Source organism: Manis javanica, chromosome 3 (assembly GCF_040802235.1).
Source record: "Manis javanica isolate MJ-LG chromosome 3, MJ_LKY, whole genome shotgun sequence".
NCBI lineage: Eukaryota > Metazoa > Chordata > Mammalia > Pholidota > Manidae > Manis > Manis javanica.
Window position 1 is genome coordinate 84,330,392 of NC_133158.1, and position 144,179 is coordinate 84,474,570.

The 144,179-nt window shown below is 36.6% G+C and overlaps 1 long non-coding RNA gene and 1 other non-coding gene across 2 annotated transcripts; one reads left to right on the top strand and one right to left on the bottom strand.

The window, feature by feature from the left end:
* Nucleotides 1-4,103: 4,103 nt before the first annotated feature.
* Nucleotides 4,104-79,749, bottom strand: LOC140848173 (uncharacterized). Its single transcript, XR_012128724.1, has 3 exons — nt 79,653-79,749; nt 22,309-22,489; nt 4,104-4,670 (listed from the first exon to the last, which is right to left on the bottom strand). It is a non-coding gene; the product is annotated as an uncharacterized lncRNA (long non-coding RNA).
* Nucleotides 31,049-31,152, top strand: LOC140848582 (small nucleolar RNA U13). Its single transcript, XR_012129714.1, has one exon. It is a non-coding gene; the product is annotated as a small nucleolar RNA U13 (small nucleolar RNA).
* Nucleotides 79,750-144,179: the final 64,430 nt, after the last annotated feature.

The following is a 144,179-nucleotide window of genomic DNA, read 5'->3' on the forward strand; positions in this document are numbered from 1 at the left end:
GAAGGTGTGAACAAAATTTTTTTCATTTAGCCATAGAATAGACGGTGTGAGTGAAACTTTTCAAAGACAACAAAGAAATCAGTATTAGAATAAATTAAATTAAAAACATCTGATTTCTGATTTAAAATTCTGATCAAAGAAAAGTGTTTGATTCTATTACTATTTTTAGTTATTTAAAGCATATTATTATTATTTTTAATTCATGTAACAATTAACTTTTGTTGCTGTTAAAATTAAAATTATCTAATATGAACTCAGGAGAGTTCCCAGAATTGACTTGACATCATCAGAGATTGGGAGGAAACAAAACAAATGACTTCTTGATTTATTCCCAGAAAACAGCAAGGCTTTCTCATCAACCCAAACCTATCAATGATGTAATTCCGTATATGATTCTTTTCACTTAAATTTATTATCTGAAGGGAAAGTGATAATGTTTATGGGCCATATTGGCTACGGAAACATATTTTTTCATTAGAAATCAATTGTGTTCTCTGTTAGTATCTGTGGTTATAGTTCAGCAAAACGTGTTAGCAAATTAGAGCATGATCTAAAGCATGGTCTATGTCTTAGAATTACACGCTTTTCCTAATTGTTCAAGGATCTTCTGTCATAGGGAAGCAAATTTCTAGGATAGCTCCAGAAAACGTGTTTGCCACTTTATTGATGTTTGAGGAAAATTATAAAGCACCTTTATGTGACTTTCTAGTAGGAATGGTTCATTATACCAGAAAGAATGACAGTCTTTCCTTCAATCTAATGATGTTATATTTTATGAAATTTCAAGTCAATGGAATTAACTTTGATGCCAGATGTTACTTATGAAGCAATCAGTGATCTATCTTAATCACAGATTAGTCATCTATGAAAGTATGATGTCTTTCCAATGATGTTCTCCATAATAAGAACTAAGACACTGAGAAATAAATGTAACCCATGATAAATAGCCATTCTGGATCAGAAACTACTTTCATTAATACATGAAAGAAAAACAGGGCAGGAGGGAGCCACAGGCAGGAATATACAGCGTATATTACAATTGGTTTTGATCCTTAACAAGAAGCAGGTGCACAAGATCTTCTCTGACAGATAATTCCTGAATGATTGTGTGTAAATAAAGCAAAACCTTTAATTTTACAATGTTACTCCCACAAAATCAAGCAATTCATATATCAGAAGTCTTTTTGCCTTGTTCAAAGTACCAAATTCTCTTACATTTATTGATTTAACATTAAATATTTCCCAAAGAAAAAAATGAAAAGGGCAAAAATGTGGCAGAAACACAAGAAGTCCCGATTTATAAGGGACTGGAACCTAAGTCTGTTCATATACCAGTGATTTGGTTACATCAGTATGTTTACTTTGCATATGCAATGATCACATTCCCAAACTGGCTCACAAAAGCCTAATTCCCAAGTAAAGCCTTGTAATTATTACCTTCTGCTATTTTTGAAGGAATTGTAGAGAATAACTACTTTATCCCCTAAATTTCCAGGGTGTACTTGTTTCACTTTTAGAATTTGTTTTACTTTCTCCATACTGGCTTATAATTATTTGTGTAATTGTCATCTCTCTTTCTATAATGAAATATCTTAAAATGTTCTAGGTCCGGTAAAACTGAAAAACACTTTTTGAATATAAAAAGCTGCTAAATTAGTTATACAGAAGATGAACAGAAAATCATCTTAAAAAAGATCTTTTTGACTCTAGACACCCCACTAGCCTCTATATTAAGCTGTCAGTTACACAAGCTATTTCCCCACAGAAGCATGGAACAAGACCCTGTGCAGCCTGAGAGTATCTGCCTCTTGCAAACATTTTTATTCAGATTTGATTCTTGAAGGAATTTTACTTCGTTTTTTTCAAGAAGACTTTGAGAAAAGGAATCACATCTTTGACCCTAATTTCCAATTTAATATTAACTCGGATGGACTGAGATGGTCTCAAGAGAGGACTGCTAATGGGTAAGAGAAACACAAGCCCCAGAAGGAACGACAGTAGAAGGGTCAGGACCAGGAACTCTGGCTCAACACCAAGGCTAGCAAGTTGATAAAAAAAAGGTCAATTCCATCTCCCTGATAAAGTGAGCAATGTTTAAGAACTACATCTTAGTGAAAGGGTTTAAGGTAAAAATGCCACAATCTTCAAAACCTGTCAGGGTGTAACAACTAGGGCCTGTGCAGTTATTTGAGCCATCAAGTTTTTCATCATAGAGTGGAGGGTGTTTATCTATGATGTTTAAGTTTTCAACCATGTGAGAAGCAAAGGGCTACCTTACATTTGAAAGAAGCACTGACTTCTTTTGTCTGAGTAAGTACCTTAATTGTGTGGACAACTGGAAAGAGGAAAGCTTCAAAAACATACTCTCCTAATAGGGCCAAAAGTATGCACCAAATAATCGGAGCAGTGGGGAACAGAGAGACATGTAATAAAATTCTGATCCCATATCTTACCAGTATTTTATCAATAAATATTTGCTTTTATAATCCTGCCATTGATTTTTTAATTGAATATTGCTGTTTCAAAAACAGCAAGTTAAATTTGAGAAGGAAGGATAAGCAAGGAGTTTGTGGAAATTCAGATTAGGGACATCACGGAAATTTTAAAGGGCTTTGTTTGAAGGTAATAATGATTCCTTTTGATGTCTCATTGCATATTAAGACTTACAGGTTTTTGTTTTCATGGATATATTATTATTACTAGCACTACAATTACTCTTGAAAATTTGGTTTGTGGGTATTATGACTCCCAAATGAAGCAGTAACTGGAAATGATTTTCCTGAAATAAATAACCATAAATTAGTGGAAAAAATTAGGGATTAATGGAAGGAAAATGAAGGTGAAAGTCTATGTGTATATGTAGGAAAGATATGTTTGGTATAAAATAAATTAAGCTTTTGCAAGTGAAAGATAAAGGAATTAGGCTGCTCTTAAGGCAGCCAGATTCCTCAAGAATGAATGACCATTAGCTTTTCCCCAGATGTCTGTGCTGAAGGTACTTTTTAAAAACCTTTCCACTGAGAATGTTTGGAGAAGTTAAGTAAATGTTTTAAATTTCGTGTGAAGACATTAGAGAACTACTGTCACAGAAGAATTTAGGAACCAAATTCCAGAAAGTGTTTTCTCCAATAAGTATTTGCTGATTCCTAACCTGCAGCCGAGCTGCAGAAGAGCAGAAAGCAGCAGCTAAGAAGTTGAGCAAACTTGTGGAAATCTCAGTCTCATGGGAGGATGAATAATACTGAGGTTTGGGAAGGAATAAGGAGGGCACCAGGGTACACACCCCAAGTTTTCTGTTGGGGTCCCTGAATGGTTATATTGCATATTATTTATAGAGTTCAGTAAAAATAGTCCTGCCTTTAGAAAAACTAAACTAAGTTTATCTGCATTTTCCCTAATAGTTTTCCAGAAACAATAATAAGTTCTCCCTGGAGGAAGATAAGGTCATTCAGAGCCATAAATATCACCAATATTTGTTGAACATAATGTCAGAAATACCCTATCATATCAGGCAGTAAGATCATAATACTAAAAAGAAAAAGAAAAAAGATAATAGAAACGTGTCCACGGAAGACCCATATATTGGAATTATTTAGTTCAGAATTTAAAATATGTGTTATTAATACATTTAAGAAAATAAAAATACAAGTTGGAGAATCAGCAGAAATTGAGTTTATAAAAAAGAACAAAATGAAAATTCTAAAACTAAAATTTTAATAACCAAAATTAAGAACTCAATGAATAGATTTAATAGCCAATTAGACAAACAGCTGAAATTAGGATTAGGGGGGCTAGAGAATAGACTAGTAGAACATATCCACACTGAAACCTAAAGAGAAAAAGATGGAATTACAAAAAAGATCATAAAAGAAATATGAAATATGATGAAAATCTCTGTGCAATTAGAATTCAAAGAACTCTATTTGAAATATTGGGCCAATATTTCCCAAAACTGCAAAAGATATTAAGCCTCAGATTCAAGAATTACTATTAAATTAGTTTTCTTGATACTTAGAGTAACTTGTATTTGCAAGGAAAAATAATTTTTCAGTTTTACTTCTATAGTAATAGCAATTATAATGTAATATTTATTCTATGGACTTTACATATATTAAATCATTTAATGCTCACAACAACTCTACATAATAGCTGTTCTTGTTATTCTAATTTGAAGTTAGGAATGTGGCCAAGAGAGGTTAAGTAATTTTCCCATGGTCACAAATCCAGCATATGACAAAAATCAGGATTCAAACACTAGCATCTAGCTCTAGAGTCCAGCCCCTAACCGCTATGCACACTTTAATGCAAATGATAAATGACACCTTTATATGAAAATGTTGATCAAAGCCATTCCCTAATAATTTTAAATCCATATTAAAAATTTCAGTTGTAATTAATTATAGCAAGTTTTTAATAGAAAGCTGCCCAAAGGTTTGCCTTAGGACAATATGACAAAATAATTTAAAAATGAAATATGGACAAAGTGAATTGTTTAAAAAAATTCAGCACTGACCTGCAGGTGCCAAGAAGCATACGTAATTCTTGTAATTGGTAGGTGATAAAAATTTGGGCTTTACTGTGATTTGTTCTCTGTGCTGTGGTAACTGTTTGATCTACCTTATGTGCAGTAAGACTCAGATTTCCATTTTGTATTCTCTTCTCCAGTGAATCTGTTCAGCAAGATAAAGCAAAGAGGTAAAAATAATCAGTGAGAATGCTAAAATACACCAAACTACATTATTACATGATAAAAATTATAAAATATTTATTTGTATATGCTAAATATATATATGATTGGAATTTTCCCAAAGTATGCAAGCAATTTCTAAGGTTGGAAAACTCAGTATTTGGCAACTCTAGGAATCTGTGATTTTCTTGAAAGAGAGAGAGACAGAGAGTACTGATAATATTAAGGTCTTTTTTGCCGGCATCAAGTCCCATGATGGTCTCAATTTTCTATCCTTCTTAAGACTTGAGTGCTTAGCTCTGCCATTGACTCTGTTAGTTACCATAGAATCCTTTCAACAAATCTCTCTTATTGTTAATTTGCTCTCTTTTCACCAAGGGTAAAAATACATCAAAGAAGGAGAAAACTTGGAATAAGTCACATGACACATCTGAATCATTTTCCTCACTGTTAAACTGAAGGATAAATAATAACCACACACATACAAAAATTAAAATAATAATAATTATCACATACTAACTATATACCAGTCAATTTATAACCATGATTTCATTTAATACATGAAACACTAAGAAATCAGAACTCAGCTGAAACAGATGTCACAACAATAATAAATCAATGATTAATATAGTGATGTTCCAAAGTACCTAAATAGTAAATTCAATAATATCAGGTAACATTTATTGAGTAGTCACAGCACTAAAAACTATGCTTAAGTATTTTACATCATGTAATCTTCACAACAACCGTATAAGGTAGATGTTAGCATCCATATTTTACAGATTAAAAAGCTGAGGATCAGATATATTAAGAAGTTTCTTCCAATGATTATGGATACAGATATGATTAGATTCATTAGTATTGATATAATTTTTTTTTCAGCTAGGTGATTTGTTGTTTATAATAATTAGAGCATAGCTAAGCTACTACAAGAAGCATAAATAAAACTAATTAACAAGATCAAAGTTTATTTCTGAGTCATATATGATCCAGGACTAGAAGGCGGCCTCTTCCTTTCTCAGCACACCAACCCATCTCTAAGTCCCAGGAATCTGTTCTAATTCTCACCTTTGTCCAGACAAAGGGAAGAGAGTGCTTACCTTTTAAGGTACAACCTATAAGGTATAACACGTATCCATGGTATGTAATGTGAAAGAGCAATTACTAAAAATATTCTGTGCATATTTCATTTTATAGTAGGTAAGACCATGCATATGCAAAGCAGATGAATATGTTTTTGCTCTGTGCAGTATAAAGCAGAAGTGCCTGATGTCTTTCTGTATGGTTTATTACTGAAAGGTATGCTACAGGGTGTACTATTTTTCTTTTGTAGTGTACAGCAGAAATTATGCACTGGGCTAATCTTAACAGAGCAGCATTTCTGTGTCAACAAGAAAAGCACTGCTCTACAATTTAAAAAAAAGTTACACCTGAATGCTAAGCCAGCACATTGTCATATCCAAAGAGAAAAAAATAGTGAAAACTTTCATTATGATCACATTCCATCTACTGAGCATATACGTCTTTCAGCATGTTGTGTGAAGAAATTGGCAATAAATACTAGTTTTCCACATTTAAGTATACTGACAGTCAAAGGAAAATGTATTCAACAAATTCAAAACAGGGTATGAGATGAAAAACATTACTTCATGACAACAATAATGCTTGGGAAAAGCCATTTAAATGATGCCACATGGCTTGTTTCAGTGGTCTAGCTCAGTGATATGTTTAATACCATAAAGAGCCTAAAGCCATCACTTTAGCATCAAAATATTGCAATATTTATTGCTGAAGACAGAAACAAAAAAGAAGAATTTCTGTAACATAAGTGAGTTTCACTCCTTCCTAGCATTTGATTTTTTTTTTTTGTCATTGATTGGAAAAAAAAATGGGGGTGAGGGGCACATTTACAAAAAACATCAAAATACAACACAAGAGATTTTCCAAAGTTGAAGGTAAATAAAGAATGGATCAAGAATTAATGCATCTGGCCTCTGAATGGAAATGTTTCATTGCTTCAGAAGAAAATTTAGTTTAAATATCCAGAATGATCCAACAATTAGAGCCATTCATAATTCATAACGCCTTTATTATGAGATGAGATTTTCTACTTTAGTTAAAAAAACAATGAAAGTTGACTGGATAAGGAATCTAATCAATGGCTACAGCTAACTATTTTCAAACTTAGTATGCTTATTTTGGTGAAAGGTTGCAAATAATATTATTCTTATTTTGTCCTTATAGCGAATACAGAGATGATATAATTGCCAGTTTTAAGTAAAACTTATGAATAATCTAAAATTTTTATGATGGTTTTACTTGTATGCTGAATGTTTGTAAGAGTTTTAGTTGAGAAAAACTGTCCTAAACTCTTTACCATTGTCCCCAGTAATCAGGGAAGACTTACAGGATGAAGGAAACTTCCATTTGGAATTTGACATTTAAAGAAGCAGAAATTACGGAAGTGTGAAAAAGTGGAAAGTCATTCAGTGAACTTCAGAAAAGTAAAAATTTAAATATAACTCTATTTTATTCCTTTCTGTCAGCACCCTCAGTTTTATTCAAAGTAAAGTGTATGCTAATAATATATTACCAAACTGTCAGTTTTTGAATTCAATGTTTCTCAGTATTTGAACTATCTTCTTTTTCCTATTGAGGTTTACACTATTTTTATTGATCCTGTCATCAATTTTCTACTGGTTTTATGGCCTTTCAACAGTCAAGTAGGAAAGAGACTCACAATTTAACCATGTATCCTTTTTTATACATATGTAATGGTTTTCCTTTACCTACTGTACCCAGAACCATGTTACAGAGATGATTAAATTAGTTAAGCAGACTTTGTTTTGTATAAAACTATGTTACCTTTTACTGTTTCTGAGAAAAGTAACCTATTTTTTCATTTATGGGACAAAGCTGGTGGGGTTGTTTTCTTTTCATTTTTTCACCCATATTATGTTTTATTCCCTTCTGGATACCCATACCAATCAGAAAAATAACAAAAGGACTCAGCATCTTTGACTTCTCCTATTTGAAACCCCTTATTTTCAAAACAGTCATGTAGCAGAGATCCAAGGCTGCAAAACAAGATGAATTGAGCAGAAGAAGATCATTAGAAGGAACAATGTGGCACTCATCATTCTGTGCTGTCACAACACCATCTGTGCTGCACCAGACCAGAGTAACTTTGACATGACAAATAAACCTCTTAGGGGAAATGGGGGTTCTATTAATTGTTCCACTGTCTGGCCAAACACTAAGGATATACTCTCCTCTAATGCACACCATATACAATTGTTATTATTGAATCAACAATAGTGATGAATTATGATTTTTTTAATAACATTTATTTCCTCTGAATGAAAAATAATATTTAAAGTATTACAGTCTCACTGGGTGGATTAAATATATTTATGCAGCCCTGTAATTATATTTATACCTCACCTGGGGAACTGACTCCAGAAATATTGTTTTCTTCACCCTGCTAACAAATATTGTTCAGTGAAACTACATCATACGTCCTCATGGCAGGCATTTCCCTCAACTGCAAAACATGCTGAGATTGTTGGTTCACGTAACTTTTGATCTGCAGGCACTGATTTTCCTGAACATTACTATTATTAACAACAATGACAGCGAACATCTACTGAAGGTTTATATATGCCAGCTGACCTGCTAACTGTCTATGTGGATTATTTCATTGAAGCCTCACAACAATCCTGTGAGCTAGAGGCTTTTGTGAACCCTGTAGCTTTCTAGATCAAGAGTTATCCAACATTTCTGGTAAAAGGCCAGATAGTAAATATTTTAAGCTTTGCCAGACCTGCCCCGACTTTGCAGTCTGCCCCGACTACACAACTGCTGTACAAAAATTATACAGACAGTACATTACTAAATAACTGTGTATTCCAATAACTGTGTATTCTGGATTTTGCCTGTGGGCCGCTGTTTGTCTACCCCTGTTCCAGATGATGAAACTGAGGTTTAGCAAGGTTAATAACTCACCCAAGGGTGCTATGTAGTGAGGCCAAGATTTAAAAATAGACTAACTCCAAATGTGAGCTCCTACCAGTGTGTTATACTGCCTCCAGGATTCCTTATCTCCTGCATCCTCGGTGATGAATGGAAGACTGAGAAAATGTGAAGATTGTAATGTCCTAACAGTTGGCACTAGAATTTCTCTTAGAGAGAGAATGTATTTGTTCTAAAGGAGTCTTCATAAGTCACTTGGGAAAGCTAAGAAACAAAAGACAACATCAGCAGGCCTCAAGGTAAAAGAAAAGACATGAAGAGAAATGTTGAGGTACAGCACTAAGAAGTAAAAGAGAACAGGTGAATGTGTTAAGGGGGATTATAGCCTGGATTACAGGGGGAAAGTCCACAGATACAAAGCACTAAAGAATGAAAAGGAAGGGATTGAGCATATTTAACATTCTGTTACTTAGGCTATAGTAATAGAAAACACAGGCTTAAAAGAACATAGAAAGACATTTTCTCACAGAATCTAAATCACAAGTGGGAGAGGCTCCAATGTAGTGTACGCACGGACCCAGCTCCGTCTCCCTGTCGTCACCTCAGCTCTCCCCATTGCTGCGTGCCAACGCCATCAGCAGGAAGGCTTTCCCCACCGCAGGGAGAGGACTGCTGGCGGGAAGTGGCAGTGTGCTTCCTTGTCATCGTGTAGTGGGGAAGGTAGGGGGGAATCCTGCTTTTCTCCTAGGATTGAATCCCCTTAATTAATAATACACCTCCTCAAAGTCCTGAGTACTTCGGGTTTAATTGTGGATTCTGAAACCATTTTCCAGCAAAAAGGATGGATTTCCTGAGACTGGTCTGCTAAACCATCACAGGGCCATGCAGGTGGCCATTTCACTTGCATTGTGTGAGCTGCCATGGGATGGATGACTACTTGAGCAAAAATGAGATCCTTTTAGGAACACAGAAGGTATACATCTCTAATTCATATGATGAAATACTTAATGTTGTTCTGTAACAAGACCGACTTAAAACAACAGATAAACAGAAACAGGGCTTGCCATTGATATGAAGCTTATTATCTCTGTTTTACAAACTATCCCATCACATTATAAGTCAACAAACATTGAGGCTGTGCGTTATCAGGCAATGCAACAGACCTAGGGTATAAAGAAAACTCAACAGTCACTTGTGAGAGACAGCATATAAAGTCATTTTGAAACAGTCTGGTTAAGTGGATGAATAGTGGCAGAGTGGAGAGCTATAGGTGTACTCCAGACTGAGGACATCAGAGAAAACTGAAAGAGAAGGCTTCACTATCCTTGATCAACTTCATAAACAGAAATTAAGGCTATATGACATAATATCATAATATGTACATGGACCTATCCAACAATAACATGTTTTCATTACAAAAGTATAGATAATGGGTAAATATCTTTCACATCACAACATCTCTTGAAAGACATTATGTGAGGTACCAGTAAAAGTTAGAAGTGATATGTGCAGAGACTATATACAAATATATAGAGACACACATATAGGCAACCCATACATTTAACATCCTAAAGAGCATGAGCGTTCACATTCATTTGCATCCACTTACAAATCTAAAAATCAAGCCTAGATATTAGGGATAAAATTATTAGGTGAACACAGAAAGAGAATTTTGATTTGTATAGAAAAGATGTATTTGGAAAACTGCTGCAGCATCATTTAAATATGTACTTTATTTTGAAATAGGAACATATTTTATCTATAGGATATTCATTTTCTTAATAACTGAATGTGGCATAACTTGCTGACAAGACAACTTGCACTTGAACTTGAGGGAAGCACTCATGGTTAGAGGTAGTTGAGCATTTTAGAAGCGAAATTACTTAATCTACTCAATTTAGAGCTTTGGAAGGAATACATTAATGTGTAAAGGAAAATAGACCCAAAGAATAAAGGCTTTTAAATTACTTTTTCCCTAGATAAAAATTACAGTACTGTGGCTTTCAAGCACACATTAAAAATTCAACAATATAGTCATTTTCTGGGAATTATTTTAAGACAGGGTTCCTCAACCACAGCACTATTGATATATTAGGCTGGATAATTCTTTGTCATGAGGGCTGTTTTGTGCAGTATAGGATATGTAACACAATCCCTAGCCTCCTACCCACTAGATGTCAGTAGCACCTCCTAATCATAACAATCTAACAGAATGTCTCCACATATTGTCAAATGTCCCCTCAGGAACAAAATTGCCCCTGGTTCAAAAACTACTGTCTTAATAAATAATTTTACTATCAATCTACAGTTTAATACTATTATGTAATAATTAAATTTCTTTTTTTAGTATTCAGTGTATAAATAATCACTTCTGAAAAGTAATGAGCAAGTTGCTTCCAAAGTTAAATTATGGAATCTCTTCAAGATATACATAAATTAGGGAAACAGCTTAAAGGTAATGAGAATGAGGGGGCCAATAGGGATAAAATCAATTCACAGTGATTCCAAAATTGATTATACCATATGCTGATATCACCTCTGGTCTTGGACTTACAATCTGCACTAACAGTAGCCTGAATCATCCAAGAAATTGATAAATAAATGGTGAGGGAAACTCAAATTCAACCAGGATTAAACAAGGCAAAGTTTAGGACTTAGGAGCAATTAAAAAGTGGTGGTAAGTAGAGAAATCAAATCCAGACTTACAAGCAGAGGTTAGGAGAAACAGTGACTCTCAGGCAGTCAAGCACTAAAAGCCAGAGCCAACCACCCTCCACCCATATTTGGGTATCACCATAGGGACCAAGATTACACTGAAAAAACAGAAATCAGTCAAGCTTGAAAATCCTAGGAGACATTTTTAACAATCTCATAAGTAATATCATTAGATAGAGCCATCTATCTCCTCTTAAGTATAAGTCAAATATTTTTGACATATGTATTAATACATACATATTTTTATACTTGTTAGCATATTATTTCATTCAATCTAGCTCCCCATTTAAAATGTTTGACATACTGCCTGCCACAAAGATACAAATAAATACTTTTAAATAAATACTTGAATATTTTATAAATGACTTGTTTCTTCCCTCACAATAACAAACAACATTTCATAAAGATCAGCTTTTAGCCTGCTGTTAGGGATCTTTACCTTTTTTACTGATATTCCTTTATGTTCAATACTCCCCAAAAGTAATACAGATTCCCAAACCTCCAACTTTTCATGACTTCATAATATCCACAATAGTACATTTAATACCCTGCTACTCTCAAGTAACCCATGGTATTTGTTTGATAAGGAAAAGTTAGTTTCTTATCTGGAGAGCCCAAACCAGTATCACAGAGGAAAAAAAAGATTACAAGATGTGATATATAGGATTGTAAAGAATTTATCTGTGACATAAAAGAATGGTTCTACATTAAAAAAATGTGTTCAAATAATTTAATATGAATTAAAATAATTCACCTTTGAGTAACTAAGTCTCCATGCACTCTTCTGGCTAAGTTACAGAAAAAATCCAAAACAGGGTATATGTTTTAAGTGCTGCACTACAGTAAAATTCTTTAAAATTTCCTCCCTATTTTCAGACTCCATCTGCTTAAATGTTAGGACTCTGGGCATTAGGTCTCAACAAAGTAATGTTGAGATTCAGAACCCAAGGACTTCATAGGTCCTGAGGTCAGGATACAGCAGGAAGCAAAAACCAGTTACACCACCAAAAGGGCAAAAACATGTATTTATTTCCAAAGAGATATCAGTAATTTTCAACTCTGCATATTATAGTCACTTGCTGAGCTCAACATAGTACATAGTGTTGTCCAAATGCCTCAGAAATTCGGATTTGATTGTTCTGAATTGGGGCCAGAGCCTCAGTATTTTCCAAGTCCCTTAGGTAATTATAACATGCAAATACTGAGATATAAGTATAATTAGAAGCCAAGTAGCAGCATCAGTAGTGAGGGAGAAATGGGAGTTAGATATCTTAAAAAGGTGTCATCTAATATTTTATTATATTTGTTAGTATAGTTCATCAGATATATCATAGTCAGAAACCACAAGGCAGCCTTTGCCAGTGTACATCTGTGTATGTAACAGTAAAAATACACAGACAAGAATTTGGGTTGCTGAATAGCTACATGAATTACAAAATAGCTTCCCTTTCCTCTCATTAAATCTTTTGTTAGCATTGTAAATTTTTGAGTTCTTTAAAGATATAATATTTTATTATAGAAACCAACATGGTTCTTTCAATGAAAATTTTTCCTCCTCCAAAATTGAAGGTACCAAAAAAAAAGTACAGAAGGACCTGGCTAACATCTGTAGACAAGGTATTTGCATCACTGTAAAGGAATGATGATATGCAATTAGATTCATAAGATTTCTTAAGAAAATTAAGAACTTAAAAGGAAATGATTGTCTTTTATCTGAATTCAGCTATTACATCAGTTTACCTGATAATTAAATATATAGCTTTTGATCTAATAGACAACCCTGATAAAGTGAAAAATCTAATCAAATAGGATGTCATCAAAGCAACTGCACAAACATGGAGTGGGGCTGCACTAGTTGTAGGTATTTTAAAGACCAGTGAACCAATGAGATTTCATATAAAATACACCTACATGAAACTTGCAGATAAAGTGGCAGTTTACACATACTCTGAGTCTGCAATAAAATGAGAGAAACTGTTTTAAAAATAAAATAGGAAGTATTACCATCTAAAAACAAAAACATGCTGGAACACAAAAGCAGCATTTGGGGAGCTAGAAAACAACTTGAGAAAGCTGAAAGGTAAGCCTCAGTAGAGGATCAAGTCTTAGGAAGTAGAAGCACTACCTTTCTTCCAGAGATACAACAGGGCATAAAAACAGGCTATTGTTCCTTCCCAACCCTAGTGGAAAACAGGAGTTTTTACTCTATGGAGCGGTGGATCCAGAGACCCAAACCCGGCCATGACAGCCGACCCCTCCCACATCCCAGTGGGACTGATCCAGGGGTGGGTCCATCTCAGACTTTCTTGACTAGAACAATCAGAGAAAAATGATCCTTTCTTCAAGTTGGAAAATTGAAAAGATATAACCCAGGATTGGCAGGGTTTGTGTATACTACCACACAAAGGAATCTGAGAGAATGAATCTAATGATCAACAAAGAAGCTGTAGTAAGAATTAGAAACATAAGATCTTGTTGAAATCAACTTTAAAATTTTAGGAAATCAGAAAGTGCCTGGTTTTGCTCAACTTTGATCTCAGGGTTTGGCATCTAGTAGTTCCTCAATTGAAGTCTGCTAAATGAATAAAACAAGTCTCTGATCTCTGTCTCTGATATTCTGGGGTTTTCCTACCTCCTGTAGCTGTTTTAGCAGTCATCTCTCAAAAAGAGAAATAAAGAAAAGAAAGGAAAATCTCCATCTCTTTCTGCTGAGGTAGTTTGAATTAGGTTTTTGTTATTTATAATAAATAAATAAAATTATACCACAATTGGCAAGTAGGAAGTTATAAGCCTGAAAATGTAGAAGTGCCTAATGCAAGTTGGACTGGGAAATAGTGAAGATACTTCCATCCTAGGGCAGGAAAAATAATTGCTCTAAGCCAGTGAAGCAGATTGTTAAGCAATATGTTTAAGCAATTTGTCTCAGATATGTACCTGAATAAACCCAATATTCAATGGTAGAAAACTAGAATATTAGAATGCTGGCTTTCTTTACCAGGGTTCAGTAAGGTCCTACAAGTGAGAGACAAGCTTTAATCCAAGCTTCTCCACCTGAAAAGTGAAAGGCAACTACTAGTATAAAAAGCCTTTTAAAAGAGATACATTTTCTGCCAATGGCCATTAAGCTGTAATTTTGAAAACTCCTAACTAATGTATCCTAAAGAATTACAACAGTTGAACTCTTTGCCTTACATTAAAATTAGTGTTTGCAAAATTTAGAAAGGGAGAAACAATGCAACATTTGAGGCTGGAACCCAGAAAGAACCAGCAGAATGTCCTAATCAGGCTACTCTCAGATATCCCTTGTCCTAAACTCCCTACTTGATGAAGGTATTAATTTTTCCCTACAAGTACCATCAAAAGAGATATAAAGGCTCTGGGCACTGGGGAAGCTCTGCCTTACCTCTCCAAGCCTATTGCTCTACCCTGTTATGGACAATGGATTAAGCCAAGGGCACTGAGCTAAGACCTGAGACATTGAGAAGGTCCAAGACCTGTTGCCAAGAAACAGGAACTGCAAAACAAGTCCAGATACAAAGTTCCTGACCTCACAATTTCTGATTTTATTTACTGCTAAAGGATGCCCAGCAAATGAAATGTAAGGCAACTGTATGTAGAGCTTGGGAGACAGAGAAAGGAAAAAGGAAGAGGAGAGTGGGGAGTGGGAGAAAGACAGGGAAGGAGGAAGGGAAGAAGGGAGGAAGAGAAACCCCAAGCATGCTAAACAATGGTGCATGAATATTTAACTGCAGAGGCAAACCACATGGTCATGATAGACTTGTTCTCTAGAGGTAGACCATTCTGAAGCTAGTGAAGCCTCTATAATAGTCCTTTATATGTCTATAAAGAACATTAGACAATAGAATTCTTCCCATGGGAACAATCAGAACAACAAAATACCTGATCAAGAAAGTCACTTCACTGCATGGAAAGTTATTCAACATATGGATGCACCTTAATGTTCCAACACAGCCAGATAATAATGATAATAGCCTATGTTAGCAGAAAATTCTCTTATTATTTGCTGGCATTGTGCTGAGGGCTAATGGAATCCTCAAAACAACCACATGAGATTGCTCCTATCATTATATTGGTTTTGCAGAAAACAGTCTTACGGAAGATAAATCCATTGTCCACAGAAAACTTGTGAGTGCTAAGAGTCAAAATCTAAACACAAAGAATTGGACTCCCAGGCCAGTGATTGTAAGGACTCCACTCTAAAGAGTATGTAGGTGGTTTTGAAACCCTTGACAGCTGTTACATTGCATCATATTTTCCCCTTATTTCTAGTGGTTCTTAGTGTGGATTGTTTTGCCCCTCAGAAGACATCTGGCAATATTTTTAGGTATTTTTGGTTGTCACAACTTGGGGGTAGGGAGGGTGCTACTAACTTCTAGTGGGTAGAGGCCAGGAATGGTGCCAAACATCCTATAATTCACAGGTCCAGCCCCAGAAAGAAAGGATTACTCAAGCCAAAATGTCACTGGGGGCACTGCTGAGAAACTCTACCTCACCTGGATGGAAATAATTTTTGGTTCTTCCTTGTATATTGTGAGAATCACTCAGTATGAACCAGTCAGTACATGAACCACACATGAACCACTCAGTACATAAGTTGCTGGCTCATGAGAAGCCACATCTGGACTTGACTGAGATGACATCCCATTGCACAGAGATTCTACATGTGGAGTTGGATTCAATAGTTTTGTCACCATGTGGAAAGGGTAAGAGGGTTTGTGATGATAAAGAAACAACTGTAAATAACATAGGAACCATTTAGAAATTATACATATGGAAAAACAGTTGTAGGTACAGGGCATTCACAGAATGAACTCTTGGGGGCATTTGTTACTTTTGCTACCTGTAACGATTCTCCTCCCCTTATTGACTAGAACTTTGTCTTTCTGATTGAACTGCCAATTATAGTAGCCTTTCTAAAAGACATGAACACAAATAGCTGTTCTCCATCCTTCTGGCACAGAGATTATTCCAGGAACGAATACACGGCAATACTAGTCCAGTAAGAGTCTTTCTTGGATTTTTTCTAAAAGGATGATTTTGGAGAAAAGTTACCTCTTTTCCCTGATCTTTGATCTGGAGCAATTTTTCTCGTATAGAAGAAATCTAAACAACTCGATCCTATACCCACAGAAAGGTAGAAATCAGATTCTGAGAGAAAAAATTCTGGCAACACTGAGTCTCCAGTTCCAATGTATGTGCCCTGCAGCACAGCAATTCCTTCTTTTGTCAATTACATCATTTTCTTTCCAATCAACCTTTTCTTTCTTTAAGTTAGATTTCTGCCCATTATTACCCACACAGTCTTGATGAATACAGCATCCCCTGGGTATCGCTGTTCACAGAACACTAATTGAACAATTTATTAGTAGATTCTTTTCAAATCTTTTGCAGGTATAAAGGTTCTAGAATTCTCATGTAGTCTGTCTTAACTTTGAACACTGCCATGCAGAATTGGCAGAGCATTTAGAAGAAGTCAGGATTATATTCATACATTTTGGGTACTTCCACACCATGTGCCCTTTAAGTTCCAGTGTTTCTAGAAACTCTGAAGCTGCATTCAGTGGTGTCCTGTCACTGTAACCAACATCACAGAACAAAGTTCCCATAGATAAAAACAACAAAGTCAAAGACCAGCCACCATTTCTTACAGTGGCTTATGCACAGAAAAAAAATAGTTAAAATTAAATTTTAAAAAATAAAGTAAAATGCAGCATCTCCTCTAAAACAACATGCTCTTATGTTTTCATTTAATTTCTCAAAGGACCACCAAACTGCAGTGAAAGGAGAAGCACTAGAAACTCTTCTCTGGTCTCAGAAAATGGTATTTCCATGTAGTACCCACTGAACATTTCTGTTTCAAGAACTGTAATTCAGAGGGCCTTGCAGAAAGACCATAGCCTTTTTGGTTAATCAGTAGGAAGGACTGGGGGAGGAGATTACACTAATTTGAGATGGAAGGGTTTGTGCATTTCACAATGACATTTCATGTTCAACTGATCATCCTCCTATTCAAAAAGATAAAAGAAAATAAACTCACGTGCATTGAGAGTCAAATGGCAATCTTCTGATATTATTTAAAATTTGCTTGGAAATGGCATAAAAGTACCTAGATATTCCTACATATTCCATTGTATGTGTGCATAAGAGACAGAAAAATAAGAAAACACTTTTAAAGTAAATGATTTGGGAAGGTTCAGGAGAATATATGCACTTTCGATCTTGATGAAGAGTTGTGTGAGGAATGGGAAATAAACTGTAAATAGTAAGGTTAGTGGAGGAGAAAAAGAAAAACAGGAAGGAGCAAAAGAGAAATAGAAAAAATTAAATGGATGAATATAAATACATATACACATACACATATATATATGTAATAATCCCAGGCCTCTTGCTTTTGTCATGCATTGTCACATAGTCTGTGACAAAATATATATGCTTTCATAAATACAGATCTCGTATGTAAGACAAGCAATATTAGGTTAGAAATAATCTGACAACTTGAATTAGTCTAAGAACAGTAATCATTAGTCTGCAACATTTATAGATACAATCATAATTCAATAAAACATATCTGGAAGGAAATCAAAAAATAAAACTAGATATGCATCAACATTGCCATTTCTTCAAATGTATCCAACAAATTAAGTAATATCACCTTTATAACTCACCCTTAAATACTGTTTTTAATATTCTCATTATTATAATACTGGTGTGCATCTTTATCATATATGGCTTTAGAGTTTAATGTAATCTGGATTACTCAAATTAATTTTTTTCATCCTTTTATTTTAAACCAATGATATGTTTTTTGAATAATAACAGAACTAAGCAACCTATAAATCTGTTAGAAATACAAAGGTTAAATCCCAACAGCCATGTTTTTTTAAATTTAAAAATAAAAGTAGAGATAACAGTGAGAATTATATATATTATACTAATTACACCATGTAACATCTTAGAATTTTTCTGGGCCACTCAATAAAAGTAAATATTTATTAAATTGTATAATCCATTCATTGATCAATAAATGGAGCTTACTAGCTAGAATTAAAAATTCACTGCTATTCAGTTCATCTCCTTTGAATCAACTCTATTCAAGTGAAATTCAAACAATGAGATGGATTCTATTGAACCGAACATTAATTTTAGTCAAGTGTGTTTTTTGGCTTGTTTGTTGTGTTTGGGGTATAATGTGAAGGAATTCAACTAAAGCAAAATCATCAGACCATCCTTAAGAACATTTATATTGGCATTCTCAAATGTGAAAGCTTTGAACATATGCATACATTGAATTACTAAAATTCCTCATATCTACACTCTGCTAGTGCTAAATTGGGCAGATTTCATAGTTTTAATACTAGTCTTTAAGGTGAAAGGTGTGATAGATAATTAAAATGGCTGCTGGACAAGAGCTGCTTACAGTATATAGTTCACATTTCTTAAAATCTCTGTTCATCCATGTTATAAATGGAGAAAGTCTCCGCAAAATACATTATGTTTCAACTCCTAATGTAACAGTATTTGCAGATAAAGTTAAATGAGGCCACCGGTTAGAGCCCTAATCCAATAGGATTGGTGTCTTTATAAGAAAAGGAAGAAGCACCAGAGATCTCACTCCCTCAAGAAGGCAGCTGTCTGCACACCAGGAAGGGAGGCTTCACCAGAAACCAATCTTGATTTTGGACTTTAATCTTGGACTTCCAGCCTCCAGAACAAGGACAAACTATACTTCCATTGTTTAAACCACCCAGGCTCATCAATTAGATGATATATAGCACAGTAGTAACCTTGAAATATGTTAGTTTTGGTTTCCTATGTTTAGTTTTATAAGCATTTGGGAATGTTTTATCCTATGGGTATATAACCATAATATTAAAATATGTAGTAGATGCAAGCCTTTCATCTGCATTACACATAGTAACTTAAATAGATTGTATGTGGGACAAATCCTCAGTTCACAGGGAGCACTCACAGCAAGAAAAGAAATGGCAACACTTTAACACGTTCTCAGTATGTATCTGTCAACAAGTTTAATTTAGATGCCTAAAATACTCAACCCAGGGCATAAGTGCCAAGCAATATTTTAAGTTTTGCCAAACTTCTGGAACTCTTTCAAAATTTCACAACAAGATCTGAATCCTACTAAGTGATACTTCCCTTCCTCTTAATTTGTTTAGGTTGCAAAAGAAATGACATTTTCCAACATATTTCTAACTTGAATTTGTGTTTTCTGCTATGCAAACATGATTTCTCATCTTGAAGAAATTCAACATTTTTGACTCAGAACAGCTTTCATGGAAGTAATAGTTGTTCATGAACCCTTTGGGGATGATATGCTTGGTCCAAAAGGCAAAACTAAAACAATCTGAGGACAACAGAACTCACATGACACAGCAGGTCCTGGAATAACTGAACTCCATTTAATAATTCTCATTTCCTTTTTATTTGATCTACAAAGGAATTGCCCCAGTGTTAAGATTGTAATGCATTTATTTTTTATAAGTTGGTGCATTTTGGTTTTTTAATTTCCCAATATTAATTTGTTCTTCTAATTATCTAAGAAGAGCATAAGTAAAGAACCATAAGAGATGGAGGGGGCAAAAAAATAAAAATCGAACAACAGAGCCTTTTTTTAAAGCTTTAAGCATATAGTAGTTTTCCAAGAATGTTTATTTGTTAATTGATCATATCTTTGTTTTAAATGTAATTGTATTTCTCAGCTCTGGTTACCATAATGAAATACCGTAGACTGGTTGGTTTAAACATGGAAATGTATTTCTCACAGTTCTGGAGGCTGTCCAAGATCAAGGCCCGGCAGGGTCAGTCTCTGGTGAGGACTCTCTTCCTAGTTTGCAGATGGTCACTTTCTGTGCCTTCACAATGTGAAGAAAGAGAGAAAGGGCGCTCTGGTATTTATTTCTTCTAATAGAGACACTAGTCATATGTCATAAGGACTCATAAGGACACCCTATGACCTCATTTAACTTTAATTATCTCCAGAAAGTCCCTATTTGCAAATACAGTCAAGCTGGGATTTGGCACTTCAATATATGAATTAGGAGAGGGTAAGGGGGACACAATTACTGTTAGTCTATAACGATGGTGCTCTATGCACCAGAGCCAAGGTTTCTACACTGTGGGTTTGATATGACTTAATTGGAAACTGAGAAGCTGTCTAGTGACAGGTTTAACCTGAATGCTCTTACACTTTCTCTACAAATCAAAAGGAAAAACAGACAACTTTTTAATACTTAGGATTATGGGAAATTTCTTGCTTGTTTTGTGAAGATAGCAATACTGGGCAGCACAGTCTCAAGAAAATCCTTTTATATAAAAATTTATAAATTCATGATGCATGTTGAACATTACAGTACATTATTTTTTCAGGCCATTCATGTTCCAGACTGGGTTATTATAGATACAGGCTCAACAAAAACTTTCCACAAAAGAAGCGAATAAAATAACAAATATTTTCTGAGTCCCTATTATGTGAAACCATTACCAGCCATTAGAAAAGTGCTCCTCTACAAGATCTATATGGCTATTTCCAATAGTTTGTAGCACCAATAAACACCATACATCCAAAACTTTGTGTAATGACCACATTGCTGCACACGAGCCTTTTCTACTGTGTCCTTTATGACTGATATAAAGTGAAGAGATGTTGCAGCAAGGAAAGAAATGGACCAGGCAGCAAATTTTTTTTGTATACATTACATACAAAAGAAGCACAAGTTCTGCTTCTAAAAATTTGCTTAAAATTTCAATAATTTTATCTTCTCTGTTTCTCCTTCTCCATAGTGAAAACGCACAAAGGCTAAGGAGAACAGTTTTTATGTAACTTTCCACAAACTAGCTCTAGGAGAAGCAAATATGGTTGTACTTAGCTGGATTCAAGAGAAGGTTCTCTGAAGAACAACTTGTTTCTTAAGTCTTCATTTTACCATTAGCTAATAATTTGGGTTAGTCATATACAATCAGGGCTTTGAATGAGAAAATACCACCAATCTCTTCCAGTTGTATAATGCTACAATCTGGTTTTTAAAACTTATTTTCAGTGCATGTAAGATGCAGTGTCATTAGCTTATAGAATTTTCTACCCTACATTATGGCCAAAACTTTGTAACAGTGTGTCAGAAGTTTAACACATGCTTGTTGGATTGTTTCTCTTAAGAGTGATGATAGACTCTATGGTAAGAGCTGAAATTATGTTCCTCTCAGGCTATGTGTGAATAAGAATTAAGTTATTCAGTATCCTATGTTCTCAGTGTGGTGACATATCTCATGGGAGAGCCTAGACATTTTAATTGCCTCTGTTACACAAAGCCTGCTCAGCCTGTATTGTCAGAAAGTGCTGCAGGAGTTTTACCCAAATGTTTCTGAGGCATCAGTGTTTCCCTATACAAGTACTGGGTGAAGCCTGAGCACTAAGACTGGGTTTATGTCAAATATCATATTTTCTCTCCTGTACATACCCAGCTGTAAGAATGAGCTTATGTAAATGTTTATTTGTCCTTTCTTGCAAAACTCTAAAAACTGGGAATTTGGTAATGTATTAAAATTATATTCCACAAAACAAAATGTTTTCCCCCTAAGTCTCCAGATTTCTCATATGCCACATTTTTCAATTTTATTATTCGCAGTATTTGCTTTTTACTTTCTGAGTGTTTCCTCTGGTAAGATGTGGCACTTTGTCCTTGAGAAGTGAGTGCAAGTTACTATATTTTCCTTCTCAGCCACCTCATGAGACAGGCAGTGAAATGCCAAGAATAATGTAAACTATACAGGAAAATACCATGACATACTACACCTAGAAATATCTCAGCTTAATAGGTGTTGTGCCATTAAGGGTGAATTTTATGGAGGTAAGGAGATGTAAATCTGTCATGTAGACAAAGATTTACAATAATACCCACTTCAGCGGATGATTTTCATCACAGTTAGGACCGTCAGGCAACTCGCGTGTTTTCACGAGTCTCTTAAGTTATGAAGGCCTCCTTGTATTAATCCAAGGTTGGTATCTTGACCTTCCTGGAGTTGGTGCTGATGATGTAGTTTGCAGCGCTTCCATTCCATTATCACTGATGTCATTTAAGTCTGTGGGGTGGAGTTTTAGTTAAATAAAATAGACTTAAGTCACTAGTCAGAACAACTTGATTTAATAATAGTTTTCTATAAACAATGCATTTTTCTTGTTGCTAGAGTGTTAATGTATATTCTTTGTAGCTCACATCTAAACATAGACTTAATTTTCAAAAGATACACACAATATATGACTATGAGAAAATATCTGCTTTTGTGTTTTCATATATTGATTTCATGGTTGTAACAGAAAACTGAATGCTAATTTTAGCTGTTAATGTGAAGTCACTGGAAGGCAAACCATCCTATTCAGTATGCTAATCATGGATTTGGGGTATACCACAGTGTTCGGAAGAGAACAACTACTAAAAACAAGCATTCCAGTCTTATTTTTAATAAAGTAAAAAATTATTTTAAAAAATAATAATACACACAGACGTTTTATAACTTTTGTTTACAAATTTGCATTTTTAGCTAAATATGCTAAGCATATGATTAACTTTTCAATCCATACTCCACTCAACTCTATGTATCTGGATACTACAAAAGGTATGAGAAAACCATATGAGATAGGATTACAACTTGTATTTATATAATATTTATTAAAGGTTTGTGAGAATATTTTTAAGTGGTACTTCCAGGCTATTGTCTACTGCAGGGTACTAACTTCATGAGTTTATAAAGGTAACTCATTAGATAATATACCAAAGTTTAAGTTAAAATGATAATGATGTATTTGATATGCATATGTGTATTTCTAGAATACTTATAAGGTAGAAGAACAATAGCAAACTGGCAGTTTTAGCCACAGATGCTGTCACTGGGGCTACGCACTGACAGTAGGTCACAAGCTTTGGCAGGGGTCAGGGTTCTGAAGACTGCTGGCTGACTGGTATTCCCCCAAGGGTAAAAAGATGAGTGACTCTCTTCCTAACAAAAAGTCATAGACAAGAGCCTAGAGTAAACTGAAATAAAGCCAAAAATGAAGTAAAGCCAAAACTCTGCAGACAGGAATGTACTCCTCAGATTATTTTCATTTTCCTTGCACTGAAGCTATAATGTCTTTTATGTATGTAGCCCATTTTCCTAGTAAACAAGGGAGGTGAGAAAATTGCAGAGGCCATATTGGGAACATCCATGTGTCCTTAAAGAGTATGATGTGGAAAGACCAATGGCAGCTCAATGGAACTTTGAGCAAGGAGAGAGTTGCAGAAGGGTGAAATCCAGCAGAACACTGTCCTTTGACAGGATACGTGACATGGGGAGGAAGAGTATCAGCTCCCTTTACCAGTCACTACCTTCATGCATTTTTTTGTTGTTAAAACTAAGTTTATTTATTATCTACAAGATGTGATATGATTGTGATAAAACATACTCCCTTATGCAAGATACTAGATAAACATTCTCAGTAGAGGAAAGTTGGTTGAATCTTCCCAGTTATTAATATACATAATACCATAAACTAAACCAGTTGAGATATTCATAAAGGTTATCACCTAGCAGCTGAGTTACAGTCAAAACAAAGGATACAATATTTTCAAAGATTTTTATGTGTTTTAAAATATGTAATTTTTAACTACTGAGTTTTATTAAACCTAATTATAAATTTCTTCACAGATAAATAGTGACACATTGTTACTAAAGATAGGGAATGAAGGGATTAAAGATGGTGGTGTGAGAGATGAGACAGAGGCCTCCTCCCAGAACCACATATAATACAAAAATATGATTAATACAACTAATCCTGAAAGAGCAACAGGAAAGAAGGGTGCACTAGACTGCCTACACCTGGAGAAAAGCATAGACCTCATGGAACAAGGTAACCATACCAAAGCCATGATCTGGTGGGACTCAAGTCCTTCTCCCACAACAGCTCACTGGCAGTAAGAAGAGAAAAGGAACAGGGAGTGGAGGCCTAGGACTGCTGAACACCCAGCCCTGGAGATCTGCTCTGGGAACACAAACCTACATTGCATGATGCTCTGGAGATAGTGGGTTTGGAAAGCAAAGACAGGAAGAATACCTGGAGAGACTGAGATTCCAGCTGCTTATGGAAAATGGGTCCACATCTAGCTGTTCTGGGAAAAAATAAAGGCAGGCAGTCTGAGAGACTTCCTAACAGTGAGAGGGCTGCTAAAGAGGCAAGGATTGTACAGACCTTACTGCTCAGGAGAAAGGACAGATGGGCAAAAGTGTCCAGGCACACTCTGCCTAGCATGTTGGGAACTTTCAGAAGCTTCAGGCGCTCCATCTCCATGAATAGCTATACAGCTCCAAGGCCCCCCACTGTGATATGTAGCCTCCTGCGCCTTCCTCACAGTTGGCCTGTACCTGGCTGGCAAACCACCACCCCTGTCCTGGCATCAGGCCAACCAGAGGGAAGCCACCTAGAGTAGCTACAAATGCAAAGCAAAGAGGATTACACCTGTGTGTTCTGCCCACTGGGTCTGGCAGTAGAGAGAGGCATAGCAGCCAAGAGGCAGGAAATAGCTCTTTCCTATCGACAGGCACTAGCATTGCTCCTCTGGCTCCAAGAGCTGAGTAGCTCCAGAGAGTAGAGCTTTTGGGCACTAGAAGGCACCACATACAAATATGAAATGTCAAAGGAACCTGCTCCAAACTAAAATCCCACAAATACCAGAAAAAGATCCAAGTGATACTGAACTCATCAATATTCCTGAAAGAGATTTCAAAATATAAATCATAAACATGCTCATAGAGGTACAGAAAAATATTCAAGAACTCAGCAAAGAACTCCTGATAGACATTCAATTATTACAGTATCAGAAGTGAAACATACAATGGAGGGATTTAAAAGCAGATTAGATACAGTGGAGGAGTCAGTAAATGGAATAGAAATTAGAATAGAAGAATACAAAAAAGATGAGGCACAGAGAGAAAAAAGGATCTCTAGGAATGAAATAATATTGAGAGAACTGTGTGACCAATCAAAATGGAACAGTATTTGCATTATAGGGGTACCAGAAGAAGAAGAAGAGAGAAAAGGTGATAGAAAGAGTCTTTGGGGAGGTAATTACTGAAAACGTCCCCAATCTGGGGAAGGAGATAGTTTCTCAGGCCATGGAGGTGCACAGATCTCCCAACACAAGGGACCCAAAAGACAACATCAATATATATAATAATTAAAATGGCAAAGATCAAGGATAAGGACAGATTATTAAAAACAGCCAGAGAGAGAAATAAGATCACATACAAAGGAAAGCCCATCAGGCTAACATCAGACTTCTCAGCAGAAACCTTACAGGCCAGAAGTGAGTGGCATGATGTTTTTAATGCAATGAGGCAGAAGGGTCTGGAACCGAGATTACTTTATCTGGAAAGATTATCATTTAAATTTGAAGGAGGGATTAAACAATTCCCAGATAAGCAAAAGCTGAGAGAATTTACCTCCCACAAACCATCTCTACAATCTATTTTGGAGGGACTGCTATAGATGGAAGTGTTCCTAAGTTTGAATAGCTGTCACCAGAGGTAATAAAACCACATTAAAGAAAGTAGAACAATTAATTACTAAGCAGATGCAAAATTAAATTTACTACCCCAAAGTGAGTCAACAAATAAAGGGTACAGAACATAATACCTAATATATAAAGAATTGAGGAGGAAGAAAAAGGAGAAAAAAAGAAAACCATTTAGATTGTGTTTGCAATAGCATACTGAGTTAAATTAGACTCTTAGATAGTAAAGAAGTCACCCTTGGACCTTTGGTAACCACAGATCTAAAGCCTGCCATGGCAATAAGTACACACCTATCTAAAATCACCCTAAATGTAAATGGTCTGAATATATCAATCAAAAGACATAGAGTTACAGAATGGATAAAATAACAAGACACATCCATATGCTGCCTTCAAGAGACTCACTTCTAACACAAATACATAGAAAGAATAAAAGTGAAGGGATGGAAAAAGATACTTCATGCAACTAATATGGAGAAAAAAGGAGAGGTTGAAGTACTTGTATCAGACAAAATAGACTTCAAAACAGAGAAAGTAAGAAGAGACAAAGAAGGACATTACATAAAGATAAATGTATCAGTCCAATAAGAGGATATAACCATTATAAATATTTATGTATCTAACACAGGGGCACCTACATGTGTGAAACAAATACTAACAGATTTGAAGAATGCAATGCATTCATTTTAGACTTCAACACTCCATTCACTCCAAAGGTTAGATCAACCAGACAGAATATAAGTAAGGAGACAGAGGCACTGAACAACACATTAGAACAAATGGACCTAACACACATCTACAGAACACTCCACCTAAAAGCAGCAGGATACACATTCTTCTCAATTGCACACAGAACATTTTGAAGAATAGATCATATACTAGATCACCAAAAGAGCCTCAGTAAATTCAAAATGATTGAAATTGTACCAACCATCTTCTCAGACCACAAAGGTATGAAACTAGAAATAAATTACACAAAGAAAATGAAAAATCCCAGAAACACATGGAGGCTTGAAAAAATGCTCCTAAATAACTAATGAATCAATGATCAAATAAAAACAGATATCAAGCAATATATGAAAACAAATAACAATAATTCAAGAGCATAAAATCTGTGGGATGCTGTGAAGGCCATGCTAAGAAGGAAGTATATTGCAATACAGGCCAACCTCAGGAAGGAAGAACAATTTCATATGTACACTCGAAACTCACAATTAGTGAAACAAGAAAAAGAACAAATGAGGCCTGAACTCACTAGAAGGAGGGACATAATAAATATTAGAGCATAAATAATTAAATTGAGAAGTATAAAACAACAGAAAGAATCAATGAAAGCAGGAGCTGGTCCTTCAAGAACATAAACATAATAGAATAACCCCTAGCCAGACTTCTCAAGAAAAAACAAAGTCTACACACATAAACAGAAGCAGAGATGAGAAAGGAAAAATCACTGTGGACACCACAGAAATACAAAGAATTATTAGAGAAGACTATGAAAAAATATATCCTAATAAACTGGATAACCTAGAAGAAATGGATAACTTCCCAGAAAAATACAACCTTCCAAGGCTGACCAAGGAAGAAACAGAAAATCTAAACAGACCAATTACAAGCAATGAAATCAAATTGGTAGTCAAAAAAATCTAAGAACAAACCTCCTGGACCATACGGCTTCACCACTGAATTTTGTCAAACATTTAGTGAAGACTTAATACCCATTCTCTGTAAAGTTATCCAAAAAGTAGAAGAGGAGAGAAGACTCCCAAACTCATTCTATGAGGCCAACATCACTCTAATACCAAAACCAGGCAAAGACACCACAAATAAAGAAAATTACAGACCAATATCCCTGATGAACATGGATGCAAATATCTTCAACAAAATATTAGCAAAGTGAATTCAAAAATACATCATAAGATTATCTATAATGATCGAGTACAATTTATTCCAGGGATGCAAGGATGATACAGCATTCAAAATCCATCAATTTCATCGACTACATCAACAAAAAGGACAAAATCCACATGATCATCTCCATAGATGCTGAAAAAGCATTTGACAAAATTCAAGAGCCATTCATGATAATAAATCTGAACAAATACCTCAACATAATAAAAGCCATATATGACAAACCCAAAGCCAACATCATACTTAACAGTGAGAAGCTGAAAGCTTTTCCTTTAAGAGCAGGAACAAGACAAGGATGCCCACTCTTCCCACTTTTATTCAGCACAGTTCTGGAGGTCCTAGCCATGATGATCAGGCAACACAAAGAAATAAAAGGCATCCAGATTGGCAAGGAAGAAGTCAAACTGTCACTGTTTGCAGATGACATGATATGGTACATAAAAAAAACCCTAAAGAGTCCTCTCCAAAATTACTAGATCTAATATCTGAATTCAGCAAAGCTGCAGGATACAAAATTAATACACAGAAATCTGTTGCATTCCCATACACTAATGATGAACTAGCAGAAAGAGAAATCAGAAAAACCATTCCATTCACAATTGCTTCAAAAAGAACAAAATACCTAAGAATAAACCTAACCAAGGAAATGAAAGACCTATACTCTGAAAACTACAAGACACTCATGAGAGAAATTAAAGAAGAAACCAATAAATGGAAACACAACCTGTGCTCATGCATAGGAAGAATAAATATTGTCAAAATGACCATCCTGCTTAAAGCAAACTACAGATTCAATGCAATCCCTATCAAAATACCAACAGCATTTTTCAACGAACTAGAGCAAATAGTTCTAAAATTCATGTGGAACCACAAAAGACACTGAATAGCCAAAGCAATCTTGAGAAGGAATAATAAAGCAGGAGGAATTATGCTCCCTGACTTCAAGCTCTACTACAAAGCCACAGTAATCAAGACAATTTGGTACTGGCACAAGAACAGACCGGTAGACCTATGAAACAGACTAGAGATCCCAGATATAAACCCAAGCATATGTGGTCAATTCATACACGAAAAAGGAGCCACGGACATGCAATGGGGGAAATGACAGGTTCTTCAACAACTGGTGTTGGTAAAAATGGACAGCTACATGCAAGCAAATGAAACTGAATTATTTTCTAACCCCATACACAAAAGTTAACTTGAAATGGATCAAAGACCTGAACATAAGTCATGAAAGCATAAAACTCTCAGAAGACAACTTAGGTAAAAATCTCCTGAATATAAACATAAGCAACTTTTTCCTGAATGCATCTCCTTGGGCAAGGGAAACAAAAGGAAAAATGAACAAATGGGACTACATCAAGCTAAAAAGCTTCTGTACAGAAAAGGACAGCACCAGTAGAACAAAAAGGCATCCTACAGTATGGGAGAATATATTTGTAAATGACATATATGACAAGGAGTTAAGATCCAAAATATATAGAGAACTCTCACGCCTCAAAAATCAAAAGGCAAATAACTCAATTAAAAAATGGGCTGAAGATATGAACAGACAATTTTCCAAAGAAGAAATTTAAATGGCCAACAGGCACATGAAATGTTCCACATCACTAATTATCAGGGAAATGCACATTAATACCGCAATGAGATATTACCTCACACCAGTAAGAATGGCCAGCATAGAAAAGACTAAGAACAACAAATGCTGGTGAGGTTGCAGAGAAAGGAGAACCCTCTTACACTTCTGGGGGAAATGTAAACTAGTTCAGCCACTGTGGAAAGCAGTATGGAGGTTCCTCATAAAACTAAAAATAGAAATATCATTTAACCCAGGAATTCCACTCCTAGGAATTTTCCCAAAGAATACAAGTTCTCAGATTCAAAAAGACATATGCACCCTTATGTTTATTGCAGCTCTATTTACAATAGCCATGACATACAAGCAACCTAAGTGTCCATCAGTGGATGAATGGATAAAGATGTGGTACATATATACAATGGAATACTATTCAGCCATAAGAAAAAAGAAAAATCCTACCATTTGCAACAACGTGGATGTTACTAGAGGGTATTTATGCTCAGTGAAATAAGCCAGGAGGAGAAAGACAAGTAACAAATGATTTTCCTCATTTGTGGAGTATAACAATGAAGCATAACTAGAGGAACAAAGCAGCAGCAGACTCACAAACTCTAAGAAGTGACTAGTGCTTACCAAAAGGGACAGGTGGGGGAGTGTGGGTGGGGAGCGAGAGAGAAGGGGATTGAGTGGCATTATGATTGGTACACATGGTGTGGTTGGGTTCACAGGAAAGTCAGTGTAGCACAGAGAAGACAAGTAGTGATTCTGTGGCATCTTACTACACTGATGGACAGTGACTGCAATGGGATATGGGAGGGACTCAATAATATGTGTGAATGTAGTAACCATATTGTTTTTCATGTGAAACCTTCATGAATGTATATCAATAATACCTTAATAAAAATAAATTAATTAATTAAATTAAAAAAAGAAGACATGGCATTACTATATGTAATTAGCATCTTATACTTCCATTTTCAACTATTCAATCCAACCCATACAGGAAAACATTTTGTTCATACCCAACACATAGGCTTTAGGCAAATTATTTTCTATGTATATTGGGATTTGGTGATGAGCATTTTGGTCCTGGTGTCTGCAACACATAAATTTGTTTTGGGAGATTTTGGATGAACAGCAATGAGTAGGTATGATATGGAAAATTCCACTTATTACATTAGTCACCTTGATGATTAGGATTTACATTAAAAACTACCTTACTTTTCTTATGTTCTGGATGCATAGTTTCCATTTTAAGCACTAATTATTTAAATTTCTATATATTCAGTAAGGAAAAGGAATAAATATTCATGAGATACACACACATGTATATATACATTTTTTCCATATTTAAATTGAATGAAAAGTAGTATAAAAAGACACAGATGTATTCTAAATCTATTGTCCCAGAAGAAGCATCGAAAGAGTTTCATGTTTGGATGGGAGTACAAAATACAGTTTGTTATACCTTATATTACAGATTCACAATACTGTATTTGCATTGTAAAGTTTCTGAAAAATTATTCTGCAAAGAAACCTGTTTCACCAAGTCTTACCCAAGACACTGCCAATTCATTTAAAAGTCTTTTTAAAAAATCTATTATCAAGATCCTTCTGTAGTTCATAAGCATGATGTTTGGGTGTTGATTCTTTCACATGACTTGTGCCTGCCTCAAACCTTATTATGACATCAGCACATTACCCGTCTGACTTGAAAAGAAATCTATTATCAAGACATCTTGAAATGCTACTCTAATTAATGTCATTTAAAATCTTTATATTGAAAGGGGCTTTGATAAAATGCTTAATAGAGAGAATAATTGTAGATAGTTTAAACATTATACACAACTCTACATATTTTATTGAACCTACTGATTCAGTTGAATTATTTCTCTTCTGACTTGGAATGCTCATGTAAACCCTTACTTCATTTCTGTATAATCTCAAGAACCAGGAGTTAAAGCAAAGAGTTCATAGGCATCAATAAATGAAAAATGGATAAAGGAACCACATTGCATAAATCTTTCCTTGATTATTGTTCTTTCAAACCATCAAGTTATCTAGAGCAGGAAATAACACCACATAATTAGCAAGGTAACCAGAGTACTTTGCTTATTGCCAATAATGCCACTTGCAGTTATAAGAAGTGGAAAACCTCTAATCACTGTTCGTATTTCTCCCATCCCAACATACCCACAAGATTCAATTTATATGTTAAGGAACCAATATAGTCTTCTATACAACAACACTAAGAAATTACAATTATTGTACTGCAATTTAATTTTGAATTTGATTTTAACCAAAATACCTCAAACTTTAAATAATCTAATAGTTAATAGAAATCCTTAAAGCCTAAATCTAAGGAGTCCAGCGAATACATCCAAAGGATCTATGCCCCATCTGTGGTTTTATGTGATTGTGTATGTGTGTGTATGTGTCTGTATACATATATATAGGAACATTTTTTATTGTGAAGGACTTCATAATTTTAATCATGTTGGAGTTTTAGGAGATACAACAAATTATACCAGTATTCTACAGTTCAGAAGCAACCAAAGATAGGCACAAGATTCAGGTAGATGGGCAATCCCAACTTGTTACTGATAAAGTTGTTTGGAAAATGTGGAGATTAGGAATTGCATGGAGATCAGAGGACGAGGCTTTGAGACTGTGCAAAATGGAGCTCCTGAACTTGAGTCCACTTACAGGATTGGCTGGAAAAATCCTATCTAGTAATGAAGAGAAATGATAGGTAACTTATCTATTTTTCACCAGGTCCCTGCTGGAAGGAAGAGATTGATGATGGTGATGATGATGTTAACAATAAAAATACTAATACTAAAATCTCTCCTGGATATTTGCCATCACAAATCTACTCTTACCTTAAGGTTTACCAACACCACAGTTGAGAAAAACATTAAACTGAAAAATTTAAATAATCCCAGATTCTTTACACACCCTAGTGCTCAGCAGGAGCAAATGCAAATCCTCTTTAGAAATATACCTTCAATACAGGCCCTAATTCCTCCAAATTAACTACAGTTTACAATTAAAATTCGCTAAATAAACAAGGAAAAAAGCCACCATGAGTAAAAGTTAGTTGAAACAAACAAAAAAACTTTGTCTAGTGACTTTGGAAGATGTAAATATAAGATAGGGAATATAAAATGAATATATATGAAATCTCTAAAGAAAAATGATCCTCTCTTTGACATTCTTAGTTCCACTATGTTCAACTCTTTTGTCTAATAAAATTCATCTCAGCATATATGATGAGATCCAGGGATTAGCACACCTTAGCCCATAGACCAAACCTTGCTTTTCTGATTTACTTACATATAGCATATGACAGATTTGAATAGTCATAACCAAAAAATACATGGTCCTCAAAACCTAAAATACTACTATCTGGTCCTTTACAGAAAAACATTTGTCAAATTCTGGACTAAACAAATACTTAAAGACACTCCAATAAGAAAATGTCAATAACACAGAGATCCCTACATTTGCTTATAAACTACACCCTATGATCACATACCTATAGACCTATAGCAAAATTATAATTCAAACTGTAAAGTACCAAATAAATTAAGACTCCTAAATCCCTTTGAATTTCTTTTGTCAGATATGAGCAGAGCAAATTTTTCTGCAGCTCTATGGTTGCTTTCATTGATATTTCAATAAAAAGTGAATTATATTTTAAAGAATTTTTAATGGATAAAATGTGTGTTTAATGTAGAAAAATATGGCACCCTTCATTCCTTTTTATAGATTTGAGTATACGCTTTGGATTATTTTCTTCTACTCAAGGAATTTCCTTTGACATTTCTCATTCTGGTCTTTGGTAATAAAATCTCTAAATTTTTGCTTGTCTAAGAGGTTTCCATTTTGCCTTCATTTATTAAGAATGCTTTCAATATATAGAGATTTCTAGGTTAACAATGTGTTTTGCTTTATTTTGTTTTTCCAGCACCTTAAGAGGTTATTCCATTGCTTTCTGGCTTGTAATATTACTGCTGAGAAGGTGATAATTTTCTTTTTTGGTATTGTTAATGTACAATTACTTGAAGAACATTATGGTTACTAGACTTCCCCTATTAACAAGTCCTCACCATATACCTCATTACAGTCACTTTCCATGAGCATAGTAAGATGCTATAGAAGCATTACTTGTCTTCTCTGTGTTATACTACCTTTCCCATGTCCCCCCACCTGCTAGATTATGTGTGCTAATTGTAATGCTCCCTTTTCCCCCTTATCCCTCCCTGACCACCCATCCTCCCCAGTCCCTTTCCCTTTGGTAACTGTTAGTCCATTCTTGGGTTCTGTGAGTCTGCTGCTGTTTTGTTCCTTCAGTATTTTCTTTGTTCTTATACTCCACATGTGAGTGAAATAATTTGATACTTCTTTCTCTGCCTGGCTTTTCACTGAGCATAATACCCTCTAGCTCCTTCCATGTTGGTGCAAATGGTAGGATTTGTTTTCTTCTTATGGCTGAATAATATTCCATTGTGTATATGTACCACATCTTCTTTATCCATTCATATACTGATGGACACAACTGAGGTTGCTTCCATATTTGGCGATCGTAAATAGTGCTGCGATAAACATAGGGGTGCATATGTCTTTTTGAATCTGGGCTCCTGCATGCTTAGGGTAAATTCCTAGGAGTGGAATTCCTGGGTCAAATGGTATTTCTATTTTTAGTTTTTGAGGAACTTCTATTCTGGTTTCCACAATGGTTGAACTAATTTACATTCCCACCAGCAGTGTAGGAGGGTTCCCCTTTCTCCACATCCTTACCAACATTTGTTGTTGTTTGCCTTTTGGATGGTGGCTATCCTACTGGTGTGAGGTGATATCTCATTGTGGTTTTAATTTGCATTTCTCTGATTATTAGCAACATGGAGCATCTTTTCACGTGCCTATTGGCCATTTGAATTTCTACTTTTTAGAAGTGTCTGTTCAGCTCCTCTGCCCATTTTTTAATTAGCTTATTTGCTTTTTGTTTGTTGAGGTGAGTGAGCTCTTTATATAATTTGGATGTCAACCCCTTATTGGATATGTAATTTATGAATATAATCTCCCATACTATAGGATATCTTTTTGTTCTACTGATGGTGTCCTTTGCTTTACAGAAGCTTTTTGGTTTGATACAGTCCCACTTGTTCATTTTTACTTTTGTTTCCCTTGTCCCAGGATATATGTTTATGAAGAAGTTGCTCATGTTTATGTCCAAGAGATTTTTCCCTATGTTTTTTTTCTAAGAGTTTTATGGTTTTGTGACTTACATTCATATCTTTGATCCATTTTGAGTTTATTTTTGTGTATGGGGTTAGACAATAATCCAATTTCATTGTCTTACATGTGGCTGACCAGGCTGTCATTTCCCCATTGCATATCCATGGCTCCTTTATTGTATATTAATTGACCATATATGCTTGGGTTTATATCTGGATCTCTAGTATGTTCAATTGGTCTATGGGTCTGTTCTTGTGCCAGTACCAAATTGTCTTAATTACTGTGGCTTTGTAGTAGAGCTTGAAGTCAGGGATCATAATTCCTCCTGCTTTATTATTCCTTCTCAGGATTGCTTTGGCTATTCAGAGTCTTTTGTGGTTCCATATGAATTTTAGAACTATTTGCTCTAGTTCATTGAAGAATGCTGTTGGTATTTTGATAGGAATTGCATTGAATCTGTAGATTGCTTTAGACAGGATGGTCATTTTGACAATATTGATTCTTCCTATGCATGAGCATGGAATGTGCTTCCATTTATTGGTTTCTTCTTTAATTTCTCTCATGAGTGCCTTGTAGTTTTCAGAGTATAGGTCTTTCACTTCCTCGGTTAGGTTTATTCCTAGGTATTTTGTTCTTTTTGAAGCAATTGTGAATGGAATGATTTTCCTGATTTCTCTTTCTGCTAGTTCATTGTTAGTGTATAGGAATGCAACCGATTTCCTGCAACTTTGCTGAATTCAGATATTAGATACAGTAGTTTTGGAGTGGATTCTTTAGGGTTTTTTATGTACAATATCATGTCATCTGCAAACAGTGACAGTTTGACTTCCTCTTTAACAATCTGGATGCCTTGTATTTCTTTGTTTTGTCTGATTGCCATGGCTAGGACCTCCAGTACTATATTGAATAACAGTGGAGACAGTGGGCATCCCTGTCTTGTTCCCGATTTTAAAGGTAAAGCTTTCAACTTCTCACTGTTAAGCATAATGTTGGCTTTGGGTTTGTCATATATGGCCTTTATTATGTTGAGGTACTTCCCTCTATACACATTTTGTTGAGAGATTTTATCATGAACGGATGTTGAATTTTGTCGAATGCTTTTTCAGCATATATGGAGATGATCGTGTGTGTTTTTTTTCCTTCTTTTTGTTAAGGTAGTGGATGATGTTGATCGATTTTTGAATGTTGTTCCATCCTTGCATCCCTGGGATGAATCCCACTTGATCATTATGGATGATCTTTCTGATGTATTTTTAAATTTGGTTTGCTAATATTTTGTTGAGTATTTTTGCATCTATGTTCATCAGGGGTATTGATCTGTAATTTTCTTTTTTTGTGGTGTCTTTGCCTGGTTTTGATATCAGAGTGATGTTGTCCTCGTAGAATGAGTTTGGGAGTATTCCCTCCTCTTCTACTTTTTGGAAAACTTTAAGGAGGATGGGGAGGTGATAATCCTTATCTTTATTTTGCCTTTTGTTGTCTTTCTGTAAAGAGTGTTGAACTTTGTAAGTATGTAGTTAAATAACTTGTGGATCAGCTTTATCCTTTGGTGCTTGTCTTTTTAAGGTCTGTCAAAATAGTCAAGTTTGTTCTTTACTCTAAGTCTTATAGCTACTAGTAAGATTTCTTCTAGGATCTTTATTGAACACCAGATGTTCAATTATGTGTCTCCAACCTGACTGCTCAGAATTTGAACATCTCTTGACCTTTTATGAATTCTGAGAGTTATTCAAATTACAACTCCCCAAGAGTTTTTGCTTAGCCTCATGCAGTTTCATTTATGCAAGCCTAGATTACTGTTCTGCAACAGGTTCAAAGAGAATTTTCCTTACATAGTTCCTTCCCCTCCAATACCCTGTCCAGCACTTTCCAGTCATGCAGTCTCCCTGAACTCCAATCTTGACCCTCTCAGCTCATTATTTTCTGCTTAGGTGCAAATACTACTTGCCCTTCCACACACACATATTCAGTACTTTGCAGAAGACTGTCCAGGCAAAAAGATAGAGAAATTATAAGGTTCATCTTGCTTATTTTCCTCCTTTTTTTTTCAACATAAAGTACGGTGCTACATTTTGACCAATGTCTGAAAACACCATTTTCACCTATTTTGTCTGATTTTCTGGCTTTTTATGCTGGAAGGCAGCTGTGACACCATTACTCAGGCTTGGCCAGGAATAGAACTTAGCATGTGTTTTAATAATGATAATAATCCTCCATTTCAGCCTCTCCTACTTACTGAATCCTCCTAAAATCCCTTAGAACTCCTAGCATATGGACACTGATTATGACGAAACCATCAATTACTGTTGACATTAGATATTTTTTAATTTCCAAGTATTTAGGCATTTCCTGGCTATTGTATTTTTATTCATTTTTAACTTGATTCCATTACAGTCTGAGAACTTAGTCTGTATGGTTTCCTTCATTTTAAATATATTTAGAATGGGTAGCATGCTCCCTTTCCATTCATGGTAGTATTTTTCTCGGAATACCTGAAAAAAACCACTGAAGTGATAATTAAAGGCTGCAAGTAGTGAACCAAACTATAGATGCAGCCAGGTTCCAAAAAGCTGATTCAACAGGGAGAATTCCATTATGAAGTAAGAGTTTTTAAGAAGAAATCTTAACTCAGCAGGCATCCACTTCTCTACACAAAACAGTTTGAGTGGTTTCTTTCAACACTGGTCACTAGTCATCATAAGATATAAGAGCAATATCTAAGAGTATTATTTCTTGCTCTGAATTGAATAATATAATTGAAAGCCTTCCTGGGTGCCCTTCCCATTTGCCACCATTTCTACCTTACCATTTAGTACCTACCCACCATGCTATGGTTCCCTGGCTTGAATCTAGTGCTTACCCATAAAGCAAACAATACAACAGATTTACCATGCTCCATTCCCAGGAAGATATAGATTTTTTCAGGTAAAGATATAGTTTACCTATTATAACATGAAGTTATGACCTACTACTGGAGTATCTTTAGGAATGTGCCCAGAGCTGATGGCTGGGATAACATGTCTTATGCAATAATGTCTTTCTCTACTGGCATGTGCAGATTTGATCCTTGTCCAAGGATAAACAAATTAGACAAAACAGAAGAAAAATATGTGTATTCTTCTCTTTGCCCTCTTATATTCAATGTATTTAATTGACAACCAGCCTTTCAAAACTCCCCCTTCAGCTATTTTAAACATGAAATGTTTTAATTTCCATTCCAATTTTCAAAGACAACATAACTCAGTAAATCAAAGGACACGGTATGTTCATGTAATGTTATATTTTCTTGCTCTCTTGTACATTAGTAACAGTAAAATGTTCTTGTTGATCAGAAGAAACATATCTTGATAGGTCAAGCTGATAGATTATTTTCCATTCAAACTCTTACCTACATTCTCTGGAGTTCCTTCTCTTACAGGATAAGCAAAACCTGGACTATATAAATATATTAACTGAAATTAGCACCCATTTGTTGCCCACAGGAATTACATTGGCAAGAACCCCAGGTAGTCTAATGGAAGCTATAGGAAAGTGGGCCTTCTCCTCCAGAAATTCTGTTACAATCATGTCTGGGTGATTTCTCTCCTGCAGTGATTGGCTCTTCAGGCATCGAGAGCATGTGTTGTCCCTGGGCTCTACTATGTATGCCGTCAGCACGTGTTTCATTTTGAGAAACCAGGTGGCCAGTTCCAGGGCTCTAAGGCCTCATTAATCCTTTTCCATCACACTTCATTTCTTTTCAATTTTTGCTCAATTATCAACTTACCAGAGAGTTCTCTGACTACTTTATATGAGCAAATTTTACTGTCATCTGCTTTCACACACACTGCCACCAGTCCCAGCATGCTCTAATCCCATATTCCTGCTTTATTTCCCTCTAAAATATTCTATCAACATCTAACCTATTACATTTATATTATTTGTTTATTACCACTCCTCTTATACCAACACAACACAAATATCTTCTTGTTCGTTCACTTCTGAAACCATGCTGCCTAGATGCCTCCCACATAGTAGATAAATATTGGTTGGATGAATGAAACAATTAATAAATGCAGGCACTTTTCTAATTGAAATCATCCTGACAGATTCATGAATTGAAATTGCCATAGATGGTGTCAAAGCGTGTACTCCCAAATGCTAATGAAAGCTGAAATCTCTCCACATGTGGTTTATTCTTTGCTCCACAAAGTCCTTGAATAGCATTTCTTTATGCTACATGTTTTTCTGCAGTGGTGGAATATGCCCCTAGTAGTTTATTTACCTTTCTACTATTTCCATACTTTTTCAGGAAGGCATAACTGAGCTACAGTATTTTAAACTCTTTTTTCATTCGTTATCTTCTTTCTTTTACATATGTAAGGTTTCTGGATCTAGCTGCTTTCTTTCCTTTTACTTTGATCTGGTCCATCTACTTATGTCTCTAACACATTTCTCTAGATTCTCCCTGTGAGGATAGTCAAAGAGGTAAAGTGAGTGAGTTCTTGGTCTTCTACAAACACCTATTGTTTGAACAAATCCTGTCCACTTTCACTTCCTGCTGTGTAACAGTGGCTAAACGACATGCATGGACTTGGACCTTGAAACCAGACTATCTGCATTCCAATTCCATCTTTACAATTTACTAACTGCATGCTTTGGATGAGTTACTTAACCTCCCAATACCTCAACTTCTGTAGCTATAAAATAGAAACAATAATAGCACATCTGTCATGTGTATTATTTTAAGGATTAATGACTTCATATATAATATTTGGAACAATATCTGGCACATAGTAGATACTCTATAACAGTTTTTTCTATTATAACCTTACACAGGAGATATTCTTTCTATCTGATGATCTTACCCAGGCTTGGGCTCAATCTAATTTGGTCCCATCATGCTCCCATTTGATACTTCTCATCCTTCCCTTAGGACACTGGTTCTCAGATATGTTCTCTAGGTCCAACAGCATCACCATCACTTCGAATGTATTAGAAATGCAGGAGTTTGGGCTCCACCCCAGACTTACTGATCAGAAGTCCTAGGTGGGTAGCCAATCAATCTGTTTTAACTAGTTCTTCATGTGATTCTGATACAAGGTCAAATTTTAAAACCACTGCATTAGGTTTCAAATTCAATATTTTTTATTATGTTCCTTCAGTAAATAGGCAGTAACCCTGAAAATTATGCATTTTTTTCTCTTATGCATATCTTCCTGATCTTTCACTTCAAATCTGTTAAGATTCTCTGAAGCCACTTAGTCTGGCTACTACACTCGCCAGTGAAGTAGTCCTCCAGTCACTCATTCTAGCCTCTGGGTTCCACCTTAAAGACTATGATGTAATTGGTTTGGGGTACTCTGGCCATCAAGAGTTTTAAAGGAGTGTTTCTAAATGTGCAACAAAGTTGAGAGCACAGATCTATATGCTTATTTTGGCTTAAGTGATACTGTATATCCTTTTTTGTGGATCTTAATATAAAAAACGTTTCCCAGCCTTCCCTGGCATATAAATTATTTAGGTCCCTGATAAAAACACAAATTCCAGGGCCCATCCCAGTCCCATTAAGTCAGAGTCTGTAAGAAAGCCTCAGGAAGTGTTTTCTGGTTTGTTTTTTTCTTTTTTTTAACAAGTGCACTCCAGGTGATTCTTCTCATTATGTACTTTTAGGAAAGAATGACACATTAAAAACATAAATAAATATGTATGATTCTTGCTACTTTTCACTGAGGGGCAAGAATATTATCTAGATCAGTGCCCTGAAGCTAGAATTACTCTTCTTAGTTTTCATGTACTTTTCTATCTTTACTCATTAATTATAATGTCATAGACCAAATAATTATTCCATTTAAGTTCCCAATGGAAGAGTGTATGTGATTTGAATTTATGTTTTAGAAAATTTTCAGAGCAGTTTTCAGCAAGAATGAAACCTAAATTCCTTGATAACCTTGAAAAGAGATTACTTGCTTGCTCAGGAAGAATGACCAACTTCACTATCCCATTTTTTAAAACTCCCACCATTACTCTAAAAATTTTTTTAAATTAACATGAGCATTTATTTTAAATGAAGTAAAACTTTATTTAGAGATTATAAGCTTACTGGTTATATAATAGTTAAATACCAGTTAATTAATACAAAGCTAGCATTTGTGAGGTTAAATAACTATTTGGCGAGAAAGATTACAAAATCCAAATTAAAACACCAATAAATTTAATTTGTCAAAATTACCATAAAACATGCACAGTGTCTTTGGAATTAATGAGCCAGAACTCTGTGTGGCAGTGACATTACAGAGTAATTTTACGTATTTCTAATGCAGTAAATGTGCTTTTATCAATTAAATACATAGCTTTTAGTATTTAGCTTGTGATATTTATCTTGCTAAGTGACAAGAAGTACACTCATTGGTTCATGTGATTCTATTTATCATAAAATTTATTCTGCTTTCCAGATACCTAAAATAGCTAAATTCATTTCACCAGATTTAGGACTCATTCAGAGAACATACCTTCTGTGTTTCGCTTAAAACTTTAATCTTAATTGAGATCCTTTGGCTCAGGCAAAATGTATCTGTGGGCAGGCTTAAAGATCATGGTTACCTAAAGAGTATCAGATATTTTCCTCTTGAATTATTCAAAAACTATGACTGCATCTATCTGTACAAATTTCAAAATAGGGAGGGCTCAGAAAGTGTCTATCTGTTCTATCTGTCAAACATTAAAGCATAATGACTAGACAATAATAATTTATCAAAACTGCTTCATGCAAAATCAAAAGTATAAATGAATTATAAAGAGAGGCTATTTTTAACTAAAGGAGAAATATAGCTCAGCACTTTTAAATACTGGGCTAAAGTGCCCATGGAATCACCGCATTCTGTCCCACTCACCTTCATAACCAGTTCTTTCCCCACCTTGTTCCCAACAAAATGCCTTAAGTACTTCTACCACTATCTAATGCTATAAGTGTGGTAGTCCATCCTCCCATCCTAACATTCCTCTTCTGTATCCTACTTTCCATCCTCTCTTCATGGTGACAGCTAATCTAATCACTAAACAGTTGTAACTAAATCCAGTGTGTTTGCTAAAGAAATGCTTCTCACACTTTCGTGTGTATACAGATCACCTAGTGACCTTGTTAAGATGCAGATTCCAGTGCAGTGTAGGGTGGCCTGGGATTCTGTAGCTGTATCATGCTTCCCATTCATAGGATCCTGCTGGTCCACAGATCACTTTTTGTATAGAAAAAAGCTAAAAGACAGTGTGGTTTTTTTGACAAGCTAAATTAGTATCTTTCCAGTGTAGTTCAAGGGCTTAGTACTTGAGAAAAATTAAGATTGCTAGGCTTAATTCTGTACCTACTGACTCTGAATCTCTGAGGGATAAACCCAGGAATCTGAAATTTTTGTAATCTCCCAGGTGATTCCTATACACCCCAAAAGCTAAATTATAGGTTCAGCTCTAATTCCATTCTTAGTTCTTCCATATCATAAATATATGTTTCAGGAGCTACTTTCTACAGATACTGCCCTAATCTAAAGGAGCAAATCAAACATTGGAGGCAGAAGGCAAAATGACAGGCTAGGTGATAAATAGTTTCAGAAGAGTGGAACTCTCATATCAAGAATGAAGCCATGTCTTCATTTTAAACAATAAGGCAGCCCTTTTATTTTTTTCATGTGGGTACTGTGGAGATTACATAAAAGTTCTTACAAATAAATTTCCTTTGTGCTATTAGCAATAGTGAGAGTATTTGCCAGAGTATGTGAGTCTGAGTTATCTCATTTGGCTATCTCCAGCTTGCCAAGTTTCTCTTACTGACATTGCTTTCCTTTGCCATTACTTGGCACCACATGGTGGGTGCTAAGTCATTGCGAATAATTACCTGCTTCAGTAGAAACTTAGATCCTGCATGTTCAGGAGAGTGTAAAAGCTGTCATGAAAATTTAAAAATAGAGACTCAAGCATGAGGCCTCTCAAAAGAGCTACACACACCTTTCAACTGAAGTGAACATGCTCCAAATTAAGCAACTTTCTCCTAAAAATGTAAACATTAAATACACCCAGATTAGTGTTTTATAGACACACTTCACTCCCCTTCACAAAAAAGCTATAAATGCAATTATTTTTGCAAGTACATCTTCTGAAAGTATGCCACAAACTTAACTTACAAAGATAGACCTCATGTAGTATTTACTCTCCATTCACACAGTGGGGAAGTTGGGGTTCCTATGGCCAGAATCCTCATTGAACTTAAACCACCTCATAATGTAATTGGCCTGCTGCTAGGCTACTGCTTCCACACCTTTAGGCAACAAGCTATTATTGCACTACATAGAGAGCTCAGCCCAGTGCTCTGGGCGGAGGCAGAGACGCTAGTGCTTGTGACCGACCACCAGGAGAACAAGCCGGGTAATAAACACTTTTGCCCCAAGAACATTCTACTGTCATTTCTTTGGTCACATTGAATCCACAGTTAACTTGCCCGGGGCTGAAACCCATTGGCAAGACACAGACGGCCACCCTCTTCCCAAAGGGAAATCATGACTAGTATCAGTTTCACTCACTTACTTGGCTTAGAAGTTTACTGCTTTGTGAGAAGTTATGTTGAGCATACTGAGATATTTCCAAGAGGAAGAATATTCTGAGTAATATTTCTTTCAGACATAACTTTCAGTGTTCTTCAAATGGGCTCAATTTTAAGCATGGTGTGTTTTGTTGCTCAAAGCAGAATATGGAAGTAAGTCAAGATTTCACAAATTCTGTACTGAGGTATGTAATTTAAAACTCTGACATTTTCAGAAATGTGTAAAGATTCAAGTCAAATTTAGTTCATTCTAAATCACTCTGCCTAACCCTAGGGAAAATCAAATAGAGGAAGAATTCTTTGACATCATGGAAGAGAAATAGTTATTGCTCTATCTACATGAAGAAATATATATAGTAGAATTGAAAGGAGGGGAAAAATGGAAAAGGACTAAGAGAGAAAAATGAATCTAACTAAAATAGAATTCCAGAAAACTAAAAAGCTGAGCACTAAATTTTCTTAATATACTTGATACTAACTAAATAGCTCTTTACTTCTACTCCTTAATAATTTTCAACTCTCTACTTCATTTTATAAATGGAATGTTTTCATTTAATGTATGTCAGTAGATGAAAATTCAATTCTGTTTCCAAAAAAGCAAAAATAGTGAATCTAGCTACAAGATGCAAAATTAGGCATTTGTGGGGGATGAAATTATAAAAATAAACTGTACTTCCAGGCGATTGTGACCTAGTGCTCAGGGAGTGGGGGAAATATCTATGTTAATAATTAGGATGCAAGAGATGTAAAAGGGTACAGAATGTTAATGTGATTCAAAGGGATGATGTCATGAAGTTGGGAAATCAAAGACCACATCGTGGTGTAGATGCTTTATGAATGGGACTCAATGCTTGTGTTAGATTTTTAGAAAGATTAATTAGAAAATTAAGATCATTTAGCAGAAACAATAACAAAAATATGAAAGTTGGCAAGCATAGGATGTGTCTGACTGAACTGTTTGGTTTGGCTTCTTGTTGTGTTCCCATGGGAAGAAGAGCAGTGCACTTCATGGAATAGTAAAGGGCCATGTCATAGAGGCCTGCAAACCAAGGACATTTTTCCTGTCAACAATGGAAAATCTGTAAATCCATTAAATAAATGACATATGCAGTCTTTTATATGGTGAATTCAAGTGAAGAGAAGACCAGTTAAGAAGTTACTATGGGAAAACTGTCTTGGAGAGTATTATTTAGGATTATTCTTATTTCTTAAGGTTGGCCTGTATTGCTATATACTTTCCTCTTAGAACCACTTTTGCAGCATCCCATAAACTTTGGACTGTTGAAATTTTGTTTTCATTTGTCTCCATGTATTGCTTGATTTCTGTTTTGCTCATTGATCCATTTATCGTTAAGAAATATATTGTTTAGCCTCCATGTGTTTGTTGAGTTTTTTGCTTTCTTTGTGTAATTGATTTCTAGTTTCATACCATTGTGGTCAGAGAATCCGCTTGATACAGTTTCAATCTTTTTGAATTTATTGAGGCTCTTTTTGTGCCTAGCATGTGATCTATTCTGGAGAACGTTCCATGTACACTTGAGAAAAATGTATATCCTGCTGCTTTGGGGTGGAATGTTCTATAAATACCTGTTAAGTCCATCTGATCTAATGTATTGTTCAGTGTCTCTGTTCCTTATGTATCTTCTATTGGTTGATCTGTCTATTGATGTGAGTGGTGAACATTTGTCATTAAAATAAGAAATTCACTGATAAGTAATATTATACAGTAATTAGTACATTTTAATGACATGATAAAAGTTAGCTATAGTTTAGATAGTCAGTAGCGTTTTCCTAAAATGTCTATGCTGTGTCAAGCACTATGTTAGAGCTTTGAACAGTTAAAAGGAAGCAGACCACCCTAAAGGAAGTTACTCTTCATATGACTAGAAAAGCCATTCAACTATAACATGGTTTGAGAGCCCAGGACATAATGCTATATGTTCAAAAGATGAGCACCTACTGCAAGTTTGATAGATCATAGAAAGCTTCTTCACTTGGATAGTAAGGAATAACTGGACCAACTAAAAGTAATGAGGCAGATACGGAAGAGTTTCCCAGCAGATATGGTGGCAGAGAGTAGACCTGGAGGCAGAAAACTGGAGAGCACAAAGAGAAGGAGAAAGTAGTGAGGGAGATGGTTGTAAGGATAAAGAGAGAAGGGTGATGAAAGGTCTGTGTGCTCTGTTAGAGAGTTTGGCATTTTAGGCAGAGGAAAAAGAGTCATTAAAATTTTAAGCAAGGAATTGACATACTCAGATGTGTACATTATAAAGATCATGCCACAGAGAAATAAATTGACCAAATTGAAAAGAGATGATGGCTCTGAGGATACTGCAGAACATGAAAAGAGATAATGGTGGCTCCAATTAAAAATATTTAGAAGTGGAAATACATAAGATATAATAGAACACAGCAGAATTTGGTAAATGAATAAATGTAGAAGATAAGGGAAAGAGAGAAGTCTAACAGGAGCTCTAAGGTTAATAACAAGTTCCTTAATCTGGTTAATCAGGGAAATTGGAGTGGTATTCATTAAATAGGTAGGAAAAGACTAAATCTGGGAAGTGAGATATATATATTGAACAAAACGATACAGAAGTCATCCAAACGGAGATACCCTGTAGGCAACTGGACACACAAGTTTGACACAAAGAAGAAAGATCTGCTCTAGAGACTCATCATCAGCATTTAGGGCAAATGAAATAAAGGGAGTGGATGAGATTGTTCAGGGGGCCTATTTAGACAGACAAAATGAGGAGGCAGATGATTGAGCCTTGGATAATACCTACATTAAATGGGAAAAAAAGTAGTCAAGGATAAAACAGGAAAATAAGAAAAGTAAAATGTCATGAAAAACAAACGAAGTTTTTTGAAAAAAGAATGTATTAATGCTGTTGAGTAGCACCGAAAGATGTCCACGGACCTGTCGGTAAGGATGTTATGGGCAAACACAGGAAAATGTGTCTCAGGGTTCATGAGGGCAAGCTAGTTTGCAATGAACAGGAGAGGATAAATCCAGGAAGTAATTATAGGTAGACAATTATTTTATATAGAGCTGCAGAGATATTTAAAGAGGGACATAGAATAGACATGATTATCTTGAGGAGGGAAAAACCTGGCATGGTTAACTGTTCATTAGAGATATGGGCACAGAATGACTTAAAAGATGCAGGATGGAATCAAAACACCTCCAAGTGAAATAATTAACTTTAAGGAGGGAAGTTTTTTTTTCTTTTTGTAAAGAAGAAAATGATGGATTCAAATATTTTTTCTTAGTCAGGTATATTAGTTTTTATTACTGTGCAAAAACAATAAAACCACTACAAACTTAGGTTTACAGCTATACAAATTTCTTATCTCAGTTTTCATGGGTCTGGACACAGATTAACTGGGTCATCTCAGGGCCTGACAGAATGAAATACAAATATTTCCTGGGGATGTGTTCTCATCAGAGGCTCAGGGTCCTCTTCTAAAATCACCACTTGGGTTGCAGAATTCAGTTCCTTGCAGCTATGAAGCTGAGGTGTCTGTTTTATTGCTGGCCATCAGCCAGGTCCTGTTCTAGCAAGCCTCTTTTTGTCCCTTTCATGTCTCCTTCTCCGCAAGAGGGCAATTTACTTCTTCAAGGCCTACAAAGAACATCACTACTGCTTTAAATCTCTGCAAAACAGAAGATCTCAGGCTGTTTAATGGCTTACTTGATTATATCAGTCCCATCCAGGAAAATTTCCCCAATCATTGTGTTCATTGATAATGGCACTGTATTCTGTTTTGTTTGGACAGTCTTAGAATCTAATTATGCTACAAGTTTGCTGAGGGAGACACTATGTTATGTGTTTTGTTTGCTTTTTGTGGTGTTATACAATTCCAGTGCACATTGCTGGCAAAAAAATGATATATGTGTTGCATCATTTCTTTATTTTGGCATTTGAGTTTTATTATGGTTTAATTTTGTATGATATATTTGTGTTTAACTCAAAATCAAAGAATTTGCAACCTGTATTCCATCTGAAAAACTCCTTCGCCTTTATCACATAATGTAACCTAATCACAGGAATGACATCCATTCTATTCACAGGCACTATCCACACTCAAGGATGATACAGAGCATGTACTTCAGGGTACAGGAACATTGAAGGCCATCTTAGAACCCTGCATTACACCAGAAAGAGATCATTCTAAATTTAAATATTTTTCTTTTCTTTCTGAAAGGGGGATTTGCTCACTATTCACTTAATATGTGAGTTCTCAGAGAGATCTCATTAGTCTACTTAGAGATCTAAACTATGGTCTTCAATAACACTGAAAAAAAAAGATAGGAAAATCAAAGAATTAATTGCAGCTATCTATTACAACTCTCCTCACTTTTATTGATGAAATTGTCTCTGGGAACATATGCTATGTGTCGACACTAACTGTGGTCTCTCTTTGGGGCAGCACAGGCTTAGGCTTGAGTTAAGCACTAGCTCTCCCCATTCCCTAAAAGGTATAGTTTCCAGAAGCACACTTGGTTCTAGACTTGCTTAGCACAGGGAAGAACAGAGTTTTGTGGACTGTTTGTCCTTTGGATTCTGGATCTCTTCATGAAATGACTGGAGACTAATCAGGTGAGAGTTAGGTAACTACTTCTAATACAAACTGATTCTACTCAGTATAAGCCCTCAAAAATAAATTATTTTCAAAACATTGATGGCACTGATTAATTCCCACTTACTTTATTTTTTCAGTATCATACAAAATTAAACTATAATAAAATTCAAATGCCAAAATCAAAAAATGATGCAACAAATATAAATATTTTTGCCTGCAATGTGCACTGGAAATTGTATAACACCTATAAAAAAACAAACAAAAAAAAAACATAACATGGTGTCTCCTTCGGCAAACTTGTGGCATAATTAGATTCTAAGACTGTCCAAACAAAACAGAATACAGTGCCATTATCAATGAACAGTATCTTCCAGGGATATGGAAAGAGGATGAGGTTGGGAAAGCAAGCACAAGATATATTTGCCACACACGATCCTGGAAAGTAATATAGGATGGAAAAGAGAGGGGAGAAGAATAGCAGCTACTAGTTAATTGAATCCCCACATTGTCACAGCCATTATGGCAGACATTTTATATACATTATCACAGATCTTCACAATGATCTTGCAAGGGAGGTAGGTATATGTATCACTTTTCAAAATCTTACAGTAAAGAAAGACAAAAGTTAAAGAAATTTATTCATGGGCACAGAAGGAGTGAGAGGCTATGATGTGTTCCCAGGTTTAGCTGACTTCAAGGACAGTACAATTTCTCATATATCACATAGCCCGTGGTGGGAAGGGCTGCCAGTGAGGAGCCTCCTGCCATATGGCTCCAGAGCACTGGAGTAGCATGTGCTAAAATAACTTCAGACTCTTCTGGTTGCTCCGTGACCTTGTTTTTTAGAAATATGCCACAAAACATAAATAAATTTTCCCTATTGCCCTGCATATGATGAGATTATGTCCTTTAAACTGGTATATACTCACATTATTTTTAGTAACATATTTTTAAAAAATAAACAACTTATCCATAAAAAGATTCTGTACCAGAAATTTCATAACTGGTTAGAATCTTGGATTTAGTCATTCCTTCTTGTTAAAAAGAAAAAAAAAGACTCCAGTTAAACAGTGCTCTAAATAAATAAAGCACAGTATCTTAGTGTCACAGGTTTCATCTGATGTTTTACCTTGTACAAATTTGCACAGGTCTTCTTTAAAAAATAAATCATTTGTGGAAGAGACACACTACTTCAGTAGCACATATGAATATAGCTGTTGTGTTAATATATTGGTATAATTCCTGTTTCCTCTAGTGTTTCTCTCCTTTCCCTTCAAGAAGACAGTACAAGAGACTTCTGCCTGCGTGTCCAGAGCCAGAAACTCATTATAATAGCAGCCCTGTGAGGCAGTGCTGGGAACCAAACTGTGAAATTGTGATTCCTCAAGTGGAGTGTGGGAAGTGCTATGTACTGCTAGTTTTCTAATGGATTGAGCCACACAATCACAGCAAATAGTTAGGAAACCCTGAAGGTTGATTTCTTTTTTGCATTTATTTTAGCAGTGTTCAGTAGAAAACTAATCAGAGAGGAAAATTTTATTAAAATAAATGTTTTCTTGGCTAAGAGATGTCTGCTTTAACAACATTTGCTTTTCATTGATGTTTGGCATGTATTTTGACTATTCTTTTACATTTTTATTTTTCTAAAGAAGATATTGTGACAGAGAAATCAGGTCTTTAGTTGGTCTTCCTCTTGGATAGATTTGGGAATCAAGTGGCCAAAATAATCAATCCTCCATTCTACTTAATTTTCTCAAAATTATATAAGAAAACAAAAATAGAAGGAAAAAAACCCCAGAGACTTTTAAACCAATGTAGCATCATTTATTTTATTGAGCCTACATATTTCACAAAGTAACCAGGGAGCTTAAGAACTATTTTATGTAAACTGCAAACCTGGATGATTTAGTGATAAGAACTTGAATTTGCAACCTCAAAGAAATTTATCTTAAGCTATGATTGCCTAAAGTAAGTAAATTCATATAAATTGGCCCCTACCTTTTGTTTTACACTTCTTCTTATAACAAAGAAGGCAAACTTTCAAGTAAAGGGACTCTATGAAGTGAGCCTTAAGTCTATAATTTTAAGTCAGACAATTGTTTTTGGTTTAGTACAGGCCTTAAGATTGTTAGAAAGGTTAGCATAACTAAAAGGAAGGAAAATTAAGTGCTCATATGCATTGAAGTATGAGAACCTAAAAGAGAATTGCCATATATCTGGGTCATCTTAATCATTCTTCCCTAATTATTTTTTCTCTCTTTCTGCCATGCATCCTTCCAGGTCAGATTGGTTAAAGATCCCTCCTCCCTTTTCTTACTCCTGATATTTTCTAGAATAGGGATTGAAATTTGCTAGTGGCTGTTTGCCAGGTCATATGCCCATATAAAGAAGGTAAAGTTTGTTTGGGGAATTAAGTTTGAGAAAAATGTTATTTTTTATGGGTCACTTCCCCAAAAAGATGATTTCTGAAAGGTGATCAAGATACTTAAATACTTAAACTAGCTTCAGAATAATGAACAGATTTGAGCTTCAGTCTGCCTTGAGCACCTGTGAGCAGAAATACTTTCAGAGAATTCTCCACAGATAGAGACCACTGCTAGGGGGTGGGGGACAGAGGTCAGAGGGTAAAGGTGGTGGTGATGTCAGTGGCTACTCTTCTTCCCTGTACTTATTGCCATTCTCAAATTTTAGCCCTTGTGTCCAAAGCCAGTTTTATGAGTGGGTTTTTGTCCTCTTTAATAGTACTCCATTAAAAAATAAATATCCTTTAAAATGGGCAGATCTCTCAAAAGATATTATTTAAAAGAAAGATTATGACAGGGCAAATAAAAGCTAACATCATTCATCATTGCCAAACGTATTTAAAAATATCCTTAAAGTAGTGGAGATTTTTTCAAAAACAGAAATGAGAGTAATTCAGGTTATACCTATACAGATATGAGTGTGCACATATCTATTACATATTTATGTAATATAAATGCTAGATCATAAATGTAAAGGGAGGAGCTATTTTAAAATAGTGTGTGATAACTGTTGAGGAATTTGGAGAAGCATTTAAACCATGCCCCACAATATACCATTATATAATATATAAACTCTATATGCATAAAAGAGCTATGTAAGGAGTTTGTCAGACTATATCATGCAAATAAATTATAAAATAATAATATTAATGATGATTTTATAAGAACAAGGAAGACATATCCTGACAAATATTTGCAGCAAATTTTCTGTATACAAAAAATATCTATACTATATAAAAAGCTTATGACAATTAATATGAAAAATAACATTAAAATGTAAAAAACTACATGAGCAATTTGAATTCAAGTTAGTGAAGTAAAAATCCACAAGAAAAATGTTCAACTATGCTAGTTATCAAAAGAAAAGATAGGGAGCCAACATGGCGGCGTGAGTAGGAGAGTGGGAATCTCCTCCCAAAAACATATATATTTTTGAAAATACAACAAATACAACTAATCCTAAAAGAGAGACCAGAAGATACAGGACAACAGCCAGACTACATCCACACGTGCGAGAGCCCAGCGCCTTGTGAAAGGGTTAAGATACAACCCCCGGCCCGGCGAGGCCCAAGAATACCTCCCCCCAGCTCCCAGGGGGAGGGAGAGGGAGCCCAGGACTGCTAAACATCCAGCCCCAGCAACCCGCACCAGAGCGCAGACACAGTGCATGCGTGGAGGGCTGGAAACTAGGGAAATAGGGCAGCAAGACCTCTGAGTAGGTTCCAAAGCTGATGCCACTGTGACAAAGAAAAGTGAATGCTTCTTGAAAGTCTTAAAGGGACAGGGACATAACAGCTGGACGGATACAACACAGGTCACAGCCCAGTGTCTGGAAATTACAGGGAAAACCGGGCACATTAACCCCCTGGGCAACAGCTCTGAGACCCCTCATGGAGGTAAAAAGCAAAACAGCCCCGGCGTCCATTACACCTCCAGGCACTGCGAAAGCAGAGAAACAGCCTAAGGCAGTCCATGCCCACAGAAAGGGAAATTCCTCCATATCAGCTGGGCAAGACACAAAGACCCAGTCTACATGCAATTATCGAACACAAGACACTAGGGGTCGCAGTTGTCCCAGTAAAGAAAGGCCAGGAGCAGGAGAAAAGTTTGGCCCTCCCAGCTGACAGTCAATAGCACCTGTCAACATGAAAAGGCAAAAAAATATGATCCAGACAAGACAAACCTAGACAGCTTCAGCATCTGCTACATCTTCCCCTGAGAAGGAACCTGGAGAGATAGATTTAACCAGACTTCCTGAAAAGGATTTCAAAAGAAAAGTCATAACCATGCTGATGGACTTGCAGAGAAATATGCAAGAACTAAGGAAGGAGAATATAGAAATAAAACAAGCTCTGGAAGGACTTCAAAACAGAATGGACGAGATGCAAGAGACCATTAATGGACTAGAAAACAGAGAACAGGAATGCAGAGAAGCTGATGCAGAGAGAGATAAAAGGATCTCCAGGAATTAAAGAATTTTAAGACAGCTGAGTGACCAATCGAAATGGAACAATATCCACATTATACAAGTACCAGAAGAAGAAGAGAGAGAAAAAGGGATAGAAACTGACTTTGAAGAAATAATTGCTAAAAACTTCCACAAACTAGGGGAAGAAATGGCCTCTCAGACCACAGAGGTACACAGAACTCCCATGACAAGGGATATAAGGAGGGCAACACCAAGACACATAATAATGAAAATGGCAAAGATCAAAGACAAGGACAAAGTATTAAAGGCAGCCAGAGAGAAAAAAAGGTCACCTACAAAGGAAAACCCATGAGGCTACATTAGATTTCTCAATAGAAACCCTACAGGCCAGAAGAGAATGGCATGATATACTTAATGCAATGAAACAGAAGGGCATAGAACCAAGAATACTGTATCCAGCACGAATATCATTTAAATATGAAGAAGGGATTAAACAATTCCCAGACAAGCAAAAGTTGAGGGAATTTGCCTCCCACAAACCACCTCTACAGGGAATCCTGCAGGGACTGCTCTAGATGGGAGCACTCCTAAAAAGAGCACAGAACAAAACACCCAACATATGAAGAAGGGAGGAGAAGGAATAAGAAGGGAGAGAAATAAAGAGTCATAAGACTGTGTTTATAACAGCTCAGAAAGCGAGTTAAGTTAGACAGTAACATAGTAAAGAAGCTAACCCTGAACCTTTGGTAACCACAAACTTAAAGCCTGCAATGGCAATAAGTTCATACCTCTCAATAATCACCCTAAATATAAATGGACTGAATGCACCAATCAAAAGACACAGAGTAATAGAATGCATAAAAAAGCAAGATCCATCCATATGCTGCTTACAAGACACTCACCTCAAACCCAAAGACATGCACAGACTTAAAGTCAAGGGATGGAAAAAGATATTTCATGCAAACAACAGAGAGAAGAAAGCAGGTGTTGCAATTCTGGTATCAGAAAAAACAGACTTCAAAATAAAGAAAGTAACAAAAGACAAAGAAGGACATTACATAATGATAAAGGGCTCAGTCCAACAAGAGGACATAACCATTATAAATATACATGCACCCAATACAGGAGCACCAACATACCCAAAACAAATACTAACAGAACTAACGGAGGAAATAGAATGCAATGCATTTTTTCTAGGAGACTTCAACACACCACTCACTCCAAAGGACAGATCCACCAGACAGAAAATAAGTAAAGACACAGAGGCACTGAACAACACACTAGAACAGATGGACCTAATAGACGTCTACAGAACTCTACATCCAAAAGCAACAGGATACACATTCTTCTCAAATGCACATGGAACATTCTCCAGAATAGACCGCATACTAGGCCACAAAAAGAGCCTCAGTAAATTCCAAAAGACTGAAATCCTACCAACCAACTTTTCAGACCACAAAGGCATAAAACTAGAAATAAATGGTACAAAGAAAGTAAAAAGGCTCACAAACACATGGAGGCTTAACAACATGCTCCTAAATAATCAATGGATCAATGACCAAATCAAAATGGAGATTCAGCAATATACGGAAACAAACGACAACAACAACACTAAGCCCCAACTACTATGGGACACAGCAAAAGCAGTCTTAAGAGGAAAGTATATAGCAATCTAGGCATATTTAAAAAAAGAAGAACAATCCCAAATAAATGCTCTAATGTCACAATTATTGAAATTGGAAAAAGAAGAATGAAAGAGGCCTAAGGTCAGCAGAAGGAGGGACATAATAAAGATCAGAGAAGAAATAAATAAAATTGAGAAGAATAAAACAATAGCAAAAATCAATGAAACCAAGAGCTGGTCCTTCGAGAAAATAAACAAAACAGATAAGCCTCTAGACAGACTTATTAAGAGGAAAAGAGAGCCAACACAAATCAACAGTATCAGAAGCGAGAAAAGAAAAATCATGACTAACCCCACAGAAATACAAAGAATTATTAGAGAATACTATGAAAACTTATATGCTAACAAGCTGGGAAACCTAGGAGAAATGGACAAGTTCCTAGAAAAATACAACCTTCCAAGACTGACCCAGAAAGAAACAGAAAATCTAAACAGACCAATTACAAGCAACGAAACTGAAGCAGTAATCAAAAAAATACCAAAGAACAAAAGCCCCGGGCCAGATGGATTCACGTCGGAATTTTATCAGACATACAGGGAAGATAAATACCCATTCTCCTTAAAGTTTTCCAAAAAATAGAAGAGGAGGGGATACTCCCAAACTCATTCTATGAACCTAACATCACCCTAATACCAAAACCAGGCAAAGACCCCACCAGAAAAGAAAACTACACACCAATATCCCTAATGAACGTAGATGCAAAAACACTCAACAAAATATTAGCAAACCAAATTCAAAAGTATATCAAAATGATCATAAACCATGACCAAGTAGGATTCATCCCAGGGATGCAAGGATGGTACAACATTCGAAAATCCATCAACATCATCCACCACATCAACAAAAAGAAAGACAAAAACCACATGATCATCTCCATAGATGCTGAAAAAGCATTTGACAAAATTCAACATCCATTCATGATAAAAAATCTCAGCAAAATGGGAATAGAGGGCAAGTACCCCAACATAATAAAGGCCACCTATGATTAACCCACAGCCAACATTATATTGAACAGTGAGAAGCTGAAAGCTTTTCCTCTGAGATCAGGAACTAGACAGGGATGCCCACTCTCTGCACTGTTATTTAACATAGTACTGGAGGTCCTAGCCATGGCAATTAGACAAAACAAAGAAATACAAGGAATCCAGACTGGTAAAGAAGAAGTTAAACTGTCACTATTTGCAGATGTCATGATACTATACATAAAAAACCCTAAAGACTCCACCGCAAAACTACTAGAACTGATATCGGAATACAGCAAAGTTGCAGGATACAAAATCAACACACAGAAATCTGTGGCTTTCCTATACACTAACAAAGAACCAACAGGAAGAGAAATCAGGAAAACAACTCCATTCACAATTGCATCAAAATGAACAAAATACCTAGGAATAAACCTAACCAAAGAAGTGAAAGACTTATACTCTGAAAACTACAAGTCGCTCTTAAGAGAAATTAAAGGGGACACTAACAGATGGAAACGCATCCCATGCTCGTGGCTAGGAAGAATTAATATCGTCAAAATGGCCATCCTGCCCAAAGCAATATACAGATTTGATGCAATCCCTATGAAACTACCAGCAACATTCTTCAATGAACTGGAACAAATAATTCAAAAATTCATATGGAAACACCAAAGACCCCGAATAGCCAAAGCAATCCTGAGAAAGAAGCATAAAGTAGGGGGATCTCATTCCCCAACTTCAAGCTCTACTATAAAGCCATAGTAATCAAGACAATTTGGTACTGGCACAAGAACAGAGCCACAGACCAATGGAACAGCCTAGAGAATCCAGACATTAATCCAGACATATATGGTCAATTAATATTTGATAAAGGAGCCATGGACATACAATGGCAAAATGACAGTCTCTTCAACAGATGGTGCTGGCAAAACTGGACAGCTACATGTAGGAGAATGAAACTGGACCATTGCCTAAACCCATATACAAAAGTAGACTCAAAGTGGATCAAAGACCTGAATGTAAGTCATGAAACCATTAAACTCTTGGAAAAAAACATAGGCAAAAACCTCTTAGACATAAACATGAGTGACCTCTACTTGAACATATCTCCCCGGGCAAGGAAAACAACTGCAGAAATGAACAAGTGGGACTATATTAAGCTGAAAAGCTTCTGTACAGCCAAAGACACCATCAATAGAACAAAAAGGAACCCTACAGTATGGGATAATATATTTGAAAATGACAGATCTGATAAAGGCTTGACGTCCAGAATATATAAAGAGCTCACATGCCTCAACAAACAAAAACAAATAACCCAATTAAAAAATGGGCAGAGGAACTGAACAGGCAGTTCTCTAAAAAAGAAATACAGATGGCCAACAGACACATGAAAAGATGCTCCACATCGTTAATTATCAGAGAAATGCAAATTAAAACTACAATGAGGTATCACGTCACACCAGTAAGGATGGCTGCAATCCAAAAGACAAACAACAACAAATGTTGGCGAGGCTGTGGAGAAAGGGGAACCCTCCTACACTGCTGGTGGGAATGTAAATTAGTGCAACCATTGTGGAAAGCAGTACGGAGGTACATCAAAATGCTCAAAACAGACTTACCATTTGACCCAGGAATTCCACTCCTAGGAATTTACCCTAAGAATGCAGCAATCAAGTTTGAGAAAGACAGATGCACCCCTATGTTTATTGCAGCACTATTTACAATAGCCAAGAATTGGAAGCAACCTAAATGTCCATCGATACATGAATGGATAAAGAAGATGTGGTACATATACACAATGGAATACTACTCAGCCATAAGAAAAGGGCAAATCCTACCATTTGCAGCAACATGGATGGAGCTGGAGGGTATTATGCTCAGCGAAATAAGCCAAGCAGAAAAAGAGAAATACCAAATGATTTCACTCATCTGTGGAGTATAAGAACAAAGGAAAAACTGAAGGAACAAAACAGCAGCAGAATCACAGAACTCAAGAATGGACTAACAGGTACCAAAGGGAAAGGCACTAGGGAGGATGGGTGGGTAGGGAGGGATAAGGTGGGGGGGAGAAGAAGGTGGGTATTAAGATTAGCATGCATGGGGGCGGTGGGAGAAAGGGGAGGGCTGTACAACACAAAGAGGACAAGTGAACTAAGATACGATATGAAAAAGAACTTCCAACATCAGCACTCTCTGGAAGACTCATGCCAGAAGATGATCATCAAAAAACCCCAATAAAGATCCACGCGCTCCTACAGGTGTAGATGCACTCATCCCACCGGTTCCTGGACTTGCTGTGGGAATGAAGAAGGAGATATCTAAGCTGGCCTGTGAATACAGTAAAGCAACAAATTTGACTGGATCTATACTGTTGGACCTCAACAAAGAATTAGGAGAAGTGCAAATTGTAGCACTCCAAAATCTTACAACTACAGACTATTTACTGTTAAAAGAACATATGGGATGTGAACAGTCCCAGGAATGGGTTGTTTTAATTTGTCTGATTTCTCGCAGACTGTTCAAGTTCAGTTGGACAATATCCACCATATCATAGATAAGTTTTCACAAATGCCTAAGGTGCCTAACTGGTTTTCTTGGTTTCACTGGAGATGGCTGGTAATTATAGGTATGCTTTGGTTATGTAACTGTACTCCTATTATGTTAATGTGTGTGTGCAATTTAATTAGTAGTTTAAAACCTATACATGCTGAAGTTACTCTACAAGAATATATGTCAAAGAAATAATCAATCTTCCCATGTTTTCTTCCACCTGCTACTTATATAGCTTTTCTTCTTCCCTCCTAATTACAACCCTTAAATAGAATTTGTGCCTCATTTCGAATTTACCGTGTATCATAATTCTTCCAAGTGGTAAAGATACCTCAAGACAAATGCTAGGCATAGAAGCCATATGCAAAGAAGTAAAAAGCTAACCTTTCCAAACATAAGGCTTCTCTCTCACTTACCAACTTTACATTTCCCTGTATGGCCCCGGAAGATGCCTGGTTAGCCAGAGACGGGTAAGATTCCTCAAGGGAGGAACAACCTAAGACAGGCACAGTCACAGGGGGGCCATCAGGTGAGAAATTGGGGATTAACAGAGGTGAGGCTTAGAACCTCTCCCCCCCTGTTCTGAGAGAAATCTGCTGCATCCGTGGATGTTTTATTGCCCTTGTCTAGCTTGCATTAACACTTAGTCTACAGGCACACACGTGATCATCTACGTTTGCTCTCTTACATCACTAAACTATGTTTTCTACCTTTATCTTGCATCTACCTACCACTTCAGCATTTTATTAAAAATAATAATAATAAAGAGAGAAATGTGGTATCCACATATAAATGAAGTATAAAAATCAAATGAATATTCATATTTGGACTGATTGTTTATAGTTCATAATGCATGATCTAAACCGAAAGTTTCTGTGATGACTGCCCTTGTACTGTTCACCATGTAGCTTAGTCACTATGTAAGAATTTGTTCTCCATGTAAGAACTTGTTTGTTATGCTTCAGAAGATTGGAGACTGACAAAAATTACGCTTGGGGTGGATTAATGATTGTGCATTGAGCATTGACTCCCCTATACAGAATTTTATTGTTGTTAACAACCATTTGATCAATAAATAGGAGAGATGCCCTCACAAAAAAAAAAAGTACACACTTCTAATTGTAAAATAAATAAGTAACCAGGATGTAATGTATAGAATAAAGAATATAGTCAAAATATTGTAACAACTTGGTATGGTGATAGCTGGTACCTAGAATTATCATGTATATAAATGTTGAATCACTGTGTTGTACACCTGAAACTAATGTAATACGGTGTGTCAACTAACCTTCAATAAAAAATAATTATCTACAAAAAAAAAGAAAAGATAGAAATAAGAGCAATGTGCATTTTTGAATCAGTAAAATTATGAAATTTGGTACTCAAGCAGGTGCTGTCATATATACCTTAAGAAGATAATAAATTGGCAGATTCCTTTTGGAAAATGATTTTTCATTGTGCTCCAAGACATATAAAATGAATGTACCTTTTACCCCAATTATCTCACTTTTGGTGGAAAAACAGATAAAGGAAATAAGGAAATAATAGGACAAAAATGCAGAAAGTTAATATTGCATGAAAATAATCATTATTACAAATAAAAAGCCATTATAATTTCTAGTATTCTATAACAACATGGAAAAATACTTATTTATAACACTAAATGAGGAAGAAAAAATTATACCTATTAAATATAAAACTATAAAAATCCTACCTAGGTAATGGAGAGAAAATAACATTTAAAGGAGTTGATTTATTCAATGTTTGTGGGTCATTTTAATGCACTGCATTTAATCTAGTCAATACTACAATTTTATTTATCTAGGAAAAATAATTTCTTCGAAGCAAAAATTCCTGGCAAGGTGCTAAAAAAAAACCTCCTATTGAGCCTTTTACTATCCATTCTCTCATTTTCCATAAATATTTTAGTTGGGCAAAAGGCCAACACCATAAAAGCATGTCCCAGTCTCTGTCGAAGCCAAGCATGGGCATGTGAATAAGTCCTGGCCAGAGCACTATGTGGTAGCTTCCTGAATCCTACCTTAGAAGGGAGAATGTCTCATGGCTTTCCACTTTTGCTTGTATGTTCCTTTCTCCTGCTACTTTGGTTCCAGAAGCCAACTTGAACAAGGACCAGTCTAGAGTTGACACAGTAGTACAGACTGGAAGAAGCCTGGGTCCTTCAAGACACCCAGAACAGTGTCATACTCCTAGCCCTGGTTTGTCTATCTCTGGCCTTTCTCTACATGAAAAAGTGAACAATAAACTATCTTGCATAAACCACTGTTAGTTTTCACCTTTCTGTTACAGTAGATCTCAACCTACTAAAGGCAGAGAGGTCACCCCCAAAAGCCAGCTAGTTGTAATATATAAGCCACAATCAGTTGAAAATAGTTGACAGCCAGGCAGGGACAACAATGTGAGGGCAGGAGGACACTGAAGATTGCCAAAATTGTACTAGTGTGCTCAACGTAGTTGATGAGACTTAGGCATGTTAATCCGCCTATGCTGCACACTCTCAGTGGGGGTGATATTATCCCAAAAGGGTGAAAATTGGTTCTTGGGGGGCAAAAAATATTACAATGGTCTTGGGTCTGCAACGTGCTACAGGACATAAAGGGACACACAATAGGTATGTGGTATTAACATTTCATGAGCATGGGAGTTAGCATTTAGGAAAAAATGGTTTAAAAGGCTTTTAGAGGGGTGATAATAGGAAAAGAAAAAGATTGAGGGGCTACTTCTCAATGTGAAATGTCCTTCTCTGCCATTCTATCAAACAAACCCTACTTACTTAGACCCCATAGCTTCACCACCTGCCACCTTGTTTATTAGTGATTGTTCATTCTTCCCTCTCTCACACTAGATTTTCAGCTAATCAGAAGAATTAGATAATTATAAGGAGATTATGATTTTCAACTTTGTGCCTGATACACTGCATGATAAAAGAATCCAGTTTAGCCACAGGAACACCCCATTCCTACTCATTTGTATCAATTTAGATTTTCCTGAAAAAAATAAAAAACAAGTTTAACCTTCATATTCATTACAACTAAGCATTTTCCTTTTCAATCACAAACATCAAGTTGACTTGAAATCTACATTGTTTTAACAGTAGGGCAGAATTTGGTATCTTGACTTTATATAAACCTTTCTGAAAAGGCTAAAAAGAATCTAAGCTTTTCCAGTTTACAGGAAATACCACAAACATTAATTATGAGCTCATATGTTTATTAGTGGTTTATTCTACCAGGGTGGCTCAGCCATGTAGAATAATTCCATTTAAACAAGAGTTACTGAGCATATTTTACATGTGAGTGCTGTACAAGATCTACAGGGGATATAGAGTGAAATAGAGCATAGCTTTCCTTAAAAATCCCTACACTCTATTTGAGAAATTATAATGTGAGGTGATGCAGTGTATTATAAACAATATATATAGTTAGAGATATTTGAGAATTTGAAAGAAGAAAATATGAAATTCATTCAAATGAGATATCAGGGAAATGAGATATCAGGGAAATGTGCTTTGAAGGAGGAATAGGATTATAGGAGAGGGCAATAGGGGACAAAGTACTGCAGACAGTGAACAGCACAGAACCAAGAAAATGTATATTTTCCAAAACAACATGATCTACATTTGATTTGTATATATATTAAATTTGAGAAGCACTTGAATAGGGCACCTGAAGCAAAGTGAAAGAAGGTAATAGTAGCCATTTCTGAGAGAAATTATTATACTTTGACAAAAAGCCACTTTCAGCCAGTGGGGATCACTGGCCGTCTTTGTACAAATGAGCCAAGGTTATGCTTTTGGCATATTAGTATAACATGTGTTTTCAGGATATTTTGCCAAGCCTTTCAGAAGTAGGCAGACCAACAGTTCACTCTTTCAGTGGCCTAGAAAGAGTTAATAAAGAATGAAGTAGGATTGTAGGAAAGAAATGGAAAATTGAGGATGGAGGAGAGAACATTTCAAAGTAAAATCTGTAAGTCTTGGCAACTCTTTGAATGTCAAGGATATGGGAATGACAGATGATAAGGAAAAATTATTCCTAGACTTTGAGCCTAAGTAACTGGGAGGAAGATGTGACATTAAACAGAAAAAGAATAAAGAGGCTAAGCTGGTTTAGGATGCTGAGGGGATAATGAGTTTAGATTTGGTATATTAAACTTGATATAGCAGCAAACATTAAAATGAACCTCTTTAACAGGCAGTTACAAATGCAGTATCAGTAGTTGAAAAAAGGCTGAAGGTATAGTATTAGAAATCATATATACAAAGATGATTGTTGAAAAAATATTTGAAAAAAAACAAAGACTTGGGGATAAAAATGAAAGAATCAAAGAAAGAAACTTGGAGATAGCTAATTTTAAGAGACAGGAGTGAAAGAGCAAAAGATTTACATCACGTTTGGGGGAAACCAAAGTTGCATAAGCCACTGACACAAGAGAAGTCCACCTTTCCAAGAATCAGTCAGCAGAGCAAGGCTGCCAAGAGGTCAAGAATGATGATACCCTATTACAACTGAACTCAGTTTTGGTAATCAAATGCTCATTATTATTTTAATTAAAGCTCTCTTATAAACTGGTAGCATTTGTTTTTACCAGTATTTCTCAAGTACCATAGTATCACTAATGCAAGGAAAGCATGAATGTATTATGGAACATGTATTCACCCAACAATATTAACATGTATGTATCATATCCATGACCCTAAAATATCAGTTACACAACAGTAATATTTATTTTCTGCATAGAACTTTAAAGGATCCATACTGGTAACTCAGTCTTTTTGAAGCCATGAATAAACCAGGGAATTTTATTTCATTGTTACATGAATTACAATGTTAATTAGCCCCCATCCTGAATAGAGTTAACAAAAAATATCAGCTATGAACTTGCTTTGTGTACATTGGAAAGTCTTAACTTCTCCGGTCTCAGTTCATCTGTTATATATTGCAGGGGCTGAAGAAATCTCCAAAGCACTTTCCTGATGCCAAATATACTCTAATACATTCCTGAAATACCTTTAAACTAATTTAGTCAACATACAAAGATGAATACAGTGTGTGTGTATATATTTATAAACACACTACAATTATATATGTGTACATATATGTGCACTATACATATATGTTTATATGTGTAAATTTATTCGCAACTAGAGTTGACCCTTGAACAACTGCCCTTCACCGCATGCAGCTGAAAACAAATGTAAGTTTTAACTCCCCAAAAACTTAACAATAGCCTACTGTTGACCAGAAGCATTACTGATAATGTAAACAGCTAACACATATTTTGTGTTATATTTATTATATACACAGTGTTCTTACATATAGTTAAGCTAGAAAAAAAAATTGTCGCAAATCACCTAAAAGCTTTTCCAATATATTTATTGAAAAAATTCGATATATAAGTGGACATGGGCAGTTTAAACCCAAGTTATTTAAGGGTCAACTGACCTTACCTTATCTTAAACTCCTCTATACTACATTTGTATCTTTTTTCTCCCACCCTAAGAATCTTAGTTCTCAAGTACAAAGATACCTCATTTTATCCCACATATACACAAAATAATCCCAAATAATAACAGAAATAAAATCACCACCAGTTATAATTATAATAACCAATATGTATAGGCTATTCCCTTCTCCCCTCCCCATTTTTAATTTTGTATTACAGATACGTACTCAGAACATACAGATATTACATGCCTTCCTCTCTCCTTTTTAACCCTCTTTTATTCCTAGCTATATAAATATATATTCTTGTCACTATCACCTGTGTCAGTGTCACTCTAGTCATCTGGGTCTAATCTGAAGTTTGCTCCCCAGCATATTCCTCCAAGAAGTGCTCATAAGAGCAATATTCCCTGAGTTCCTGTGTGCTAATAGAAGTTTGTTAACTGTTTTACTTATAATTTTTTTGGATATAACCTTCTTATGCTTGCATTTTCTCTTTGTTATATTTAATATATATCTTCATTATTTTCTGGTATGAAGCATTGCTGAAAATACATTGAGAAGTATACTGATGATAGAATTTTCCCTTATAAGTTACACACTCTTTGCCTGGAGGTCTAAAGGATTTTTTTTCCTTTTAAGACCAGGAGTTTCCCTTGGTCTTGATGTTAGTCTTCCTGGGTTGACATTCCTAAGTATACAATGTGCTTTTTCAAAAAAACTTGTCAAATCTTCTTTTATTAACCCCCAGATAAGCTTTCTTGAATCATGGTTTTGAGTATTCTCTTTCCCTATTTTGGTTTTCTTCCATAGAGTCTCCTGTCATCTGGCACACACATTCTACTTACGTTCTTTTTCTTTGATGTGCCTTTTCCCCTTTGGATTTTAATTTTTTTAAACCTTTAACCTTTCATTTCCTTATGATATTACTTGCTGTGTTTGCTCCTTCTAGTGTGATTATTTTATATCTACTTTTTCTTGATTTTTGTCACCTTATTTTTTACTTTTTCTTATTTGATGTATGTCACATTTGTATCTTGTGTTACATTTTAATACCTTTAAACTTATTTTGAAATAGCAAGTTATAATGTTGACACATTATCCCAACAGACTTTCATCTCCTTAGTCTCTTTATGTCTTGATAGGTTTTCATGGGATTGATCCTCAACACCTTTCTGTTTTTCATTTTCATGTGAAATTTATTTTCCTAAACTTTAAGAAGGGATCTTGGCTCAAATGACATTTCTACCTTCACAGAGTTCCTTCTCCAATTATTTGTGTGTAGTATTTAAAAATATGGTGGTTTGCTTTCTGAGGTTTTCTAGTTTGGTTTCTCTTTTCCACTTTCATGGGGACATCTTCTTTCCTTTCTTGTTATTGTCCCTATCTTGACCAATTTTGGTTTTACTTCTGGTGCTTCCTCCCCAGTAAGGGACCCTATCCTGGAAGCAAATCCTGGTTAATCAGCACATAGGGGCTAGCTGGCTCCAGGTACTTTTAATGTAGGCTTTGTGCTCACCCACTGTAGTAATGGGGGAATTCTTCCATTTTTAGCTGCTCTTCTCTAATTGACCCACCACACTTTCCACTGAGCAGTTGTTGCTTATTTTGTCGTTTCTTATGCTCAGGTCCTTCATTTACCCTGTTGCTTTCTCATGGCTTTTTCCAATGGAGATGTTGCCATGTGGGTGTATGGCTGCTCGTAATTTGTTTCCAGCTGCTTATAGTTTGAGGTTCAAAGGAATGACCTAATTTTATTACAGATATTGATTAGGTTCTTTTTTTTTCTTTCCAGTTGCCAACATATTTCCAGAAGGTCCTAGGACATACTGCTTTTAGATACAGATAGAGTTTCAGTTATAGCTACAGATGTAGATAACAGATGCAAATACAGCTGCAGGTAACTTACAAGTACAGGGGTAGATACAGACAAATACACACAATGTGAAAATTAATTAAGGGGAACCTCACTGACATGACGTTGGAGGGCCTGCAGGGGAAGGTCACACCCGCCATGCAACATAAACCTCAGACCCCTTTGGAAGAGACAGATGCCATACTGTTTTAGTTACTTTAGTCACCAGCAAGAGGAAGAAAGGTTTCCACCTCCTCGCCAGCCAATGAGAGACTGTCACAACTCAGCCAAAGAGAAGCCACAGCATATGGAACTCCCATTGCCCTCCAATGGACATGTTCTTTAGTACAGCCTACCCAACTCAGCACTCTCCTCTATAAGAGGGTTCCTGTCTTTCATTCTCCGGACATAACCTATAATGTTGCTGTACGTTGCATGTCCCAGGTTGCAAAATTAATTTTTGTTTGTAAAATAACTTTTATTTTTAAGGTTGACAATAAATATGTACAGATAAAAGTGATTATCAGAATAAGCATGAAAATACATATAATCAGGTTGTTAGGATTATGGGTGACTTTTTTGTTTGTTTTGATACAGCTTTTTGCTTTGTTTTTTTCTTTAGCACATAATAAAAACAAAAACCAAAGCTAGTACTTGTAAGTCTATGAGAATTACTATCCTCTGTTCAGGGGTGTTTAGCAATGGACCCTTTTCAGGATCCCATCAGCATCTAAACCCCAGTCACATCAAATTCAATTATCTCCCTCAGTTCAACCGGTTGCACTTTTGGCTCCTTTAGGACAGAGAAAATGCTTCACTGCTCAGTGTTCCCAGCCCTGTGGTTTTTGGCATGAGTTCCATGCTTTGAGTGTTCCAGTCTCCTTCCTATATGTTCAAACCCAACTTCTGCTGTTTCATTACAAGCCTCTTTTGTCTAAATAGTGCCTAGCTTTTGCTTTTCAAATATCTTTCAGACTAATATCTCCAGTATAAAAATTATAAAACCCCAGTTAGGCATAAAGTTAATAATTTGACTCTCAGCGTTCCTTTTTGTTATTTTTATTCCTAGGGCAATAGCCCTCACACTTATATCTCAATCATGAAGGCTGCAGAGTTAGAAGACAAGGACCAAGAAGGAAAACAATGTAGGTCATATTTCAAAATCTTATCATTTTCATTTCTATATATAAGTCATTATCTCTGGATGGTGAGATTACCCTTATTTACAGTTATTGCAGTGTTGACTCTCTTTTGTGGGCATTAGCTCACCACATGGTTAATGTCAGATCTCCTCATAGTAATTTAGAGTCCTTATTACAGCATATTTATACCTATCATCACTTAAATTTGGCTGTTGCTGCTCTGAAAGAGGAGATGAGAGAAGCAATAGTAATCACTAAAATAACATTTGTATTTAGGGTTGTTAAAAGATAAACTGAAGCATATTAAAATTTAACAGTTTATTTGAACAAAAATTGATTTGAATCAAGCAGCTCCCAACTGGAAGTGTTTTGGGAGTGATCCCCAATAGGAGCTAAGGGGCAGACTTCTATAGAGAAGCAGCAGAAGCAAAGCAAAGAAACTTTTTGATTGACTATAGTTTAAGCAGTTGTCTCACTTGGGAAGTCCTAGCTGGCTGGCTGTGCTTGGTGATCCTTAGGTTTCGATTTCTAAACCTTGAGGCATGAAGGTTTTGGGTTTCCTTTGCAAGCTACTAAGGCATTAAAGCCACCTCAACCTAATGGCCAACTCATTTAATTAATTTAACAAGGTTTTCTTCCTTCTCTTGATTTTTAAAAGGGATTTCTGAAGTAGAAAGTCCCCTGAAAATTGTTCCCATTTCCTCTTCGATTCCCTGCCCCTTCTGCTTTTCCTGCAGGTTTCACCATGTAAGATAACTGGTGCACGCTCATTAGACAGGTATTCATAGGTGGGCATGCTGGAGTTCTCAACGGAGAGACAGCAACTCTAATGGTGCTTTCCTCTCAGCAATGCTCCCCACTACGTCTCAAGGGCTATATTGCCTCAAGTCTTCCAGGAATTCAAATAGTCAAGAGAAACCCCATATGATCTTGTCCTGAAATTATTTTCCAATAACTGTGTTCTCTTCTTCAGCAAGTTTGGCTTTTGATTAATCTAATTGTTAATAACTGATAATAACAGCCATGATACATAAAAATACTCCATTTGTTCCTTTACCCAGTGGAGTGGTCCTTGAAAAAAAAAATTATAAAGTCACTTTTTAAATGATTCCAATGGTTTATAAATAAAATGTACTAGTACAAATAATTCTAAAGTTTTATACATGAAGTCAATCTCCACAGACAAATAGAATCCTAAAAATATTGCAAATTAAATTGCTGCAGATAACAGATGTAAATACAGCTGCAGGTAACTTACAAGTACAGGGGCAGATACAGACATAAATACACACAATGTGAAAATTAATTAAGGGGAATCTCACTGACATGATGCTGGAGGGCCTGCAGGGGAAGCTCACACCCGCCATGCAACATAAACCTCAGACCCCTTTGGAAGAGACTATAATGTAGTTTGTTACTGGAGATGGGTCCTTGGTCTAGTTGGGAGAAAAAATTCAAGAACCTATGTAAAAAGCCACTGAGTATTAAGAGTTTCTTTTCAGAATACAATTCAGAGAAAGACAGGAGTATACACCCAGAGTTGGGTGTGGGAGCAACCAGAGGGGGTCAGGATGAGGGAACAATGGGAAGCTTTTTTTATTTGAAGGGAGATGAATATGCACTGGGATTAGATTTCAAAGGGAACAAGTGGAGTCTTCCTGGAGTACAGGCTTGTGCCACCCTGCTGTCAGGTGGGCTGTTTTTTTTTTTTTTTTTTTTACTGTATTTGGTTCTCCTGGGAACTGCCATAGCACTGGGAGGTGTGAGTTTTACTATGTTAATGAGTGTATAATATATTTGGAGGTGGCGTCAGGATCAATTTCTCCTCCATGTTGAAACCAGAAGTTTTGTGCAGTTTACTATCTATGCCCTCCCTCCCCATCCTGTGGGGACAGCTTGTACAGAATGTGGAGAATGTGAGCAAGCATCTAGCCAAATGTTAACACCAGCTGAAGTTCCCAGTCCCGTTCCCTGCTCGTGTCTGGATATCTACCTACTGTAACAGTTTTTAATGTATCCATTAATTTCTGACACTAGGATCTGAAACAAGATTTACTCATATCATAGAAGAAAATAAATATAACAATCATTATATTTGTATAGTTATTCACAATATTTTCATAAACATCTCATTTGATTTTTAATTCTTTATTCCATATTTACTGAGTATCTCTCATGTGTCAGGAACTAAGATAGGAATAAGAGGGTGCAATGAAGTATAATAGCCCTCAGCAACCTGACAGTGATGGAGGTATCATCACAACTCTTTAGAATATAAAGAAACTGTCTCAAAGATTAAGCAATTTGTCAAGGTCACTTATAGGTAAATTGATAACAGAGCTGGAACTAGTATTTGTTCTGTGAAACTGATTTCATATCAACAATTAGATCATTTACTCTAATAACATGACTGTGTATTTATATTTTTATCATCCATAAAAAAATCAGAAGTAACACTTCTGGCTGCAAAAAAAATCTGCTTTTACTTAAAACCAAATTTTCATGCAGAAATGTATCTCTGGCATAAATACATTTTTACTAACAAACAAAAATTCCCAATTCTAAATTGGCAAGCTTTATGTTTGGGTACCCTGGGGTAAAAGTAGTTGAGGGAAGAGAGACTTTTATCCCTGAATTGGATTTGTTGATCCAAAACTATTCTGGTACTTATTACCTATTCAGTGACTCACTAGCCTATCAGTCTACTGTAAAAATAGAAGCTGCATTTACTTTTCTTTCTTTAATCTCCTCATTCTTAATTGCCATATTGACAAAAAAGAAACAGTTGTTTACCTTCCAAATTCTCTGGAGCACCAGCCAAATTAATCCTTTTAAGCAGTGTTTTTTCAGCTCTGGAAACAAGTAGCATGCAAAGTAGCAAGGGGCTCCCTTCAGAGGCAGCAAACACAAGATGCCCAGGCATTAACCTTGACTGGGAGATCCCTGTAGGCATTTGCTTCTTACTGTGGAAACAGTCCTGAAGTTCTGGGGAGAGTTAGGAGATAATTAAGGCTGGATTAAGGAGTAGGCCTGCTAGGGTAGGGAAAAGCCTAGTAAACACAGCTGATTGCATCCCCTTTGATCATTTCCCCTTCTTTCTTGCTAACAGAACCCCAATTTTCTTTCCAACAGCTATTTGTCTAGTCTGAGTGATGAATCATGATCTGTCAGAACTAATTTTGATATCTTATTCCCTTTGAGAGATACATTCATTACTAGACTCTCTTGCAGCTACAGGTAACTCTCTAAACCAATTCCACAAAATACTATAAGAAAAATAAAATGTTAGAGGAGTGCTGGCTGCCACCACCCTTTCCTCTTCCTTCTTGTTTGGGACACTGTTGTGATGCTGTGACACAACCATGAGGTGAGGAAAAAGGCATCCCAGAGGAAGCAAGACCTAAATGTTAAGTAGAAACTATCAGAGTAAAGGGGGTGAGAACAGGTCTCTAGAAAGAAAGAGTACTCTGTATAAATGTCCAGAGACAAGAAACAACATGGACACTTAAAAAAACTATAAGAAATTTAATATGATCAAATTATAAAGCATGAGGCTGGGAATGGTAAGAAATACATTGGAGAGAGACCATGATCAGATCATAAAGGGCATTGTAAGCCACACTATGGAGGTTATATTTTACACTAAGAGCAAATGGGAGCTATTGAAAGCTTTTAATCAGAGAAGTAATTGATTTAGATTAAGAATTTAGAAAGGGAATGCATGGGAGTGGGAAAGCAAAAAAAATTCCTGTTGTAATAACATCAATGAGAAATAACAGGTACCAGAGTAAGGATAGTGCAAGTGGTACTGGACAGGATGTACAGATATTTAGAGGGCAGAATAAATAAGAGCCTATAACTGAATGAATCTAGGGGAAAAGAACAAAAATTATGGTTAGCTCTCAGTTTCTGCTTCTGGCAGATGTGTAAAAGTGATATCAATCACTGAAGGAGGAATGGCATGGTGAAGACTAAGTTCAAGGTAAATTTGAGTCCTTCAAAGAGAGATAGAAGCCTGAGATTCAGGAGTGAGACTGGAACTGACACAAGCATGCATGACGGCTAGAAAAGTTGAATGAATTTTTGGACTGCAGGAAGAATTTTAGTATGAATGACACAGAAATGTGAAACAACTCTGAAAGAGCTATCGCTTAAGGTGGCAGATCTCAAACTTTACTGTGTATAAGACACCCTCAGAGAAAATAGGTACACTGCAGATACACAGGCCCCACCACTAGATTTCTCTTTAGGAGGCCAGAAGTAGAATCTAAAGCTGCATTTTAGTAGGAATCCTAATCCTGTTTAGTAGGAATAATTTTCATGCATGCAGATGACCCAAAGATCATACTTAGAGAAATACTGATTTAAAGGGGAAGACAAAGACATGGAAGAACTTAGAGAGGAAGAGAATTAAGAATAGTGTGCTATAAGAAGGAAAGCAGTTGCATTTCAGAAAGTAGAGATGATCAGCAGCACCAAAATTAGAAGGAAGAGATACACTGAATTTTACTGTAGTACTTCATGCAAGATCAAATGCAATGGGAGAGGTCACCAAACAGAAGAGTTGGATGTTTCTGTTCATTTTTCTGATATTTGGCTGCAATTCACTAGTTACTATTAAATATTTAAATCCTATTTTTCAAATGTCCTGCACAGATTTGTCTTACAAACTGTTTTTAAGTTCTGTCGAAAACACTTCAAAATTAATTTACCTTTAATCATAAAAATATGAATTACAAATATCAAAACTAACAGGGAAAGAAGAGTGGTAGAATTTGACACCAAAATATATGCCTCTTTGACACAAGGATTATTTTGAGCTGATTATTTTGAGAAATGGCAGACTCAAGAGAAGCTCTGAAAGTACAATAGATGTTGCTCTTTTTTAAGGGAAATTAACACTTATAAGGGAAGTCTCCACTTGCAAAGCTATGCCAGAAGAAATGGATGACTTACTAGAAACTCCTATCTGAGTAGCAAACCTTAGTCTTGTTTGTCATCCTTTTCTTGGTCACCTCCTATAACTGGCTTCCCTCATACTCTTCCCTCTTTTGTCTTTAGCTGAAAATGACATTTAAGGCTCAATTCTAAGTCACATCTGAAGTCGTCTTTTTCCTCTGGATATCTCCCATGTATAGATGAGATACATGTGTTAATAAACTTGGGCTTGTTTTCTTTTATTAATCTGTCTTTGTTACAGGGGCCCCATCGAAGAACTCAGAAGGGTAGAGGGAAAATTATCTTTTCTTCCCCTACAGAATGTAGGATTACTGTAACAGATAAATAGCAGAAAGTTACTTATTCTATTTTTGAGAAAAATGCTATGTAATTGATATAACATGTGAACTGTTTATTTGAATAGTTTTGATACAAAGAAAGATGACACATTTTAAATTTGGCATCTTATTATAAAACAAAAATATTATTCTTATTAAGGGAATAAATCCAAGGACATATATAAGAATCACAAAATCAAAATCTAGTCTCAAATGGACTTCATATTCATGGAGTGAAGTCCATGAACTAGGGTATTAATATCAGATTATATATTGAAAGGTGGAAAAGTAATAGTTATGAGGAAGATTATGAGCTTTCTACTTAGAAATAAATTAAGAAGATGTATGGTATGTCATTGAACAAATTTTGAAGAAACAAGACCTTCTGGTCTCTCCCTAGGGGTTTATAAAACAAGAAAACCTGGTCAATGATGCATGAAGTGACAGACAGGAGTTGCAGAGTATAATCCATTTCTTTTGGAGATTAATTGAAATCAAGCATATATAGGTGCTGAGTTTATATGATTGAAACCAGAAAAATAAAAGCAAAATGATAAGAGCTCCTCATATACAAGTGAACCACAAAATAGCAGCCTTAGGATCTTCTTACCTTATGGAAGAAAGGGAGGGAGGGAGGTAAGAAAAGAAAGAAATTATTCTTCTTGACTACTACATGGTCTAGAAGCTCCAGAAAAATCCAACTCCTAAATTCACAAGCCACATTGTCTTTGAAAGACATATTTGCTATTTCAGTTATCTTTCTGTTTTATAGTGTTGTCAAGCCAATTTGGTTGACCACAATTTTTCTTCCTCATTATTTTACCATGCTATATAAACTCTGTAAGAAACAGATTTTAATGTCATTCAGTTTGATGATCAACTTGAGTACTGTTCTTACAATCTATTTCCAATTAGAGTTGTGATCATTCCTGAGGCTGTCTTATAACAAGTGGTTACCCTCTGGGTAACTTTTCTTTAAATGCAAGCCTATTAGAAACTTCCAGTGTTTAGCTAAGAAAAGCTACAGGTCATCAAGACTTGACATCCCTTGTATCATGACTTCACTATAACAGGGTCATTCAGATCTAAATGACTTTACAACTGCAATTGAACTGGTCTCTCCCCTTGTTACAGTCATTATCTTTGGTCATTTTATTTAAATGCATCATTTAGTTTGACATCAAATTGTATGACGGAATAAAAGGGACCTTCGGGGGTGTAAAAACATCCCTAAGTAAAACTGATAACATCAAATAACTTCAAGGTTAACTCTGCACAATCAGTTACTAACTTGCCATGTCTCTTTTACCAAGAAGAATCGCTGGCATAGCTAAACTGGACCATTTAACCTTGAGGGTTAGAGAAACAAAGGAGTAGGCTGCTGAAGCCTTTGAGGATCTGTGTATAGAAAACTCAACATTATTTAAAAAAAAATAACTCATTTATAAAAATATATAAAGTAGGGTCCAGTAGTGGCTAGTATTCTTAACTTATTCTCAATTTAAGAGTAGAGGCTCTGAGGTTACACAGACTTAGGCTCAACTCCTGGTTTTGTCACTAGGCTACATAAGCAAGAAGGGAAAAAAATAAGGTTAAATTTTTTAGTACTAGTATCCTCATATGTAAAATTGAAATTATAATACTTATTCATAGAATTGTTTTCAAGGACAAGTAAAATAAAAAGACTCTACTTAACACTGAAAATAATACATAGGGGACTTTTATTAATGGTAGGGTTGTTATATAACTAATAAGAGAAATCATAACCCCTAATCATTAGCAGTGTTTAAATTTAAGATTAACTTTAAAGAATAGGTGATTACATCCATATTTCTTTCCACTTGACTAGTAAATCCAGGTGTGTCTTTCATTGACATAATTTTTACCTATTTCCATTTCCTGTCCTTTACATGTTAATTAATGGAATAAGTAATATAAATTTTTATATGTGATTCCTTACATAACTGACCAGTTATGTTAGCATAAATCCACCCCTTAAATTCTAAAAGCACATAACCAAATATTACCATTTAAGTTTTCCATTAGGAATTCATCCCTTTGGATTAATAAACCATTATTTTCAAGATATCTAGGAGACAACATATTCATAACCAGAGGACATTCATATTTCAATGTAAATGAGTGAGGTGTTTCCACTGTCTTGTGGAGAACAGGGGAGGACAGCTGGGCATAACACAAGACATCAATAAAACAGCCTGAGTTAGGTGGGTATCTTTGCAAGTGTGGAAATAGGGCTGCCAACAGACTTGGAAATGGGAGCAAAGAGAATAGGAAAAAAAGCTATTTCACCATTTTGACTAGAGGTTTCATAGTCTTGGATTCTAATAAAATCTTTATGTGTTTGATAGTCGCTGTAACGTTTAATCATATAGGGTGTGAATATCTGCACTGATTCTATGGGGGCCCTAGAGACCACCGTGTGTCTGAGCTATTTCATAACTGAGAGTGCCCCATTGAGCAATTTAGGAACATGTGGAAGCATTTCTTGCTAATCCTATTTTTTTGTCTAATATAGGTAAATTTAGTGGATTCAATAATGCAATTGTCTCTTGGGGGTGAATTCATTCTCTTTCAGGTTATGGCTCAGTTCTTCAGATTCTGCTGTTTCTCCTTAGGCTACTCTCTAAGATGGTATATTGCAAAGGTGGGCAAACTTTATCTGTAAATGACCAGACAGTATATTTTAGGCTTTACTGGCCATATAGTTTCTATTGCAACTATTCAACTCTGCCACTATAGCAGGAAAGTAACCACAGACAGGATATAAATGAATGGGTAAGACTACGTTCCAATAAAACTTGATTTATGAATACTTTATATAAAATTTGATTTTCATATCTTACTCAAGTGTTAAAAAATACTTAAATTTTTTTCAGTCATTTAAAATGTAAAAACATTCTTAGCTTACAGGACTTACAAAATAGAGAGCAGGTTCTTACATGGTGAGAACTTGTTCATTATGCTTCAGAAGATTGGAGACTGACAAGAATTAGGCTTGAGATGGATTAATGATTGTGCATTGAGCATTGACTCCCCTATATAGAATTTTATTGTTGTTAACAACCATTTGATCAATAAATATGAGAGATTCCCTTTCAAAAAAAAAAATAGAGAGCAGGCAATATTGGCCCATGGGCTATAATTTGCTTACTCCTGGTGCACTGTATACTAACAGGGGCAGCTCAGGTGAACTTGGGCACAGGCAGATGGAAGCTCTCCAGCCTCAAGCTAATCTTTGGGTGTGTTGGCCAGTGATCATGCACTCAGAGTTAGCCTATTTGTTCTATGTATGACTGTAGCCTTGAGATCCTCAGTTTCTCAATGTGATCTGACCTTTAACTCCTCCAAGCTGATGCTGCTTCCCATCTGCTTCCTGGTTCTGAAGACCCCTCGGGGTCATTGCCACATCCATCTTATCCTTGGACCAGGTTACTCTCACCACACCAGGTTCTTCTGTAGGCCCTAAATCAGTGTTCGTGTACTTTGGAACTGAAGGAAGCATGCAGATGTCAATGAGATCCTCTTTCTACCAAACCAAACCACCCACCTTTTGAATGTACTGAGCTGCTGTATGTTGGCCAGACAAGTTCTGGAATGTCAGTTTCCCAGTGGAGTACCGAAATGATGAGCAAGGCTACAGCTCCCTGCTCTAGGTGTTCCTGTCTACATGTACAGTGAGCTCCCTCCTCACTTTGGGGCTTTGAAGCATCGGAAGCATACAATTCCATTATTTTTGTCCTCAGTATCATATTCTCCTCCCTTCAGAGAGAACACTGTTCTTCTCTTCTTCCCTGATACAAAAATATTAGTGGATAGCTTGCAGAGAAAATCAATTTATTAATAAGGAAAATAATTTACCAAATATTTAAAGAATTATACCCTTAATATATAGGGTTTCCATGGACAGAAATAAGGAGGCTTAACATTCTAGTGAAACAACATGAACAAAGGAGAGGAGACATAATATTGTCCGCAAATTCATAGCTGTCATTCAAAAGCATGGTGCTTATTGTAAGATTTGGTCCACGAAACATTTTAAGAAAAAGAACAAATTTACAATGAAGCAGAATAAACTTTATGTTAATTACTAACAGAACTTTTCCAGATAGTATTGTGCTCAGAAAGTATATTTACTAGGAGAAAAGTAATATTTTTATCATATGCCAATTTGTGTGGGAGCATTTTAATACTGAATTTAATGAAATAGAATAAAATCTATGTTGAAAAATTTTCTTAGTGATATAGTTATATTTCACATGGCCACAAATTAATAAAACTAAAAAAGAATCTGGTGACAGTTTAGTAAATATTCATTTATTTACTAAATGATCATTCTGCAAATATTTGCAAAGTACTTACAATATGCCAAGCACTGTTGTAGGGCCAAATATCATGTAGTGAACAAAACAATGTCATGCAGGAGGACAGACAATAAACAAGATAAGTTAGTAAAATACACATGTGAATAAATGACATGTTCTAAGAAAGAATTATGAAACAGGGAAAGGCCCTATGCAATACAAAGTTAAGCACTGAAATTTTTCCTAGGGTAGTCAGGGAAGTCTTAATAAAAAGATGACTTTTGAATAAAAATAGGAAGGGAGGGAGCTAACCATGTCATTATGACAGGGAAGAATGTTCTAAGCTATGAGAACAGCAAGTACTGAGGACTTGGGAGTATGTCTGATTATGTCTGAGAAAGGGCAAGGAAGCCAGCATTGCTGATGTCCTAACAGGGAGAGATGAAGGCGAGAGGTCATGTAGAGCCAGATAACATGGAGAGAGTTATAGTGAGAATTTTCAGTTGTATTCTGAATAAGAAACCCATGGAAAAATTTGGTGCAGAGTAGTGACCTAACTGGATTATGATTTAATAGGATTACTCTGGCCACTGTGTTGATAACCGGCTATAGAAGGACAAGATTAGAAACAGAGAAGCCAATTGGGAGACCTTTACATTAATCCAAACAAGAGATGATGGTGGCTGGGACGTGGTGTGACAGAAGTATATGTGATGAGAATGGTCAGATTCTGGATATATTTAGAAGTGGAGACAATGAGATTTCCCTGTGGACTTGGATATAAGGTTCAAGAGAAGAGGATTAGTCAGAGATGGCACTGGGTCTTTTGGATTGAGGAACTAGAAATAGATTGTCATTCACTAAAATGGCAATAAGCTGTTACAGGACTTGGCTTGGGGGAGTATATTAGGAGCTCAGTTTTAGACATGTTAAGTTTTGGAAGCCTGTTAGACATCTAGATGCAGAGGTCAAGGGCATATCTGAGCTAAGGAGAGAAATTTCAGCCAAAGATATGAGTGTGTAAATCATCAGTACCCAGATGGAATTTATAGCCTGAAGACTGAATAAAACCAAGGGAGGAGAATTAGCAAAAGGAACTGAGTAGGAGTGGACAGAAAGGTAGGAGGAAGGCTAGATGACTCAAGTGTGTTGGAAATCAAGTGAAGACAGTACTTCAAGAAGTAGAGATATCAGATGTTGAAACTAGGTGTCTGTGTGCTCAAGTCATTAGAACCCTGTGTTTTGCTTCCCTGCCATGCTGTCTTTGGATTAGCTAATGTTCAACTGTGGCTGCTTCGTTTGATGACTGACTAAAATGAGTTGGCTAACCTAGAAGATTTGCTTCTAAGGAGGTTTTGGATTAAGTTGTTCAATACTATTGAACAAATATTTATTAAGTTCCTAGTATTTTCACAATGCCTGGAAATAAATATGAAAAAGATATAACTGCTATTCTTCTATTCAAACTCACATTCTAATAGAATTTATCAAACCTGACACATAAATAACTTAAATATTAAATATAATGGATACAAATTTCAAAACTCAGGTGGGAAAGAAGTGTAAATTTGTTGACTTTTCTATACTGCAACATAATTTTTTATTTTGTATCCTCATTTGATCAAGTGATAAAAATAAAATTTTCATCAAGTCAGGACCATATCTTTTATCCAGGGGTTTTGTCATAATCTAGGGTTCTTAGATAATGTCTCTGTATCAAGGAATGAAGCAATGGTCCTTTCTCTTCTGTCTGCATTCTCTGAGATCAACATGCTCCCAACTATTCCTCTGTCACAGACCAAGGGCAGGTTGCCCTTGCATTTTCTTACACCCCCTCCTACGTTCCCTCCCCAGTTCTCTCCCTACCTGGGTAACACTCCAGGTCTGGCTCTCTTGCTACTACTTATGTAGCCTCTCAGGGGCACAGTAAACAATCAGCTGCCCTCCCTGACTACAACAGGTAGTCGCCCCCCAGTGCTTCTCCAGAGAGGAGACAGGAGAGGAAGTTAATGACCTATCATACCTAGATGAGGAAGCCTCCATAAAAATCCCAATAGTACAGGTTCAGTGACCTTCTAGGTTGGAGAACACATCCACACTGGAAGGATGATGCACCTCAACTTTACAGCAACAGAAGCTCCAGCAATCAGGACCCTCCCAGACCTTACCCCACATATCTCTTCATCTGGGTATTCATCTGTATCTTTTATCATATCTTTGAATAAATTAGTAAAGGTAAATGTTTTTCCCTTAGTTCTGTGAGCTTCCTGAGGAAATAATAGAACCAAGAAAGTTATGGGAACCTGAAATTTATAGCCAAGTTGGATAGAAGTTGCAAGTAACCTGGGGACCTGCTACTTGCAGTTGGCATCTAAAATGGGGAGGAGTCTTGTGAGACTGAGCCCTTAACCTGTGGGATCTGATGGTATCTGCAGGTAGACAGAGTCAGAATCTACCTGCAGGACACCAAGTGGTATCACAGTTTCTTGTGTGGTGAAAAACACATGCACATTTGGTTACCAGAAGTGACAGTAACTAAAGAAGGCACACAGGAGGAGAAGGAATGGGGAGTTTTTCTTAAAACAGATCTCCATTCACTATCTCAAGAGACTCTCTCCACTCTTAAAAATAATTGTATTCCCTTGAATGCACAGGAGATGGCCCATGGGTATAGGTAGAACTTTTCTACAATGCCACCACCATCCTTAGCTGAGACTAGCCTCTAAGACCCCTCACACTCTTGTGCAATGGTGAGTCTCAACTGTCTTTGCCTAAAGTCAGCAAAGATATGAACTGGTTCCCTACCCTGATCTCTACCCATGCCTTCTTCTAGTAGAGTTGTGTCCAGTACCTGAACCTCAGCTGTCTGACTCAAGAAAGAAAATGGCTTCTAAGCTTTCACATGACTGTGGCTGTTCCAGTGACTCCCGCTCTGGCTTTCTCCTGTGACACCACCAGCCTCTTAGCTCCCACATGAGCAGTGTTGAACATGTTCTCTTTACAGATACAGTCCATCTGCGAGTTGTTTGATTTTCTCATAGACAAGCCAAAAAGAAGGGTGTCAGTAAGACTTTTCAATACTCTCTTTAAAATGTTTCCCCTGCAGGATTGAGGTCTAATCTCTCACATTTACAGATGATAAAAGGGCTTCTATAATTCACTAGCAGATATTATTTTACATGGGGAGACTGTAGTTAAAACTTCACTTCTAGAATTGATACTCTCAGTTTTCCATTTCTTAGTTATTTTCCCTTTTACTATAAAAGAGCACAATAGCTGAAAATTAAACTGGATTAAAGTAGCTAAAACAATATACTTTGAAAATCTATTTTGTTTATAGGAAAATGTCTTCTGAGAGACCACAATGATCTTTATTTTATTTTATATGCCTAAAAATTATTCAATTCTATGATAAAGAAATCTGAAAATTCTGTGATTCTAATTAATCAGAACTTTTTTAAACTTAGTCCTGGAAACCCATAAAAAATTATTAGTTGTCAGCAGCTTTAATGCCAGTTTATTAGAGGCCCTGACTCAGTGCCTGCTGATAGTTATTGTGAAGGCTGAAAGGTTAACAAGAACAGGTTGCTATGAACCATCTTGCCAGGTGTTTTCCCCCGCAGTTAATGGACCTAAGCCAACTGAAGTTATCACTCTAGAACTAGTCACAGACACTCTTAATCTTCACATAGAAACACTGGGGAAAAAAGCTGGGAAATTTGTATTATTACTTTTCACCATCATCACATTTAGAAAAATTAAAATAGAGTCTCATTAATCTTCTATTTGTAAATGAAGGTCTGACAAACCCAAAAAGAAAGAAAGAAACCTTTTAAAATAGTATGTATGTATAACATGTTCCATTAAAATAATAAGAGTCCCTTCAGTGAAACAATGTCTAGTAAAATCTCTCACTATTTTCCAGGCATAGTGGTTAAGAGCGACATAGGTATTAATATGTCTAAGTTCTTTTAATTGCTGGGTTTATAAATCTGAATAGTTGCAATGAAATAATCAGAGTCAACCAGACAGAACTAGAGCCAGTCACTGTGGGTATCTGAAATGTGTATGCCGTTTGTGGGGATGGAATTTGTACTCACCCAGTCTGGAATGGAGCAGATGGAAAAGCAAACAGGGAAGCAAATGCTTTGTCTTTAGATATTGTGGTTCACTGATGATCCCTATTTATTTTGGGAACTTCAGAACATCTGTAAAAATCAGATAAAAGACAAACTGAGATTATTGAGAAAAATTTGAATGAAGCATGGAATTTTACAGCTATCACGCTGTCAGATTAAGAAGAGATTCTCATTCTCTGCCAATATTTAGGAATCTTGTTGAATTTTAAGTAGCAGCCTTTGAAATTAAACACTTAGCTGAAGTAAATACAAAGGAAGGAAATGCTCTAATTGTATAAAATCCAAAATTAAGCAAATGGAAACAAGAGTAAGAAGAATGGCAGTGGCCCATATATAACAGAAGTGAAAATTGCTCATGCCCACCCTGATACCAGTGTGTTCAACTAGTGCCAAGATCTTGGTTTCTAAACACCATTCTCAATGTAAAGGAACTAGGGTAGCTTAGAGAAATGGCTGAGGCAAAGAAAATCACTGGTGAGGCTAAATGTTCTCATAGTGTCAGAAAGCAAGAAAACATTCAATGATTAATGGGGGTTTTAAAAGAAAATAGAGGCTAGCTTTAAAGACCCAACTGGACAAAAAAAAAAAAAATCTGAGACAATGAGGCCATTTTTAGAAAGGAAAATAATAAATTATAACAAACTGCATTAAAAAGAGAGTCTATAATAAAACATATGTGTGGAGGAAGAAAAAGCTCTTTGTGATAAAAAAAATTGCTAGCTGTTATATATAGAGGGAATGCTAAAATTAGAAAATAACTTTTTTAAAACCAACGGTGTAAAAATTGATTTAGGCAAGAAACATCAAACAATGCTGAGAGACAGGATGAAATGATTCCTACTTTCTCAAAGTTTCAGTCAGTAAATTATTTACTGATTATTAAGAAAAAAGGGTACTTTACAGTAGTGACTTTAGCAAGGGATCAAAGCAAGAATCACCAGCAGTTAGACAAATTAGCATTGTGCATCTCCTATGATGCTGTATGTGGGAGGCATACAGTGTCATCGATAGCTATGATGTATTCCTGCAAAAAGTATTTAACCTGAAATTCTTTATGAGAAAACAAGTCCAAATTGTGGAATATTATATGAAACAATTGGCCTGGATTTGGCAAATTTGGTAAGTTGTGAAATATTATGGAAAAAAGAAAAGAAAAAGAAAAGGTATGTTTACAGATTAAAGGAAAGTAAGAAGACATGGTAATTAAATGATAATTGTGATCCTTGATTAGATGCTAAAAAATAAATTTAAAAAACCACATTCATACAACTATAAAGGACACATGTGGGACAATAAGATAAACTAATGGATTTTTATTTTAATAATATTATTGTGATGATATTCAGTTTCTTAGATATGAAAATGACATTTTGTTCATGTTAAAGATGTCTTTGTTCTTATGAGATACATGTTGAAGTATTTAGAGTAAAAAAGTGATTGTATTTACAACTTAATTTCAAATATTTCAGCCAAAAAGGGTATAAATGAAAAATGTATATACTAATAGAGATTGTAAAGCAAATGTGGCAACATGATAAAAATTAGAATTAGAACATGTAAGGGGAAAATATATATATAACTCATACTATTCTTTTAACTTTTCATAGGATTTAATTATTTTTATGAATAAATAATGCTCATCTCTAATGGTTTCATTCACTTGTCCAAGAAACACTCTGCACTGAAATCCCAAACAAATATAAACTCTCATGACTGCTATCTGAGTAGATTTTCTGTAAGTTCCTATGTGGTCCATTACCCTACATGGTCACCATAGGCCACCAGCAATGGGCAAAATAAACCACAGGGTGAGAAATGTCAGGTCAGAGAATTTCACTGCAATTCAAGTCACATCTGGTTTTCTTTGATGTCATGGGAAAACCAATGAAGAATTTGGTTAAGTGATGCTCTAGATGATGATCTTCAAAAGCCACACATGAAGTACTGATGTGCTATACTTTAGCCAGGAAAATCATACCAATACTGCAGATATTTCTTTGTTTGTCATCTGTGAATTTTTTGGGAGCCTGGAAAATAGCCTATCCTTCCTGAAGGATGTTAGGTTGGGGAGTGTTAAAATGATATGCTGTGGGATCTGTGGAATTAGGGATAATGTACATGAGTTATAAAATAGGAGGTTCAATCATCAGAGAATTATTGTTACTTAAGAAAATCCATTTCAAGTCAACCCAATTTAAAAGGAGACCAAATTTTCATGGTAAATGTTGTTAAATTATTGGCATTTTATCTTGAGAAATGAAAATAAGTTTTTTTCTTATATTTAATCTAGATTTGAATAACAAGTGTATTCTAATTATTAGAATAAATAGAGAATTTTTTAAGGAAATATTTCCCTTTGGTATGAGTTATAAGACAAGCACAAAGCATAAAGGAATTCAAAAGAAGACTGGATCTTCATTATTTGAAGGCACCAGTCAGTACCTCATAAAGGTGGCTGCATCCTAGAAGAATGAGTAGGATTTCCCGAGATGAGGAATTGAAAACAGAGTGAATGTCCTGGAAATTATTTATAGTACAATTTGGCCTTGCATAACGTGTTTGGCAGAAGTTGGGTTTATAGCTGACAATGCTGGGTTTGGGACTGGGAAGCTGTGAATACCAAGCTAAATTGTTTGGACTTTAGACAGCAAGGAAAAAATGGAGTGGAGTGATGTAATCAGTGTTGTACTCTTAATTTTTTCCAAAGAATTTGATACTATACACTAAAGTTCTATAAATTCAATTTCTTCAAACTTCAAGGAAAAATGAATTTAATTATATTTACAGCAATTATTTCCATTGATTGCCCTAAAAGAAAATGTATATATTTTAGTCAATTCTCAATTATCTGCACAACATGGGAGCACTGGCAAGGGTAGCCCATAGTCTATATGAAAGTCATACTGTTGGATTGAGACCATGACCTGATTTCCTAAGCAAGAAAAATTGCTATGGGGAGCAGGTTGATAAACCTGCTCTCTGGTAGCAAGCTAGTAGAGAAGCCTGTCTATTAGGAGTTACCCTGCTGCTATGTGAATGTTTGTTTCTGCTCACTCAGTTCAAATCTTTGATCCTGTGCCTCTTAACAAGTGTCTCTGTCAAAAGGACCAGGGTGAATTCAGATAAAGGTGGTACAAAACACATTACACATTTTTACTAGAAAAAAATAACAGAACATGGATGATTCATGTACAGTCAACAATGCAAAACACTGAAATCGTATTAGGTAGTATCAGCAAATATCCACAGTTCAATATTTTGAATATGATTGAAGATAAAGAAATAAAGTTGGTTTAACTTACACAGGCATTAAGACTTCTATATTTTACTACTGATTTACTTATTCATTCATCACACTTTCATTGAGGAACCAGCTATGCAAAAGGAATTGCTACAAACTGTGAGGAGCAATGTCCATAATTATTTCCACATTCCCCACAGGAAACTGTCATAATGTGGTTTTACAGTTTAAAAATGAGAGTTTTAAATTAAGGTTGCTGTACAACTTCAATTTCTCTAGCATTGTCTTATGTGTTTAGGCTCTGGGCTCAGGTATTTTCCACTTATAAGCTATGATCTTGGGCAAGTAACATATCTTCCTGGGGATCACTTTCTCAATTGTGAAATAAAAATAATCAGAGCACATATTACAGAAAATTGCTGAGAAAATTAAATAAGATGAAGTTATGAAATATTTACAGTCTAGCACTTAATATTAACTTAATAAATATTATTTATGACTATTTGTATTATTACTATTATTAGAATAAAAAAGTCATGGCATTATTGAAGTATCATTAGAAGATCAGAATGAAGTTTTAAATATTTGAATTATTCTGAAAAACATGAAAATCACAATGTATTTTGTCTTATAGCAACAGGAAAAAAATGTTTCAAATTACAAGATAATGTCTGGTATTTATAGCTTCAAGCCTCAGAAAGGAATGTTTATAAAATTGAAGATAACCAGAGGACTCAAAATGCTCAATTGCCCCCTCTTTGGGTTTAGTGTTGAATGAAGTCACTTTTCCTGATCCTTAGAGAAGGACAGGTTTACCTGTAAGTATGGACCAAATTAATAATTAACAGATCCACTGATAATCACCTTGAAAAATGAGACTACTCAGATGTTCAGGCCAGACAGCTAAGGCATAGAATTCATTTTATAAACTCATCATAGTTGTATAGTTGTGCTGGCAATAAAATCTCACACCTGTTTTTCTATTTTTTTCTATTTATTTTATTTTATGTCATGTTATGTTTTATGTTATATTATGTTATTATTTTACTTTTTTCCTTTGGTGATTGCTGTCAACTATTGTAGGTGCTCTTTTTCTGTGTATTTGATATCCACTGGGCAAATGTGTTCATTCTGCTCAGTGAACCATGCTGAAACATCTCTTTCTGAAGTCCTTCATAACTGCCTTTGAAGGGATTTAGGCCTTTAAAGTATCTTTAAATTAAAGAGAACTTATATGGACAAAAATTAGTTCTTATCACTCCAAGGACACACAGTGACCATTATGAGCCTCCTGCTAAGTATATATATATATAATCATCTCATCATTAACAAAGACAATATCTTATATTTGCCTTTTCCTCACTTTCATAAAGTACCAAACATACAGAGTAGAACTTAATAGTTACTCTGTAAGTGGCAGTTTCTTTCCACATTTTCATTAACATATAAATGTGGTCAATATATAATAATCATAAATCTAATTAATACTGTAGACTCATCAAAATACATTCTCTACTCTACTCTCCATTGCCTGCCTACACCAGAAAGTCAGTTGGAAATATCATGGCCCTGGTTCTGGCAAGTCAGATATTGGCACAAGTGGGTTGGGGTTTTTTTGTAAGACTTTTACTTTACCTAATAAAAGGGGCAGAGGAGGCTGGCTCATTCCCTCCCTCCTTCATGCCTTAACTGAATTCATGATTTATGAGCCTGCAGTAACCATCTTGAAACCAGGAGAGGAAGACCAAAACAATTTCAGAGACAGCAACCTTGGTATGATTAAACAGATAAACTACTGTCAGCAACTGCATACTCAGCATTTATTGTTAACCAAGATAAAAACATTTTAGTTTGGAGAGATGAATGTTGGTTGGGTTTTCTATTACTTTTAAAGTGATGCATCCTGATAAAGATAGTAAACCTCTTCCTGTCACAGATTAGCCCCAAGAAACCAAAAGAAAAGCAAATATATAACTTTTACTTACCCACCCCCAATAATTTGAATTTCATTTGTTGTTTTGCTAGGTATGCTTCTGGCCAGATGTTTCCTTATCCTTTATTCTAATATTTCTGGGAATTATATAAAATAACACATGTAGAGGAAAGGGGCGGAGCCAAGATGGCGGCGTGAGTAGAGCAGTGGAAATCTCCTCCCAAAAACACATAGAGCTATGAAAATATAACAAAGAAAAATCTTCCTAAAATAGAGACCACAGGACACAAGACAACATCCAGACCACATCCACACCTGCAAGAACCCAGCGCCTTGTGAAGGGGGTAAGATACAAGCCCCGGCCCGGCGGGACCCGAGCGCCCCTCCCCCCGGCTCCCGGCGGGTGGAGAGAAACCGGAGCAGTTTTTTTTTTTTTTTTTCTTGGCGAGCGCTTTTTGGAAGCCTTAGAGGGACGGGCCCCCGTTGCTGGGGAGGCAGGGTGGCGGGACCAGTGAGGAGGTGCCTGGGAACGGCGCCGGAGGACAAAGAATATCCCGCGTTTCTCCCTGCGAGACCTGGGGGCGGGTGCCTGAGACCGGTGCCTGAGGACGGAGGAGGTCGCGCGTTTTTCCCCTTTTTTTTTTTTTTTTCTCTTTTTGGCAAGCGCTTTTTGGAAGCCTTGAAGGGACGGGGACCCCAGTGCTAGGGAGGCACGATGGCGGGACTGGTGAGCGGGTGGCTGGGACCGGCGCCTGAGGACAAAGAATATCCCCCGTTTTTCCCTGCGGGACCGGTGGACGGGTGCCTGAGACCGGCACTTGAGGACAGAGGAAATCGCGCATTTTTCCACTTTTTTTTTCTCTTTTCTGCGAGTGCTTTTTGGAAGCCTAAAAGGGACAGGGACCCCGGTGCTAGGGAGGCAGGGCGGTGGGACTGGTGAGCGGGTGCCTGGGACCGGCACCTGAGGACAAAGAATATCCTGCATTTTTCCCTGTGGGACCGGTGGGTGGGTGCCTGAGACCAGCACCTGAGGACGGAAGAAATCGCGCGTTTTTCCCCTTTTTTTCTCTCTTTTTGCCGAGTGCTTTTTGGAAGCCTTGAAGGGACAGGGACCCCGGTGCTAGGGAGGCAGGGCGGCGGGACTGGTGAGCGGGTGCGTGGGACCAGTGCCTGAGGACAAAGAATATTGAGCGTTCCTTCCCTGCGGGACCGGTGGGTGGGTGCTTTTTGGAAGCCTTGAAAGGACAGGGACCCTGGTGCTAGGGAGACAGGGCAGCAGGACCAGTGAGCGGGTGCCTGGGACCGGCACCTGAGGACAAAAAAAAAAAAAAAAAAAAATCGCTTGTTTTTTCCTTTTTTTTCCTTTTTTTTTTTTTTTTTTCTCTTTGTTTCTGTTCCCTCTCTCATTGTTGCTGCTGTTGTTTTGGTTTGGAGAGTGCTTTTTGGAAATCTTAAAGGGGCAGGACAGGTCACTTAGACCAGAAGCAGGGAATCTGGGGATCTCTGGGCACTCTAACCCCCTGGGCAGCAGGGAGCACAGAGGCCCCTTACGGAGATAAATAGTCTCCTGGCTGCTCCCCCTCCAACGGGGCTCCACCATTTTGGAGGAACAGCCCCAGCCAGGCCAAGCCCACAGCAACAGCGGAGATAAACCCCAAAGCAACTGGGCAGGAAGCAGAAGCCCTGTCTGCGCACAGCTGCCCAGCACAAGCCACTAGAGGTCGCTATTCTCCCAGGAAAAGGCTACAAACCAACAAGAAGGGAAGCTCTTCCAGCGGTCACGTGTACCAGCTCTGCAAACTATCTCTATCACCATGAAAAGGCAAAACTACAGGCAGACAAAGATCACAGAGACAACACCTGAGAAGGAGACAGACCTAACTAGTCTTCCTGAAAAAGAATTTAAAATAAAAATCATGAACATGCTGACAGAGATGCAGAAAAAAATGCAAGAGCAATGGGATGAGATGCAGAGAAAAATGCAAGAGCAGTGGGATGAAGTCCGGAAGGAGATCACAGATGTCAGGAAAGAGATCACAGAAGTGAAACAATCCCTGGAAGGATTTATAAGCAGAATGGATAAGATGCAAGAGGCCATTGAAGGAATAGAAGCCAGAGAACAGGAACGTATAGAAGCTGACATAGAGAGAGATAAAAGGATCTCCAGGAATGAAACAACACTAAGAGAAATATGTGACCAATACAAAAGGAAAAACATTCGTATTATAGGGATACCAGAAGAGGAAGAAAGAGGAAAAGGGATAGAAAGGGTCTTTGAAGAAATAATTGCTGAAAACTTCCCCAAACTGGGGGAGGAAATAATCGAACAGACCATGGAATTATACAGAACCCCCAACAGAAAGGATCCAAGGAGGACAACACCAAGACACATAATAATTAAAATGGCAAGGATCAAGGACAAGGAAAGAGTTTTAAAGGCAGCTAGAGAGAAAAAGGTCACCTATAAAGGAAAACCAATCAGGCTAACATCAGACTTCTCAACAGAAACCCTACAGGCCAGAAGAGAATGGCATGATATACTTAATGCAATGAAACAGAAGGGCCTTGAACCAAGGATACTGTATCCAGCACGACTATCATTTAAATATGATGGTGGGATCAAACAATTCCCAGACAAGCAAAAGCTGAGGGAATTTGCTTCCCACAAACCACCTCTACAGGGCATCCTACAGGGACTGCTCTAGATGGGAGCACCCCTAAAAAGAGCACAGAACAAAACACACAACATATGAAGAATGGAGGAGGAGGAATAAGAAGGGAGAGAAGAAAAGAATCTCCAGACAGTGTATATAACAGCTCAATAAGCGAGCTAAGTTAGGCAGTAAGATACTAAAGAAGCTAACCTTGAACCTTTGGTAACCACGAATCTAAAGCCTGCAATGGCAATAAGTACATATCTTTCAATAGTCACCCTAAATGTAAATGGACTTAATGCACCAATCAAAAGACATAGAGTAATAGAATGGATAAAAAAGCAAGACCCATCTATATGCTGCTTACAAGAAACTCACCTTAAACCCAAAGGTAAGCATAGACTAAAAGTCAAGGGATGGAAAAACATATTTCAGGCAAACAACAGTGAGAAGAAAGCAGGGGTTGCAGTACTAATATCAGACAAAATAGACTTCAAAACAAAGAAAGTAACAAGAGATAAAGAAGGCCACTACATAATGATAAAGGGCTTAGTCCAACAAGAGGATATAACCATTCTAAATATATATGCACCCAATACAGGAGCACCAGCATATGTGAAGCAAATACTAACAGAACTAAAGAGGGAAATAGACTGCAATGCATTCATTGTAGGAGACTTCAACACACCACTCACCCCAAAGGATAGATCCACCGGGCAGAAAATAAGTAAAGACACACAGGCACTGAACAACACACTAGAACAGATGGACCTAATAGACATCTATAGAACTTTACATCCAAAAGCAACAGGATATACATTCTTCTCAAGTGCACATGGAACATTCTCCAGAATAGACCACATACTAGCTCACAAAAAGAGCCTCAGTAAATTCCACAATATTGAAATTCTACCAACCAATTTTTCAGACCACAAAGGTATGAAAGTAGAAATAAATTCTACAAAGAAAACAAAAAGGCTCACAAACACATGGAGGCTTAACAACATGCTACTAAATAATCAATGGATCAATGAACAAATCAAAATAGAGATCAAGGAATATATAGAAACAAATGACAACAACAACACTAAGCCCCAACTTCTGTGGGATGCAGCGAAAGCAGTCTTAAGAGGAAAGTATATAGCAATCCAGGCACACTTGAAGAAGGAAGAACAATCCCAAATGAATAGTCTAACATCACAACTATTAAAACTGGAAAAAGAAGAACAAATGAGGCCTAAAGTCAGCAGAAGGAGGGACATAATAAAGATCAGAGAAGAAATAAACAAAATTGAGAAGAATAAAACAATAGCAAAAATCAACGAAACCAAGAGCTGGTTCTTTGAGAAAATAAACAAAATAGATAAGCCTCTAGCCCAACTTATTAAGAGAAAAAGAGAGTCAACACAAATCAACATAATCAGAAATGAGAATGGAAAAATCACGACAGACTCCACAGAAATACAAAGAATTATTAAAGACTACTATGAAAACCTATATGCCAACAAGCTGGAAAACCTAGAAGAAATGGACAACTTCCTAGAAAAATACAACCTCCCAAGACTGACCAAGGAAGAAACACAAAAGTTAAACAAACCAATTACAAGCAAAGAAATTGAAACAGTAATCAAAAAACTACCCAAGAACAAAACCCCGGGGCCGGACGGATTTACCTCGGAATTTTATCAGACACACAGAGAAGACATAATACCCATTCTCCTTAAAGTGTTCCACAAAATAGAAGAAGAGGGAATACTCCCAAACTCATTCTATGAAGCCAACATCACCCTAATACCAAAACCAGGAAAAGACCCCACCAAAAAAGAAAATTACAGACCAATATCCCTGATGAATGTAGATGCAAAAATACTCAATAAAATATTAGCAAACAGAATTCAACAGTATATCAAAAGGATCATACACCATGACCAAGTGGGGTTCATCCCAGGGATGCAAGGATGGTACAACATTCGAAAATCCATCAACATCATCCACCACATCAACAAAAAGAAAGACAAAAACCACATGATCATCTCCATAGATGCTGAAAAAGCATTTGACAAAATTCAACATCCATTCATGATAAAAACTCTCAGCAAAATGGGAATAGAGGGCAAGTACCTCAACATAATAAAGGCCATATATGATAAACCCACAGCCAGCATTATACTGAACAGCGAGAGGCTGAAAGCATTTCCACTGAGATCGGGAACCAGACAGGGATGCCCACTCTCCCCACTGTTATTTAACATAGTACTGGAGGTCCTAGCCACGGCAATCAGACAAAACAAAGAAATACAAGGAATCCAGATTGGTAAAGAAGAAGTTAAACTGTCACTATTTGCAGATGATATGATACTGTACATAAAAAACCCTAAAGACTCCACTCCAAAACTACTAGAACTGATATCGGAATACAGCAAAGTTGCAGGATACAAAATCAACACACAGAAATCTGTAGCTTTCCTATACACTAACAACGAATCAATAGAAAGAGAAATCAGGAAAACAATTCCATTCACCATTGCATCAAAAAGAATAAAATACCTAGGAATAAACCTAACCAAGGAAGTGAAAGACTTATACTCTGAAAACTACAAGTCACTCTTAAGAGAAATTAAAGGGGACACTAATAAATGGAAACTCATCCCATGCTCATGGCTAGGAAGAATTAATATCGTCAAAATGGCCATCCTGCCGAAAGCAATATACAAATTTGATGCAATCCCTCTCAAATTACCAGCAACATTCTTCAATGAATTGGAACAAATAATTCAAAAATTCATATGGAAACACCAAAGACCCCGAATAGCCAAAGCAATCCTGAAAAAGAAGAATAAAGTAGGGGGGATCTCACTCCCCAACTTCAAGCTCTACTACAAAGCCATAGTAATCAAGACAATTTGGTACTGGCACAAGAACAGAGCCACAGACCAGTGGAACAGATTAGAGACCCCAGAAATTAACCCAAACATATATGGTCAATTAATATTTGATAAAGGAGCCATGGACATACAATGGCAAAATGACAGTCTCTTCAACAGATGGTGCTGGCAAAACTGGACAGCTACATGTAGGAGAATGAAACTGGACCATTGTCTAACCCCATATACAAAGGTAAACTCAAAATGGATCAAAGACCTGAATGTAAGTCATGAAACCATTAACCTCTTGGAAAAAAACATAGGCAAAAACCTCTTAGACATAAACATGAGTGACCTCTTCTTGACCATATCTCCCCGGGCAAGGAAAACAACAGCAAAAATGAGCAAGTGGGTAAGATTCCTCAAGGGAGGAACAACCTAAGACAGGCACAGTCACAGGGGGGCCATCAGGTGAGAATTTGGGGATCAACAGAGGTGAGGCTCAGAACCTCACCCCCCCTGCTTTGAGAGAAATCTTCTGCATCCGTGGATGTCTTGCTGCCCTTGTCTAGCCTGGATTAATACTTAGTCCATAGGCACACACCTGATCATCTGATCATCTATATTTGCCTTCTTACAGCACTAAACTATGTTTTCTACCTTTATCTTGCATCTACCTACCACTTCAGCATTTTATTAAAAATAAAAATAATAATAATAATAGGAGAAATGGGGGATCAACATATAAATCAAGTACAAAAATCAAATGAATATTCATATTTGACCTGATGGTTTATAGGTCATATTGCATGATCAAAACCGAAAGTTTCTGTGATGAATGACCTTGTACTGTTCACCATGTAAGAATTTATTCACTCTGTAAGAATTCGTTCACCATGTAAGAACTTGTTCATTATGCTTCAGAAGATTGGAGACTGACGAGAATTAGGCTTGAGATGGATTAATGATTGTACATTGAGCATTGACCCCCCTATACTGAATTTTATTGTTGTTAACAACCATTTGATCAATAAATATGAGAGATGCCCTCTCAAAAAAAAAAAAAAAAATAACACATGTAGATAAATGCCTATTTAGTCATCCTTCCTAACTCCTACACCTCATGAATTCTGTCATTCTTAAACTTTAGAAAGAAGGAAAACTAGATACATATGATGTGGATGTCACTGAATCTTGGAGTGACTCATTGAGGTAGATTCTACTATAGTCATCGCCATTTTAAAGATGAGAAGAATTGAGAGGCATAAATTCCATTTATAAGAGATGAACCCAGGCAATATGGGTTCTATATTATATTATTTGGACCACTTGTTCTTTATCAGTGAAATATGATGGCTTGAAAAGATAGGTTCTAAATTTCCTTTCATGTCCAATTTTACACTTTTTTTCAAAATATTAGCTGCCAGTTTCTCCTAGTTCTCCTCTCCTCACTACCATAATTAGAGAGATGCACCACCAGTGGGGAGACACTGTGCATTTAAACATTGCTTGGGTTTCAATCCTGTCTTAGCCCCTTTTACTACTTGTATGACCATGGGAAATTTACTCAACTTCTGTAACCCTAGCAATTGTATATGATACTACATAGATAGTAATTTGATCTGAGGATTCAGTGAGATTACCCATGTAAATTAGTTAATACACAGGACCTGGCACATAAAGCTCAACAAATATTAGTCATAATTTTTGTTGTTATTGAAGTTATATTAACCTCTGAAAACTTGATTTCAAGCAAGCTGGTGAGGATATTCCTGTGACTTGCAATCTATTGTCATGAGCAAACCATCACTGACGTATTTGACAAACTTCATTAATCCTTATTCATGACATCATATTTTAAAGTATTGTTCTCTCTTCCTGGGAATCCTGAAAAATACACTTGAAATTCATTTTTATTTAACAAGGCCTATAGTGAAAGAAAAAACATCCATCAATGATACTAACAAAGCAACTTTCCTTTAATGTCCAATATCAGTCAATAACTAGATATATGAGAGGGTGGTAAAAACAGGACAGTTTCATTATTAGAGATTACAATAAGAAACTGGATTCCATCCAATTTCCAGATCCTAAAAGTACTCATCCCAGGGTAGTTAAGGAATTGAGTGAAGCAATTACTAAGTCACCTAATATTATTTAAGAGTTCTTAAGAACACAGTGCCTCTGACAGCAATAACTAGTCACGTTTCTTTTAGAAAGGGAAAGGACAACTGTAAAAGTAGTAAGACAATCACCTTGACTAGTTGACCAGTGGGTTTCCAACCATGCTCTTCAGAGCCTGTCAAAAGCGAATCTTGTTAACATTTCCCTACCAGCTTAACTTCAGCAGAAGTATACATACACACACACACACACACACACACACACACACACACACACACACACACACACACATATACATAATTTATATTCATATGTAAATTTTATATTTATACAATGTAAATTTTATTTTACAAATTGACTTTGTTTTTAAGAAAGTGCGTAAGAGCTAAAAAGCAAACAGCAAACACAATTTTGAATTGTTGTGACTGAAAAGACACCAAAAAACCACCAAATTGTTTAAAATCAATGAGGAATAAATATTTTTTATTTCCAAGGCTTTTGATTTTTAATCTACATCAAATGAGAGTAAGAACTTCTTTGTGAAACACTCACCCAGGAGCACTCATTAGAAATTTCATTCAAAGGGAGCCTTATTCCATCAGATAGGGTAGGGAGATAATGCCTTTGTCCCTAGGGGACTGAACCTTGAATTGGCCCCACAACTCTGTAGCCCTTACAGTCAGGCCTTGGGCTTGGTCCTCAGCCACATTTGACCTGTGACTACAGGAAATAAGAGATTCCTTCAAAGATTCCCTTGAAGATTTCCATATCATACTGTGGGTTGTATTTCTGTGACCTAGAATTTGTCCTTTTCTCCCTCTATTACCCCCAAGGACTTCAGAAAGAGCCAGCTGATCCACAGTCCTTATAGTCACTACAGCTACCACAAAACCAAATGTCACAGCACTGCTTTCCCACCCTCTTCCACTTGCACTATGCCTGTGCCACATAAGTGAAAATCTGAGTAATCATAAAGACACCATAAGCCAAGGAGTACTAGTGTCCTATTCTGCCTCAACAAAAGGTTATCTATGTGTTGCTCAAAGGCACAGAGCTATCTAAGCCAGGATCCCATTTTCAGGTATCTGGGAGTGAGCAGGTCCGAGAATGTGGAATGACCAGTTATCCATCCACCTGAAAGGGGCTGGGGCAACTAATTGCACAGAGAGAGCTGAGTATGTAAATGCCCTGACTTCACTCTGCTCCCACTCTGATATCTGAATCTGAGGAAGTAAATGAAAACAACCCATCACACATACTCTTAGTGGGGAAGACATTCCAACTAGGATCTTATAGCTGAAAGTTAGGAGTTTGGACTTCATTCTAAGTGCAATGCAAAGTCACCAATAATTTTTAAGCTGAGAAATAGTGGGATTCAGTAGATAATTTAAAAATAATTATCCGGCTGTTCTGTAGAAAATGGATTTGAAAGGGTCAAGAAAGGAAGTAGAAAGATGAATTTGGAAGTTATTTCAGTGATTCCAGGGAAGAGATAATGCTCAATTATATTAGAAAGGTGGTAGTAGTGATGGACATAAGGGTGTGGCCTGAGGCACAGTTTGGAGACTTGAATTAATAAGATTTAGAATTAAGAATTTAGAATTAAGAAGATTTAGTGGCAAATATAATAAGGAGAATTCAGAAGAAGATGTTGAATATGAATCTGAGTCTTCTGGACTCACTGACAAGCTAAGAGGTGGTATTTAGTGAGACCTGTTCAGTATGAGCTAGTTGAGAAATAAATTTTAGAAAATCCCTGAAAAGAAAAAAATGTAATGTATTAAAAGTCACACAAGCTGCATAGTTTTCTAGGAACAAAGAACATTTTATTACAGTCTATATCAGCATTTTAGAGTCTAACAACTGATAGAAAAGTCAGCTTTATGGCTGTCTTCTGTCACTGGCAAATGGGAGCTTTTAGGGATGTCTGCTCACCTCTTAGATAAGTGGTACTTGTAACTGAAGACAATGAAGTTCCCTGTGACCAGTGAACAGAATGTTTATTTTATTCTGTTTTCCACTGGTAATTTTTTAAGAAATATTCCTAAGGAATTAGATTCCAGGCCTAATCAATTGAATATAACAACAGAATCAATTTATTGTTAACTAACCTATTCTCAGTATTACTAGCTTCAGTGTTTATTTGGCTGTAGTTTATGGATCTTTCATTAGTCAAAATGTTATTGATTCTTTCCAGGATTATGCACTCCACAGAGATTTTGAGGGATGCAATATAGTTCAAAGTTTTAATGTCTGCCTTATCATCTTCCCAAAAGTTTTGAACATTTTAACTTCTTGACATTCCTGATAGAAAGGTGGTCATACCTTCTAATGATAAGACCAATGTCTCTTCCCTTTTCCATAATGACTAAAGTCATTTACACTGATTATCAGAAATAGCAACTCCTAAACCTACTAGTCTGGCTGCTACTTCTAATGGTAATTCCTTCTAGGTCCCTCAAGTAGGTAATTTTGTGGGTAGCTTTTGTGGGGCCTTTAAAAGCAGAGAGTTTTAGCAACTATAGTGGCAAATGGGACAGTGCTGATTCAGCTTCTCAGCAATGGTGTTTGTAAGGCCTATTGTAAGTAACTTCTATAAGCCACTCCAGTTCAGAAGACCAGTGCCTGGAATTTCATAGCCAAAATGCCCAAAAATTGATGTGCTCAGAAACTACATCATTTGATAATTCCTTTGCTTCCTTGGAGGTTAGAATGCTCAGGACATTCCTATATTTAAAGTTTCAGTATTAAACAATCCATGACACTTTGACTACTAACCCCAGTGAAAGCTGCCATGTGGCAAAGTAGCTATAGGCTGGTTGTTTGGAATTGGTCATGATTTTGTCATGTGATCTGAAACCCTGGACTAGGTTTTTGTTTTTTGGTGTTTTTTTGTCATGTAATTCAGGACTCTAGATTGACTGGACCAGAAGTAAGTCTAGAGGCTGACTGATTGAAGGTACTCGTTGTGGGGTTTTGCCTAGTAGACCAGATCAGACCCTCTATCATAAACTGTATGTGTGGCACAGGCAGGAATTCACACAACAGAGTAATCTATACACCAAATGTCAGCTGTGGTTTGGTAAGAACTTAGAGGTAGACTCACAGTAAATATTAAAGACAGGAAGTAGTTAAAAACAAGACAATTTTCTAGAGCTGCTGTTGGGGCACTAAAGCTATTGTTAAAGATACAAAGATAATTGATTTATCCATGAATTCAAGCCTTGAAATTGTAGAGGCTAGTTCCTGTTGTTTCTTATTTTCCAGTGTATCTTTCCTATGAACTATTAGCCAGAGTTTTCCAAGCATATCTTGATGCCTTGACACCTAAACTCCTTAACACAAATGCTTATTTGAGATTTATTTTTTAAAACTTATCAATTAACAAGTAAGTCACTTTCAATGTAGTAAGTGGGCACACTGTATTTGGACTATAATAACTTTAACTGAATTATGGCTTTTCTACTTAGCTATGTAACTTTGCCTAAACTATTTAACCTTTCTAACTTACAGGTTTCTCATCTGCAAATGGAAGAAGAGACCAGTGTCACAGTTGTAAAGTTTAAATAAAATGCTGTATGCAAAGTATTTAATGAAAGCAATTTATCATTGTGGAATGTTATATTTTCTAGAGATGGCTGTCATGTATATACATGTGTGTGTGTGTGTGTGTGTAATATATGTCTTTTTATAGTATGATTTTGGCATTCCTCTATCAACAGGTGGGGTCTTTGTTACTTTCCCTTGAAACTGGGTAGGTCCTTGTGACTCTATCAACACAAAGAATGTAGTAGAAACAATACTGCTTGACTTCTGAAGCTAAATCATAAAAGATGATATAGCTTCTACCCAGCTCTTATTCTCACTAGAAACTCCCACCCTTTGAACCCAGTCACCATGTTGTGAGGAAGCCCAAGACACATGGAGAGGACATGTATAGGCATTTCAGCTGAAAGTTCCAGCTAAAGTCTCAGCTGACAACCATCATTAACCACCAGATGTATGAGTGAAGAAGCCCTTAGGTCATACCATCTCTCAGCCTTGGACTTTTCCAGCTGAGACCTCAGACATCCAAGAGTAGAGATAAGTCATCACCACTGTGCTCTTTCCAAGTTGCTGACCCACAGAATTGATCAGTGTAATAAATTGTTTTATACTACTGTTGCTCCAGGGAGGAAGGATGTTCCCAACCTGGAGCAAATCCCCTGTAAAACCAGTAGAACCAAAATAAGTCAAGGGAAAGGAGAGGTTGGGAGAAACCACTTTTTATTGCTCACAGTTTGCTTTAATTTGCTAGCTAGGCCTGGCCCATTCGTCTCCTCCCACCATGGCTCATGCTTTGCCACCATGGTGTGCTCTTTACTTCCCATCCGTTCCTTCTGGGAGGAACTCCATCGGCAGATTCTTGGTGACTGGCAGATGCCAAACCAGTTACATACCAGGAATGAAGGAGAGGAGAGAAAGAATGGCCATTTCTCTTCAATCCTTGCCCCAGATGGATGGGAGACTCTGAAGCAGTAAACACCTACTGAAATGTAAATGGAGTAAGGCCAGGCAGGAGATTCTGGAAATTCTGCAATTTACCCACAACCATTAAGTATTAGGGTTATTTATTAACAGCACAGCAATCAGAATACTTGATAAATGGTAATTATTATGATATTATCATGTCAAAATGACTCAAATGTATGGGATAACATTATTATAATTACCATCATTTTCATCATTGTGTCATCCTTATCATTACTATTTCATGGGACCCTACATAGTTTATTTATGGGATACAAAGTCAAAGGGAAAGCATTACTCAATTTATGTAAAGATTCTTTAAATTTAACTTTCCTGGTGCTTATATTCTCTTAAATGGAGAGCAGCTATAATGTTTATAATGTGTCCTTGCTAAAGGCCCAAGTCAGGAGAAACTTCCAGAAGTGTCTGATAAGCCATTTGTATTTGAGAGCTTTATTTTAGTTATGCTGAACAATCAGGAAAATTGAAATAGAATCTTTAAAAGACAAGCATTTTTTTGCAAGATCCCAAACACAATGCATGTTTAATAGGCCTAACTCTTTACACCAGCTATCAAAAGAAAAAAATGACCTAGACAAGCTCTTTCAGCAACAAAAGATGCTTTTTAATGGTAATTGGCAGCAAGAAAATTTTCTCTTGTTTATTTTTAGTGCATTTATAGAATTCTTTTTGAAAAGTAAACCTTTTCTTTAGGCAGAAAAATGTATACAGTAATATTATTCAATGGTATCTAGGAGTGACAAATGCTGGTAATGTGGTCCGCTACCCAGATGACTCTCAGCTCTACCCTGGATAATGAGTTTTTATGGCTACATTTTATTCTCCCATTTCCCACCCTCAATTGTCTTTCATTTCCATGCTGAAACTTATAGGGGCAAAATACCTTTTTATATAAGTAAAATAGCCCTATTACACAGAAGGAAAAGTGCCAGCATCAAAAATGAAGAGTAAGAACCAATTGTAGAACAAGAAACCTTGAATTATGCAATAGATGCAATTCGGAAGAATTCAGAATGACTTGGACTTTGGTAAATTATACACTATTTAGATACACTATTAGAGTTTGTTATTGAAAAAAAATCTTATTAAATTTCATTATCTTTATTTTTTATTACTGTGTTCAAATAATATACTAAGACAAGCAATACCTAGAGCTGAAAATGGGTAGCATATAAAAAATATAATTACAGGTGAATAAAAATATTAAATGCAAAAAATAAAACAATAACAAAAAAATCAGAAAGTATTAAATTTCAACATAGAAAAACATTTGTCCATTTTTAGATAAATAAGTAGATATTTAACAAATATTTGTAACCAGAGAGATATAGATTGATAGACTTAGTTTCATAAACACTTGAAATTTATATCCATAAAATACAATTCAAATTAATATTAAAAGTAAATAGAAAGGGAAAAACAATCACAGTATATATATCATAAATAATTTCATCTATATATACATAAATATATATAAAGTGAGAGACAGACAAAAATAGAAACAAAAAAGAAAGCTCTTACAAATCAAATACAGTAATAGAAAAATGTGTCAAGATATAAAGAGAAAAGTCAAAGAGATAAGCAAATAGCCTAACTAATTAAATTACATTCAAACTTAGGTATGAGAAAACACAGATATCAAAACAAAATTATAATGAGATATATTTTTAATCTATCCATTGTCAGTCAATGAAATATGAAATCAATAAGTCTTATGCACAATTTCATTCATTGTTAGAGTTATAAAAGGATATGACCATTTTGAAGGGCAATTTTGAAATATTTACTAAAATTATGGTGTCTCATATCATTTAGCCCATCAACTTCACTGATGAAATTTTATAAAACTGAGTCATTCTCACCCATAAGTGAGATAATAATTTTTAAAAACTTTGGAATAGACGAAGATTGAGGAAAGAACATCTGACAGCAGGATCAGTTAAACAAAGGTGCAAAAACACAGCTATTTGAATATAGTTGTGTTTAAATAGAATGTAAGGAAAAATGTAAGTTGCAAAACAGTATTTACAGCATGACTTATGTTTTATAAAATAATAAAAGAAATATATAAAAAACTAAAGACTAAGCACAAAGCAATTGATAAAAGTAATCTCTAGGAATGGAATTATGGGAAATTTTACTTTCTTCAATCTATATCTCTATAATGATCAAAATTTTATATCATGAACATGTGTTATTATTTCCCAATTAGAATATGTAAAATGTACAATTTATTTTTGTTTGAGTGAAATTTTCTTAAGTCCTACAAGAGGAAAACATCAGCAAGATGATGGAAAATCAGGATCCTCAATTTCCCTCCTATCATGGATCATATTAAAGAAACAGCAACATACAAATCAAGTCTCTCTGAGAGAAATCCAGAAATTAGTGGACTGATTCCCACACATTGGGCACTGAGAAAATATCCACATGAAAACAGGTAGGAAAAGCTGAGGCATACCCACCCAATAAATCCCACCACCAGGACAGAACCTTACAATCAGTAGAAAACCCTCAATCCTTTGTTCTTAGATAGTTTTTTGATTACCAGTTCAATTCCATTGTAATTCATCTTTTCAGATTTTCTGTTTCTTCCTGGGTCAGTCTTGGAAGGTTATATTCTTCTAGAAAGTTGTTCATTTCTTCTAGGCTATCCATTTTGTTAGCATATAATTTTTCATAACGTTCTCTAATAATTCTCTGTATTTGCATGGTGTCTGTAGTGATTTTTCCTTTCTCATTTCTGATTCTGTTCATGTGTGTAGACTCTCTCTTTTTCTTGATAATTATGGCTAGAGGATTATCTATTTTGTTTATTTTCTCAAAGAACCAGCTCCTTTCATTGATTCTTTCTATTGTTTTATTCTTCTCAATTTTATTTATTTCTGCTCTCATCTTATTATGTTCCTCCTTCTACTGACTTTGGGCCTCATTTGTTCTTCTTTTTCTAGTTTCATTAATTGTGAGTTTAGACTGTTCATTTCAGATTTTTCTTCTTTCTTGAGGTAAGCCTATATTGCTATATACTTTCATCTTAGAATTGTCTTCACTTTATCCAAAGGTTTTAGGCCGTTGAATTGTTATTTGATTCCATATATGGCTTCATCTGTTTTAATTTGGTCATTGATCCATTGGTTATTTAGGAGCATGTTGTTAAGTCTCCATGTGTTTGTAGGCTTTTTCATTTTCTTTGCATAATTTGTTTCTTGTTTCATACCCTTGTGGTCTGAGAAGCTCATTAGTACAATTTCAATCTTTTTTAATTTACTGAGGCTCCTTTTGTGGCCTAGTATGTGATCTACTCAGGAAAATGTTCCATGTGCACCTGAGAAGAATGTGTATCCTGCTGCTTTTGGGGGTAGAGTTCTGTAGATGTCTGTTAGGTCCATCTAATGGGTTGTTCAGTGCCTCTGTGTGCTTACTTATTTTCTGACTGGTTGGTCTGTCCTTTTGAGTGAGTGGTATTTTGAAGTCTCCTAAAATGAATGCATTGCATTCTATTTCTCCCATTAATTCTGTTAGTATTTGTTTCACATATTTAGGTGCTCCTATATTGTGTGCATATATATTTATAATGGTTACATCCTCTTGTTGGATTGACACCTTTAACATTATGTAATGTCCTTCTTTGTCTCTTGTGACTTTCTTTGTTTTCAAGTATATTTTGTCTGATATAAATACTGCAAGTCCTGCTTTTCTCTCCCAATTATTTCCATGAAATATCATTTTCCATCTGTTCACGTGTAGTCTGTGTATATTTTTGGGTTTGAAGTGTTTCACTTGTAGGCAACATAGACATGGGTCTTGTTTTTTATCCATTCTGTAACTCTATGCCTTTTGATTGGTGCATTTAGTTCATTTGCAGTTAGGGTGATCCTGATTATCAATAGGTATATTCTTATTGCCATTGTAGGCTTCAGATCTGTGGTTACAAAAGGTTCAAGGGCAGCTTCTTGCTATCTGAAAGTCTGTCTTAACTCACATATTATTACACTATTTCAAACACACTCTATAGGAGTTTTTTCCCCCATTTTTATTCTTCTTCCTCCTCCACTCTTTATATATTTGATAGTATATTCTATACTCTTTGTTTATCCTTTGACTAATTTTGTGAGTAGTTAATTTAATCTTGCATTTGCTTAGTAATTAATTGGTCTACTTCCTTTACTGTGGTTTTGTTTTATCTGGTGACACCTATTTAGCCTCAGGAGTACTTACATCTAGAGCAGTCCCTTTAAAATACACTGTAGAGATGGTTTGTGGGTGGTAAATTCCCTCAACTTTTGCTTATTTGGCAATTGTTTAATCCCTGCTTCAAATTTAAATGATAATCTTGCCAGGTAGAGTATTCTTGGTTCAAGGCCCTTCTGTTTCATTGCATTAAATATAGCATTCCACTCCCTTCTTGCCTGTAAGGATTCTGCAGAAAAGTCTGCTGATAGCCTGATGGGCTTTCCTTTATATATGGTATTTTTTCTCTCTCTGGCTGCTTTTATTACTCTGTCCTTGTCCGTGATCTTTACCATTTTAATTATTATATGTCTTGGTGTTCTTTTCCTAAGGTTCCTTGTGTTGGGAGATCTATGAACTTCCATGACCTGAGAGAATATATCCTTACCCTGATTCGAGAAGGTTTCAGCAATTATTTCCTCAAAGAGACTTTCTATCCCTTTTTTTGTCTTTCTTCTGGTATCCCTATAATGTGAATATTGTTCCATTTGGATTGCTCACACAGCTCTCTTATTATTCTTTCATTCTTAGACATCCTTTTTACTCTCTATGCCTCAGCATCATTGTTTTCCTGCTCTGTAATTTCTATTTCATTTATTATCTCCTCTACCTGATCTAATCTACTTTTAAATCCCTCCATTGTATGTTCATTTCAGATACTGTATTTTTCAAAGTTTCTATCTTTCTTGAAGTCCTTCCTGAGATAGTAAATATTTTTCCTGTAGCTCTGTAAGCATATTTATGATTTTTATTTTGAAATCTTTATCAAGAAGACTGGCGATTTCAATGTCACTAAGAATTCTTTATGGAGTTTTTCTTGAATTTTTGAATTTTTGTTTTTACAAAATTCTTCTGTCTCTTCCTTTTTTTTAGTGTTTCTTTTGGGATAATAGGTTTGTATAGGAGGCACCCTCTAGTGCCCAGAAGCTCCAGTCTCTGGGGCTGCTGCGCATCTATAGCAATGGCAGGGGTCGCAGGTGAGTGGAACCTGTGCCTGCTGGGAGAAAAGAGCTCTTGCCTACCAGGCTGTAGTACCTACTTCCACTACCAGGTTCAGTGGGACAAGTGGGCAGGGAGGAGCCTCTCTCTGTGCTATGACCCTGTAGCTGTCATAGGCAGGGCCACACTCCAGCTGGCCTGGCACAATGGTGGGGGCAGCAGATGAGTGGGACTGGCACTTGCCAGGAGGAAGGAGCAGCTGGTTGTGTACTGGCATGGAGGCCCTCAGGGCTGTGTTGACAGCTAGGGGGATGGAGTGATGGAAGCTCCTGAGAGTTACAAACCTGCTGGGCTGAGTGTGCCAAGATGATTTTGTCCACCTGCCCCTTCTCCTGAGCAGTGAGCTCTGTGCAGTCTTTGCTCCTTTAGCACGCCTCTTGCTGCTGGGAAGTCTTTCAAACTTCCCACCTTTCTTTTATCCCAGGGGAGCCACTTGTGTGTACCTGTTCTCCATGAGCAGCTAGAATCTCAGTCTCTCTGTGTATCCCGCCTGTCGTTGCTTTCCAACCCCACTAATCTCCAGAGCACCATGTAATGTGGGTTTGTGCTCCCACAGCAGATCTCGCAGGCTAGGTGTTCAGTAGTCCTGGGCTTCTATTCCCTCCCTGCTCCGTTTCTCTTCCTCCCACCTGTGTGCTGGGTTGGAGGAGGGCTTGGATCTCACCGGACTGCAGTTTTGCTACTTTACCCTTTTCCATGAGGTCTCTTTTCCCCAGATGTGGGCCATCTGTTCTGCAGTCCTCTGGTTGCTCTTTCAGGATTAGTTGTATTTGCTTTATTTTCATGTTGTAGGTAGTTTGGGGAAGAGGTTTCTGCCTTACTTCTCACACCACCATCTTTCTTCCCTAGTGCTCCAGCTTTTATAGCTGCTACCTGAGAGACTGGCTCCCAAATAACCCATCTGTGAGAGCCAAGAAGGTTCAACATTTGTGAGTTCCCGAGTGCCACAGAAAAAAAAAGGATTGTTTTTAAATAGGCTCATGAGCACTTCTCATAGCTATCCCCAGTCTCAGCACAGAGGGAACAGGCAAAATTACAAGTATACATAGGGTCATAACAGACTACTATAACTAACTGTACACCAATAAATTGGGTAATCTAAAAAAGTGGATAAATTTCTAGAAACATACAACTTAGCAAAACTGAACCATGAAGAAATAGAAAATCAGAACAGATCAATGAGTAAGGAGACTGAATCAGTAACAAAAATCTTTCAACAAATAAAAATCCAGGACAAGATGGTGTCACTGGTGAATTCTACCAAATATTTAAATAAGAATTAATACCAATTCTTCTCAAACTTTTCCAAAAACTGATGAGGAGAGAACACTTCCATATTAATTTTAGGAAGTCAGCATTCCTGGTACCAAAGCTAGACAAGAACACTATTAGAAAAAGGAAATTTTAGGCCAATATCCCCAATGAACATAAATGCAAAAACCTTCAAAATACTAGAAAACTGAATTCAACAACACATTAAAAGGATTATACACCATGATCAAGTGAAATTTATCCCTGGAATGGAAGTATAGCCCAACATCTACAAATCAATACATGTGATATATCACATTACAGAATGAAGGAAATAAGTAATATGATCCTCTCAATAGAAGCAGAAAAAGCATTTGACAAACTTCTACATTCTCCCATGATAAAAACCTCTCAACAAATTAGGTATAGAAGGAATCAACATAATAAAAGCCATAAATGACAAGTCTACAAACATCATGCTTAATAGTGAAAAACTAAAAGTTTTTCTTTAAGATCAGAAATAAAATAAGTGTGCTCATTCTCACCACTCCTATTTGACCTATATGTTGAAAGTCCTAGCTAGAGCAATTAGGCAATAAAAAGAAATAAAAGGCATCCAAATCAAAAAGAAAGAAGTAAAATTTTCTGTTTCCAGATGGCATGATCTTACATACACAAAATCTTAAAATGCTACCAAAAAATTCTTGAAGCTTAACAAGTGAATTTTGCTGCAGGATGCAAAATCAATGTTGTTTCTATAAATTAACAAGAAACTATCCAAAAAAGAAATTAAGAAAACAATCCCATTTACAATAGCATCAAAACAATTAAATACTTATTAATAAATTTAACCAAGGAGGGAAGGATGAGTACACTGAAAACTATAAGACTCTGTTGAAAGAAATTTAAAAAGATACAATAAATGGAAAAATACTCCATACTTATAGACTGGAAGAATATTGTTAAAATGCCCAAACTACTCAAAGTGATGTACAGATTCAATATAATCCCTACCAAAATTCCAATGTCATTTTTCACAGAAATAGAAAAAGCAACCCTAAAATTTATATGGTACCACCAACAACTCTGAATAGTTAAAGCAAATGCATAAGAAGAACAAAGGTGGAGGCATCACACTTTCTGACTTCAAACTCTATTACTACAGTAGTCAAAATAAAATGGAACTGGCACAAAAACAGACACATAGATTGGAACAGAATTGAAAGCCCAGAAATAAACCCATGCATATAGTCAACTAGTTTTCAACAAAGGTCCCAAGTGTACACACAGGGAAAGGATGGTTTCTTCAATGAATGGTGTGCTGGGAAAACCAGACCCCACATGCAAAAGAATAAAGTTGTACCTTTATTTTACACTATACACTAATATCAATGAAAATGAACTAAAGACTTAGACAAAAATCCTCAAAACCATATAACCCCAAGAAGAAAATAGGGGAAGAAAAGCTAGCTCCTTAATACTGGTCTTGGCAATGATTTTTTGGATTTGACACCAAATGCACAAGCAACAAAAGCAAAAATAAACAAGTGGGTATACATCAAACTAAAAGTTTCTGCAAAGCAAAGGAAAAATCAACAAAGCGAAAAGGGAACCTGCAGAAGGGGAGAAAATATTTGCAAACCATATTCATTAGAGGGTTAATATCCAAAATATACTAGTAAGTCAACTCACTAGTAAAGGAAACAAATAACCCAAATGAAAAATGGGCAAATGACCTGAATAAACATTTTTCCAAAGAAGACATATTAAATGGGCAACAAGCATATGAAAAGATAGTAAACATCACTGATTATCAAGGAAATGCAAATCAAAACCTCAATGAGATATTGCCTCATACCTTTTAGGATAGCTATCATCAGAAGATCAAAATATAAGGACTGGCAGGGATGTAGAGTAAAGGAAACCCTTGTGCACTGTTGATAGGAATATAAACTGGCACAGCCACTATGGAAACCAGTATGGAAGTTGCACAAAAAAATTAAAATAGAACTACCACATGACCCAGACCCAGAAATCCCACTTGTCATTATATATATATATATGTGCAAAGGAAATAAAATCACTATCTTGAAGAGAAATCTGCACCCCCATGTTCACTGCAGCACTATTTACAATAGCCAAGATGTGGGGAACAACCTGAATGTCCATCAATGGATTAATGGATAAAAAAGATGTGAGCTACATACACACATACGTATATATATATATATAAAATTGTTATTTGGCCTTAAGAAAGAAGGAAATCCTTCCTTCTGCAATAACATGGGTGAACCTGGAGGGGATTAGGCTAAATGATAAAAGTCAGATACAGAAAGACAAATATCGCATGATCTCACTTATACATGTAATCAAAACTCATATTACAGAGAGTAGAATGGTAGAATGGTTACCAGAGTTTGGCGAGCTATTGCTTAATGGGCACAAAGTTATCATTTTGCCAAATGAAAAGAATTCTGTCAATGGATAGTGGTGATCACTGCACAATGAGATGACTCTATTTAATACCACTGAATTATACACCTAAAAATGGTTAAGATGGTAAATTTTATGTTATGTGTATTTTACACAATTTTTAAAAATTGAGGAAAAATACTATTATAAAAGCAGGAACCATAGAACAGAAGTAACAACAGTGGTGGTGGTGGTGGTGCTGCTGCTGCTGATACAACCTGAGGCTTAAAGAATGGAGAATCTCTGATAATGATTTATAAAAATATAAAAGTTGCAAAAAAATAGGCTGGTCACTGATTAGGAGCTATTTTATTAGGATTTAATCCATATTTGATGCAAATGTTTTATGTCCATCATAACCTAGGCATGCACTCCATCATTACAGATAATCAATAAGGAGAAATAAGTAAGTGAAGTGGGAAAACTAAAATGAAGATACCTTTCAGAAGTATGTTAGAACAGTCTTTAACACAGGCTGCTTCAGCTCAGATTCCTTGCCTTTAGAAGAAAATTTTCCCTTGACAGCTCTATGATAAAAGAATGGACTAATCGAACTCACAATATTAAAAAAGAAGATATTTAAATTACTTCAGAAGGAAGCTTTTTAAGTATATTTAACCCATTTACAGGTAACATAAATGTTAATGGAACAAGAACTATGACATATATTCTCTGCATATATTCAGTACTTAGCACTTGTCACTAGTTCACCTGGCCTCCTCATCCCGATCCGTTTAACTCTGAGATTTGTTTTTTAGAACGCTGATAATTCAAACACTGCTTCTAGAGGCACATCCTGTTTTCAGTAGCTTCTACACATTAGAGAGCCCTCTGTAAGCCTGAGCATAAGGAAGCATATGTTTATGAAAATGCATTGCTAGTGTCCCTCTCATGAGTGTCATTAGCTGCACGGTAAACTTGACTCCCTGTGTTCCTCATTTTATAATTAGGGAAGAATAGTTTTCTTTTGCTTGAGTGCAGTTGTACTCTCTCTCAAGAAATAACAGCACACTTTCCTTTTGCAACAATTCTTAATTTACCTTCCAGATTTATTTTTTCCAGCAGAGACCCCTTTCTGCTTCATGAATTTGGGAACAAAGGCCATGGTTCACATTTTCTCAGAATGATGTGTTCTTGTGACTGCTGAGATTCCCTTCTTACCACATCATCATGTTCTCCTAATTTTATAAAATGAAGATCACAAGGAAAAGAGTAACTCAAATGTTTCTGTGAGTTCCCCACCAAAGTGAAACAAGTTCAGCTGTTTCTGTGATGATTACAAGAAAAGCAAATGGCCTTTCATTATATTAACATGTCAGGATCTAGAACTTTACTATCTTGTTAAAACATTGTTAGAAAACAGGATGCAAAAGGGAAACAGGTTTATATTTCTACTTGGTTAGATAGCTATAAATGACAGTAGTGTATGCAAAGACATCTCAAAGAGTCAAAGCACAAAGGAAAATATAAAATCAAGAGAATATAAAGACAAGTGAAAGCCAGATTACTACTTGCAACTTGCCGTCAGACTCTGCAGCATAATAAAAACAAGAGATACAAAATATAGAAAATGGAAAGAAATGAGAAAGGGTAAGAAAAATTAATACTGGCAAATACTGTTGGTACTTTTGTTAAATACAAATTATTATTACATTTTAAGAAAAATAACTACATACAACAAGTACAATTTTGGATGTTCAAGTGATTTAAAATGAATTTTAATTCAACATATATTTATTTATCCATTTTTTTCTTTCTCCTATAGGAAAAGCTCTTGTAGGAAGTCTGGATATATGTTTCCAATTTCTTAAAGTTTCTCACCTAGCAATCCAGAGTATATGCTCATTAATTTTAAACCATTGATTCCAGACTAGCAGTGAGTCAACATACTGTATGTGACAGAAAGGTTGACATGCAAAGAGCTTTATTCAATATTTGTTTTTATTATTATCCCCATACCATCCTACTAAATAGACTACTTATGAATATGGTAATGATCATTTGTACTCATAGTTTGCTTTTGTTAAACAAAGCATCAGAATCTACCTCAGGGGAATCTCTGATTTGAGTGTTGGCTTAAAATATCCCTGTCTGTTAGTAAGTGTTAGACTCCAAGTTTTCTCCAAGCCCTTGAACTGGAACCTCACTGATATTTTATCATTTCCTTGAGAGACAAAGAGGTCACCTCCCGAGAAAACAATTGTAAATGGTTGAGCAAATAATTGCTGCCTTGTAATACAACATCATGCTTCATGATCTCAGGGCTTATGTCTAGAAGATAACAACTGATATATCAGCCAAAATCCATAAATTCTAGGATGAAACACAGGGTGTACCATCTATTTCCTAAGAATAAATAAATATTATAAAAATAGAAAGAAATACAACCTCCATTACTCTAAAAATACAGATGAAAGTCCAAGCACAGGACCCAGAACATGCATGGGGAGCCATCTAGGATGTCTGCTGCAAAGAGACAGAGCCACCTCTCCTTGGAGCAACCCCGCAGGAAGCACAAACTAGTTACCTATTTCAAACCAGAGGCTGCTGAACATCCCTTCCTATGCCTTCTTTTCTCCCACTCCTTCCCAAAGGGAAAAAGTACAATTTTCTTTAGTGTCTGTAACTGAAGTTTTGATTAATGCATTCCATCAATTTCTGGACCCCACCAAGGGCTATATAAATTCTATTGTACCTAAAAGTAGCATTAGTCTATATTTTGGCCCTATCTAATTAAGCTTTGGGAAATCAAGTCTGTTTATCTATTTTAATTACAAAACAGATTTCCAGGAAAAGGGGTGGGAGGGTCTACCTCCTCTGACTTTCCCTGACATATTTGTGACTTCTTGGGCTCTATGACATCATATCACAATCATCATCCATCATTTTTCACACTAGGTAGTATAAGAAGGTAACATGGTATGAAGCTTGAGAATGTGGCCTCTTTGGTCTGATCTCAGCTTGGATGCCAGATCACTGCGTAATATATGAAAAGCTATATCACTTCTCAAGACCCAGGCCTTGGTCTTCTCATCTATAAAAATGGGAATAATAACAGAACAAAACCCAGGCTTTGATGCTTGGAGGATTAAATTAGTTGATTCAGGTAAAGTATTTAGAATAGTGGCTTCCACAGGGTAATGCTCAAAAATGTTAACTACTGCTATTAGAGAAAGATTCTCTTATAGGAAAAGCATATGGCCTAAAAGGCTCCTGGGCATATTCAAGGCCTCCACCACATGTTCATCACTTTCACTTGAGACATTCACATTCTTGCCACATTCTTTTCAAAATCACAAATTCACAATATGTCCTTTAAATTCCCAAAACCCTTTAGTATCCAAAGACATTCAGGAGCTAGACAAAAGCTTTGACCCAGGTCTTTATTCATTAGAGAAAACAATTTTTAAATACACACTGTGCTCATGTACTATGTTATCCATTAGGGATCACAACAAGAGAAATGAAAGACATGCCCTCAAGTCTCCTAACAGAGGTGGGGGGATGGAAGGAGGGAAGGGAAGGTGAACAAGTAAACCAGTAAATGCATCACCCTTGCCTCTAACACACAAATGATAATGCTCCAAATCACTACCCTGTCTTGAACCTGAGATCCTAATTTGTTGTTTTTGTTGTTCCTGTTGCTTTGAAAATTTCTCGCAAGTTCTAGTATACACCATAATTCATTTCGAATTGCTACTAGTCATTTCTTCCTCCAGATTACTGCCTTGGTCTCTATCATGTGGAGCTCTTCCATGCCACTTCATTTTCTATGGTCAACTCTTTGATTTGCTTCATCTCCAAGCATGGATAGAAGTAAAACTGAAGTCTAAAAAGGTAGCAACTATATCTGGGGGGTTGCACATTACTCTAACCCCAGAACATAGCACAATGTCTGGCCTATAGTAGGTGCACTATAAACAGCTACTGAATGGGTGAATAAATATATGAAAGAATTAGGGAATGAATACATGAAACAATAAACAGGATTTTTTTATCCCCATTTCCCCTAAGTCCTGGGCTCCTTACTCCATATATGGATAATCCAGAAGAAGCATTAAAAAAACATTCAGTTAATATCATCCTAATTTCCACAATGATATCCTCTGCCCATAAGAAAAAAAATTTGTTTTATATTTTCTTACAGTATTCTAATATTAAACATCTCAGCATATCTGAGATCTCACCAGAAGGCTCTCCAAAGTTGTAAGTTATCACTCTCTCTGTCTCCTCAAAGGATGAATTTTGGCTTCCATTTTTCCTTCTCCAATGTAGAAACAGTTGAACTTTTCAAAATAACTCATATTGGTCATTGCTACAAAATGGTAGCAATAGTGGTAATGTTAACCAGATAGTTAACATTTATGTAAGTGCTTATAATATTTTAACTCCATAACAAGTTGTCTGTGAAATAGGAAATATAACTCCCACTTATACATGGGGGATTTGAGGCTTACTGAGGAATGCAATTACAGTGAGTAAGTGGTGTAGCCAGGACGCAAAGCTATGTGTGCTCACTACCAAGCCCTGCAATTTGATAAATAAATGATCATTTATTTAGGTGCCAATCAAGACCAGATTTAGTGGACTGATGTGGTAAATTGTACTATTGTACATTGTACCTCACCTCTCCCCCACCTCCATTGCTATGTGTCTTATCTACTTTCTGTGTGTGGAATTATACTTACTATTAAACCGACTCCAGTCTGGTCCTATGTCGTGGATTTGACCAATGGATTGTGAGCTGAAATGCACTTTGTCATATCCAAACTAATTTTTTACATGCAATTGTTCTGTTCAGTTTAGCCTCTTACTCTTCCCTTCTGCCATGAGAAAGGGCTCACTCCACATATGGGAGCAATATTGTAAGCCACTGAAATTTGGGGTTGTCCGTTTGGAACAAAGTTGACTGATATTACTGATAGATATAAGTTTATACTTAGTTGAATAAATAGAAAAAGAAGCTGCAATGAGTTCTATCAAACATATATGGCTGAGGAGGAAAGGAGAAAGAGAAAGCAAATGCCTAAAGAGATCAGAGCACATGAAAGAAAATTTCTAGACATATTGTTTAAAAGAGAGAAAGAGAAAAAGAGATTGATCTTGCATTATCCAAGAGGATGATTTGTCACTTAAAATTCCAAAGTAAGAATGAAAGGTAAAAAGAAGTAAAAATATAGAGCATACCTAGTAAGCATAAGCTAGTAAGGAAGACAAAGATTATAGAAATTATTATATTATATAGGGATTAAACTATATTAGATTAATTAGATAATGTTAGATTAGATTAGATACTGATGTATAGAAGATGCTCATCACAACTGTTTATATACATTTTCTGAAAACACAAGATGGATTTCAGTGCCCAAGTACTCTGAATAGATATGGTTCATGACAGCTATGTGTCAGGAATGATGCTGATATATGGAATTAAATGAGAAAGTCCCATTAAATCCTCACAACCATGCTACCCAAATATACCCCTATTACAGATGAGAAAGCTGAGTCATGCAGTATGTAAGAGGTACAGACAAGGTTTGAATCCAGGCATTCAGCTCCATAAACAGTGCTTCTTAACACTCTGCAATGTTGTTTTCTCATTATAGGAAAGAGGTTTTTCTCACACTGAATGAGAAAAGTTGTAGTGAGCTTGAGTTTATGCTGATTATTTTGTGAGTGAAGAGGAGATTAAGAATATCTTGCTTGATATCACTGATTCTCTTTATAAGGTGTGATAAGATGATATTGGTGGGAATGCGGCATTGGGGAAAACATGGGCATGTGGGAATAGGTAGAAAAAGAGAGAGACTTGCACATGAAAGAATTCTAACACAAAGCTGAGGACTCAGCAATGATAGCAATCTGTCCAGTGATGTCACTTCCTCTAATAACACCTAGAAACTCAGGTATAAGAAATATACACAACTGATAACAGGCCTGAGTTAGAGTTGAGGGTCTGGAGGGCGAGGGTAGTGGAAGAATAGGGACAGGAAGAGCACAAGCCTCCGAATACAAGAGGAAAGAAGGCAAAGCCAGGAGAGACTAGTAAATGTTCCCCAAAATGGCCAACAGCAGATATTTCCCCTTTGTTTGCCCAGATATGACATGAAAATTCCCATGAAGTTTACCCTTCTATTTTCTCTTATCTAATAATTTTCTTCATATCCCTCTCTTTTGCTTGTATAAGATATAAATATATTGCTTTTGTCTTTTTTTTCTCTTATTTATCTCTGAATCTCTATGATCTAGTGGCTTTGCACAGTAAATTACAAGATGATGTCTAGGCAAAATTACCCCTTAGGCTCTTGGAGATAAGAAGCAAACCCAGATCTACACTTACAAAAACAAACAAGCAAACAGACAAAAGTAACAACAGAAGTCAAGACTTACTCAAGTTATAAATCAATCCACAGAAATAGCACAAGCAGCTATATTTAGAACACATCTTGTAGTAAGCTGCAAATTGACAAAAATCCTTCACTGTGAATCCACATTCTTTGTAATTGAATGTACATATTTTCCCCATCAAAAGAGGGACCCATTTCTTCTCCCCCTGAGTTTGCACCTGCCTTTTGATCTGTTTTCCCAATAGATGGCAGCAGAAGTAACAATGTGTCAATTTCAGGCCTAGAGCTCAAGAGGACTCGCACACTCAACATTTCTCTCAGAAATCTAGCAGACATCATGGAAATAAGTCCTGTCTGGCTCACAGGAGGACGAGAGATCACATGGAACAGAATGGACCATACCAGCCAACGTTGTCCTAAATAAGCCAGCCGCCATCCGCTATGAGTGACACACATTCATGATCCCAGCTAAGACTAGAAGAACCTCCAAGATGAGACCTGTCCATGTTATTGACCTGCAAAATTATGATATAAATAAATTGTTGTTTTAAGATACGAATTTCAGGGTGATTTGTTATGCAGCAAGAATTAACAGATGCATAGAACTGCTAATTGTCTGTGTCCTTCAAGCAGCTCCAGATCTGACTGATACTTGTGAGCTGAGGAAATATGTCTTTGTCACCACTGGTCTCTTCTCTCAAGTTGGCAGGAGCCCAAAGGGGGCAAGACAATGGCTGATGGACCCAGGTAAGGAGGACAAATCATTCAGTTCATCTGCTATCCTGAAACCCCCAGAAGTATAAAGAACTGCAAGTTCCACCTGTACTAGAAGAGCATGGCTCTCCTTGCATTTGGATTCACATGGTCTGGAACTTAGTTATTATCTGTCAGTCCTCATCTGCTCTTGGCCCAAAAGGAGACTGGGCCAAGGAGGGGTCTTGAAGCAAAAGCCTCCTTCCCAAAGGAAATGATGACACACCTGTTTTCAAGAGGGACTATGTGAAACATGGACCAAACTGCTGTAACAAAGTATGGTTCCAAAAAGGGCAAAAACAAAAGAAGACCTATTCTCCCCACTTTGAATCAGACACACAACTGACTAAGGAGCCTAGTAAGTCAGTGGCAATGTCTAGTGACAGAACACAAAGTTGTGAGTGATACCTGATAAGGAAGGCAAGGGACCTCCATAAAAGGTGGGCAGTAGGGTGCCCCACTGTAAAGAAACATGTTAGTGAGGTGAGGATATGTACAGCACCTCCTGAGAGCACCGAGAAATAACTGAAGGCCACATGTGCAGATGGTCAAGGCTCTACTAGGGTTCTGAGTAAACCCTGAACAGAACTATTAAAGTGACCCTACCTGAATGCTCTGCTGGACGTTAAGTTCTAGAAAAATCTGTGGTACCCTAAATATTCCAAGACATTGAATTTGGGTAATGTCTCTCAAAATAATTAAAAATATTAGCAAAATCTGGAAAATAGGCTGTGAATGAGGTTTATGATTTTCAAGATCAACAACTTGCCAACAAGTGAGGAGAGAGTGATTTCTTGCCTCTTGAGGAAACATGAACTCTGTCTCCATATCCTCTCAGCCACTGCAGCCTCTCTTTGCTGCCTCTGTCAGTCTAACTAATAACGCCACAGTCAGTAAAGGAAGCCTGTGTCCCCCGCGGTGAAATGTTTTCTTCATTCTAACTGGGCTGCTTGCTCGCCAGCGCGGCTCTCCCAGGAAAGCACTGGCTGAGCAGCCCAAGACCGCAGCCTCCGCCTCACTGCATGACTTGACACCCCACAGAAAGCAGGCCACCTACCTACACAGATGCCAGACAACTGCTCTCAACCTGAAGGAGACGCAGATGTTTTCACCAGCCTCTGTATAATCAGCTGGTCAAGTTGGAGGAGAGCATGTCGGTGGAGAAAAGCAGAAAGAGCCTTCCACACAGCACATGCTTCCACACCTTCTTGTCAAAAAAATTGTAACTGCCCTGTCCATTCACTAACAAAAATGCCAGAGGCCTCTTCCTGCCTTGGGTTTTACATACTGATAATATCGTAAGAGAAAAAAGGTACAGGAAAAAGACTGGGATTTTCCTTTCCTCTTGTTTGCCTAACAAATGTCATCAAAAACCGGTGCCCAGTGGCTGGGGAGCTTGACAGCGTTGCTGCCGTGACCTGAGGAGGTTTTACTGTTTGCAAAGAGCCATACTTCAGAAGTGACCTGAGCATGCCCAGGTTTTACACGGGCCTGTTTTCAAAAAGCTGGTACAAAAATATTTTTTAAATACAACAAATGTTGGTAGATAAAAGGATTTGAAGTTTTCCTGCTTTTGAAGTACATAATAATAACTGTAATTTCTTTACATTCTTCAACACTGGGCTCTAATGTGATTTAAAACACACTGAATCCAGATTCCTTTGTTCACAAATAAGAGAGACAAACATGTACAGGAAGATCATTAGTTTCCAACCAAGAAACAGAGTAGTTAAATTTAAATTTTATCACCATCATTCAGATGGAGCCTTTCAGAATCAATGTGTTTCAATATGCAGAGGGGATTCAATTGCTGAGGTAGGATTCAATTGACCTCTGCCTATCAGACAGAGGGGAAAGGTTAGAGATCCAGATTCCCAGGCCCAGAGTGAATCAACATTTCCAGTTATCAGTACTTTAAATACTCCCCCCAAAGATTCTTATTTTATAAGCCAGATGCAGTTTGCTGTATCTGCTATTGGAGATCTTCAGAAACTAAGATGTTATCATTAGTAGCTTCTTTCAGTTTGTTTTACTTTTTTTTTCATGAAACACCAACATTTGCAAGAGATATGCGAGCTAGAGAAGAAAGTATCCTTGCCTCCTATAAGTTTTATCTTAGATATCCGTATCGCAAATGAACATGGAAGAAAGCATATTTGTCTACAAATAATAATTGAGCTTTCAAGTACTTGGTAACTGAAATGAAACTCGCAATTGGTGGCAGAAAAAAGAAACTTGACTTGCCTTTTTCCTAGTGAGGAAAACCCCTCCCCACTGAGGGGAGGAATTGAGTGTCCTTTCCAAGGTGACAAGGAAGTGTCCTTGACAGATTTAGCTATAAAAGGCCTTCAGGGTGTAACGGACAAAAGGACAGCAGGCTCACAGAGTCTCAGAGGTGTACAAAGGGAGATGACCTCCAGAAAACACAGCAGTTATTCACTTTGCATGGCTTTCAGGGGTTCAAGAAAACATCCCACAGTGGGAAGGGACCTTTAGAAGGATCAGAAGACCCAGATTCCATGAAGATACCAAGGGCATCCTGAGCAAGGCTTGGGGCTCCATCTTGGGGCCAGCCTCCCAGATGCCCCAAATGTTTTTAATAATAATATCTTTAATATGGACAATTGACATTTCTCTATCTTTAAGTTAACAGTAAATAAGTCATCTCTGGAAAACTTTGCCATTGGTATTGATCTGCAACATGACTCTGAATTTGAAAACGTGCTCTTCACACGTACCTTCAAGACAAAGCCACTCATTCTCCTTCCCACTGGCTCAGTCCCCTCTAAATGGAACACTGAGTGACCACTGTCTTTGTTCTAGTCCTGACTTAGAAAAATTTCTCCTCTTTGGAGCTTTATTTTTCCCCATAAGAAACACTGGGGGCTGGTCCATGTGATTTCAATGGTCACAAAGTTAAAATATTATACTTTCATTATTCTCATGCTATAAAACACTAGCACTCGGTAATCACCAGCCCAAAACCCCAAACCATTTTCTGCTCTGCTCCTTAATTTGCTATGAGATTCTGCTTGCTCTGACTTGATCTCTTGATAGTTGGTAATCTTCTGACCGAGGGGGAAAGAATTAATTCCATAAATGGCCCTCTGGTGATCAGGGACTCTGAAATGCTAAGCTTTAGTTGTTAGCAACTCCATCCTCAGCATGAGTTGATTTTTCTCTTTGCACATACCACAAATTCCATCTCTGTTTCTGCACCAGCTCCTGGCAAACAACTCCCCTCCACCCTCACTCACCATGGTTAAGCTAAAATGTGTATCAAAATAAACTCTAAACATTGTAAAGCCTAATAGAAAATTTACTCCATATCTATTTTAGTGAATTTTGCAAATACTGTAAATTTTGTTTTTAACTGATGGTTGCCATCCTGTGGGGAAACTTGGTAATACTAAGCCATTGCCAGCTTGCCTCTGGTCAGGTCTGATGCAATTAGCAGTAGGTAAATAATAGCATTTTACACTCCACTAGCACTGTGATTGGGTGAGAATAAACTCAGGATGGTGCCTACCAAAAACTGACTCTTGCTGGTGACAGCAGCCTAGATCGCTTATTAAAAGACTGCTAGCAATCTCAATAAAGGAACAGCTTTTGTTCTACAATGATTATATTTTCCACTACAAATATAAAACCTCACACCTTCACAACATTCCCTGAAGAGTCTGCACAGTGATCTCTTTCCTTCAAAGAGAAGAAAGTAACAAAATATGTGGGGTTATATCTCAGTGAGGTAAGAACTCAATTTTGCTTTATAACCGAGCTTACTGGTCACCTCACCAAATGAATCAACCTGATTAGCTGTCGAGTACAAACTGCTGAGAGCCCACCACAGAGCGGTCACCTTTACACTTAACAGCACAGGAAAATTACAATTTCAAAAAAACATTTAGTCACTTAGTCTAAAATAGCAAATCCAGCCATTGTCATGAGTGTTGCTTAACACAATTTCATGCCCTCTCAGCCTTGCTGAGCTGAGTTTTTCTCCTCCCTGTCTTTGCACAGAGGAAGGTGAATGATTAAAGCTGGCAGCCTCACCCCAGGTGGCTGCACATAGTCCTTAAAAGCACACAAGAAGTCTGCTGTCTTAGAGATGCCACCAGAAGAAAGTGACAAGCTGAGAGTGACCCTTCAGAGGAGCCATATTTGTCTAACACATTTACTTCAGAAGTAGGTAAGCTGTAAATTGTGCCTGGATCCTGTTTATTCTCTTTCTTGTGTATTTGGTGAGCATTCTGGTAATGCCACTATCATATGTGACAGATAACCCATTGTACTTAAATAATTTGATATTTTTTCCCATTCCAGTATTAGATTGTGAGCTCCTAGAAAGAAAAACCTTACACAATTGGATATTTCAAAAAACAAACGAAACAAAACAAGTAGAGCCTTGTAAGCACTCATTACTTAGAAATAAATGTACTTAAAAAACAGAGAGGGAGAGAAGCAGCTAAGGGTAATATAGTCACCTCTTGGTTTGAGAATATTTCTTTAGATTGTCTAATTGCACATAGAAAAAAACACCAATTTTCAAAATCATCAATATCCCCCAGGAATAGGAAAATCAACACCTTAACCCAGAAGCTCTGCACTAACAGTAAACACCCAGCTCACCGAGCACACATAAGAGAGACCAAAAATAAAAGATGGGGCACAGAGAAAGAAAAGACGATCATAGCTAGATCACTGGCTTTCATTTACTACCTCATATGGATAGGACAGAACTTTTCAAGCTTAGCACTATTAACTTTTTAGGCTGGACAATTCTTTGTTGTGAGGACTGTCTTGTGTACGATAAGGATGCTTAGTGGCATCACCAGCCTCTATCAATCAGATGCCAGTAGCATCTCTCCTGCAGTACTGATGACCAAAAAATGGCTCCAGACATTACCAAATGTCCCCTAGACGGCAAAATCAGCCTGGCTGAGAACCAGAGGCTTAGAGTTTACTTGTACATAGGACAGACTCCCCTAAAGGAATGAAACATACAGTATAACTTTACATCATGTTCATATTCTATCCAGTTAATATCTTTCTGCATTTCCCCCTTTATTATTGGAATCAAATTAAGGATGTAAAGTAGAGGGTAGGTATAATGGATCCTCAATATCACAACCTCTTCAACCCATTAAACATTCCTGAACTGGGGACGGCTATTGCCAGCTCAGGCGCCTAACTCCCTGGAAACCCTGGATGGGACGAACCTGCAGTGGGAGCTGCCATCTGACTGGCTCAGGGACACTCAGCAGCTAACAGAGGATGTTGCTGCTTCAGGATTTTTGAGGGTCTCTGGATATTAATAATTTAAGAATCCCATGTCATGGTTATAGAAAAGGGTTAAGACTCTTAATATGACTACAAATAAAAAACTGAATTCAAACCCACTTTCAAAAGTTGGGAGAATGTTGATCACAAAAATGGAATTTCTCAGCTATGTCAGGCCTCAGGACTGGCCATATGTGTGACTGTATGAAGGAGGGACCCTGTTCCTACTTTGCCTTTCTACTGGCCATCTACATAGTGGATCTATTTCTTCTTCCTCCTTTCTGCCCTCTTAAGGTTTACTCTTCTCATGGTATAAGGTATGCATTTCCTCTTTTAGATCTATTAGGAGAAGGAATCTAATAGTTCTTCCAGCAGGAGTCCTAGAACTCAATGAGGATGGACCACTGAAATCACACCAATTCCTGAATCCGTGAATGTGGCTACAGGTTCAGGCCATACAGGGTCATTCCTGGATTGAAGGTAGAGTGAGCAGATGAGCAATGGACAAAGCCAAAAAATCTGGGTGACATATGGAAGGAATAAGGGAGGAAATGAGTTCCAGAAATGCTAATAATATCTGCTACAACAGTTAAATTTTTCAATGTTCATATTAAAAAAGGACATTTTTAAAGCAAAAATCACAATCCAACATATTTTTTTCTATTTGACAGGTAATAACAGAGTTAGTATTTGAAAATAAATATCAATCCATTGTGTGCTACACTGACGCTGCTTGGTAACAAACACGAGTTTCAAGTGAAGGATTGGAGCTTCCGGGAGAGGGGTTTCCCACTCCAGGCAAGTTCACTACAGATTCAATGAAATCAAATACTAACAACAGAACTTTGGAGATAAAAAGGGGCTCATACCAAGCTTTATTCTCATGGCAGTAGGTGGAGCACTGGACTTCCACCCACCTCCGTCTCTGTCCCTGCTCCCCTGGCTCAGCCTCACCCCGGGTTCTGCTCTCTTGCTCCCCAGGCTCTCTGCTTCTGCTTAGGGCTCTGCTCTAGCACTGGGTGGGGCTCTTTATATAGTGACACACGCAATAATGGCTTATCACCAATGGGTATACAAGTATGCACCCCGGCAGCAGACTTAGTATTACATCATTGCGTGTACATAATGGGTATCAGGTGAAGATCCTGGCTGTGGAACTTCCGTTTTCCCTACAGGGATGAAGATACCTCAATTCTTTATTTTCTATATGTAACTACATATCATTGCTTCATTTTGTTTATAGCAAAGTTGCAAATTTGAGATCCCCTTCTAAATACAAGACCTGGCCGAATGGCAAAAAGTAGCCCTTACCACCCCATATCCCCACCATCCCATACACAGGGTTTCTTCTCCTTCTGATTCTTTAAGTTTTATTAGTCAGCTTTCAAATTGTCAGAAAATTAGAAATAGGTTCACATTCAAATGATGAAATGAAATACTAAATATCTCTGCTCAGAGTGTATTCAGAAAAATAAACTCCCTGTTAGGGAGAATTACTTAACAATTTCCATGAAGGTGAATGCCTACTGCAGTAAAGATCTTTAGAGACTCAGAAAAGGCTAAAGTTAAGCTGAGCTCCGCAGAGGCCTGTAGAGGCAGTTTATTTTAAATATGCTAAAATGTTAGGGTATTATCTTTCTAATAAGATGAGATCAAAGAGGAGTCAACAAACAGAACTAAGAAAATAGATGCTGTTTCAGAGTTCAAAAGTTCACTAGTGTGTGCCTTCCGGCTTCCTGCTGACTTCTGCTAGGGTTTGTCAGAATGTTCAAGATTTTAAGGAGAGTTTGGAAAGAAGCCAATAAGGATTTCTTTCATATTTCTAAAATAAAGGCACCCTCAATCTCCCACATGGACTGTGTTCTAAAGGTTCAGGTTGCGAGTTATTTAGTTAGGACTCGGTTTGCATTTTCCCTAGAGAAAATCAGATAGCTAAAGCAGCTGAAGCAAAGTTCTGTCCTGAGAATTTTATGAAATTTAAATGCATGCTGCGATGTCCCTGTTAGAAAATGCATTCAGAATCTCATCTTGAAATGGCAGGGACATATCTCCCATCAGAGTAGGAATACTTAGGTTTCAAGTCCCGGGCCTCAGGCCTGACTTCCAAAAGGGAGAAAAGGATGAAATATGGGAATGATTGGAAATATAAAGATGAAAACCTCTGGAACCCAGGGAGTAGGAAATATTCCTCTCTTCTCACAGTCCACTCTTTATCTCTAGAGCCCTGGCCCCTTCTCAGACTGGGGTTGAGAAGTCTGCTTATAGCTGACCATTTGTAACATAAATGCCTAACTCATCTTCCCTGCTTTTCTTTTGTCATAAAATAAACATCACCTTTTTAAGACTTTTGTAAAGGTTTATACTTTAGGCAAAAGCAGAGAGAAGCTATTTAAAAGAATACCTCATCTTTTGCCTTCTTTGGCCTTTTTTTTTACTTTCACTCACATGTAGATCTGCAGAAGTACCATGAATTTTAAATTAAAAATCAACTTTTTACAATGCTTGGCTGTAAGAAGCACCCTACTAGCCTTATAGGCATGAGATGGTTAACAAATCTTCCAAAATTACCAGGTGTCTAAGATATAATTAAAATCACAGGAGACTATAGATAAAGAATGCATTATTTCTATTATTAGAAATATTATACTATTATAATATAATAGTATAATAGTATAATATAATATTATACTATTGTTAAATAGTAAAATTCATTTGGTGTTGCATAATTAATTCAGAGCTGAAATGAAAGTTCAAAATTGGATATTTGAAGAAGACCAGAACTGGTTATGCTAGGCCGTTATACCAATTTGCCAATGGGTTGGGAAGAAATAACCTAGTGAGACCAGAAATGACCTTCAGGTAAAAAAAAAAAAAAAAGCTGAAGAAAAGGACATGCATGTTGCACAGAGAAAAAAAAAAAAAAACAATTGTTTTACAGAAAGAGAGACAAGGTGACTGCAAGAAAAGGACACACTCCCTTTCTTTCCTTTTGTTGAAACAGATGGGTATCTGGAAAGCACCATATAGATTTCAGAATTGTCAAGACAATGAGAACAAAGTAAATGATTGAACTTGGCTCCCATCCCTAGGATTAGGGGCCAGAAAGCCTGGAATTGATGTAGGAACATAAGCAATGACACCCACATCCTCAGTCAGTAACAATGGGCAGTGCTTTGACCACACTCAAAACCCAAAGTTGGCTATTGTAGGGTAAATACCAAACACTGATTTACTGTTATCAGTTTTTTCATGCTAATAAGCATCAGTGTTATTTTCTCAGAAACCTGTTAATATGCCTGCCTTGTACTAAAGAAGTTCTCAGGAATACCAGAAAAAGGGCACAAGCCAAGATTGACAGTCTGAGAAACTAGTCTATGAAAATCATGTGAGAGAGGATACTATGCAAATGATACTCCTCTGATAACGTTAAAGAACCTTCTTCCTCTTGCCTGCTCTAAAAGCACTCCGCAGATTAAATGCAGGTCTAAAAAACTGAGGGGAATCTCTTCTTTAAACAACAACCACTTTCTGAAATTTTCTGTAACATACATAATGTTTTATCAAGAACAACTTCCTAGAGCTGTCTTTCCACAGTGAACAGGAAGCTGGAGTGAAACTGTAAAGGATTTGTATTACCTATTTTATTATTACATGGAAACCACCAGATGGCACTGTGTTAGGCTTTATCCCAGCAATTTTCATGATGCAGTAATGTGCTTGTGGTTGGACCTCAGGGAAATGCAAGACAGCACTTTGGTGCAATATCTTATAGGAAATAATTAAACATGCCAGTAAAGCTTGTTCTATTGCTGAATTTGTGACTATGATCATTTCTTTGCTCTCTGCTACCTGCAGTGTAGAAATCCAGCCAGAACAATACTCCATGCTATTCACTACTTAACCAGAGAAGGAAAGAACCACTTTGGATAGGTGAGAAGGAAGTGTTCTTGTGGTTGTTGGATTTCTGCACTGTGATCAGATGACAGCAAGAAATTATCTCAGTCACAAACAGAACAGGGATATGGGCATCTTGTAGTTTATCTACATAATGTTTAGTGTTTCACATTGCACACTTTATAGACATTATTGCATTGATCCTGAAAATATCTCTGTGAAATAAACAAGCAGAGATATTGCCACTTTCTGTTATAGAGAACATTTTACCAAGCAACAATCTTATAAGAACTCAAGTATTGACAAATTCAGAAATATAACTCTGATACATAAATATCTAGATTATAACGTGGTAATTATTTGGGATGTAGAGCTGCTGAGAAATTAAAATTCCACACAGTGTTATCGTGTGTAGAGAATCACAAAGTATTTCAACACAATATCTTAAGGTCTAACTAATTACTTAGCTTTGTGACCTTGGGAAAGTCATATAACTTCTGGGCCTAAATGACTTCATGAAATTAGTAGGGTTGAACTAGATCTCCACCACATATGAGGTACAGTGAAATGACTGCAAGTATAGACTGTGGAGGCAGACAGACTCCAGTTTGAATTCCTGTTCTGACACTCAGGTATGTGAACTTGAATAAATTATTTAACTTTTTAATCCTCAGTTTGCATACCTTTAAAATGAGGTTAGCAATAATGTCTACCTCGAGTTTCTTGAGAAAATCATGTACAATAAATGTAAAATATTTAGCATAGTGCTTGGCCTATATTAAAGATGCAATAAATATTAACTGTTATTATTAGAAAACATGGTTCTAACCTCTTGGTTAGAGAATGCTATTAAAGAGCTTCTTTCTTGGGATTTACTTATTGGATTAAACATACTCTTGGTACTATAACTCATTCAGGCTCTGCCAACTCATCATGTAGTTCTACTTAGTTTTTAATAAATTTAATAAGTAATAGCTTACTTTGTCAGCACTCCCTCTATCTCCTGTTTTGAAAGGGGAGTGAGCTGGTCTGGCCAAAAAGTTAAGGCAGATATCCAGAAAAGCAGGAAGAGTGACTTAATCAAAGTCACAGCTGGTATGAATGTCAGAGCTTTATCTACTGTTCCAAAAGTTTTTTGACTTGCAGTAATGTCCTTGGTCCAAGCTGCATCTTGCCAACCCCAGTAATATTTCAAAGGCTGATTTAGACTTGGCTGCTGTAAGCATAGATCACTACTCCAATCTTCATGACATTTCCAGTCCAGGGCCAAGATTCTACCATCCTTAAAAGTCATAGCCATAAACAAAGCAGTGGTACACTGCTAAATTAAAACAGGGAAAAAATTATTACCCACAAGAAAGTATATCTTAATTACTTCATCAAATTTAGTCAACTCAAGTTGATTTGGTGGTATTTCCCAGTGAGATCTGTGTTTTGGCATTGGTAAGTTTCAAAAGTGGCCCATTATGATCTAAGTCACCTCTGATGAAGAGTTTAATATCTAGATTCTCTAATATTCCCACCAAAATACTTATGAAGATTCTGAAAAAGCAAATAACAAACATAAAGACTTAAGAGTCAATATTCAAATCAGAAGCTGGCTAGAAGTTTCACTTCATATCAGAGGTATAAATGAAAATCACTATTAGCAGAAAAGCCTACATGGCAGATACATGTTACTAAGATAATCACACCCATATATCCCATCCCATGTATTCTTACAATGTTACATTAATGCTCCTTCATCAAAAAGTAGGGCCTGTCCCCCCTCCCCTTGAATATACACTTCCTTAAGATGTACTTTTAACAAATACAGAGGAAGAGACCCCCTGGCTCTCTTGCCTCTCTCCTCTCTCAGACCTCACCCTTGGAATTCAGCCACCATTTTGTGAGGAAGCTCAGTGACATAAAAAGGCCACCAGTTGGTGTTCCAGCCAACTACCAGCAATTGTCTAACCAACAGTCAAGATGATCAATCACTAGATACATAAATGAGTAAAACTTCTGAGGATTCTCAGATTTTGAGATGCTGCTGAGTAGAGCAGAAATGTGGGCCTTGCCCAAATTCCACATTTGTAAGCATAATAAATGTTTTAAGCCACTAAGTTCTGGGATGGTTTGTTACACACCAAGGACAACCAGAAGATCCTGACACATACTTTGCCACATAGAAAAGAGGGATCCTTCTATTCTCACACTGGAATCAGAGGATCTGTGTTCTCTCACTGTTGGTCCCATTGTTCAGAGAACCAGTTTCAACTAGAAAACTGGACTTCTCCCTCTCTTCATAGGCACAATTACTATCTGTAGAGTTCAGCAAAATTTTACAAGAACAATTTAATAGCAGTTACTAATAATTTACTGAGTTATGATGATTAAGTAGACATGGTATTAAATGATTTCAGGGTGGATATTTCTCATTTCATATCCTCAGCAACCCAAAGAAGTTTGTAAGAGAAGTTCATTAAACTTAAAAAAAATTTATCCAAAGTTCTTTAGTTATGAACAAAGGGGCACTGTTTAAAACTAGTATGCTTAACCACAGGAAAACATAAAACCATTCTCCCCAAATGTTGTATCAATGAGGAAATAAACACTTCATTGGGAGCCCTTTTGAAAATAATGACAAAAAGAACATGATAAAATAAAATAATATGTCAAAATTTATGGGATGTGGTCAAAGGTATACTCAGAGAACTAGAGTAAGCAAAATGTATTCACACTCAAATTAATAGATTGAAATGCTTTCACTTTAAAAAAACAAAAGACAAATGAACAAAGTATTCAATTCAATAATTTATTAAAATTAATCTAAGAAAACTGGAATGGATTATCATGCCAGTTAAAAGAGAGATTAAACAAAATAGATTTGAGATATAAAAGAAAATGCAAATAAATCTAAGAGCAGTGTATCATGAAAAAACAAAAGCTGCAAATATTACATGTACTAGTCAGAGAAGACTAACTGCTGTGGAAAAAAACTTAAAGTCTCAATTGTTTAATAAACATTTTTCTTTTGAGTATGTTATGATCTAATGAAATGGTGATGCGGGTGGGCAGGGCTCTGCTTCACAAACTTGGCTCTATTAATTTAATGCTGCCACTGTCTTGAACACAAACACCAAGGATGCACTAAAAGAGGGCAGTAAATGATTGCTCATGGTGGATTTTTATGGTCTAGACAGAGAAGCTGTAGAGAACACTTCTGCCCACATCCCTCTCACCAGAATACAGTTACACAGCTTGATCATCACAAGTTGACTGGGAAACTTAGTCCATCAACATGCCCAAGAGGAAGAAAAAATGGATTCAGTGAACATATGCCAGGCCTCTGTCTCAATCCTCCCTTCTGTCCAGAAATATCCATTTTACTTTTCATTCCACATGTAGAACACGCTCATCCACTCCCAAGGAAAGCTCTATCCTACACATTCACTGCAACCAGTTCAAAGTTTGACAGTACATGATGATGCAAAGTCCTTTATTTATTGTGTGTTTTACACACTGAAGGTTTGTGGCAACCCTGTGTCAACTAAGTCTGTCAACACCATTTTTCCAATAGCTTCACTCATTTTGTGTCTCCGTGTCACATTTTGGCAATTCTCACACTATTTCAAACTTTTTCATTCTTACTATATTAGTTATGGTGATCTGTAATCAAGGATTATGACTCACAGAAAGCTCAGAGATTGGTTAGTAACTTTTAGCAATAAAGTATTTTTCAATCAAGGGGTATGTACACTTTTTTGAGATATGATACTATTGCACACTTGATACTCTACAGTATAGTATAAACATAACTTTTTATGTACTGGGAAACCAAACAATTGACTTTACTCACTTTACTACGATATTAGTTTTATTGAGGGAGCCTAGCAACAGTGATAGCTCCAAGGTGTGCCTGCATATGAATTGCCATTACTTCTAGCCTTCAATATCTGTTCCTTTGAGTTCTGTCACCAAAACACTAAGTCGCTGCCAAGTACAGGTGTCTCCCCTTATCTACAGTTTCACTTTTGGAGGTAGATGACTCTCCTTTCGAAATGTCATCAGGTCAATAGTAGCCTAATGCTACATCACAATACGTATGTCATTACCCTCACTTCATATCATCATGTAGGCATTTTATCCTCACATCATCTCAGAAGGGTGAGTGCAGTCCAGTAAAAGATAAGAGAAAGAGAGGCGGGGCCAAGATGGCGGTGTGAGTAGGACAGTGGGAATCTCCTCCCAAAAACATATGTATTTTTGAAAATACAACAAATACACCTAATCCGAAAAGAGAGACCAGAAGACACAGGACAACAGCCAGACTACATCCACACCTGCGAGAACCCAGTACCTGGTGAAAGGGGTAAGATACAAGCCCTGGCCCAGCGGGACTCGAGCACCTCTCACCCCAGCTCCTGGCAGGAGGAGAGGAGTCGGAGCGGGGAGGGAGAGGGAGCCCAGGACTGCTAATCACCTGGCTCAAGCCATCCGCACCAGAGCACAGACACAGTGCATGTGTGGGGTGCTGGAAACTAGGGAAAGAGGGCAACAAGATCTTTGAGTGGGTCTCAAAGCCGGCACCCTGTGACAAAGAAAAGCGAGTGCTTTTTGAAAGTCTTAAAGGGACAGGGACGCCACAGCTGGATGGAAGCATTCTGGATCACAGACCAGCAGCTGGAAATTCCAGGGAACTCCAGGCGCACTAACCCCCTGGGCAACAGCTCTGAGACCCCTCACGGAGGTAAACAGCCAAACAGACCCCCATCCATTACCACTCTGGGGCCACGCCATAGCAGAGCAGAAGCCTGAGGCTGGCCACACCCACAGCAAGGGAGTTTCCTCCATAACGGCCCGGCAAGATACAGAGACCCAGTCTACACACAAATGCCCAACACAATCCACTATGGGTCGCAGTTGTCCCAGTAAAGAAGCCAGGACCAAGTGGAAAGCCTTAGCTCTCCCAGCTGACAGAAAGTCAATAGCTCACCACTGCACCTATCAACATGAAAAGGCAAAAAAATTTGATCCAGACAAGACTAACCCAGACAGCTTCAACATCTGCTACATCTTCCCCTGAAAAGAAACCCAGGGAGATAGATTTAACCAGTCTTCCTGAAAAAGAATTCAAAACAAAAGTCATAACCATGCTGATGGACTTGCAGAGAAATATGCAAGAACTAAGGAGGGAGAATACAGAAATAAAACAAGATCTGGAAGGACTTCAAAACAGAATGGACGAGATGCAAGAGACCATTAATGGACTAGAAAACAGAGAACAGGAATGCAGAGAAGCTGATGCAGAGAGAGATAAAAGGATCTCCAGGAATGAAAGAATTTTAAGAGAACTGAGTGACCAATTGAAATGGAACAATATCTGCATTATAGAGGTACCAGAAGAAGAGAGAAAAAAAGAGATAGAAAGTGTCTTTGAAGAAATAATTGCTGAAAACTTCCCCAAACTAGGGGAGGAAATGGCCTCTCAGAGCACAGAGGTACACAGAACTCCCATGACAAGGGATCCAAGGAGGGCAACACCAAGACACATAATAATTAAAATGGCAAAGATCAAAGACAAGGACAAAGTATTAAAGGCAGCCAGAGAGAAAAAAAAGGTTACCTACAAAGGAAAACCGATCAGGCTATCATCAGACTTCTCAACAGAAACCCTACAGGCCAGAAGAGAATGGCATGATATACTTAATGCAATGAAACAGAAGGGCCTCAAACCAAGACTACTATATCCAGCATGATTATCATTTAAATATGAAGGAGGGATTAAACAATTCCAAGACAAGCAAAAGTTGAGGGAATTTGCCTCCCGCAAACCACCTCTACAGGGCATCCTACAGGGACTGCTCTAGATGGGAGCACTCCTAAAAAGAGCACAGAACAAAACACCCAACATATGAAGAAGGGAGGAGGAGGAAAAAAAGAAATAAAGAATCATAAGACTGTGTTTATAACAGCTCAAAAAGCGAGTTAAGTTAGACAATAACATAGTAAAGAAGCTAACTCTGAACCTTTGGTAACCACAAACTTAAAACCTGCAATGGCAATAAGTTCATACCTCTCAATAATCACCCTAAATGTAAATGGACTGAATGCACCAATTAAAAGACACAGAGCAATAGAATGGATAAAAAAGCAAGATCCATCCATATGCTGCTTAGAAGACACTCACCTCAGACCCAAAGGCATGCACAGACTTAAAGTCAAGGGATGGAAAAAGATATTTCATGCAAACAACAGAGAGAAAAAAGCAGGTGTTGCAATACTAGTAGCAGACAAAATAGAATTCAAAATAAAGAAAGTAACAAAAGATAAAGGACGTTACATAATGATAAAGGGCTCAGTCCAACAAGAGGATATAACCATTATAAATACATATGCACCCAATACAGGAGCACCAACATATATGAAACAAATACTAACAGAATTAAAGGAGGAAATAGAATGCAATGCATTCATTCTAGGAGACTTCAACACACCACTCACTCCAAAGGACAGATCCACCAGACAGAAAATAAGTAAGGACACAGAGGCACTGAACAACACACTAGAACAGATGGACCTAATAGACATCTACAGAACTCTACATCCAGAAGCAACAGGATACACATTCTTCTCAAGTGCACATGGAAGATTCTCCAGAATAGACCACATACTAGGCCATAGAAAGAGCCTCAGTAAATTCCAAAAGACTGAAATCCTGCCAACCAACTTTTCAGACCACAAAGGCATAAAACTAGAAATAAACTGTACAAAGAAAGCAAAAAGGCTCACAAACACATGGAGGCTTAACAACACACTCCTAAATAATCAATGGATCAATGACCAAATCAAAATGGAGATCCAACAATATATGGAAACAAACGACAACAACAACACAAAGCCCCAACTACTGTGGGACACAGCAAAAGCAGTCTTAAGAGGAAAGTATATAGCAATCCAGGCATATTTAAAGAAGGAAGAACAATCCCAAATGAATGGTCTAATGTCAGAATTATCGAAATTTGAAAAAGAAGAACAAAAGAGGCCTAAGTTCAGCAGAAGGAGGAACATAATAAAGATCAGAGAAGAAATAAATAAAATTGAGAAGAATAAAACAATAGCAAAAATCAGTGAAACCAAGAGCTGGTTCTTCAAGAAAATAAGCAAAATAGATAAGCCTCTAGACAGACTTATTAAGAGGAAATGAGAATCAACACAAATCAACAGAATCAGAAACGAGAAAGGAAAAATCACGACGGACCCCACAGAAATACAAAGAATTATTAGAGAGTACTATGAAAACCTGTATGCTAACAAGCTGGGAAACCTAGGAGAAAAGGACAAGTTCCTAGAAAAATACAACCTTCCAAGACTGGCCCAGAAAGAAACAGAAAATCTAAACAGACCAATTACCAGCAAAGAAATTGAAGCAGTAATCAAAAAACTACCAAAGAAAAAAACCCCCAGGCCAGATGGATTTACCTGGGCATTTTATTACACATACAGAGAAGACATAATACCCATTCCCCTTAAAATTTTCCAAAAAATAGAAGAGGAGGGAATACTCCCAAACTCATTCTATGAAGCCAACATCACCGTAATACCAAAACCAGGCAAAAACCCCACCAAAAAAGAAAACTACAGACCAATATCCCTGATGAACATAGATGCAAAATTACTCAACAAAATATTAGCAAACCAAATTCAAAAATACATCAAGAGGATCATACACCTTGACCAAGTGGGATTCATCCCAGGGATGCAAGGATGGTACAACATTAGAAAATCCATCAACATCATCCACCACCTCCACAAAAAGAAAGACAAATCCACATGATCATCTCCATAGATGCTGAAAAAGCATTTGACAAAATTCAACATCCATTCATGATAAAAACTCTCAACAAAATGGGTATAGAGGGCAAGTACCTCAACATAAAAAGGCCATATATGATAAACCCGCAGCCAACATCATACGGAACAGCAAGAATGTGAAAGCTTTTCCTCTAAGATCAGGAACAAGACAGGGATACCCACTATCCCCACTGTTATTCAACATAGTACTGGAGGTCCTAGCCATGGCAATTAGACAAAACAAAGAAATACAAGGAATCCAGATTGGTAAAGAAGAAATTAAACTGTCACTATTTGCAGATGACATGATATTGTACATAAAAAACCCTAAAGACTCCACTCCAAAACTACTAGAGCTAATATCGGAGTTCAGTAAAGTTGCAGGATACAAAATTAACACACAGAAATCTGTGGCTTTCCTATACACTAACAATAAACTAATAGAAAGAGAAATCAGGAAGACAATTCCATTCACAATAGCATCAAAAGTAATAAAATACCTAGGAATAAACCTAACCAAGGAAGTGAAGGACCTATACCCTGAAAACTGTAAGACACTCTCAAGAGAAATTAAAGAGGACACTAATAAATGGAAACTCATCCCATGCTCTTGGCTAGAAAGAATTAATATCATCAAAATGGCCATCCTGCCCAAAGCAATATACAGATTCGATGCAATCCCTATCAAATTACCAACAGCTTTCTTCAAAGAACTAGAACAAATAGTTCAAAAATTCATATGGAAACACCCAAGACCCCAAATAGCTAAAGCAATCCTGAGAAGGAAGAATAAAGTAGGGGGGATCTCACCCCCAACTTCAAGCTCTACTACAAAGCTACAGTAATCAAGACAATTTGGTACTGGCACAAGAACAGAGCCACAGACCAATGGAACAGAATAGAGACTCCAAACATTTACCCAAACATATATGGTCACCTAATATTCAATAAAGGGGCCATGGACATACAACGGGGAAATGACAGTCTCTTCAACAGATGGTGCTGGCAAAACTGGACAGCTACATGTAAGAGAATGAAACTGGATCACTGTCTAACCCCATACACAAAAGTAAATTTGAAATGGATGAAAGACTTGAATGTAAGTCATGAAACCATAAAACTCTTAGAAAAAAGCATAGGCAAAAATCTCTTAGACATCAACATGAGTGACCTCTTCTTGAACATATCTCCCCAGGTAAGGGAAACAAACGCAAAAATGTACAAATAGGACTATATCAAGCTGAAAAATTTCTGTACAGCAAAGGACACCACCAGTAGACCAGAAAGGTATCCTACAGTATGGGAGAATATATTCGAAAATGACAGATCCTATAAAGGGTTGACATCCAAAATACATAAAGAACTCACACACCTCAACAAACAAAAAGCAAATAATCCAATTAAAAAATGGGCAGAGGAGCTGAATAGACAGTTCTCTAAAGAAGAAATTCAGATGGCCAACAGACACATGAAAAGATGCTCCACATTGCTAATTATCAGAGAAATGCAAAGTAAAACCACAATGAGATATCATCTCACACCAGTAAGGATGGCTACCATCCAAAAGACAAACAACCACAAATCTTGGCGAGGTTGTGGAAAAAGGGGAACCCTCATACACTGCTGGTGGGAATGTAAATTCGTTCAACCATTATGGAAAGCAGTATGGAAGTTCCTCAAAAAGCTCAAAATAGAAATACCATTTTACCCAGGAATTCCACTTCTAGGAATTTACCCTAAGAATGCAGCACTTCAGTTTGAAAAAGACACATGCACCCCTATGTTTATCGCTGCACTATTTTCAATAGCCAAGATATGGAAGCAACCTAAATGTCCATCAGTAGATGAATGGATAAAGAAGGATGTGGTACATATACACAATGGAATATTATGCAGCCATAAGAAAAAAACAGATCCAACCATTCACAACAACATGGATGGAGCTAGAGGGTATTATGCTCAGTGAAGTAAGCCAGGTGGAGAAAGACAAGTACAAAATGATTTCACTCATATGTGGAGTATAAGAACAAAAGAAAACTGCAGGAACAAAACAGCAGCAGAAGCACAGAACCCAAGAATGGACTAATAGTTACCAAACAGAAAGGGACTGGGGAGGACAGGTGGGAAGGAAGATATAAGGGTGGGAAGAAAAGAAAGGGCATTACAATTAGCATGTAATGTGTTGGGGGGGCATGGGGAGGGCTGTGCAACACAGAGAAGACAAGTAGTGATTTTACAGCATCTTGCTATGTTGAAGGACAGTGACTGTGAACTTGGTGACAAGTAGTGATTTTACAGCATCTTACTATGTTGATGGACAGTGACTGTGAACGGGGATGTGGGGGGGACCTGGTGAAGGGGGGAGCCTAATAAACATAATGTCCTTCATGTAATTGTAGATTAATGATACCAAAATTAAAAAAAAGAGAAAGAGAAAAAAAACATGTAACTTTTATTGCAGTATATTATTATACTTACTCTATTTCATTATTGGTTATTGTTGACCATTGCTCACTCTGCCTAATTTCTAATTTAAACTTTATTATGGGTATTCACATAGAGAAAAAGCACATTATATTTAGGGTTCAGTACTTCTACAGTTTCAGGCCTCTACTGGGACATCTTTGAATATATCTTTGTGGATAAGAGGAAAATACTGTATTTTTTTATTTTTAGGATAGCCACAGCCCCCTTATTAATAAATTAAAGTTGGTATTTGCTTTAAAAATAAAACAAACAAGCCTCAAAATCCCAGTAGCTTAATATCATACTGCAGTGCAGACTGGTGACAGGGTTCTGCTGTGTGCAGCCACTCAGGGAAGAAGACTTGTTTTAGTGCCACTCTCTTCAACACAGGTTTTCACAATTAGGATAGCATCAATCAGCCAGCTGAGAAATGGAGACAGACAGAGAGACAGGCAGATAGGCAGAGAGAGCACATGAATGCTTAAGGAATACAAATCTGCTCTTAATTGGCCCAAACTGAAAATGACACATCACTTTTGCTTAAATTCTGTAAGCTGTAACCCTATCATTGTCCCCCCCTAAATGTGAAGATCTACAGAGTACACTTGAATTGTGAAACCAGGCTGAGGAAATGAATTTGCTAAACTTCTGCCAATCTTTTCCAGCTGGAGCAAGCACACATACATCTAGTACTCTTAGTTTACATCTAGGCAGGAAAGATAAAATAAGGCAAGGACATTACTCTACTCAAAATAGGGTGGAAATTATTACCAGCAATAAATATCTGTGGGACAAGTGTTTAAGATGAGATCCAGACACCTGGAACAACAGACTCAAAGTCTCGATATACCCCGTGATAGAAACAGAAGATAAAATTGCTCCCTCTGGAAGTATGGAAACTAGGAAGAGGAGCTCAAGTTCCAGGAATGAGGGTCAGAGGACAACCACAATAACCTTGCTGCAACTTGAAGTATGGAAGCTTTTAAGTAGGGTTACTTATTAACTACTTTTTATCACATTCTTAATCAATACTAAGATCAAGACTGGTTCTAAAGTAGGAAGAACGGCTGGACCTATCTGAGGGGGTTAACCTGCTGGGTCTAGAGAGATGCAGAAACAGAAACCAAAGCATCACACTACTGAGCCTGAAAAAAAAAAGTCAGAGACCATGTTAGAGGGAAAAGAAGGAAAACAGAATCAGTACTCAAATTTTTCCAGTCTCTATTTGTACTGATGCTAAAGACCCAGAGGTGATGAACACACACGATGCTATCCTTGAGGGAGAGCTTACACACAACTGCTAGGCAAAGACTAGAGGAAGTATTCTTTTACCCGGTGCAGTCAGACCATTTCATCATTTCCCCACTTGTGTTCTCCTACAAATTATTTCATTCAAATTAGAGTCTCTAAAATTCTGACAAGAACAAAGACTTGCATTCAGCAGTGTCATTTTTTAGAGGGCACTAACTTTTACTTAGGGAGAGGCTGTACTAAATATAAAATGATTTTTAAAACTTTGAATCCCCAGTTTAGCTCTCTGCAGAGTGAACACTTTTCTCTGCCTGGGAATCAGGCTTTTTGCCATTAATACTTGTTTTACTAATCAAAAAAGAATTGCATCAGAAATAATAACCTGCAATAAATAGGTCTATTTTATTATGTATTTTAATTAATGACATTACATATTCATATGCTGTGTCTTGCAATAATCATGTAATCTATTCTGATTCAGTAAAGAGTGATTTATTCTTCTGAAGCTTTAATATGATTCATTTTGCCAGTAGTTTAAGTACCCATTAGTTAATGCTTTACTGCCTGCTGACCTCAGTAGATTTTTGGGTAAAGCTTTATATAGCATTTATAGGTCACAAAAATGCCAGCAGTGTACATTATGGTCCTTTCCAAACTACCTGACAGCAAAATGTTTTCCCTCAACTCATTTGTATGTATATCTTTTTAATTAATGCTTCACCTCATGCTAAATTATAGTGAAATTTTTGTCACTTTACATGCAGAATGACATTTACACAAGTATCTGCTGAATTGATCATGAGCAATGCACACAAAATTTGTATCCTGTGGCTTGAAAGCAGACAAACCATAAACCTGGACCCAAATACCTGCAGACTGAAAAGCATTAGGGAAATCAGAAAAGTGAGAGAATCTTTGTAAAAGTTGAAAAATGTGTTCTCTTCACCATCCTCAAAGGCATCATGACTATTAATTGCTGCCAACAAATAGACCTGTTAAAACCAGGGTAAAAACTCTTTAAGGGGCATTTGAAGATTTTGTGTGTAGGAAATATGCCTCAATTGAAAGACAGATGGGTTTTTTTTTTGATCCAAAAAGATGTTTACTACTAAAGGCTCAAGAATGAAGAGATACATCAATGTACTACAGAAAAAGTCCTGTCTGGAGATAAATGATATTGAAATGATACCATTTGACTCTTAAGGCAAAAATATGCACTGGGAATATAAAAGAGTTCAGTGAACAGAATTCAAAATTTTTAGATCCAAACTAATTTCTGGGTTAGGAACAATAACGTGCTTTCTGTCATAAGGGTGATTTACATGAGATGCACCTAATACAACATTGCTCCAATACATAAGGCGCACCTAATACAACAAAGCCCCAATTTGTTTAATGTTTTAAGCATAGCAAGAGCACAGGGTGCCAGGTAGGTCATTTGGGCCCCTCGCCACTCACTGTGGCACTGAGGGAAAATGTTCTAACCTCTGTGTTGCCTGAATTTCCTCATTGTGGAAGTGGGAGAGGGCTTATAACAATAAGGACCTCATGGGTTTTTATGAAGATTAAATGAGTGAACACATGTGAAGCAGTTTAGAATGATGCTTGGCACAGTTACCATTCATTAAGAGTTAACTTTTATCAGTGTTCCTAACTTACAATGAGGTAACATCAGAGATGGGACATGACTTCCAAGGTGCAGAGCTGCTTAGCGACCAACACGGTCTCCTGAATTCCAGATCCTATTTCCTGGTTTGCCTTCTCCCAAAACTTCTCACACACAATTAAAATAAAAACAATCTGGGTTTCAGCAACACTGCTAATTTCTATTCATATTCAAACCATTACAGGTGAATCCTTCACAACATTTTCCCCAGCTTTCCTTTCCTTCACCAAGAAATGTCTGAAAAACTTTTTAAATTGAAACAATCAATTAGAATGCAGATAAGGCTCCATATCACATTTTTCCTGGACCTGGTTAAAGGGTCAACACTTACTCTTGAGAAGGGCAGAGCCTTAAGGCCACAGCTGCCTGAGAGCTACCTTGTATGGCCCAGTCTGAAATCACTGGATGACATGTTAGGGATTAAAAACTCCAAGATATATAATTTTGCATTGCATGCAAATGATACCAGCACAAGATATGAACAGACCACTCATACTGAAAATATCTGACCTCAAAATGTCTGACTATAAAGATGCCACACAGTTAAAGAGGCACAGTATAAAGTCATGCAAAATTGAAAGACCTGGCTTCTAAGTCTTGGCTGTATCTCCAACCAGCATTCTGTCAAAAAGTTGAAATGAGTGATACATGGGTCTTTAGAGATTTAAGATTCTAGTACATCATAGGTTGGTTTTGATTTTGTTTTTCTTTTGGGTCGGTATGTCTAATCTGAGTCTCTATGTTCCTACTTGGTGATCTCACACATCTTTCTCAAATGTTTTTAATGTAATGGTTTTCTCTATGAGCAGAAAAAAATATATGGCTCTCCAAGCAGGAATTAGCTTGAAAATAATAATCTAATAAAGCAAACTATTATGCAGAATATTCATTAGCTGAGGTTTTCACATAGGAATCTTTAAAACACCTACCAAAAGAGAAAATTTAATTTTGCTGATAAAATTAGATCAGTTCATCAGTTAGCTATGCAATGGATATGTTTCATACATGAGGAAATGCCTAATATAATTTTTAAGTGATCATAAAAAAAATTTTTTCAGGGAGAAACAAGAAGTCCTACCATATTTCCTAGGAAAAAAAATAGGTAAGGCAATTGAAAGGTGTTTTTAAAAATGTATTATGTCTTTATAACATCAGTGAGATATTTGTCATTTAGCAAATTATTAAGATGAAGTCATTAACCTTGCAACAGTCTAACAACTATTCTTTTTTGTGTTTTCAAAGAAGACAGACTCCCTTTAGAAACTGCATTTCCCTCTTGTGGGCAGTGGTCATCATATGTTAACGACACTAAACAACTGTATTTAAAACATATTCAGATGCTCCTAGAATGGTTTCTGTTGCTAACTCTGGGCATATTCTTCTCTACAATGGTGCAGTATTGCTAGAGTAAGTCCACTAAAACCACATTCAATTGGAATTGAGGAGAAATAAGAAGGTAATAAAAAATTGAGGTAAATAAGAAGGTATTTTCATAAGCAAAGAATTTATAAACATATATAGATATTCTAGCAAGCTAGAACTCAGACATCAATGGCAAAAATGAGCAAATGTACAGTGACATATGCCTTCAGAGTAACTCCAGGTAGAAGAGAAAAATGGAGATTATGGAGAACAAAACAAGAAAGAGACAGCTAAATCTCCAGAAATACATGTTATCACAGATTAAAGGACAGGTGATTAAGCCTGGGAGAATTTGGGAACTAGACAAGATTAAAATGTTTCATGTAAGTAGTATGAAAATGCTTCTACGTATTTATAACCTGTATGCTAACAAACATTAAAGGTTTGAACTATTATGACCAAGATCTATTATAAATATTTTATAAGCCTGGAATAAACTTTTGAGTTAAGCATCCTTTTGAGGAACTGCTCTGATATCTTCACCTGGGATACAAACAGGACCTGCCTATTTTTACTTTTTTTTTTATATCATTAATGTACCATTACTTAAACAACATTATGGTTACTAGACTCCCCCTATTATCAAGCCCCTTCCCCACATACCCCATTCCAGTCACTGTCCATTAGCAATAGTAAGATGCTATAGAATCATTACTTGTCTTCTCTGTATATATTGCCTTCCCCATGTCCCCACTCCTACATTATGTGTGCTAATAATAATGCCCCATTTTCCCCCTTATCCCTCCCTTCCCACCCATCCTCCCCAAGCCCTTTCCCTTTGGTAACCATTAGTCCATTCTTGGATTCTGTGAGTCTGCTGCTGTTTTGTTCCTTCCATTTTTTCTTTGTACTGATACTCCACAGATGAGTGAAATCATTTGATACTTGTCTTTCTCCTTCTGGCTTATTTCACTGAGCATAATACCCTCTAGCTCCATCCATGTTGTTGCAAATGGTCGGATTTGTTTTCTTCTTATGGCTGAATAATATTCCATTGTGTATATGTACCACCTCTTCTTTATCCATTCATCTACTGATGGACACTTAGGTTGCCTCCATTTCTTGGCTATTGTAAATAGTGCTATGATAAACATAGGATCTTTTTCAAACTGGGCTGCTGCATTCTTAGGGTAAATTCCTAAGAGTGGAATTCCTGGGTCAAATGTTATTTCTATTTTGAGTTTTTTGAGGAACCTCCATACTGCTTTCCACAATGGTTGAACTAGTTTACATTCCCACCAGCAGTGTAGGAGGGTTCCCCTTTCTTCAAATCCTCACCAATATTTGTTGCTGTTTGTCTTTTGGATGTTGGCCATCCTAACTGGTGTGAGGTGCTATCTCATTGTGGTTTTATTTTGCATTTCCCTGATGATTAGCGATGTGGAGCATCTTTTCATTTGTCTGTTGGCCATCTGAATTTCTTCTTTGGAGAAGTGTCTGTTCAGATCTTGTACCCATTTTTTTATTGGATTATTTGCTTTTTGTTTGTTGAGGTGTGTGAGCTCTTTATATATTATAGATGTCAGTCCTTTATTGGATCTGTCATTTGTGAATATATTCTCCCATACTGCAGGATGTCTTTTTGTTCTACTGATGGTATCCTTTGCTGTACAGAAGCTTTTTAGTTTGATATAGTCCCACTTGTTCATTTTTGCTTTTGTTTCATGAAGAAGTTGCTCATGTTTATGTCCAAGAGATTTTTGCCTATATTTTTTTCTAAGAGTTTATGGCTTCATGGCTTACATTTCAGGTCTTTGATCCATTTGAGTTTGCTTTTGTGTATGGGGTTAGGCAATAATCCAGTTTCATTCTCTTACATGTAGCTGTCCAGTTTTGCCAACACCAGCTGTTGAAGAAGCTGTCATTTCCCCATTGTATGTCCATGGCTCCTTTATCATATATTTATTGACCATATATGCTTGGGCTTATATCTTGACTCTCTAGTCTGTTCCACTGGGTCTGTTCTTGTGCCAGTACCAAATTGTTTTGATTACTGTGGCTTTGTAGTAGAGCTTGAAGTCAGGGAGCATAATATCCCTGCAATCTGTCTCTCAAGCACTCCACCTGTCTGAGCTCCCCAACGTCCAGAGCACCACACAGTGCAGGTTTCTGCTCCCAAAGCAGACCTCCAGGGCTCAGTGTTCAGGAGTTCTAGGCTTCCAACCCCTCCCCTGCTCTGTTTCTCTTCCTCCCACTGGTGAGCTGGGCTGAGGGAAGGGCTTGGGTCCCGCCTAATAAAGGCTTTTGTATGTTACCCTGTGTTCGTGAGGTCTGCATGCAGTCTGGTTCAGCCTTCTTTCTTGTTGCTGTTTTATGGTTAGTTGTAGCAATTAAATTTATTTTCATACTATTTGTGGTTTTGGGAGGAATTCTTCATCTCACCTCTCAAGCAGCCATCTTGAATCCACATCTTGGGACCTTCTTATTTTTACAATATTTAATTTATTCTCAAATATTTCTTAAAGGATTGGTAAGTGATCGTGGCCTCTGTTAGAAAGAGCAAATTGTTTCAGTAACAGTGTTTATGCTGGCTTGGGGAAAAAGTACATGGGGAAATATTGAGGCTTTGTCATCCTGCCTTGCTGCCTGGTAAGTATTAAGCCGGGCACAGGCATGAGGAATGCCAAACAGCCACTCCTGATTATTTGCATTTAGCTATTTTCTGAATCATATATATATCCTTTTCAAAAATTATGAAATTTTTTACAATAACAAAGAAAGACAACTTTCATTCATATTCTGTATTAGTTTGCTAGGGCTGCCATAACAAAACACCACAGACTGAATGGCTTAAAACAACAAAAAATTGTTTTCTCACAGGTCAGAAAGCTGGAGTTTTAGATCAATGTGTTGGCCGACTTGCTTTCTCCTAATCTCTCCTAGGCTTGCAGATGGTGCCTTCTTGCTGTATCCGCACATGGCCTTTTCTGGTGTCTTTCCCTCTTTGCATAAAGGACACCAGTCATATTGGATTAGGGCCCAATCATTTTGACCTCATTTAACCTTAATTATCACTTTAAAGGTCCTATCTCCATAGAGACTCACAATCTTTGGTTACTGGGGTCAATACAGAAATTTGGGGGAGTATGCATTTCAGTTTATAACAGAGTCTGTGCCTCTACAATCTCTGTTTATATCAGCTAACCCACGTCTTCTCAAAGATGTTCAGAAAACTGAACATCTCTTTAAGATGGTATTTGTCGGCAGGCAGTCCAATATCTTACCCAGAATGTTTAGCAAGATGAAGCCTCATGCACTCAATGCTCCTTTGTCTTATGGCTGGTGTGTGAGAGCTTTACTTGCTGTTGAGGAAACTAAGGATTGTAAATATTGTATTTACTTGTAATAAATGTAGTCTATCCTTGATGCTGGTGTTTGAACTGGGGAGAGATCAGGAAGCCTTATTAGATTACTGATGGTAGCTGAAGAAATGGAAAAGAAAGGATAAATTCTAGAGCTAACAGTAGATATCTTGGTTGGACTTGCTGAGAACTTGAAAATGCAGGAAGAGAAGAAGGTAAGGTAAAATTGGCCTTGGCAGGAGCCTGGATAAACTGGCCTACCCATCTGGTGATCGCGCTCCTTTGCATAGGACTCCACAATGTGGCAGTGGTGAGTCAGACAAACGGAAATAGAAATGAATCTAAATACACTCATTGGCTTTAAAATTCTGTTTCACAAGGCCCAGTAGTTCCACAAAAAAGAACAAAGGAAGACACTGGGCACCATTCACGGCCAAGGCAGCTCTGCTTTTACTCTCTGGTAGGAGTTTATCTGAAAATTGGATTAGTTCCTATTTATTTTTCCTCCCATAGTTTCAAAACCTACTAGACTACACAATAGTTAGAATTTCAGAAATTTTTAAAGAAAGAGAATTTGAGCCTGAAAATATATCTGAATTTTCAGTAGTTGTATCACAGCCCTTTACAGTAAAGAATTCTTAGTGTCCCTTAGAGTTATATATCTGCTCTGAAATTGGTCTTAAATGTAAAATCATCATCTTCATATTTGCAATGGAAAATGAAAGTTTAGGAAGTAAATTTACTTCCCTAAGGAGCATCATCCATAAATAATAAATTTTCTCTCTTAATTATTAGATTAAGGAAAAACACCCATTGTTTAACATTTTCTATGAGTGAGTTTAAAAGAACTTCAAGTGCAGCAGGAGATGTAGGTGTTGTATAAGTAAGGGTCCAACTTTCATAAAAATCATGGAGGTTTCAAGAGTGAACATAAACTGAGAGTTGGGAGGTGTGTGTAGCTGGTGGAGATGATAACCAGAAGTCTGGAAAGATCCTCTTGGATGGGGGAGGAGGAAGTCTATGAGGCTGATTAGCACTTGCTAAATAGCTGTTTCCCAGAGCAATCACCCAACAAATAGATTCCACTTGTCCATAGCAAGTCTGGGCTCAGAAAAACCTTCTGATTTGCCATATCCCAAGGACACTGAATCCTTTCACAGATCAGAAAGACATAAATATTTCCTTCCTTTAGCTTTCACAGAGAACATGAAATACGATTAAAAAAAGAAAGAAAAAAAGAACAGTCTTAGATATTTGGCCTCAGGTGAAAGAGCTCAAAAAGAAAGGAAAAGAAAAAGAAGAAATTAAAAAGTGCCATTAAAATTTTAAATAAGACATATCTTTATAGTGACAAACACATAGACATACTTTCTCGGCACTAGCAACCTAGAATACATTTCTATGTGGTCCCTCAAGTCTAGCCAAAAAAAAGAGAAAGAAAAGAGACAAAGAAAGATGGAAAGAAAAGAAAAGGAAAAAATGAGATCAGACCTAATAATATTTAAAACAGAATCCATTGAAAAACTACTGTCAGATACTACATGATTTCTACTTAGAAGTCAACATCAGATTGCTGAAAACTAGTTCCCAAAAATCTCATACTACAAAACTGACATTTCATTCCTAATTGAGCTTTCAAGAAACAGAATATTTTCGAAGTCTGATTTCTATTTTATGCACTTGTTTTCCCTCTGTATTTTTAACATGTTGATACACAGTGAAGTTAATGAGGTCAGCAATACCAATGTCTGTGATGAAACTACTAACCAATTAGTGTTTAAACTAGAGAATGAATGTTTAAACTATATTTTAATGTAATCCTGATTCCCAGAAATTGTCAACCTGTGAGCATACTTTTTCTACCATTAGATTTTTATGCCAGCTACTAATTTATCTATGATGGCTGCTAGCATGTTTTGAACTTTATATAATTAACCCTGCACTAGTGGGTGATACTTAGCAATACAGATCTTGAATTTATTTTTAATAAATTACAGGTTAGTGGGAAAAGTAAAGATTACATTAGGCCTTGAGTACTTTACGGCATTGATTAGGTTTTAGCCACAAATCAAGTCAGGTTCTCCCACTACATAAATCCATAGCTTTTTCTATAGCCAGGAGGGACCCTGAGAACAAGTCAATTGAAATTCTTTTCAAATATAAACTTCTTAGTATTTTAATGATTTTAATACTTGAAAGTATCACTAAAATCTTTCTTGTGAACATCAAATTCTTTTTTTTCCTAATTTCTCCCCTCTCTCACCCACACTCCTTCTGTCTAAACATTCCTCATAGAATAAAGAAGACACAAAAATGTGGTTGAAAAGATGGATCAAAACATGACACCACACCTCACTGATGACATTTGGGGACCACAGGGTCAATGTTTATCAGCTTCAGTCTGAGAATGTTCTATATACAATTCTATTTTTCTATATGCAACTGGTTTAGGAAAGTAATCTGGTGGAAAAAAGGCAGTGTAAAAATTACTGGCAAACTGACATTAAGACTGTTTTTACACAGTGTCTATTTATTGGCTTAGGCTCAGGGCTGATGCCGATGGAATTTTTGGATTCCCCCACTCCCAAAGCCACTGCTATCATCACCACTATTGCCCACCTAAGTAAGAAGCTGTGGTGGAGACTGCCAAGTGACGTAGTCTGTGTGAGCAGCAAATGAGCAAAGCAGGAAAGTAACATTAAGAAAGTGGGATAATAACAATTACATCTGTGATTGGTGCTTTCATAGAAAAGTCCAACATATTCTGAGTATATAAGAAAAAGTAACTTTTTCCTAGAGGCAACTTTTTCCTAGAAAATTTCCTAGAGTTTTCTAAAGAAGTTAACACTTAAGCAGTCTTAGCTGTGTGTTCCACATGTTAACCAAATGCAAATGAATTAATTCCTTGATTCAACAAAAATTCTTTGAACCCCCCACTATGTGCCAGGCACTCTCCTAAGTTTTGGGGATACAGCAGTAAATAATCAGACAAAAATCCCTTCCTCTATGTAATTTAAATTCTGATTTAAAGGACAAATGTTAATCAGTTGGGGTATGGAGCTTAGTGCTCATTGTTAATAAAACAGCTAGGGTAAAGCAGATGCATTCTATGGAATATTTTGCAGCAGTTAGAAACAAAAAACATGTTTTACTGAAATATGGATAGATTTCTTAAAACACAACATTAAGTAAAAAGAGTAAGATATAAAATGAGCTCTAAATGTAATACTATCAAGGTGAATTAAAAACACCTCCCACATAAAACAACACTACCTATATTAAAAGGATCTGTACATATTCATCTCAAACCTATTAGAGAGGATGACTGAGAGGATGGAATGGGAAAGAGAATGGTGGATGAAGCAGCAACAAAATCAAACAACAGGCAGATTTTACAAAAATTGATGGTAATAGTGTGCCAATAACTTCAAAATATGATTACATTAATTATTTAGATTCAAGATACCAAGAACAAAAGAAGGAAAAAAGGAAGAAAATAGGAATTGCTTTCTATTTCATATCACATCTTCCCTTTAGTTACTTTGTATAAAAGTACTTTATAATATACAATAAGGTAACCACATATTTTCAGTTTTCCTTTTTGAAAAAAGTGAGAAACTGACCAAAATTAAATTAAAATGTACAATTACAAAGAGCAGGCATTACATGTTCCATGCAGATTAAATAGAGGGGTGCAAAATTACTCCACCTCTTGAAGATGGGCATTAAGATTTCTATAATTATGGTGAGTTTATTGTGCAGAAATCACTTTTCAAAGTGATAAATTGTTATCTCATCTACAAAATATCCATTTTATTCCCTAAGAGAATAGATAGACATCTAAACTTTTTTAAAAAATGTAAGCTGGTAGTCTTAATTACCTCTATAATTCAAAAATTCAATTTTGCGGGTCTCTAAATAAAGGTAAGTTGTGCATATATTCTTAGATGATTGTTCAGTATCTGCTTATCTT